The following is a 144179-nucleotide window of genomic DNA, read 5'->3' as shown; positions in this document are numbered from 1 at the left end:
TTAGATGATCCTCAAGAATATATTCGTATCAAATATGGTAAGATTTATCACAAATCTCCTGTTTGGAAGATATCATTAAAATTTGAGACCTCAAGAGTTAGAAAATAGAAAAACACTTGATCGAAATTATCACCATTTTACCATTTTAAAAATCAGATTTTTACTGTATCTCTTTCCAGATATTTTTGAAGAATACATGTTCTTCTCACCAAGTGCCACAGCAAAATCTTACTTGAAAGAAGCAGCTCAAAAGCGTAAAAATGTATTGACAGATATCATTGCTTACATTAACGAGATTCTGAATCTGGATGCCAGCCAGAGGAACCCAAAACATAAAGATGGAGCTCTTCACGTGCTCGGGTCATTAGCTGAACTTCTATCAAAGGTACAATCAATGTCAGTTCTGGAAGACGAATTGTTTTGAAATTGAGGTTGAGATTAATTTGCCTGTTTCTATCATGTGATCACATTTCTCGTCATAGAGTGGTCAATATATTTGTCACTGTAATGTCATTTTCATTGTTCAGGAAAATTCATGTCTGTTTTCCGGCTATTTCTAGACCTGGTTCTTAAATTTACACAATGTCAATTTACACTTGTACAACATATTTCATTATCTTCTTTTTGATTATACAAAATGTTAAATTCTTAGTTCCTGCAATACCATGTGATCTCGAAACTCGAAGCTTTTTGAGAGACTAGCATAATCTTATCTTCACTGTAAAAGCCGCTGTAGACTGCAAATCTTCTCTTTTAGAAAAAAGCTTACAAAGGCCACATTGAGCAACTTTTGGCGCAACACGTGGCACCAGAATTCCACAGCCCATTAGGATTCTTAAGAGCAAGGGTAAGTTGATTTACCAAGTCTCAAAAGATAAGACGATCAAAGGACATGATACGTCTTGAAGATTACAGAAATGGAAATAAATTTCCACACATGGATTAAAGGTTTTAAAATGCACTTTTTGTTCCTTTATGATTAGGTACAATATGTTGTGGTTTTTTTTTATGAAACTATGTTACACATATATCTCATCATATTTTGCTGCAATATAATTTTCTTTGCAATTCCTTATTCAGGCTTGTTGGGTGGTTCAACAATTTGCCATCATCAGTTTCAAAGACGACAACACACTAGCTTTACTCTTCAACTCTGTCTTACAAGGACTGACAGATAAAGATTTGCCAGTGCAAGTGGAAGCTGGTATCGCATTGAGACAACTCATGTCAGAACAGGAAGAAGCAGGTACGAAACTATCGACTTACTAAAACTACGAACAAAATGAAATAGGAAAAAAACATCTCTTTCTCCTAGAAAAAATTATTCTAGGTCTCCCGTGTTTTGAGGAGGCTATTTTGGAAAGTATGAAACCCAGAGACACCCTGAATTTTTGGCAATATTTTAAATATTCTTTAGATTTTTGTCGTTTTAACATTTTAAATGTTCAGACCTCCCGGATTTTTTTACTGATATACTGTATAATTAAATGTAACGTGTGGCTGAAATCCAATTTTACTGTAACCCTATCGGTAATTTTTTCAGCTGAAAGTCTCGTTCGTCCCCATGTCAAGGGATTGGTCCAACAAATTTTACACATTCTCAAAGAAAGTGAAAATGACGAACTGACAAACACAATCTCTAAATTAGTTCAAAATTTCCCTGAAGAAGTCACTCAAATCTCTCTTGAACTTGTCCACACACTGGTAAGCTTTTTACTCTAGATACATTCATGTTGTTAAAAGAAGCATGTGGGGATAATACAGTCTGTAATATTGTACTCATTATTATCAATTTACAAAGACTCGTAATAAATAAAGCTGATAATAAATCCCCTCTGCATTTATGACCTCTGGATTGATGAATTGAAGTTGAATTCAACTAGTTCAACATGGGAGAATATCTCTAAGTGAATAGACCTTAGGTACTTGCGCAGTAATGACTGGTTGTGAATTTAACTATTGATTGCCCCTTAGACGGAGACCTTCAACAACTTAGTTGAGAGCGACGAAGATTATGACAGTAAATCTGTCACTGCTATGGGAATCTTGGAAACCATCGAAAATATCGTCGGTGAATTAGACGGAGCTCCTGAGGTGAGTAGAGATGGTTTATGGTTTGGATGGATTCTTTTTTTCCTTTTCTGTTGGTTATTTTGATGTTAAAATTCCTATTATGTCCGAGCTGATTTTTTTTGGAAAAAGATTCTTTTTGAATGATTCTATTACATTATTTGTTTTTTTATTTTCCTCTGGGTTCAAAGCGCGCGCGTCCGCCAACTAACCTCGTCCGCAAACCAACTTCGTCCGCAAACCGGCCCACCAACTCTATATTGATCGCGAGACTTATTGTTTTCGTCCATAGATAATGATACAGATTGAACAGATTGTCGTCGGACTCATTCAATCTGTTCTCAAAAAAGAATTGATGGGTATGTATAAGGTCTTCCGTCTACAGAAAGGGTGATTCCTTAACATTCGCGACAACGATTTCTGCAGTGAAATCTCTGGCTCGTTCGATTTGTTGAGACTTTTTGACAGCAGATATATGTAATTTTTATAGTCCAATTGGCTAGTCTGCTGTTTTGATGCTACGTCTTAGATATTTCGCCGGCTTGTTCTCCATTCGTTAGAGATGCACCAAGGCCACTTCGACCTCCTGAAAACGCCGTACGGCCTGGCAATCGTCCTTCTCTTAACAGAATCATCCTGTGAATTTACTTTTCTTTTTCAAAATAAACTATTCTTCTAAGCATTGTCACGCCTTCTTCCATTTAGAATATTACGAAGAAGTGTTTGCATTGATCAATGAATGTACCACTGTCCAAGTGTCACCAGTAATGTGGAATGTCTTATTCTTACTGATGGAAACTTTCCACAACGATACTGCGGACTACTTTACTGGTAAGACTTTTCCTCGAATTGCCCTGAATGAGCTAAATAAAATGTTACCTGGCTAAACAAGAAAATAATTTTCTTACCACAGTTATTGTTCTTTCAAACCCTGGACTTTGTTTGTCGGAATATTTGTATATCATTATTAGATTTGTCAACCCAAAATTGTTTTGTGTGATAAACATGATGGGGGGGGGGAGGTTTCAGGGGTCTTAAATACCGTCATACCGACAAAATTTTGGGTCAAATACCGTTATACCGTCGGTGAAGGAAGCCTTATACCGATACCGATATTATATTTATGTGTTTTTTTTCTCGAAAATAATGAATTTTCAGTTATCAAATCTATTGTGTAGTAACAAATTAGAAACTGTACAAACAAGTCTTGTACTTTATGAGGCCCTCCAGTCAACCCTCAATTCAGGTATTCACGCACAAATTTTTGCCAATTCACGTATTCACGCGCGAAAAAAAACATTTTCACGTTCACGCACCAATTTTGCTTTTACATCTTTGGTTAAACGATTGTGACCTTATTGGGCTAAATTTAACCTTTTTATGGTCTCTTTTAAACCTGTTCTTATACCAAACATTTTCACCAATATATAAAGTTTTTTGCTAGTTTTGTGACCTTATTCTCGATATCATCGACTTTTTAAGGCCTCTTTTACAGCTGTTTGAGCTTTCATAAAGCAATATTTTAGGTCTGCCGCGCCAAAGTTACTTGCTTGTCACGGGAGGCGAATGCAAAATTAAGCCTTTCCCCCAATAATTTCTTTCTCGCAGACCCGTAAGATGTCTTTTATATTGAGAATTAATTAAAAATCGCGGTTTGGTCCAATCATGGTCTGAGAAGCCGTAGACTTCAACACAGGTTTCATAGAGGTGGTGCTGTGGTGCAACTAGAGGACGCGAATTCTAAATTCGAAAATTTTCGCTCTTCTTTGTTATTGAAAAACGGCATTAATACGCTATTGTTAGCCAAGGATGCCTTGTTTGGTCACACAATTTTTGATTTTATTTAACACTGACCATTTGTTGGCAAAAAGAAAAATATGGTATGGCAAGCGACGTACCTGCCGTACCTGGTGCGGCGTTCCAAGAGTTTCGCCCAAGAAAAAATTAAAAATTTAGAATGCCTAGATTGCCTGAAAACGCATTATGTGCATCATGATGTGAACTATTTTTTAATCGTTCGATACTGCACAAGATGTTTTTAGAACAACCTACTTTTACTAATTATTGAAGGAGTAAATACCGCCTTTACTGTCTCTAAGTTACTGCAGTATCAGTGTATTGTATTGTAGTAGCAATATAGGTGAATACGGAGAGACGACCATATCATTAAGTGCTGACGGAGAAAATTTCATCTAGACTCATTCGTTGGATGCAGTATTTGCATCACAAAAATTGTCATTAAAAAATGCGCCCGCAGAAAATTTACGAAAATATTTGTTTAGATATCGTAAAGTTTTGCTTATTTTGAAGAACCTCACCATGACAATAAGTCAATAGGACATCCAAGATTGTGCGAGCGAAGCGAGCAAGAAAATTTTACTGGTTTAAATAGCGGAGTAGACTTATCTTTTTTGAAAAATTTCTTCATGAAACTCATGAAGAAACTAAAAGGTAAATAGTTTTATACCGAAATACCGTTTTTTATTGATAAAAATATCGAAATACCGACAAAAAAACAGGCAATTTACCGACACCGGTAGAAAATGAAATACCGTAATCCCGTCGTTTTTTTCTCGTAATACCGATTTACCGGGGGTAAAAAGGCCCAATACCGTCATACCGTAAAAGTGAACCCACCCCCCCCCCCCCATGGTGCCTACAATTGACTCTTAGTTAAGCACTTTCAACAGAGTCTGCTAAATTGCGTGGGTTGCGTGGGTGCGTGGGTCGATATTTTTGCGTGGGTAATTTTTGCGTGGGTGCGTGGGTCAAAATATTTTTTGCGTGGGTTAAAAATTTTGCGTGGGTCAATTTTTTGCGTGGGTCAAATTTTTTGCGTGGGTCAAAATTTTTGCGTGGGTCATTATTTTTTGCGTGGGTTATTGTTTGGGTCATATTTTTGCGTGGGTCAAATTTTTGCGTGGGTCAAAATTCTCTCTGTAATTCGAAAAAATGCCTTCCCTTGAAATTCGAACTGGTCACATCCAAAATGTTGGATGTGTTTTACATAACACGTTTTGGTTTATTTTGTTTATTTTGCATAGCTGTAGCTGTCTTTTTATAAGAGGAAGCTTTATAGAATATTTTTAGAAGCTTTAAAGCTTCTTATAGCACGCTTTAATCTTTTGGGTTTCCTTTGAGTGTTAAAGAACAAAGCAAATGGCGACAAAATCTGAAAATTTTTCTACAAAAGTTATATTCATTAGGCGACCGATTACTAAACAATTTAATCGTTGTCAATTATTTCGTCCACCCCACTTGTAATTTCTTTGATTTAAGTACATTAAAGGCCAATTTAAAAATTGGACGAAATAAAGACGCTGTACTTTTTTTCAAAGCAATAGAAAAGGGAGGAAAAAATTAAAGTTATAGTGTTTATTTCCATGACACTGGAATCCTGAAATATAGCATGCTAAAATTCAAAAGTGTGATCCTGAAGTGTGTCTACAAAAATTAGACGGGTGTGTGTTGATTCTGTATAATGTTATAGTAAATAAGTGCAGCTATGTAAAATAAACCACAAGGTGTTACTACATAAAAACTGTGTGCTTTTGTTTAGTTTTCGTAGATATATACACAACACATTTTTGTATAAGATAACTTAAAATTTTTATTTTGACAAAGAAAACGTCTTAGCTAACTCGAAAGTTTTAATTTGGTAAAAAAATCGACTTAACTAAAAAATCACCAAAAAAATAGTGACCCACTCAAAAACTTTGACCCACGCAAAAAATAATGACCCACGCAAAAAATATGACCCACGCACAAAATATGACCCACGCAAAAAATAATGACCAACGCATAAATTTTGACCCACGCAAAAAATTTGACCCACGCAAAAAAAAATTGACCCACGCAAAAAAATAATGACCCACGCAAAAAAAATGACCCATGCAAAAAATTTGACCCACGCAAAAAAAATTGACCCACGCAAAAAATTTGACCCACGCAAAAAATATTTTGACCCACGCACCCACGCAAAAAAATGACCCACGCAAAAATATTAACCCACGCAAAAATATTGACCCACGCACCCACGCAACCCACGCAATTTAGCAGACTCCTTTCAACAAGATGTATAAAATCCATAGATTCAATTATATTTCAATTTTGGCCCTTACTTTTTCTCTCTCGACCATCCTGATCTAAAAAATGCTTAGATTATTTTCCAGAAATGATGCCATGCTTACACAACTACGTCACTGTGGATCCTCAAGCATTTCTGGCCAATCCCAAGTATTGTGAAGTGATCTTCAACATGTGTAAACAGGTTGGTATCGTGCCTATTTGAAGGGAATGCTGCAGATTTTTTGTCTGTTTTTCTTTTTTTGATTATGTGTTACCACTTATTGTAAGCGAGTTTATGTATTTTTGAGGACGGCGGAGGAGTGACTGAATTGACTGACCAACAGTTCTGACCCGCAAAATTGAGGACGGTAAAAGTGTTTTACCGTCGTCCTCAGTCAGTCAGTATGTAGACGTAGATGTAGATGTAGAGGGTCTCTTTTTTTCGCATGGTATTTATCGCTTGATTACTCCACAACGTGAATCAAATAGGCTGGAAGTTGATTTGAATTTTTTTAGAAATCCCTCAAAGAGGGGGATGAAAGCCTTGCGACGTCACCAAGTCAAAATACTGTATAGATTGCCCACTCTTTTTTGTTCACGTGGTCAAAAAAATAGAAATTATTTCAAATTCTACGTTCTCGTTTCCAGACCTATTCTTTATTGATATTTCCAGATGAAAACCATTTCATAAATGTGTTGGATTTTTTAGATGTTGATCGAGTACACAGGGGAAGGAGCGCAGTGTCAAGCGGCTAAGTTGTTAGAAGTCATTGTTTTGCAATACCGTGGTCATTTGGATAGCGTAAGTATCTCGTATTGTATATTGTTGATTTTTCATAACTTAGTGTCAAGCCTGTGGCACCGTTAAACGGAGTCTTTAATGGGTTTTTCTTAGTTTAAACTTACGATTGTCAACTGAAACTCACTGTAATCCTTAAATGAAGCTTACATAAAGCTTTCCGAATGTTAAAAATAAAGTATACGTCATACCACCTGATATCCAGCCAATCCCTCTCAACCATTACACGTCATAACTTACGTGCGTAACAAAACACATCTCAACTCAAGAAAGAATTGGTACCCTCGACTTTAGGCTCTCCTAGTCCCAGATTTATCGGTACTACAATACATGAAAATCGGGCGATCTCATATCATATGATACCACTGGTATATATGATAGTTTAACGTGCATTTCATTTTCTTTAAATTTCAGACGATACCAGCTTTCATCTCGTTGTGTTTGGAACGTTTATCTATGGATTTGAAGACCAGTGAATTGAGAGTCATGCTTCTTCAAGTTGTAAGTTTCATTCTTCCGCCAGAGAAAACTATTGAGTAAAAAATAGTCCAATATAGATTGATTCGAGCCCGAATCTTTTTGTTTAAAGCCATGTTCGCACGTGATGGTTCCGTTTCGCTCCGAAACGGAATGAAGTCATTCTATTGGTTACATTCAAGTGTTACGTCACTTCCAACCAATAGAATGGCTTCATTCCGTTTCGGAGCGAAACGGAACCGTCGCGTGTGAGAACATGGTCTAAGAAGAGTTCCCCTTCGAGTTTGAACTAGACATAACCAACTGTATACAGCCAAACGTATAATGTAACAATAGCGTTCAGTTTGAGGTCATTGTTGTTATTTTCTGCAAGGGCAGAATTAATGACAACAACGAACGAAAACTTAACGCTATTACTATTATTATCCATATCGGACATTCAAACAACGTTTTTTTCTAGCGTCAACCAATTCTTTTTGTTTCAATGCAATGTCTTCAACAAATTTTTAGCACCTTGCGAGCGGGCTACAAATGACCAAAAATGTTTTTTTCTGACGTTAGTTTAGTCTCTTTGCTTCAATGCAACGACTTCAATCCAATTCCGAGCGGACCGCAAATGACATTATTGCCCTATACCCGGGCAGTTAATGATAGTTTAGCCCTCTGAAGCCTGGCGCTTTAGTTTCCTTAGCGAGGGTATGACAATTTGAGTCACAAAACCTTTCAATACCGCCCGCCGATTGAACCTTTAATGGCTTACTTTATGACCGCTATATGGATAATAATAATACTTTATTTAGAAAAGGTCGCATAATATTTTCAAAGAAAAATGCATTAAGGTCCTTTCTCATCCTTTGATATCTCGTCTTGAATTCTGATTGATTTTATTTTGTATTTTAGATCATTTCTTGCGTGATCAGCAATCCCATCCTTACGCTATCTCACTTGGAGAAGTGTGTTACTGAACGTTATCCAATGGGTTTCACAAACGAATTCCTTCAGCTCTGGCTCAACGATACTGACTGTTTCTTAGGGTATGCTTTGGCATAATCTGTCTTCCTAACAATTCTGTCCTTTTTCAGACAGGAATCAAATCACAGATATCGTATGAAGACAAATATTTTAAGATATCTATGATTCAAACGTATGATAACCATACAGGGTTTTTTTTTCGAGTAAAAACCGTTCAGGGAGGGTGGAGGACATTTTCTTTAGCCGTACCAAGAGGTAGCGAGAAATTCGATGATCTTAAAATAAGTCGGTGTTTCGATAGCCTTTACGACATCATTATCAAGTCTTGAAATTCTGCAAACTAGCTTATGTAGAAAACTTGGTACATTGCTAAAAAAACTATAAGATACATTTGGGAATGAAAACTTGTTATAAAACGATTAAAAACAATAGATTATACAAAAGAAATAAAATCACGTCGTTGACAGTCAAAATAATTGGAACTCTTTGGAGGCTTTTGATTCCATTGTTAAAATATGCTTCTTTAAATTCTATTGTGTAACAGTATCCGCAGTGCCGATCACTTTTAAGTTGTCACGAACTAAATTCAACCTGAAATCGCTAGGGACAACATCATTCATAAACATATTGTTAAATGAAAATAGATGTTCACAATTGAAACAACTATCGAGATGGGATCGGATCGCAGATTTTACAATATTTACAATATGTAGGAGTAAATGTTGTGTCCACAAGTACATGGGCCAACTTTTTTCCTGAAAAACCCGAACTCCGTATTTTATAAATTAATAAAGCGTTTACTTACTTATAGTACCAAATTGTTGATCTCCTCTACTTTATTGATCCTATTTTTTCCTAATTTCACTTTTTTAATATTGTTATCTTTCAGAATGCACGATCGCAAAGTCTATGTCTTCGGTATCTGTTCTCTGTTAACGTTACCACCAGAAAACCGCCCTCAAGCTGTTGAATTATTCGCCCCTCAATTCGTTCCCGCCCTTCTAGTTGTATTCAAGGGGCTCATCACCATGTATGAAAGTAAGTACAAGTCGCCTGGTATCTTCCCTGGATTGTTTCAAATAAAAAAGCAGAGCGAGAATATTAGAGTATGTTTCTATTTGTCCTCTATGCACCAAACTGTCAGGCTGCGAGACTTCGAAAGCAAGAACGGATTTCGATTGAATTATTGAGACGATTGGAATTTTATGACTTTGGAACAAGTGTTTCACGCAAACTCTAAAACTCCAAATAGCTTGAAAACTTATCCAAGTATCCCATACATTTAATGTGGTTTTTCAAGTTACTTACAATCTTAAAATCTATCTGCTCAAATAACTAAGTAACAATCAATAATTTTTTTTCAGAATACGAGAAAGATATCGAAGAAGAAACGGAAGAAAAACCAGCTGAAGAAGAAGGTACGCCTTTTTTACTGATCAGCAATCTTCGATGATCTTTGGTTCAAAGATAATAATTTTCGCTGACTATAGGATATCAAATTTGAAACTTGAATGGAAATATTAGCCGTCCAAAGAATTACATTGAATAATTTGTTCATTTTATAAGAACTCGAGACTGAAAATTGGCCAAAACCTAAGAGCAATATTTAGCATCAGATTTTAGGAATTTAAGTTTTTAAGTTTTTAAGTGAAGAAACTAAGCGTATAAGGAACATTTAAGCCTGAACATATCAAAAAATTAAGAACAACCTAGCTTGAACCAATATTTACTGGCTCGTATAAAAAAGCGAGTAAACCAAATATATTAGCGGTTTTAATGGTATAACTAAGACACTGGACATATATAAGTGGCCGCAATATGCAACGACGATCCGGTGCTCAATGCTATTGCAAAATACTCAGATCATCCCGCTAGCATTATAAAAATCAAAAATATTTTTGCTGGTAACTCTGTTCTTTTGCACTCAAAGATTGCTTCAACTCTTGTCTCGACAAGACTATTTTCCCGGAATCCTTAAAAAGAGCTACAATTACCCCGGTTCTTAAAGAAGGCGATCCGACGAGTGTTAAAAACTACAGACCTATTAGCATATTTCTACAGTATCCAAAGTATTTGAATAAATCATTGCCCAATAATTAAATCCTTTTTTAGAAAACTGCTTTTCAGATTTACTGTGTGGCTTTCGAAAAGGACACAGTACGCAGCATGTTCTAGGCAAAGGGCACTTGATGATTCAAATATTGTGGGTACAATACTTATGGATTTATCGAAAGCTTACGATTGTTTACCCCCTGATTTACTGATTGCAAAATTAGCAGCATATGGTGTTAACCACAATAGTCTTAACCAAAATAGTCTACAGTTTATTTATGATTATTTGATAAACCGTTACCATAGAGTCAAAATTGGAAATAGTTTGAGTAGCTTTTTATCTATTAGTATGGGCGTTCCTCAGGGATCCATTTTAGGCCCATTTCTTTTTAACATATTTTTGAATGATCTCTTACTATCTGACCCAGGGGGGGGGGTCCATGTACAAAACAGCGGCATGTATCAGTACTTTGTAGCAAATTTCGATTTTAAACACCCACCCACCCCTATAGTACAAAATGTACAAAATACTATCCAGCAAACTCCCAAAAACACCCCAACACCCCCTATATTTTACAATATACTATCCAGTACTATCCAGCAAACTGCCAAATACATCCTGACACCCCCTGTATAATACAATATACTATCAAGCAAACTGCCAAATATACCCCAACACCCCCCTTACATAGTACAATATACTATCCAGAAAACTACCAAATATACCCTACACCCCTTCATAAAATAAAAATTTTAAGCCAAAAAACTTGAAACTTTGGGGCAAGTTTTTTATTCTTCCCATAAAAAAATTTCAAAAAATTTTCTCGAAAATTGACAAAAACAATTGAGAATTTAAAAAAATTTTCGACAAAAATCTAAAATAAATCACAATTTGATTTGATTTTGGCTTTTTAGTACACAAATACTAAGCAGAAAATCCGAAATTTGACCCTGACACCCCTTGTATAGTACACGTACACTAAACAGCAAATTAGAAATTTGACCCTGACACCCCCACAAGTACTAAACAGCTAAATTTTTTTGAAAACACCCACCCACCCCATGAGACATGCCGCTTTTTTGTACATAGACCCCCCCTGTCTGACCGTGAAGCAGAACTCTGTAACTTTGCTGATGACAACACTCTTTCGCAATCGCTAAAGCCCTTGCTGAAGTTATTTCAAAACTCAATATCGAAATTCAAGATATTTTGTACTGGTTTAAAATCAATGGGCTTGTTGCGAATCCAGGAAAGTTCCAAGTTATGTTTCTTGGTAGCTTTGAGCCTATATCTACTTTTAATATAGGAAATATCAAAGTTAAGGTTAAAAATCAGGTCAAACTTTTAGGTATCTATATTGATAATAAGCTACGCTTTAACTCTCACGTTGAATCAAAATGCCAGTCGGCGGGAAATAAAATCAGCGCTCTTTGGCGCATCCGCCCCTTCATTTCTCTTAAAACAGCGAAGGCCTTGTGTCACGCCTATATTTTTTCTAATTTCAATTATTGTCCATTAATTTGGATGAATTTTGTAAAACACAACAACAAACAAATTGGAAAAATTCAACGAAGAGCTCTTAGCGTAGTTTATGAAAACTATGGCTCTAATTTATATAAATTATTAACTTTAACTAGAACTGCTTCTTTTCACATCAAATTTGTTCATAACATTCTTGAGGAAATTTATTTAACTCTTAAAAAACTAAACCCGCCTTTCTTAGCTGAGCTCTTTGTCACGAAAACCTCGGGCTATAAACTTAGACGAGGAGACCAACTTATGTTACCTTCAGCTAACACAGTTAAGTTTGGCTTACAATCTTTAAGTTTTGTTGGCTCCCTCATTTGGGATCGCCTCTCTAAGGATGTGAAAAGCTCTGCAACGTTTAATACATTTAGGGGCAAACTAAAAATGTTGCCAAACGATTTTTGCACCTGCCCAATATGTAAATTGTGGTAGATATTTAAGACTATTTTTATAAAAGTTGGATTTTACTAGTAACGGTTTAAGGCTGTAACTATTTAGGACGTTAGGTCCTTTACTTTGTGTACCAACTGAAAATAAATTAATAATAATAATAATTAAATGTAACAAAAATAGCACAAAATCATTACCTTGTATTTCTCTCATTTTTAGAATTGAACGATTCGGACGATGAATATGATGAAGAAGGAACACAATACGTCGAAATGCTCAACCAGAAACGAGTGAGATCTTTGTTTTTAAAGAGGTTATTGAACGATTATCCCTCTTTAGGCGTGCTTTTAAGTTTAGTTTAAGGCTTGAATCCAATTTCTGTTTTTAAGTTTGTTTGCGACTCCTCATTGCTACTTCTCATTACGACAGTCTACCTTTCCGCCAGTAATCATTTGTGCTTTTTGTTCTGTATATTGTATTTCGAATACGTCGGTAAAATTCGTTCACGTTATTCGCCTTGGTTGAATTTTTGCAACCTTCTTTTATGAACCTTTGTTTTCATTGTCTCGATAGCGGAAAAAAAGGTTAAAGAGCCGCTAAATCATTATCGGAATTAAGATTTAAATTCATTTAATATTCGTTTTTGTTTTTTTATAGGATAAAGGCTTCGACTTTTTCGACGATGACGAATTTGCGAACGAACTTGAAATGTTTACGACACCACTCGACGATAACCCTTATGTTGACGAATTCATTACTTTCAAAAACACTTTTCAAGGTATCGTTCACTACGCAAGAAATCAAACCTTTATTTCACTGCTTACGTAAACTTACGCCTCGGACAGAAAAAAAGGGGCTTTCTTAAAATTCTGCAAATTTGACAAATCTCGCGAATTTTTTAGGTCAATATGACAAGAAAAGCGTTGCTTTGGCACTAACTAATATGGTATTAAGCAGGCGCAGTAGTGTAGTGGTTATCAATTTTGACTGCCATCCAGAAGGTCGGGTTTCGATTCCCACTCGCTGCTGTGATTCACTTGACAAGTGAATGTACCTTCGCCCGGGCCGACCCATGCCATTTGAGGGGAATTGGGAAGACAGAAACTCAGGAAGCCTGTCAGTGACTGTACTGGGTATCGATTCCATAATAATGGATGATTCAAGCTGTATTAACGCACTTGATCCAAAAAACTGTGTGTCAGTGTCTCGCAAGCTGGCAGGCAGTATAAACTACAGTGTAAGACGGTTCTAACGAGACGACTCCTAGACCGCTCAATACTGAACCGGGAATCCTCTGTAAGGAGAATACCATAAGCTCTTTTGCTTGAAAATTTTCCAGATTTTTAAGAGTATGCAATTTCATTGATATGCACCCTCTATTATTTTCTAGGCATCCAAGCAGGCGACGGTAAGCTGTTCACTGTCATGACGCAATCGTTGAACGAGGAACAAAAGAATAATGTACAGTTTGTCATCAATACCGGTATCAACAAACAAAATAAGCTCGGTAAGTTCAATTTACATTGTGTAAGCCTTTGTGTACTACTTTTAATTAACACAAAATTTCTTATACTCGTGTTAATTAATTACATGTTTACTTATTTTCGTGTAATAAGGTATTTTAAAACAAATCTCAATGTAAATTCCGCCATTGTTAAAGAGGGTTATTATAGCAGCTTATTGTCCCTTATGCGGACACAACATTTATGTTTAAACCTATCAAAAAGTACTTCATCAGAATGAGAAAATTTACGTGTTTTATATTTTTCTCTGCAGAGTCGATGAAACTTGAAGAACAAGGAGGATTCCAATTCCAAGTCGCAAACGGCGGGGGTGGGGGTGCTGCACCAGAACAAAACTTCAACTTTGGAGGCTCATTGCCATCAGCTTGATGAAGTGCTCTCAATACAAAAATATATTTTCCCAAAATGTGTGTATAGAGTCATCGCTGCTCGATGCACATTATTTGGAAGTTGAGAGAGCAAGCGTGCGCGTGCAGTGTGACTCCAAAGAGCGGACGAGTGGTGGTCGGATATCAGGTGTTTTTTGCATCCAAATTATTGCTTTCTTATCCAGTAGAAACTTTATTTGGAAGATACAGCCTGGAAGTTATGAACGTGAAGCTTAAAATGTACGATTGGGTGAAAATTTTATCAGATGCTTTAAAAAGAAATTTTTTTTTGGAATTATTAAATGGATGAAAATTTAAGTACATTATTACCACGTTTACTTTGAGGGAAACCTCTTTTCTGTTCTTTATAAAAATTGAAATTTATCAGAATATTAGAATTTACTGTCATTTAAATTTATAATTTTTTTACGACCTTCATAGATTTATCGTGTTCTTTTTGTTGTTCTTTCTGTTGTAGATCTGCTAGTTTTGACCATATTTATAATTATTTTTATACCTGGAGCTTTTTTATCTTTCAAAAATTGAATGCTTAACTTAGACTTAACTTAGACTCGTAAAACATTAAAGTTGCACTAGACCTTTTTTCTAAAAAAATACTAAAAATGAAATGACATTTCTAAATATGATATCGATAATATGATATAACAATGTAATAATAAAATGGAACAATAAATTCTGTATAAGAAATTGAATTTGTCTAATATTTTTTATACCAGACTCGCCCACTCGATACAATCGATAACCTTTTCCAATCGATGACCAATCGATAATCAGGATTTCAAGGGAGGCTCGATTGCCTATCGATTGATCGATTATTCATTGATTGGGTCTAAGATGATCATGATCGATTGATCACGATCGTTGTCAATTGATGAAAAAAAAGCAACAAATGATTAATCAATACTCAAGATTTTAGAATAGGCTCGATTACCTATTGATCATCTGAATTAATCGATATCCAATCAATTGATCGGTTATCAATTGGTCATCGAGTGGGAGAGTCTGGTTTGAACTAATATTTCAGTAAAAACTATCAGAATATCTATGCATGATTTCAGATTTCCAGCTGCCTTAGATTTCAAAAAATTGCTGAATTAGCTATTTTCACGTTCAGGTCATTGGATACTGTCATTACTTAGAGGTATGCTTTTTGGACCTACCTCCGGGTGCCCCGGTGGAGGTTCTATAAATTAACCCATGTCCGTTCGTCCGTTCGTTCGTTCGTCCGTCTGTTACCAGCTTTTCTCAGGATTGGCTCATTAGTTTTTTCTGATTTTTTGCACAATGATGCAAAATGGCAATGCCCAGAACGTGACGGAGCCCGATTTTTGAGAAAAAGTTAATTTGGGCAAATTTGGGCCAAAAACTACCTAAAAATAGGGTTTTTTGGACTTTTTGCAAAATCCTGTCATTACTTTTTTCTGATTTTTTGTACAAAGATGGAGGGCAAGATTCTCTAAAGAATGGCTGAAGTGGTTTTTCCCGGAAAATTCTTATTCGCCTTAAAAAACGGATTTTCGTATTTTGGGGGAAATTCCCTTTAACCAAATAAGAAAATATAGCTTTTAACAATGTTGACTCATTATTTTTTTCTGATTTTTTGCACAATGATGCAAAATGGCAATGCCTAAAATGTGAAGGAGCCAGATTTTCGAAAAAAAATATATTTGGGCAAATTTGGGCCAAAAACTGCCTAATATAGGGTTTTTTGGACTTTATGCAAAATCCTGTTATTACTTTTTTCTGATTTTTTGTACAAAGATGGGGTGCAAGATTCTCTAAAGAATGACTGAAGTGGTTTTTCCCGGGAAATTCTTATTTGCCTAAAAAGACGGATTTTCGTATTTTTGGGGAAATTCCCTTTAACCAAATAAGAAAATATAGCTTTTCTCAATGTTGACTCATTATTTTTTTCTGATTTTTTGCACAATGATGCAAAATGGCAATGCCTAAAATGTGACGGAGCCAGATTTTCGAAAAAAAATATATTTGGGCAAATTTGGGTCAAAAACTGCCTAATATAGGGTTTTTTGGACTTTATGCAAAATCCTGTTATTACTTTTTTCTGATTTTTTGTACAAAGATGGGGTGCAAGATTCTCTAAAGAATGACTGAAGTGGTTTTTCCCGGGAAATTCTTATTTGCCTTAAAAGACGGATTTTCGTATTTTTGGGGAAATTCCCTTTAACCAAATAAGAAAATATAGCTTTTCTCAATGTTGACTCATATTTTCTTTCTGATTTTTTGCACAATAATGCAAAATGGCAATGCCCAAAATGTGACGGAGCCAGATTTTTAAGGAAAATTATTTTGGGCAAATTTGGGCCAAAAACAGCTTAAAAGGTTTTTTGAGCCTGAATGGTTTAAGTGATTTTCGTATTTGGGGAAATTCCTTTTTACCATTTTACATTATTCAACACACAAGCTTTATTTTTCCATTCTGAATTTTTGTACAATTATTGTCACTTTTTTCTTATTTTCATCTGATGTTAATCAGGTAGGTCCATTCAGCATGTTGCTTGTTTATATTCACTTTAATTGATTCATTTCCGTATTTCATTGATAGCATAATAGACTTTCTTTAATTATCTATCTTAATTACCTCCATTTAGTAGATGAGGTAGTAAAACGAGTTGCAATCAAAAATGATACGTAGTGTAATATGTAGATGTATGCCACATAAAGTAAAAATGCAATTTTGCAATGGTATGATGTATTGGTATTATATTTACTTTCTCCGTTTTTATTCAGAGACAAAAGCACGAATACAGAGTACGCACATCCAGAAATACACTTGATGGCTCGGTGAATATTTTTTGATATTTTCATCATAGATAAATAAAACAAGAAACGGAAGGTCAGTTTTCATTGTGATGATTTGGCCAGCAATATTTGGGATATTCTACTTTCATTTTTTTTCAAATGTACATTGTATCACCAAAGATCCAACAGTCTTGGTTGCCATCAATTCAAGGAATGATGAACACTTGTTACCAACGTTCTTTGGGTATCTTGAAAAATTGGAATATCCAAAAACTAGAATATCAATTCTGTAAGTTTTGTACTATTTCTTTGTTTGATGTTTTGGTACTTTTTATGCCTGGAGTATCAGAATATGCTCGGAGGTTAGCTATTACTTGAAAAGATTATACAGTCCAATCTCCATAAGTCAAACCCCCGGAGTTTGATAGTTTAATAGGGGAGGGGGGGGAATGCTAAATATTTTGGGGGCCTTTGGAGGGGCTATCTAATTGGGGGATCGAATAAGAAAGGAGAGGGTCGGCAATCTTGGTTAACTTGATCATATTCAAGTGGTCACAGTCTGTAGCATCAAAACACCAAACGGGTATAACGTTAATAAAAACGCTGGTCATATTGTTATATTGTGAAATTGTTAGTTCGTGATTGTATACATTTTGTACTCATTTATTACTTATGTAGCGCATAGAGCGAATGAAACAGATTTTCTGTAAAACAAGGGGATAAGATTTCAACATTGAAGGGGGGGGGGGTGAAATAAACCTATGCTAAGCTATGCTTTTCCAACATAGGATCCAAACAGACCACAATGAAGATGACACATACGAGCTGCTCTCGACATGGTCCACCAACGTTCGTCATCTCTACCACAAGATACAAGTCAGTCACAAGGCGGAACCACTCGTTTATTCTGATGCTCAGAATTCGAATCACTTCACAGAGCAAAGATACTTGATGCTACTTCAGTTACGTCAAAATGCTATACAAGAAGCACGAAGTCAATGGGCTGACTACGTTTTTGTATGTTTTTATCTTATCGTTTTTCCTCCATATTCTCTTGAGGCTTCAGGAAAATCCCTTTATCAATATTTCAGCTATGTTAGAAACCAGTTTTTTTTCTCTGAAAAGAATACGCATTTTGTAAAAAGCAGGTCAATAAGTAGCTCTGAAACTTTTTAAATTTCCAGATCATCAATTATGACTACATCATAGTATTTCACTTCTCAGTTTATAGACACGGACAACTTTTTGACTGATCCCGAGATACTTCAGCATCTTATCAAAGAACGAAGGTACTTTTTCATTTGAGAGAATACTTTACTAATTTTTGCGTTGAAAAGGAGGCGACCCGAAGGCTCCTCTTTCGATATCCACCCGAAGGTAGGCGAGGGCGCCACTCTTTCTCCATGGATTAGTCAACTTACCCTTGATCCTTTTCTTAATTGCATCAAGCAGAGAGACATCCAGTACCATTTTGAGAATCTTTGGTATGACCCGGCAGGGGGTTGAAACCACAACATTACGAATCGTAGCCGGGTGCTCTACCACTGCACTACGGTCGCTCTTTGCTACTATTCTTTTGTCCATTAGAGGTTTTAAGTTTCAAATATTGATCAAATCTTCTTTTCTTTTTCTAGGACTGTGATCGCACCATTATTGAGAGCAACTCATCCAAAAGAAACGTTATATTCAAATTTCTGGGGTGAAACTGACAAAAATGTAAGATCCAATTTTTGATTGATAATGTAATGTAGTGTTCAAATAGTTTTTCCCTTCTCAGACATGTTTCCATCCTAGAGGTATTCGTGTCTCAAAATTCAGCAAAAGCTCATTAAAGTTTTTAGAATAAAGTTTAGAAAACTTTCATTACCGGTGCTTGGTCTAAAATTTCTAGGCGAGGTTTATCGAATTTATGAAGTTCAAAGAAAAGATAATTATATGTACTCGATTCGTCGGTGTCTGAAGGACTGAAGGAAAGGATGTTTTTTTTATTAAATTGATACTTTTGCAAGATTAAATTTCGCGATTTCTCTAATTTTTGCCATTTTCGCGAAATTAAAACTCGCGAAAACGGGTGAGATTTCTGCCTCGCGAAATTAAATCCACCACAAAATTTTTAAATTTGCATTTTTGGTGGAGAAACCAGTCCAAAGTCTCTAGTTGTGGCAAAAAATGGCTCGTTTTCAGGCTTATTCGCGAAATTAAATCTTCGCGAAATTAAATCAAGAAAATTTCGCGATTTTTTTCCTCGCGAAATTTAATCCGATTAAGGTAATCTAATTAATAAACTCAATCTTATACTATTCCGGAAAAAACTCTTGTCTATTGCTCGTTCCGACATCGTCTTTTTATTTCAGCCTATCTTCTCTGAGGCTCTTTTCTGACCCCCTGGTGACTTTTCTAACTCATTTATTATGTTTTCTGACTATTTTGAAGTGTTTTAACTGACCTTGAAATATCGACCCGACCGGGATTCGAACCCACCAAATGAAAGAGTTTCTGATCAGAAACCCAGCGCGCTATCCGTTGAGCCACACTCGCACAGCAAACCACGAAATTTGGAAATACTTATAGAATGTCAAAAAAGACGGGGGTAATGTTATTATAATATGGGCAAAATTGCCCCTTTTTTAACCTGACTGAAATTCGAGCCGTTACTAGCAACCCTGCGGGGCCCAAGGCGCCGAGTATGCACCCGGCACAGTGACAAGCCGTTACTAGCAACCCTGACCTAAACAATCCCAAACAGCAAAACCCCCGGAAAATTTAAAATGTCGGAACGAGCAATAGACAAGAGTTTTTTCCTACTATTCCCTAGGAGATAAAAGAACATACATGCAGTATATTTTAGACGTATTAGAATTGAAATAAAATCTCCAAGCACCATTAGACATCGTTGGCTAATTTATTGCATGTTTTTTTTCTTCACTTCAGGGATATTACAAGCGATCTGAAAACTACCCTTTGATACTTTCACAAACAACAAAGGGAACGTTCAGGGTTCCAATGATCCATTCTGCTATCCTGATACACCTCCGAGATTCAAACACCGATGACATCCAATTAAGTCCCGTACCTGCTTCTTACAAAGGAATGATTGATGATCTTCTCATTTTTGCCTTTGTGATACAAAAGATTGCCAGTAAGTTTACAAATACAGTTGACGCTCTCTAATTCGATCTTCAAGGGGAATTGGATTTTCATCGAATAAGGGAGCTTATCGAATAAAACAGCGTTGTTTAAGAGAGTTTCTTGTTGACTTTGAATTTTATCGAATAATGAAGCCTATCGAATAGTAGAACGTCGGATTAGAGAGCGTCAACTGTATACAAATACATTAGCGAAAATCTATCCACTCAAGATATGTTGATTTTTTGTGGTTAGTCAAAAGTAGGATCACTACCGAGAACGTTCTTTGACAAAATAAGTATTGACTGAACATTGAATCTGAATCACAGACCTCCTATGACCACCTTTAAGGAGTCCGAATCCGTTTAGTTGAGTCCAAATCCGTTTTGTGGATCCCAGCAGCCTACTGGACATGTTAACTTTAAATTACCACGTTGGTTTGCGAGGTAGAGAGCTGAATTTATCCATTGACTACATAAGTATTGAGTTATCTAAATAATTTTCTAAATCCAAATTGATGCATGATATGTTTATTTTCAATGCTCTAACAACATATTTCATATTTTAGTTTTATATCGTTACCTGCCCAATGTATACTCTATTATTCTTTTCAGAGCTGAAATTCCATATCTGCAATAAATACACTTTTGGATTCATGTTGGTTCCAAGTGATGCCAAGTTATCGTTAAATGATCGAAGACTTCAATTTACTGATGCTTTTGTACGGAAAATAAGTAGGTCATCTGTTTTCCGAGTCTTTTCAAGAGTTCTGGAGTTGCTAAGGATTTTCTGGATTTCAGTCAAAAAGATGCGCATAGATTTTGAGCCTAAAATGTTTAGCAACTTCGAAAATTTTGGCTTTTATCTCATTTTATATTCAAGATACCTCTAATTAGGTATTCGAATACCATCGGTGCACATTTCAATGCCAAATAATGCTCAAAATGCTTCTTCTTTGGGAACTCTTGGTTGCTTTCCCGGTTCGAGGTCAGTTCAGGCCCGTAGCAACCGGGGGGGGGGGGGGGGCATTTGCCCCCCAAAGATTTTTCCAAAAGTTAGTAGCTTTGAGATGTCTACTAATTCTTTGTTCGTCTGTATAGTTCTGATACGCTAAAAAGAGCTTGCGTAACCTAGTATTTCGAAATTTTCCGATGTTGTTTTCCTTTGGTCTGGTTGAAAAGTGTTCAATTTCATAACTGATGTCGAATGACCCTTTATTAACTGTGTCCTATGAAAGAGCATAGACTATAATTTACACTTGTTCCTAGTATAACCTTTAATAACAATATAAATCCACTTATTTCAGGTGAAGCACACGGCGAGGAAATAGTGCGAAGTCCAAATATACCTCATCGATTTCCTAAACCTACTTTTGCTGAATTTGAGGAGGTGACTTTACATGATTTTAAAATCCTTATTTGTAGCTCTTGAGTTAGAATTTGCAGAACTCCTGAAAAGGGCGATCGGGTGGTTTTGATTTTTGGGATCAGGTGCAGCTAGCGTGGTCACTGGTTGGATTCTTTAGTAGTGGAGAGCACTGTTAAAGAATATAACCTAATGTCGTTTAACCTAATAATGTTATAAAATACAGACCAGAAAGTATTTCACTGTTAAACAATCCAACCTATAATCATGTCCGGTCCACTGTTAAACAATCTGACCTAGTTCACTGTTAAACAATCCAACCTAGTCCACTGTTAAACAATCCAACCTAGTCCACTGTTTAACAATCCAACCTAGTCCACTGTTTAACAATCCAACCTAGTCCACTGTTTAACAATTTCACTAACAATCCAACCTAGTCCACTGTTTAACAATCCAACCTAATCCACTGTTTAACAATCCAACCTAGCCATGTCCGGTTCACTGTTAAACAATCCAACCTCTAGTCCACTATTTAACAATCCAACCTAGTCCACTGTTTAACAATCCAACCTAGTCCACTGTTTAACAAACCACACATCCGGTCCACTGTTAAACAATTTGACCTAGTCCACTGTTTAACAAGCCAACAGTCCACTGTAAACAATTTGAACCTAGTCCACTGTTTAAACAATCCAACCTAGTCCACTGTTTAACAATCCAACCAGTCCACTGTTTAAACAACCCCCAAGTCCACTGTGAAAACAAGCCAACCTACAGTCCACTGTTTAACAAGCCAAACCTAATCCACGGTTTAACAATCCAACCCTAGCCATGTCCGGTCACTGTTAAACAATCCAACCTCTAGTCCACTAGTAACCAACCACCTAGTCCACGTTAACAATTTAACCTATAGTCATGTCCGGTCCACTGTTAAACAATTTGACCTAGTCCACTGTTTAACAATCCAACCTAGTCCACTGTTAAACAATTTGACCTAGTCCACTGTTTAACAATCCAACCTAGTCCACTGTTTAACAATCCAACCTAGTCCACTGTTTAACAATCCAACCTAGTCCACTGTTAAACAATCCAACCTATAGTCCACTGTTTAACAATTTAACCTACAGTCATGTCCGGTCCACTGTTAAACAATTTGACCTAGTCCACTGTTTAACAATCCAACCTAGTCCACTGTTTAACAATTTAACCTACAGTCATGTCCGGTCCACTGACAATTTGACCTAGTCCACTTTTAAACAATCCAACCTTCCACTGTTTAACAATCCAACCTAGAGCCATGTCCGGTTCACTGTTAAACAATTTGACCTAGTCAAATTGATGAAAGCATAGGCGATGAAAGCATAGGAATTAAGTTTATATTTTTTTTCTCAAAAAAAGAACAATAAAAAATATAAGATTTTCATAGATCCATAAAAAACTATCACTTTAATCAACAATTAGCGATCAATATATTTTAGTTTATACAAATTCATTTTCATAGTTTCTTACGAAAGCTTGAAAAAATCTTTCATGGAATTCCAGTCCATCATCGACCCAAAAGCGCAAATTATATTCAGATAATAGGGCACCAGCCTTTTGACATTGTACCCCTCTGAAGTGCCTGAGCCATCTAATTGCTTGTGTCGCTTGATCGTCATTGCCTTGAAACAACTCCAGAGTATTGGACATGGCAACATTTGGCCTTACGTTTAAATCGCGAATGTCGGTGAAGACCATGGTTCCAGACTTGATTGGTGACACAAACATATAATCTTCTTCCTGGAATCTTCCATTGGTATTGTGGAAAAGGTATCCTCGTCCGCAACTGCCATCTAACGCGATAAGAATATTACACGTGTTGGTGCATTTCTATTGAAAAAAAGTATAAAACTAATTTGAGTCTAGATTAAGAGTAACAAATCCTAGGCACCCGATGTTATCTATTCTCTTTTTTAAGAAATACCCAAATTTTAAGTAGGATACCAGCCGGGCCATCTGGTTAGTTTTGATTCAACAACCTTTTGTTTTTAAATAGTTTCTTGTTAGGGTTAGGTAATAAGCAAAAAGGATTTTGTACCGATTGTAGCGATCTCTCTTTCAACCGGTAAAAATGGTATTACCTTAAGTTCTTTAACTTTTACTTGAATACCAGGGCCACCAGTTTCATGAAGATTGCGGTCGAAAAAACTTTGACACTGCTCTCGAAAATGCTTCATCATTTGGCTTGTTGTAGGAATCGACAAGTCCAAATCCTCAGCAATCTCCTAAAGAATCAAAGTATATTTTATTACATGAAAATTTCGCAGACATTTTAAACTGTTTACTGGTTTTTATTTTTAAACTGGACCGAAATTGTTAAGAGCTTAAAATTTCTTAAAACGTATTTTGGACGTTAAAACAACGTCCCATGCCTGCTGGGTATGCATTTAGCTACTTAAGCTTAAGGTAGGGCTTTGAAAAGATGACCTAGCCTACGTAGATGGTATATTTTCATTGTGTCTTTAGAGCTTTAAAAACGTACCGATAGAAAATTCAGCATATGAATATCAGGTTAGTATTTACGATAAAGGACATAAAGGTCTGTTTTTTTCATTGTGTCCTCTTTTTTAAATATATCATTACCCTAAGGCTCATCTGGCGTGCCCATCTATCAATGCCTTGAATCCATTTTGAAAGTGGTATATTTGTTTGCGAAAAAAACGACCCCGTCTTGAATGAAGCTTTGCTTGTACATCTTGGGCATCGCCTTAAAAACATGTAGGCAAAAAATAAGTTAAAAATAATTAACTTACTGGGGATTAAAAAATTGCCGCTTTTAAGCGTCAGTTATTTGTTTACTGCTGATATATTGTGTTGATATTTTATTAGACTTTGTTTCTTGATATATTTTATATTTAAAGGCTTTTAAGACTTCAAATGAAAGTATCAAACATCTTTGAGATTGATATTTATCAGATTCATGAAAGGAGAAAGAGCTTCATAGAAACGTAAATGATTTTTCAGGGTAAACAAAAGCAAATTAAAACGTCTTACCAAGTCTTCATATCTGGCAATAATATCATCTGAATATCGTCTTCGTGTTTTCTCCGGTTCATACATTTTCTTGTACTCGCTAATAAGCCAGCATCCATCAGCTCCCTTATCAAAACTTGCTCATCTTCACAAATCGCTAATATGTCTTCAAAGGTCATGATTACGATTTCAATTGGCAAATGACCGAAATGAAATCTCCCTCAAAGTTTACTAATGTGAACGTCTGACGTTCAAGCCAACAAATAAAGAAAGAAAAATGAAAAGGGGATACAAAAGAAAAAAAACGTGAAAGAAAAAAAAACACGTGATTAAATTTTTTTTCTTGCTCTTTTGGGGGAAAAGACATCCCATTTCATTTTCATTCATTAAATGAATGAATGAATGAATGAAAAAAATTCAACCCGCGGCCAAATCTAAAAACTCTTCATTTCTGCATTACCGGGTGACGAAAATAAAATCATGCGCAAGGCATTTTAATTTTGTTCTAAAATCGTATTTACGTATTATTTGGACTTTATTTTCTCAATTTTCAGATGGGATGTTCTTCTTAATGTTCTTCTATATACGAGTCCAATTCTCTAGAGAACCGTAATAGCAGGCACGGAGCGTTGTTTTAACTCTTTCAATACCGCCAGAAAGAGAACAATTGAGAAATGAGAAAGTTTGCGGGGCGTTTTCTTACTAATGAAAAGACTTGAAAACGTTACCCTGAGTATCAGAGGTTAAGTTTTCAAAGAAAATAGTAACCTCTGAAGACAAATAATAGAAATTTTATCGCGCATGTGTCAATCTAATCACTGTAAAAAAAATCAAAGATGAAGAGCAAATATTACCATATTAATGTCTAGCAGACTGTATCAGTATGCAGTTTACTATTTACGAATTCCCCAGAAACCTCCAAGTTTAGTTGAAATGAGTTTATTTCGAAAGAAATCTCTTACATGATCCCCAAATGTATAACAGTAATTACTAAACTTTTAATTATGGAAATGTCACTTTAATTGAATCGAAATAATAGACAGACTTTATGTTATGATTCTCTATCACTGACTCTTTTTAAAAAGCATTGATGACTTTTTGTAAGTTGTGTTTTCAACGACGGGAATAAAAAATATCGACTATGACGCTCATCCAAGATCTTGGATGGTCGTCATGGTTACTTTTGTCTTCGCTGATTGCGCGATGAATAGAATCTCGATTCGTCGGCACAGCGTAAATATATGATTTTGAGCTGTGCTTTTCACGGTATGTATGAAAACGTCGTTTTCGTTTTAATTAAAAGTATCAACTTTCAAGAAAATGCAGTTTCAAAGCGATTGAAAATTTCTTTCTATCAGAGGCTGGAGAAAACGTCGTTCCAATAGGAACGATTTTGGCTGGAACGGTATCAAAGGAGTTAATGCATGGTGATAATCGTTAACGGCTAGGTGGCGCCCAAAACCAGTTTTTTTTGTTCAGAATTTTGTCCTCTTTCGATTGGTAGCTACAAAAGCCTCATAAAATGCTTGGTTTAGGAGATATTACTAGTTGAAAATGGTACTCCGGTTTACCCCCCCTTATATATTGACGTCAAATTTTTTCTGTGCTGCCACGATCCTGAAAATGCAACAATATGACGGAAATCAACGAAAATTCTAACAAGGAAATTCAAAAAAATTATGGATATTGTATTGCACAACCAATAACTGTTTGATAAACACCATCATAGAAGATAACGACACCTTACAATGTAGGAGATGTGATAGACTTGTCCATTATGCTTGCTCTGAGCTCCCGGCCTATCAGATTCAGCTTTGTCTGCAATATAAAAGCCGGCGCTTCGAATGTGGAAATTGTGTTACAATAACGCCACTCTTATTTGAGAGGATTAAAACAAGCAGACAAAAAGCTCGCAGTGACATCACAACGAAAGAAGCAGACAAAGATGAACATCATGGATTGAAATTAGGTTTCAACGAGAGAATAACCTCTCTAGAAAGGAAAATCGAGAAGCTAATGAAAAAAAAAGACGTCAACAAAGAACGGAACAACAAACGATCTGAAACACAGCTCAACAACACAGAAACAAAAAAACAATCATATGCAGAAGTCACCAAAGAAGATCTACAAAAACAAGAGGTGACCATAAAAAGTTTCATCAAATCAGTGAACGAAGAGGAGCGTTGGCTCAAATCAACCAAGTGCAACATCATGGTGCATGATTTAGGTGAAAACAAGCACGAAAACGAAGAAGAGCAACGAGTTGGTGACAAAGATTTCATAGAAAGAATACTGAAACAACAAATGGGTTTCGATGTGACGATAATCAAGGTAGAACGCATAGGTGCTCGTAAAGATGAAATGTATACAAATGAACGATGGAGACCATTGAAAGTTACTCTCGAGAGTGAAGAAGAAAGGATTAGAATACTTGCATCAGCCCACAAACTAGATAAAGATGATTTCAGGGTATCAGACGATTTTTCAAGGAAAGAACGGGAGATAATAAAACAATGGCATCGTAAAGCAAAAGAAAAAACATCGAATGAAAAAGACAAGAGTGGTATATGGAAAGTGAGAGGTAGTCCTAGGACTAAACTCTATTTAAAGAAATTTTCGACGGAAACAACATGATTATAAGAAGAGTGGGTTAGAGGCCCAGGTACCTAACTGTAAAACTCTATAACAGAATTGACAAACGAATGATAAGATCTATAAATTGTAAAAATGTAAGATTGTTTCATAGAGGTCAATGGACCTGAGAAATACACTTCTATAAATAAATTATATCGGGTGGAGAGGGCGCTCGACAAGTCTGAAAAACGCCCGTTATGGTACTTGTAAGTGCTAAAAACAATTTTTTTGAGAAAATGAATCCAAAAAAGTAGCTTTGAAATTTGTTGTTCAAAAAATGTTATTTCAACATCAGACATTAGTTGGACATTGAAACAATGTTGAAATTATGTTTTGTGTCTGTTATTTAAGCGTTAAGAATCCCTTAGTAGACTTTTCTTCATTTCAACCTTGGCATGTTTTTAAGATGTTCTTAATTTTTGAGCAAATCTTAAGGAAATCAAGATTATTTGACTATATATTTCGCAAGAATTAATTTTCATGATTGACCCATTTGACTCCGATTTAACTAAAATCAACCTTTGCGAAAAAGAACACTTTTTTGCCTATCTTCCAAACTAGGATGTTCAGCACTTTTCACAGGAACTTACACAAAACAATTTTACTGAGCACTGTACATTTCATAAGTATTCCTCGCACCCAAGACAAGTATACATCGCACCCAAGTATACTTTTCACATTGTTCCTGTCACTACTATACGTGCCTTTTTACCCTGTTTGTTTACCTTTTTTTCAACGTTGCCTGGAAAAGAAGGAGCACTAACCAATGTGAACAATTTCAAGATAAGACAGATTAAGGCTACTTTAATAGGATTTAATTTTGTGAGTCAAGACTTTCGCGTGAGTATAATTTCGCGAAAGACCCTAAAAATGGACATATTTTACCAAAATTGCATGGTTTTGATAACTTTGTTTGCTAAAATGGTAGCAAAAATTTCGCGTGGATTTGACGATTTGATTTCGCGAATCGACGATCCCACGCGATATATCGCGAGACAAATTTTGGCGGAAAGGGCAAAATATAAAGAGTTAAAGTATATTTTTTAATGGTAAGAGTCTTTGTTCTGCATAATGAAATGTTATACCATATACATACAAAATACCTAAAAATAGCTTTAGTCTCTAGAAGTCAAACTATGACTTGTGAATCAATAACAAAAGAAAACATAAAAATCATACTTCAATGAAAGCAAACTTAAGCTTGTGGATAATCAATATTTATCCGGTTGATTATGTTGTCAAATGTTTGGTCTAGTCCATACCAGTCCCTAAAAAAGAATTACAAAATCATTAAATTGCCTAATCTATGGATTATCAAATGACGTTTAAACCCAATAAAAATTTAGGACTAGCTGTTTTATTCCTTATGAGAGGGACGACGAGATTGAATTTTTACAAGCTCTCATTTGATTCGGTTGGTCGTTAACCAGTAATAAAAACAATTTTGTTACTTTTTTCTAAAGAACACGTCATTGTTATTACTTCAAATGACCAATCATTAAAGTATCTTATAAAAACTTCATCTCATCTGTTATGAGAGGCCTGCCAGTGTCAGGTAGCTTCAAATCATTTCTTTCCGATTGAAAAATAATTACCTCCACATGAACTCGTTCATGTAACTTTGTAAATTGGCTCGTTCGACACCTTTCATAGCTTTCAGTTTCAGCTTAAAACGGTTCCAGTACGATTCAATGTTCTAATGAAAAAAAAAGAAAGGGTTTGAAAAAAGTATAAACTTTTCTAAAATATAAAAACGTTAAAAATATCACTTTTCAAAGCTTTTACTTTTATGGGTGGGGTGGGGTTTTTAGGGAACTGCAAACTTTACAAGAATTTTACAGAGAACTAAAAAAATGTACCGAGCCCAATGGCTAATTTTACAAAAAATTATTGTCTGGTTACCTGTGTGTGGGCTCCTGTTAGAGGATCGACGACAAAGTTGTATGTATGGTTTACGGTATCGTGTTGTATGCAGTTCGGTACAAAGTTTCGAAGCCTATTGTAAGCACGCCATTCATCGCTATGTATGACAGAGTTAGGGTTCAAAACCCGATTAATTACAGCAGTGAGAGTGGGCCTATTTCGCCTGTTCACAATTTCCATATAGCCTTTGGCGGGTGTGTATTGAGTATCGGCCAAGCCAAATACCCAAACAGGTGCCTGCGCTCTTCTTCCTCTTCCTCCCTATATAAAGAAACGAGAATTAAAAGAATAGGGTCAAAACAACATTATGTAATGAAGTCGAACGCACTTTGGAAAATATTCAATTTTTTTGTTAAGACTAAACTGCAAAATATGCATTCGATTCTATCAAAAATTTAAAAGAATGACAAACTTTTGAGCAAAATGTAGTTAAAAATCTCTCTCACTCGTATGAAAACATACTCTTTGCCTGTGATGGAATTGGCTCTCGTCAATCTGGACAACAAAATTAGCACCCCCACCACCAATAGCAACTGGGTTTCTGGCTAGATCATTCGTACAGACTTGGCGAAGAAGCTGCAACATTTTGATCACTGTTTTTTTTGGTATTCCAACAATATTCGTTATTTTGGTCATAGAAACGTTGTTTGACCACAGGAAGATTATCAAAAATAAATCACTAAGGGAAATATGCGTCCACGATTCAAATATTGTCCCATCTCGGAGCCTCAAACATCTGCGACATGGTCGGTTACACCTCCTAAACAAAAATATCTGTGTTAGAAATTGTCTGGATAAAATTTATGTTGTCATAACCGACCTTCTAACTACATTCCATTATCGCTCCTACCCTAAGGGAAGTAATTTTCGCGGAAAATATTTCGTGAATTGAGCTCTCCGAAATTACTTTTACGGAAGAAGTTTTCGCAAATTATATAAAAATGCGTACTGTTTTAATCACGTTTTGATGAAAAAAAGGAAACGTACTTACTAATGAAAGACTTGAAAACGTTACCCTGAGTATCAGAGGTTAAGTTTTCAAAGAAAATAGTAACCTCTGAAGACAAAATAATAGAAATTTTATCGCGCATGTGTCAATCTAATCACTGTAAAAAAAATCAAAGATGAAGAGCAAATATTACCATATTAATGTCTAGCAGACTGTATCAGTATGCAGTTTACTATTTACGAATTCCCCAGAAACAACCTCCAAGTTTAGTTGAAATGAGTTTATTTCGAAAGAAATCTCTTACATGATCCCCAAATGTATAACAGTAATTACTAAACTTTTAATTATGGAAATGTCACTTTAATTGAATCGAAATAATAGACAGACTTTATGTTATGATTCTCTATCACTGACTCTTTTTAAAAAGCATTGATGACTTTTTGTAAGTTGTGTTTTCAACGACGGGAATAAAAATATCGACTATGACGCTCATCCAAGATCTTGGATGGTCGTCATGGTTACTTTTGTCTTCGCTGATTGCGCGATGAATAGAATCTCGATTCGTCGGCACAGCGTAAATATATGATTTTGAGCTGTGCTTTTCACGGTATGAAAACGTCGTTTTCGTTTTAATTAAAAGTATCAACTTTCAAGAAAATGCAGTTTCAAAGCGATTGAAAATTTCTTTCTATCAGAGGCTGGAGAAAACGTCGTTCCAATAGGAACGATTTTGGCTGGAACGGTATCAAAGGAGTTAATGCATGGTGATAATCGTTAACGGCTAGGTGGCGCCCAAAACCAGTTTTTTTTGTTCAGAATTTTGTCCTCTTTCGATTGGTAGCTACAAAAGCCTCATAAAATGCTTGGTTTAGGAGATATTACTAGTTGAAAATGGTACTCCGGCCGGTTTACCCCCCCTTATATATTGACGTCAAATTTTTTCTGTGCTGCCACGATCCTGAAAATGCAACAATATGACGGAAATCAACGAAAATTCTAACAAGGAAATTCAAAAAAATTATGGATATTGTATTGCACAACCAATAACTGTTTGATAAACACCATCATAGAAGATAACGACACCTTACAATGTAGGAGATGTGATAGACTTGTCCATTATGCTTGCTCTGAGCTCCCGGCCTATCAGATTCAGCTTTGTCTGCAATATAAAAGCCGGCGCTTCGAATGTGGAAATTGTGTTACAATAACGCCACTCTTATTTGAGAGGATTAAAACAAGCAGACAAAAAGCTCGCAGTGACATCACAACGAAAGAAGCAGACAAAGATGAACATCATGGATTGAAATTAGGTTTCAACGAGAGAATAACCTCTCTAGAAAGGAAAATCGAGAAGCTAATGAAAAAAAAAGACGTCAACAAAGAACGGAACAACAAACGATCTGAAACACAGCTCAACAACACAGAAACAAAAAAACAATCATATGCAGAAGTCACCAAAGAAGATCTACAAAAAACAAGAGGTGACCATAAAAAGTTTCATCAAATCAGTGAACGAAGAGGAGCGTTGGCTCAAATCAACCAAGTGCAACATCATGGTGCATGATTTAGGTGAAAACAAGCACGAAAACGAAGAAGAGCAACGAGTTGGTGACAAAGATTTCATAGAAAGAATACTGAAACAACAAATGGGTTTTCGATGTGACGATAATCAAGGTAGAAGACGCATAGGTGCTCGTAAAGATGAAATGTATACAAATGAACGATGGAGACCATTGAAAGTTACTCTCGAGAGTGAAGAAGAAAGGATTAGAATACTTGCATCAGCCCACAAACTAGATAAAGATGATTTCAGGGTATCAGACGATTTTTCAAGGAAAGAACGGGAGATAATAAAACAATGGCATCGTAAAGCAAAAGAAAAAACATCGAATGAAAAAGACAAGAGTGGTATATGGAAAGTGAGAGGTAGTCCTAGGACTAAACTCTATTTAAAGAAATTTTCGACGGAAACAACATGATTATAAGAAGAGTGGGTTAGAGGCCCAGGTACCTAACTGTAAAACTCTATAACAGAATTGACAAACGAATGATAAGATCTATAAATTGTAAAAATGTAAGATTGTTTCATAGAGGTCAATGGACCTGAGAAATACACTTCTATAAATAAATTATATCGGGTGGAGAGGGCGCTCGACAAGTCTGAAAAACGCCCGTTATGGTACTTGTAAGTGCTAAAAACAATTTTTTTGAGAAAATGAATCCAAAAAAGTAGCTTTGAAATTTGTTGTTCAAAAAATGTTATTTCAACATCAGACATTAGTTGGACATTGAAACAATGTTGAAATTATGTTTTGTGTCTGTTATTTAAGCGTTAAGAATCCCTTAGTAGACTTTTCTTCTTCATTTCAACCTTGGCATGTTTTTAAGATGTTCTTAATTTTTGAGCAAATCTTAAGGAAATCAAGATTATTTGACTATATATTTCGCAAGAATTAATTTTCATGATTGACCCATTTGACTCCGATTTAACTAAAATCAACCTTTGCGAAAAAGAACACTTTTTTGCCTATCTTCCAAACTAGGATGTTCAGCACTTTTCACAGGAACTTACACAAAACAATTTTACTGAGCACTGTACATTTCATAAGTATTCCTCGCACCCAAGACAAGTATACATCGCACCCAAGTATACTTTTCACATTGTTCCTGTCACTACTATACGTGCCTTTTTACCCTGTTTGTTTACCTTTTTTTCAACGTTGCCTGGAAAAGAAGGAGCACTAACCAATGTGAACAATTTCAAGATAAGACAGATTAAGGCTACTTTAATAGGATTTAATTTTGTGAGTCAAGACTTTCGCGTGAGTATAATTTCGCGAAAGACCCTAAAAATGGACATATTTTACCAAAATTGCATGGTTTTGATAACTTTGTTTGCTAAAATGGTAGTTTCAAAAATTTCGCGTGGATTTGACGATTTGATTTCGCGAATCGACGATCCCACGCGATATCGCGAGACAAATTTTGGCGGAAAGGGCAAAATATAAAGAGTTAAAGTATATTTTTAATGGTAAGAGTCTTTGTTCTGCATAATGAAATGTTATACCATATACATACAAAATACCTAAAAATAGCTTTAGTCTCTAGAAGTCAAACTATGACTTGTGAATCAATAACAAAAGAAAACATAAAAATCATACTTCAATGAAAGCAAACTTAAGCTTGTGGATAATCAATATTTATCCGGTTGATTATGTTGTCAAATGTTTGGTCTAGTCCATACCAGTCCCTAAAAAAGAATTACAAAATCATTAAATTGCCTAATCTATGGATTATCAAATGACGTTTAAACCCAATAAAAATTTAGGACTAGCTGTTTTATTCCTTATGAGAGGGACGAGATTGAATTTTTACAAGCTCTCATTTGATTCGGTTGGTCGTTAACCAGTAATAAAACAATTTTGTTACTTTTTCTAAAGAACACGTCATTGTTATTACTTCAAATGACCAATCATTAAAGTATCTTATAAAAACTTCATCTCATCTGTTATGAGAGGCCTGCCAGTGTCAGGTAGCTTCAAATCATTTCTTTCCGATTGAAAAATAATTACCTCCACATGAACTCGTTCATGTAACTTTGTAAATTGGCTCGTTCGACACCTTTCATAGCTTTCAGTTTCAGCTTAAAACGGTTCCAGTACGATTCAATGTTCTAATGAAAAAAAAAGAAAGGGTTTGAAAAAAGTATAAACTTTTCTAAAATATAAAAACGTTAAAAATATCACTTTTCAAAGCTTTTACTTTTATGGGTGGGGTGGGGTTTTTAGGGAACTGCAAACTTTACAAGAATTTTACAGAGAACTAAAAAAATGTACCGAGCCCAATGGCTAATTTTACAAAAAATTATTGTCTGGTTACCTGTGTGTGGGCTCCTGTTAGAGGATCGACAAAGTTGTATGTATGGTTTACGGTATCGTGTTGTATGCAGTTCGGTACAAAGTTTCGAAGCCTATTGTAAGCACGCCATTCATCGCTATGTATGACAGAGTTAGGGTTCAAAACCCGATTAATTACAGCAGTGAGAGTGGGCCTATTTCGCCTGTTCACAATTTCCATATAGCCTTTGGCGGGTGTGTATTGAGTATCGGCCAAGCCAAATACCCAAACAGGTGCCTGCGCTCTTCTTCCTCTTCCTCCCTATATAAAGAAACGAGAATTAAAAGAATAGGGTCAAAACAACATTATGTAATGAAGTCGAACGCACTTTGGAAAATATTCAATTTTTTTGTTAAGACTAAACTGCAAAATATGCATTCGATTCTATCAAAAATTTAAAAGAATGACAAACTTTTGAGCAAAATGTAGTTAAAAATCTCTCTCACTCGTATGAAAACATACTCTTTGCCTGTGATGGAATTGGCTCTCGTCAATCTGGACAACAAAATTAGCACCCCCCCCACCACCAATAGCAACTGGGTTTCTGGCTAGATCATTCGTACAGACTTGGCGAAGAAGCTGCAACATTTTGATCACTGTTTTTTTTGGTATTCCAACAATATTCGTTATTTTGGTCATAGAAACGTTGTTTGACCACAGGAAGATTATCAAAAATAAATCACTAAGGGAAATATGCGTCCACGATTCAAATATTGTCCCATCTCGGAGCCTCAAACATCTGCGACATGGTCGGTTACACCTCCTAAACAAAAATATCTGTGTTAGAAATTGTCTGGATAAAATTTATGTTGTCATAACCGACCTTCTAACTACATTCCATTATCGCTCCTACCCTAAGGGAAGTAATTTTCGCGGAAAATATTTCGTGAATTGAGCTCTCCGAAATTACTTTTACGGAAGAAGTTTTCGCAAATTATATAAAAATGCGTACTGTTTTAATCACGTTTTGATGAAAAAAAGGAAACGTTAGTTGTTATGGACTAGAAAATGTATTTGTATTAATTAATGATTGTCTCTTAGATCATTTTAATATTTTTTTATCTCTGACTAAAAATTGATTGAAAGAAAGTAACTTTCGCGAAAGAAATATTTTGCGAATTGCCTGTCTGAGATTAATTTTTCTGAAGAAACTTTTGCGAATTAGGGCCATATTCGTGAAAAATTCGTTTTTTTGGATTTTAAGGGGGTGTGCGCATTTATTCGAGAATTTTGAAAAATTAAACACGAAGAATTGTTTTTGATAATGCGATACATATATTTTTATACCATAACAACATTTTTAAAAATTATCGATGTTCTTGTTCTTGTGTGTCGAAGTATCCATTTCTCTCTCAAAATGAAAGTTTCGACTAAGAGCCTATTTTTAAATAAAAAAACCCTTCCAGGGAAGAGCGTTTATTTGAGGAGGAGACGTTTATTAATTATTTTCCTAAAAAAGGGGGCTTTTATCCGAGGAGGTGTTTAAAAGAAGGGGTGTTTATTCTAAGTAATAAATTATTTTAAGATGTATTTCTAGCCTTTTTGCAAGGAGGAGCCTTTAACTTAACCCAGAACCCAAAGGGAGCAAGTTGGATTTCAAATTGCCTCAAAACTAAAGGTACGATTACAACTTCATGATAAAAACTTACCATCTAAACCCATCACGGCATTGTCTATTAGCTTCAAGTTGCATCGGCGAACCACAAGTTTGACACATCTTGACAACACTTAGTAAACCTTGTCCTTGTAGAAAATGTATGATTGCAATTTTATCATTGCCTAAAAGTAATGCTCCCCATCTCTGTAAAAATCTCCGATGCACTGCAGCCATAGTAAACGCGTCGACAATGATATGAAAAACCTGCGTTTGTGGAAATATTAATTTCCATGAGAAAAAAATATATGTGTGAATAGCGACGCAAACGCTTCCAGATATAACTTTAAGTATTTTTTTGATTTGAAAGAACAAAAGAAGAAATTGTAGACACTATTGTTAATGCCTTTTTAATATGCATGATAAATAAATAATAGTCTTTTTCTTGAACTTCATTCTCACATTCTCAAAATGGAGTACACATATGTTTTTATTTTTTTCTTCTACTCATTTGCCGCAAGGACAAAACGCAATCTGATTGGCTAAAAAAAATCTTTATATGACTTTTTAATTTTAATAGCTGACATAACGGAGAACAGATACGATATCCGATAACAAATCACTGACAAACCATTTAGGTATAGAGTTATGACCAATAGAGAGTGTCCGGTTCACACCGGTAAAAACATCTTTTCAAACCGTATAGGGCTACATACACTACACAATATATTGTCGGGCAATATATTGATGGTATATTGCTGAATGTCGGCAATATATTGAAAAGGTGTCCGCAATATATTGTCAGCTCGATTTGCAATATTCCAACAATAAAGGGGGATTGTTTACAGAAAGAAAATTCCTTTTTATAATAGAGTACCAGTTGTTTACTTCGTACATTACGGTCCGCAAACCATATTGTCGAATATTGTTCGTCAATATATTGTGTAGTCTAAGTAGCCCTTATAAATACGTAGGCTGTGTGAAAAAGCAGAAAAAGTTTATACAAATTCCTAAATACATTAAATCACACGTTGTTACTAAAAGTGGTAACGAGTGGTAACGGCTGGTAACGAGTGGTAACGGCTGGTAACGAGTGGTAACGATGTGGTAACGAGGTAACGAGTTGAAAATGGTAGCCCTAAAGAGTCAAATATTGTAAAACCGAAAGAATCGATTCTGATTTATGCCTTTACAGCTTTAGTTAACATGGTTTTGGTGAATGTCCATCAGGAACTGGTGGTTGTGTTGAATCTGCAGTAGGGACTAGTGGTTGTGGTGAATGTGCCGCAGGAACTGCTGGTTTTGGTGAATGTGCAGCAAGAGTTGGTAGTTCTGGTGAATGTGCATCAGGAGTTGGTGGTTTAGGTGAATGTGATAGAAGAGTTGGTGGTCCTTGTGATTCTGCAGCAGGACATGTTTGTTCTGTTGATTCTGCAACATGAACTGGTGACCTTGCAACAGAACCTTGTTATTCTGGTGATTCTGCAACAAAACCTAAAGGATCTGCTTATTCTTAAGCAGCAACTTGTGATTATGGTGATTCTGCAGTGCAGGAACTGGTTGTTCTGGTGGTTATGCAACAGATCCTTGTGGTTATAAAGGTTCTACAGAAATACATGTTGGTTCTGATGCTTCTTAGCGCAAGACTGTTAGTTTTGGTAGATCTACATCAGGTCTGGTTGTTCTTGGGATGGATGGATTATCATGAATTTCGATATATTGTATTCAAGTGTTTGACAGTTTTCTATAGGGCTAGAATTGTGATAAATGCTATCTATCTAAAGACATTAACAACTGTCGGTGTTTGACTTATTTTGCCAGATACCTATAAGCTCCAAACTTACATCCACAAGAAACTCAAACTCCTGCTCCACAATCATATGCACCAGAACCACCAAATCCACCATCAAATTCACCAGTAACGTTACCTCCACCAGCACATTAACCAGAACCATCAACTTCTGCCTCCCATTCACCAGAAACACCAACTCTGTCATCACATTCACCAGAACTATCAACTCCACCATTAAAATCACCAGAACCATAAAACTCTGATGCACATTTACCTAAACCACCAACCCCTGCTGCACATTCAACAGGACCATCAACTCCACTATCATATTCACTGGAAACATTGTCCTGCTCTACATTCATCAGAATCGAGTAATTCAAAATTAGAGCCTTTTAGGGCCAACGTATTTAACTGGTTACCTCGTTACCACCTCGTTACCACTCGTTACCACATCCTTACCACTCGTTACCTCTTTTAGTGACAACGCAAATCACACCATGTACTGTATTTTCACCAAGCAGCGTTCCGTGCCTTTTTTGTTACAATGAGCTAGGAAAATATCTAAATGCCAATACTTCCTGAACCAGAAAGATTTAGACTTTGTTTTATAGCTCGTTGGATAGCTGAGAGCCTGAGAGTTTCTTCTTTTTTTAAGAACCCAGTGACCAGGAATGAAACTAAGTTAGGTTGTTTACTCGTGACAAGGGATGGGACTAGGTTGGAATGTTTATCAGTGGACTAGGTCAAATTGTTTAACAGTGGACCGGACATGACTGTAGGTTGAATTGTTTAACAGTGGACTAGGTTGGATTGTTTAACAGTGGACCGGACATGACTAAGGTTAAATTGTTAAACAGTGGACTAAGTTGGATTGTTTAACAGTGGACCGGACATGGCTGTAGGTTAAATTGTTTAACAGTGGACTAGGTCAAATTGTTAAAAAGTGGACTAGGTTGGATTGTTAAACAGTGGACTAGGTTGGATTGTTAAACAGTGGACTAGGTTGGATTGTTAAACAGTGGACTAGGTTGGATTGTTAAACAGTGGACTAGGTTGGATTGTTAAACAGTGGACTAGGTCAAATTGTTTAACAGTGGACTAGGTTGGATTGTTAAACAGTGGACTAGGTTGGATTGTTAAACAGTGGACTAGGTTGGATTGTTAAACAGTGGACTAGGTCAAATTGTTTAACAGTGGACTAGGTTGGATTGTTAAACAGTGGACTAGGTTGGATTGTTAAACAGTGGACTAGGTTGGATTGTTAAACAGTGGACTAAGTTGGATTGTTTAACAGTGGACCGGACATGGCTGTAGGTTAAATTGTTTAACAGTGGATCGGACATGGCTGTAGGTTAAATTGTTTAACAGTGGACTAGGTCAAATTGTTAAACAGTGACCAGGGGTTGGACTACGTCAGATTGTTTAACAGTGAACCGGACATGACTGTAGGTTAAATTGTTTAACAGTGGACCGGGCATGACTATAGGTTAAATTGTTAAACAGTGGACTAGGTCAAATTGTTTAACAGTGGACTAGGTCAAATTGTTTAACAGTGGACTAGGTTGGATTGTTAAACAGTGGACTAGGTTGGATTGTTAAACAGTGGACTAGGTCAAATTGTTAAACAGTGGACTAGGTTGGATTGTTAAACAGTGGACTAGGTTGGATTGTTAAACAGTGGACTAGGTTGGATTGTTAAACAGTGGACTAGGTTGGATTGTTAAACAGTGGACTAGGTTGGATTGTTAAACAGTGGACTAGGTTGGATTGTTAAACAGTGGACTAGGTTGGATTGTTAAACAGTGGACTAGGTCAAATTGTTTAACAGTGGACTAGGTTGGATTGTTGTTAAACAGTGGGACTAGGTTGGATTGTTAAACAGTGGACTAGGTTGGATTGTTAAACAGTGGACTAGGTCAAATTGTTTAACAGTGGACTAGGTTGGATTGTTAAACAGTGGACTAGGTTGGATTGTTAAACAGTGGACTAGGTTGGATTGTTAAACAGTGGACTAAGTTGGATTGTTTAACAGTGGACCGGACATGGCTGTAGGTTAAATTGTTTAACAGTGGATCGGACATGGCTGTAGGTTAAATTGTTTAACAGTGGACTAGGTCAAATTGTTAAACAGTGACCAGGGGTTGGACTACGTCAGATTGTTTAACAGTGAACCGGACATGACTGTAGGTTAAATTGTTTAACAGTGGACCGGGCATGACTATAGGTTAAATTGTTAAACAGTGGACTAGGTCAAATTGTTTAACAGTGGACTAGGTCAAATTGTTTAACATGGACTAGGTTGGATTGTTAACAGTGGACTAGTTGGACTGTATGGACTAGGTGGATTGTTAAAAAACAGTGGACTAGGTTGGATTGTTAAACAGTGGACTAGGTTGGATTGTTAAACAGTGGACTAGGTTGGATTGTTAAACAGTGGACTAGGTTGGATTGTTAAACAGTGGACTAGGTTGGATTGTTTAACAGTGGACTAGGTTGGATTGTTTAACAGTGGACTAGGTTGGATTGTTTAACAGTGAAATATATTCTGGTCTGTATTTTATAACATTATTAGGTTAAACGACATTAGGTTATATTCTTTAACAGTGCTCTCCACTGCTAAAGAATCCAACCAGTGACCACGCTAACTGCACCTGATCCGATTTTTGCCCTGTAGAGACACACTAAGACATGGATTTTTTATCTTAACTCTGTGGAAATTGGATTTCTGAATTGAGGATTCAAGATCCCAAGGATCCTTTTCAATTTGACGTCAATCGTTATTTCAATCAATATTTTCTCTAAACAAGAGGATTCTCATAGTGGACGTAAAGGGGACAATTTAAGGCGAAAATCTTAAGCCATCTGAGTATCCAATGCATTCTAAATAAGGAAACCGAAAATAATTGAAAGGTTAGATATCAACTGAAAATGACTAGAATTGATAATAAAAAAAACTGAATGCGAAAGTTTCTATGGTTTGAATTTCCTAAATACATGGAAAATACATTTCCTGAACATTTTATTATACAACTATTGCAAAAAGAAGCACTGGAATACAAATCCAGCACTTTTCAATTCTTTTACAGATCTTTGTCATCAATTTGAAACGTCGTAAAAATCGGTTTTTGCACATGAGGAACTCGATGAGGGAATTAGGTTTGAAATGGACACACTTCGAGGCTGTGGATGGAAAGTAAGCATGGCTTTCATTTATAAGAATACGAGACTCATTTTTTTGCACTCAGAATAGTGTTATTTAGAACATACGTCATTTTATGAAATCTCAGGCTTCCTTAACCCTTTGAGCGCGCAGTAGTTTTGAAAAAGTTGAAAAATTTCAATGATTTTTTTTTTTAAACTTGAAAATTCAAAATGGCGTAAAAGCTTGTAGCTTTTGATTTAGACACTCGTTTTGGTACCATTGGAATGGTAATTTTGTACTCTTTCAAAAAGCATTCGGTTTATGCCCCTTTAAATCAAGTCCAAGGGACCTGGGACCCAACCTTTGGGACTTGGTATTTTGGCTGTTTCAGGACGCAAAAACGCGTCTCATGGAGTCTAAGGGTTAAGGGAACTAATTTTCGCGGTGTGAGAGTACTAAATTGGCGCATTTTGCCGAACATAATTTTGTCAGAGGGTTTTTAAAGAGTTTACAGAGTTTAGGATTATGTATAATTTTTTTTCCATTCTCATAATTTTAGCAACCTTAACAAGGAATGGATGGAAGACCTTGGCGTTAAACCACTGACTGATTATAAAGACCCAACATTCAATAGGTTTGTTACAAAATTGTAACATTCCGAATGTTTTAATTTACACAATTCTTCAGACAGAATTTGCGTGTCCAGAGTTGAGTTTTCCTTCAAAATTCTGGACAATCCCATAAACCTTACACGTTTTTAATAAGAACATCCAGAATTTTTTAAGTCTTTGGATGTTCTTGACTTTTTGAGATTTAAGTCTAAAAATGTTTTTAAGATGCTCCTTTTTTCACCATTTTCAGTTTTTTGTCCATTTTCCACAGAGTACTCAAAGCCTTAAAAGGGGGGGGGGTTTGTACTTTTACGGTGTGACAGGATTGGCCCTTTTTTAGTACGGTATTACGGGATTTGACAAAAAAAAAAAAAGACGGGAAAACGGTATTTTAAAATCAGACGGTGACGGTATTTGGCCTTATTTTTTGTCATTATGCCGGTATTTGAACCTGTACAAACCGGTGTGACGGTGTTATTATTTTTTTCAATTTTCGGGATTCCGGGATATATAAAAACATTTTGACGGGAAAACGGTATTTCGAACTCCTACAAACCCCCCCCTTAAAATGTTCTTAAATTGTTCTTAATATTTTGGCCATTGAAGCCTTATGTTCTGATATAGTTTGTTCTTATAGAAAAAAAAACGTGTATCGCAGTAAAACGCGCATGCATCGTTTTATATCTTAAAGTAAATCAATACTTTGTTTATGAGTCGGTTTTTTGAGATTGAGAGAAAGTAAAAGTAGAGAGTCCATAACCGTTCTTCCCTAATACCCACAGTCAAAAAGCGTAATGGGTAATCAGGACCACTGCGCGCTAATGGCAACTTACTATTGGTCTAAAGTTTTGAAAAAATTTGAAGATTTTTGCGTCTAACCAACGGGAAACCGTTATCGGAGCGCAATCAGTCCTGATCCATTTCGACTGTGAACTGGCCTATACACCAATACTCTTCCGAACATAGTTCATTATGATTGGAATGATCTAACAGCTAATCATCCTTTTTTTAGTTCATACGTTTTCCGGCCGATAACCAGAGGAGATGTTGGTTGCTTTTTGAGCCACTATTATGTTTGGCAAGAGGTAGGGCAAAGTGGGATCCAGTCTCAACCCTATTTCAATAAATAAATTTATTGTACTAAAGACACCCCCTTCCCACAGACCCGTTAGGATTTTTTCGGCCAGTGGGGATAAACTAACAAACAGACTGAAACTCGATGGGGATTGATATTTCCATATTTTTTATTGTTGGGGATTTCAATTCTTTTGTTTTCAAGTCAAAACATTCAGTTGGAATGGGAAAAAAGTAAATATTTTACAGTGAGTTAATTTGATTATATCATGATTATATTCAATGGGGACACCTATTTGAGGATAATTTTCCAGCGGGGACGATATTTTGGTCAATTTTTCCAATGGGAAGGGGAAGGGGGAATAATAAAATTATTGTAAAACAGAAAAATTGTTGCTGGCTTACCAGGGCATTCTTAGTAGTTTGGATATGTAGGAATTTTTCGTTATTTCTAGTTTCTAATTTTTGAGATTTTCCATCGGCCAATTTTTTTCAGTGGGAAGAGTTTACAGTCGGTCTGTGAGAAGGCGGTATACTAAGATCTATGACAAAGAAAAACGGGAGATTCTTGGTCGTTTTCAATCGAACCATACAACATTTCATAGGGGTGAGTGGTTTATCCAGTTCAATGAAAAGGGGTCGCTTTTGGACAAACTTCAACTGGGTTGGCAAGCGGGGTGGATCCTCCTAGGTCAAACAGTCAGGTTTGATGTTAGCCAAAGCCTCCAATGAGGCCACCAGACAGAGGTGTGTTTTGTCTTTCTTCACAATTGTCACTCACTTTTTTCACAGATGGTCGAACGAAATTTGGACGAAGTTTTGATCTTAGAAGATGACGTTCGCTTTGTATCTAACTTTCGTAAAAAATTGACAAAGCTCATGAAAACTGCCAGTTCTTTGGAAATGAAACCTGAAAAAGACTGGGACCTATTGTAAGTACATTTAAGCAAAATATTCTTTTTGTTTTCGCTCGGAAATTCCTCAAGCTTACTGTATTTAAAATACTTACAATACAACTAAAAATTTAAGGAAATCATGGAAAATTTAAATGAAAATTATCAAAATAGCTTTTCTTCCAAAAAGGTTTTGCATGCGATTTAGCCTCTTATCCCCTCCCTATTGATGGACCGTGAGCTATTTTTCTATCATTTCAGATACCTTGGACGTGAAGCAAAACAAACGAGCGAATCGTACGTCGGTGAAACGGATAAAACATTAATTTTTCCGAAACATTCGAACTGGGCGATTGGATACGTTTTGAGGCTTTCGGGTGCACGAAAATTATTGGCAGGTGGCGAAGGGTTTGCGAAGATGGTTCCTGTGGATGAATATTTGACAATTAAGTTCAATAAACATGAAGAGTGAGTGACTTGTACTAGTAATCTTATGGTTTTTAGTGCAATTGGTGATATTCATGACGTGGCGTCTTATACGAACATTCACTTGCCACTATTTTTGAATTTAAATAATAAAGCTAGTGCCAAACGCCTGGGTTATCTTATGGGTGTTTCTGTATAAAACATTACGTCGTGAATATCATGAATATGGTATTTGGTATAATTTTTACCTAAGATCACTTTTGAAGTCCATATAAAAACGAGGGGAAATTATCTGTAGGGGCGCCCCTAGGTAATCCGAAGTTTTGGTCCTTGAGGGTTAGTTTTTCAGGCTTCCTAAAGCCGTGCACAACTGTGACGATAATTTTTTTGTCAAGAAAGGTTTTAGTTAGCCTGTTAGACGAAAACCGCTTTTTTATCGCGATTTTTAAAACAAAGAAAAAATTTGGTTTGTGGGAAGGCACTGGCTAGGTTTTAGTCAAACCAAAAAAAAACAAAAACGTTCCGATAAATTATCTTTTGTTTTCTATTTTCAGTAAAGTGTTGATGAAACAATACGATACACGTGACCTTATCGCAATATCAGCGACCAATCATTTGATAGAACCCACGCATCTACCAATGCAAGATGGTTACTATAGTGACACGAAAAACAGTCTTTTGATTGACGGCTCAAAACCACCAGGGAATCCTCAGGTGGACGATGACGATCATCTCCAGAAAAAATCTACACGAACTGACCTTTAGTTTCTTTTAATGTGAATGTACTACGAAATATTTTTTAGAATTTTCTAGTTCACAATCTTTTATAATATACATCAACATAACAATTTTCACGCTCTTCAATAGAACTGAAGTTATCGTCTAGCATGCTAAACGACTAAAAAAATGGAACGTCAACGACCTAGAGTCAATCTCATATTCAGTGTTTGAAGCGATTTATTCCCTACCTATATTGCTCAGCCTGCGTGGTTTTCATGTAAACACTGGATTTTTTCGCTATCGCCAGAATTTGAAAAATGTAAAACGCCCAAAACGAAGAAAGTACAGATTCAACCCGTGAAATGCCGCCAACCCGTGAAATGCCGCGTAAATCTTTAAAGGCACCACTTTTGCTTGCTTGGGAAAACTTGAATATTCCACACTAACCATTGGCTATATTTCATTTTTTTTACTCTTTAGTCTTTTGTAATTTTGTAACACTTAGAAGGACTTTTGAAGGTGAAAAACCGCGAGAATTTCGTAAAGTCTATTTCTAATTAGCTGGCAGAGTTTATTTTCAAACCTCGATAAATTTTGATAGAATTTGAATTAGTTAACGGTTTTGGGCTCGTTAAAAAGATAATTCGGAGTAAAATATTATCAAAAAAGAAAAAAATTAAAAAATGGAAAAACGAAGATGAAAAATGAAGAAGAAGAAAATCAACTTCTTGTACCGCTATGATCTTCATTTTTGTATCAGAATTTCGTCAATCTTAGAACGTCATAAATGCGAAAAAATATTAAAAAACTTTTCATTTAATAAAAAAATACAGCTTAAAACTTTATCCCTGTTTGACTAAAAAAAAGGCTCTTTTTTGTCGTTTTTGATAATTTTTGAAGTCAATCATTGATAAACTTTGGACTATATCTTATTATATAAATTTTTTTTCACATTAACCTTTTTTAACCCTTTGAGTGCCAGGGTCCTTTTTTCTAAGTTTTTTTTAAAAAATCGCTAGTTCAAACTTTAAGGGCTTATATCTCCTGATCTAGAAGGAATTAGAAGCTCGTATATAGCTCGTTGGATAGCTTAGAGTCTCTTCTTTCTTTTGGGCGCCTTCGGCGCCGCCCGATTTAGGAAGGGCGTGGTGGGCGGCGGCCAAGGGGGGGGTAGGTTAGGGAATTAAAGCAGTCAGGCCCGCTGCGCGGACCTGACTGAACTGATGAAAAGGTGCCCAGTGGTAAAATTTCAAATCAATTCACTAGAAGACAGAATAAAGTAAAACAGGGCCAAATTTGGAGGTTCTTGGATCACTCGTTGACCAAAAATAGTCAAAAAACGGTCAGAATCTCAAAAAAGTGAATTTTTGTCAATTTTTTGCATTTTTTTTGACTTTTTTGCTTAAAATTTCGCTGGAAAGACTCACTTTTGAATTTTTTTTTGCTTGACCATAAAGGACAATCTAATTCCTACGAGTTCGACCAAAAATAACGATTTCTAACTCAAACTGGGCATTACAGGAGGGCTTCGCCCTCCTATATAGCCCATGTCGTATATATACGACATCGGCACTTAAAGGGTTAAACAAAGTGAAAAAAAAAATTTGAAAATGTGATTTTTTGGTGTTTTTCAGCATTTTTGAGTGAGTTTAGGCCAAAAATTGAGAAATCTAAAAAAAAAATAATTTTTGCAATTTTTCTTTAACCCTTTGAGTGCCAGGGTCCTTTTTTCTAAGTTTTTTTTAAAAAATCGCTAGTTCAAACTTTAAGGGCTTATATCTCCTGATCTAGAAGGAATTAGAAGCTCGTATATAGCTCGTTGGATAGCTTAGAGTCTCTTCTTTCTTTTGGGCGCCTTCGGCGCCGCCCGATTTAGGAAGGGCGTGGTGGGCGGCGGCCAAGGGGGGGGTAGGTTAGGGAATTAAAGCAGTCAGGCCCGCTGCGCGGACCTGACTGAACTGATGAAAGGTGCCCAGTGGTAAAATTTCAAATCAATTCACTAGAAGACAGAATAAAGTAAAACAGGGCCAAATTTGGAGGTTCTTGGATCACTCGTTGACCAAAAATAGTCAAAAAACGGTCAGAATCTCAAAAAAGTGAATTTTTGTCAATTTTTTGCATTTTTTTGACTTTTTTGCTTAAAATTTCGCTGGAAAGACTCACTTTTGAATTTTTTTTTGCTTGACCATAAAGGACAATCTAATTCCTACGAGTTCGACCAAAAATAACGATTTCTAACTCAAACTGGGCATTACAGGAGGGCTTCGCCCTCCTATATAGCCCATGTCGTATATATACGACATCGGCACTTAAAGGGTTAAGTACCACGGTCATTTTTTTCTAATTTTTTTTATAGAAAATTGCTAGTTCAAACTTTAAAGGCTTGTATCTCCGGATCTAGAAGGAGTTAGAAGCTCGCCCCATTTTGTCTTTTCAACGAGCACAAAATCCCTACTTAATTCAAATTCTATCAATGGTTATTGAGGTTTGAAAAAACACAGTCAGCTAATTTGAAATAGATTTTAATTCATTTATATCTATATTCATGAATGGGCTGCTCCATTTATAATCTAAACCGGGGGTGGACAAAACCTTTAAAGCAAAAGAATAATTCACTTGAATGTGTGGATACCCCCCCTGGAAAGCGGCAAAACTTGCAAAGACCCTTCTTGGAAAAATTCTTTGTCATACATTAAAGTTAGGGTGGACGAACTAAAGCAAGTATTTTTCACACTTAGAAAAATAGAAAAATTAAAAAAAGCTTTCCTTTTAGACCCCCTTGAAATTCTTCCTGCAATTACCCCCTGGAAAGGTTCGTACATACACCACCTGTATGAATAGAATATTTTGAATCACTTAATTTTTCTGTTAAATTGTTGTGCAAACATGAATATTCAACTTTTCTCATCTGTGGTTTTTTGATTAACTTAATTCATAATTTTTTTTCAAGTTTTTCAGATTTCTTTTTTTTTTTTCATTTTCATAATTTTAAAATTCAACTGAACTAGATTTCAGATTCAAGTGGAACATTTGTTGGCCTATCATCACTCAGTTTTCTCTATTGCAACTCCAAAGAAAATGAAAGTAATGTTTCTATTGTGGTTATTTATCATTGTATCTATTGAAGCTCGACATCGGCTTTTTAACTTAATTTCTACTGGAAAGACAATCATTTACACTCCTTTCCATACGGAGGAGAACATTCCTTATCAAAGATGTGTGAGTTTCTGTTCATTAAACAGAGAATGCTTTTCCTTCGACTTCACACCAATGCCACCGTTCGGAGTATGTCAATTCTATGATATTCCATTCATAACATATCAAAATGAATCAAGAGCATTAAAGCAACAAACTGGTACCAAGTACTATTCATATGTAATGTTCACAAGTTGCGCAGACTGGTACAAAATGGGTGCGCGTAAAGATGGCGTCTACGAAGTGTTTCTCTTGGGACGGTATCAGCGCGTTGTATATTGTCTTATGCAGCAAGCTGGTGGAGGTTGGATGGCTTTCCAACGAAGATATGATGGAAGCGTTGATTTTTTTTCAAGAGACTGGAACGAATGTAAAAAAGGGTTTGGAAACGAGGATGGGGAATATTGGCTTGGGAATGAATTAGTACATCTTTTAACAACTTCAGAAGATCACGATTTACTTGTAAGAGGTATCGATTTCCATCAAGTCACCAAAATGGAAATGATTCCAAAAGTACGTATCGAAAGTGAAACACTCAACTATCAATTCACTTACCATCCAGCTGTTGGTCCACAAAATTGGGGTTATCACATGAAAGGTGTACTCTTTTCAACAAAAGATAGAGATAATGACTGGAATAATGATCCAAGTTCATCGTGTGCAAAACATTATGGACCTTGGTGGTTCAAGGATTGCCATGACCATGCAATGAATGGAGTATATAGGAATTCCGAGAACCTTGGTGTAACAAATGGTGTTATTTGGCGATTTTTTGACGGAAATGGTAACTATAAAAACTTGAAAGAAAGTTTGATCATGATCAGACAATCATCTTTTTTACCCTAACATGACGTGTGATAATATTCGTGGATATAGGGGCAAAATTGTAGGAAAATATGAATTTGACGAGGATTTAAAATCTTTAAAGAACTTGTAAAAGTGATTGAACAAAATCTTTTGCGAAACTATATTTGGTTAAAGTGGTGTAGTGGTTATCGTGCTTGACTTCTGTCCAGGAGGCTCGAGTTCGATACCAACCGTGGCACTAAGATTCACTTGGCAAGTGAATGCTCCTTCGCCCGGGTCAACCCATGCCATGTGAGGGGAATTGGGTACCATAACTCTGATAAAAAAGTATGGGTAGATATTTCAGACATTGTGGTGTGCCGTGACACTCAGGAGGTTCTACACCTGCAAGGACATCCGTTCTCCCGTGTAGTTCGAGTGTCGTGGTATACACCATGGCTCGGCAGCTCGCATCTGCAGAGTTGCAATGTCTGCTTGCGCTGTGATTCCTACTCCACCGTGGGTAGGACCCATTCCGGTGCATCGGAGGGCATATCTATCTATATCTATCTATTTGGTTAAACACAGAGTAAAATCTACAGATATCTTTAAAACACTAAATGGAACTTCTTTGTCCTTAGACTGAAACAATCTTACCTTTTATTGCCTAGTGGGCAAAATTGCACCGTTCACTCGATCGAAAATTGAGTACAGCAGCCTTGTAAGTAAGTTAAGAAATTTGTTCGCGTTTTACCTCTCAAGTCGCATATATTTTTTATTGCTGGGGATTTCAATTCCTTTCCCATTATTCATTGGGAATAGGCAAAAAGTAAATCTTTTTCAGTGAGGATTGGTTTACTCTTAGGTTCCAAATAAACGGGGGGGTTCGAATAAACGGGGGGGGGGGTTGGAAAATTTTTCTAGATTTTAATAAACGGGGGGGGGGACCTAATTGCCGGGGGGGTTGGAAATTGTACTTCTGAAACCTAAAAATAAGGTAAAAATAGGCTAAAATCAGGCTATTTAGAGCAAAATAAGGGGCCTTCTCTTTAACAGCTGAAAATATTCTTAGAGATTAATAAACGGGGGGGGTCCTAATAAGGTCCGGGGGGTTGGAAAATTTTCGAAAAATTAACAAGCGGGGGGGGGGCCGTTTATTTGGAACCTAAGAGTATTTGATTATTTTCAGTGGGGACAAAAATGGGAGGGTAACCTTCCACCGGGGACACTATTTTGGTCAATTTTTCCATTGGGAAGGGTTCCTCCCAGTGGGTTTGTGAGAAGGGGGTGTATTATACCTTGAACTACATTATTGTGCAAAAAAGGAAAAACAATATGGTTTGTTTTTGAAAAACTGAGAGCTGATGCGATTGAGCAAAAATTAGATAAAATTTTCTTGCTGTTACATTTTTAAAATTAATTTTGTTTCCTTAAAAAAAAAATTGTACTTTATGTCAATTCACATATATATTTACACCAATAATTAAGTACTGAAATAAATACACCAGCACACTTGAACCCTCGTTATCATGAACTCTTCTTCAAGAACCTAATTTCCTCTTTGTTAGAATTTGAAAGTTCTTCTTTTTCTCTTCTGAAACCATTAGCGAAAATTGTTTTGGGTTTAATTTTGAAAAAAAACTGACATTGCTTGAAAACTAACTTATCATTCTTCATATTTATTTAAACTGCCCAGAACGAAATCATCAATCATTGCTCCAGCTTATTCATCGTGTTTTTCAATTGTTCAATAAGTTCCTCTTTTTTATCCAAAATGGTTTGATAGGATGCTATATCACGATTCGCTTCGATCCAATCTAATTTATCATCACAATTTCGGTTGCCGTGAACTTTATCTTCTTTCGCAAAACGTCCTTGATTCTTCTCAGGATCAGCAATAATTTCTTTGTACGATAACGCTAACTGTTTAAAATTCTGCAACAATTCTATAAAAACAAAAGTCTGTTGTAGAATCTGAGTGGGTAGCCACTGTCTGTTCGACAATTTTATTCACTGAGGCGAGACCAATTTAATTTGTTGTTCTACGGGCCCGACCGACCCTATTTTTGCTAAAATCAAAAAAATAATGATATTGAATTTCCAATACAATATATTTTACACACTAGTTATTTGTAAGAATCAAATTTGAATAAAGCTGAAAATTAATTCAAGAAATTGAAAAATTTAGAAAATCAAGCATTCCATACACTAAGATTTTATTATGATCTTCATCGAAGATAAAAAAAGTGAACTTTTGAATCAGATATTTTTTGGAAAACATTTTCGGTACTTTACCAACCCTGATAAATGAAAAATTTATTTTTATTTTACCGACCGACCGACTCATATTTTGCTAACTATCTGCCCGTAGGACAACAAATTAAATTGGTCTCGCCTGAAAAATTCGAATAGCAATAACCTTACACCCTTACCTCTACTAGTCCATGTCCATACCTAACCTTTGGCTGGTTTTCTCAGGTGATTAATAAACAAGCCCTTTATTAATTAGCAAAATATTTCGAGTTGAAAAATAAAACAAGAGCCGCAAAGATGCGGATAAATATTTCCTTTACAAATGTTAAAATAATAATTGATATCCTCAAAAGATTTCAAAGTGCTTTAACTCTCAGATAACATCAAGCCAACACAAGTCCCTAAGAATTTCAAATTTCCATTTATGTTATTGCCAGTATTTACAGGATTATTCATGAGATGACTGTAGGTTCAAAGCTACGGATCACGGAATATATCCAAGCTGAACTTGACTGAGAATAACAATTCAGTAATCAAATTGGCTGGAACTTTAATTTTCGTTAGGTGAACTTTAAATGGATTTTAGTATTATACTAGCGGTCACCCGGCGTCGCACCGCCAAGTAGAGTGTTGTTGAACACATCAAAAGACCTGATTATATAATTATTATTTTGAGCGGTGATTTCCAGAAATATTATATAGCCAAAAAGGGCAAATATTTAAAATGAAAGAATGACAAAAAGGAGAATATTTCACAGTAAGAAAACCAAAGAAACTTTTATATATTTTCAAAATGAGATGAAATATTTTGCATTATACTTTCATATATAAAATATTGTAAAAAATGTAAAAATTTAAAGTAACTTTTGGAGTTTTTTGAAATAATGTACGTGCTAAAAAGTACAAATCTTTCAAAACAGGGAAACAATTTCATATTTTCCGACAGAAAGGAAAAAAAAAAATCACATTTTCATATACTGGGAAACATTTCATAATCTGAAAGAATGTCAATAGGAAAAAATTCCCCTAACAGAAGCCATTTTATGATTTCCAAAAGCATAGGAAATCACTTGGGTTTTCTTCATTTTTTAAATGCATGTGGAAGAAAATGTCAAGTTCACGACAAAAGTTTTCCACGGTCTGAATGCACGTGTAATCTATCTATCTATCTAATCTATCACAAAAGTTTCCACATTTTAAATGTACATACCGTCAACTGCTTTAACTTGGGACGATTGGTCGAAACATGGGACTGTTTGATATCTGGTCTGTCAGTGTAGCTCTAAAGCTCTAAAACAGCATCTAATAACATGAAAACCAGAATATGATTCTTCAATAAGAATCAAAACTATAAAGTGCACTTATAAACATCAATTTGTCAGATCTAACAAAATTAATAACCACACTGTCATCATTGACAATAAAACAAACGATTTTCTGTCAAGAGCCTTGTAAACATTCCAACAACTTCCATCGAAATGATCTATCACAGCTCAGTCTACCATTTTTAGTGCGGTCTGAGGATTGAGCCAAGAACTCGCGCAGAGCGCCCGAGCTCCCGCGCGGCGCGCGCCGCGGGGATGAAAAAATTCAATCTGTCAATCATTTTCTCAAGCGAAGAGTACGCGAAGCGATTCTAGCTTTACGATAGTGCCGCGGATCATCAATGGATAGTATTCAATTATCATTATTCCTTTATTTTCATTCCTAGAACTTTTGCAAAAAAAAGGAAAAATAGAAAAGTTGTATTTTTTACTGCTCTATTCACATACTGAATTTGAAAGATCTTCTATGTGGCGTTTTTTTGCAAACTTCAAAAAACTGATTTTTGTCCCGCCTTTGCGGGATTTTGGCTCAAGTGCTTGAGTGCAGCATAGGGTACAAAGTCCAAATATGCGTTTCCCGTAATTTTTGTATGAAGAGTTAGGTCTACACTGTCTGTATTTTCACTACTAACTTGTTAAATCGCTTTGACAACAAATTTGTTTTGATAACTTCACCAAGTTTATCAATCATACTTCCTTTCATAACATGTCACGATAACTTTCACTGATAGCGCCGATTGTAGAATTAGAGAACGAATGACTTGCTGCGCGAGTGACGTCAAACGCTCCATCGTTTTGCCATTTTTTTAATACACCGTTCATTAACTCAAGTCAAATGACTTTAGAGGTTCGGTGAAATGGTGACCAAATTGCCGTCCCATGTTTTGTCAGATAGTCCCAAGTTGGAGCAGTTGACGGTAAGAAAATCTCAAAATTCACGACAAAAGTTTCCACGTTTAAAACACACGTTGCAAAAGATCTCTAAATTCACAACTAAAGTTTTCCACGTTTTGAAATGCACGCGGGGAAGAAAATCTCCAAGTTCAAGAAAAATTTTAATTGTACATGTGAGGTGTTTTCAAATTATTAACATCCATATTCAATGCAATAAACCTTTAAAAGAAGTATAACATAACATTCTTCGTATTGGGGCCGTGGTGTTCCGGATCCGGTTATCAGCTTTAAAATTTGAAATTTATAACTGCAACGAGTTTTCCTTAACTGTCACTAACCCCAGCAGTTAATTCATTGTTGTAGATAAAAAAACTTGCATTGTCGGCATTGCATTCGTTGGGTGCAAACTTTTTTCATATTGCAAGTATGTAATTTTTCAGGTATAACATGGTCAGATTTATTCACAGTCACTTGCCTTCGTATGATTTATGTAAATATACAAACAAAATTGAAGTTAGTTTGTTGTGAAAGTTGATAAAATGTCCTAGTTTTTCCAAGACCAAGAGATATGTATCATCTCTCATTCCAGCTCATTCAAAACCAACAGAATGTAAACGAAATATCAAATCCAGAAAGGAATATTAAGAAAAGTTCACTATCGACCATTCCTTGTGACAATCGTACAAAAATCATGATCCAATTCAACTTATCAAAGCATATAAACCAAAGCAAAGAAAAGTAGCGAAAGAGCAAAAGTTGTTGTCTATTTTCTGCCATCTTTGTTTTGACAGTCCGATCAACAATACGCTTCTAAAACGGCCGACGTTGCCCGATCGACAAGGAGAATAGAGCGCCGTACGGATATTTACCACAGACGTTTCTCGAAGAAATGACGTCTTCCGCCTCGAAAAAAGAACATCCTACTGTTTTTATCGCCGGAGCTTGATTTAAAAAGAGACTCATGTACAAACTCACGAAATTGACCAAAACCGGCGTTAGACTTGAAGAAGGAGAAGGAGGAGGAGAAGGAGAAAAATTACCGTTTTAACAAATATTTCCTATAGATAGGAAATATTTAACAAAAGATTCTTTTGAAGAACGACAAATAAACAAAAGATATGTGGATTAACGAGTCCCCCCAGTGGCACCCCTAATCACGCCATCACGCAAAAAAATTTCTCCATCACGCATCACGAAAATCGCTAAAATTTGTTATCACGCAAAAAATAGCGAAAAATAGCCCAAATTACGCATCACGCCTCAAATTTTTGCCCTATCACGCATCACGCCAATCTTGATCACGCCAAAAAAAATCTCTAATCACGCCATCACGCAAGAAAAAAGTCCCAATCACGCCACCATGCAAACCGCTGGGGGGGGGCTCATTTACCTTTTTTATCATTTTTTATCAACACTTTGCCTTCATTACACTAAATCTGGACATGTATGGTTATCAAAAGTCCACTCTTACAGTGCATATACTGTACTCCCCCCGGTGTGGAACACTATGGACTCGACTGCCACCCACTAGGTAGAACTGGAAGTGAATTCTTGTCTACCGACTGGACAGAGACAGTGAATTAGGAGAAATCCATCTCCGCATTGCTAATGTGTTGGAATCCACCAGTTCAGTCTATATTTTACCGTATTTTTTTTTTTTTTTGGGGGGGGGGTAAACAGAGGTACGATTTCCAATCCCCAGCAGACTCTTTTATCACATAATTTGAGAATCTTTACAACATGCCGGGAATTAGCCCCCTCCCCCTTTATCACGTGACTCGAGAATTTTTCAACTGCTTCGTTTATTGCTCACTGTAGATACCCTGAGAGTACGAGAGTTTTCATTTGAGATAAATGTCTGGGAAGGGAGACATCACACAGAATTCTTAACTCAAGGTAACTGTTTGTTTTTGTTTTAAGACTCCGAAGAATATGGCTATTTTGACTTGATTTTTAATAAATATGAGACGACGGGATAGGTCACTTCAATAAATAGGTAGAGAGAGATCTTTCGGAAGGCACAATATGCTGTTAATTCATTCCACCGTCTGCATTTATTATGTAACGAACTTATGAAATAAAGTTTTTGTAGTGCTTTCATATACACAGGCCCGTTGGGAGCCCAAAGCCCCACTGGAAAGTTGACAAAAATTTCGTCCCCAGTCGGAAAATACCTTAAAATTTCAGTCCCACTTGGAAATTAACTTTTATTTCATACCCATTCGAAATTCAATGTTTAAAAATTGCACTTCAAAACCATCGTTTTGAATTTCCTTGAAATTTGTTTATGCGTTTTGAATAATAGTCTTTTTTGAAGATTTTTTAAAGCCTTCAGTCATCCATGGAAAGTTCAATGTTTTTGGCTTGACTGTGACTTCTTTTTTTGGAAAAGCCTTGTCGTAGCACCTTGTAAAAATTTCTTTGAAAACATTATAAGAATATTCTGCATGTTTGGTTACAGTCAAAAGCTCTCAGTTCATAGTTTTTAACGAATCGCAAAATATTTTTGTTGAATTTTTGTCAATAAAACGTCTGGAAATAGTTATTTCGTTTTTGAAAGTTTCCAAATTGTTTTGACAGATGAGAAAATTTGGGAAGTGGTCACATACGTCCCACTGAGAAAAAAGTTCCATCGGGGCTGTGAGACAGGGGTGTTTTTATATGACCTAGATTATAGCTAATAACACGAATAAATAAGTTTTTCCTAATCGCAATACCTGCTTTTTTCAAGAATGCAACACAATCCATTTTTTCGTAACGTTCAGCCATTTCTGTTGCTGTTTCATCATTGTTGTTTTTCAAGAAAATGTTGACATTGGATTCAACAAAGAACTTCACCAGTTCAAGGCGACCCCAACATGCTGCCCAATGAAGAAGTGTATACCCTGTGATAAATAAAATCACGAAAATTTGTAAAATACAAGTTAAATTTTATGATAAAAATATTATTTTGTTAAATTTTGCAAAATGGGAGTAAAATAAGTAAAGTTTCCTTAACTTCTCTTATTGTGACCATCCCTTTAACGATATAATAATTGATTCACCTATTTACTCTCTGGTACCTAATAGCCTAATGGCCCTTACTTATAGCCTATTATCTTGACGCCCTGCCGATGCACCCAGACTTTACGAACACCAGACTTGAGTCCCAAAAAATTAAAACTAGACTAACACCGGACAAAAGGTTTCCGGTGTGGCTGAGGGATACTTTTTGGGAGAGAGTTATATCGGATCACCCAAAGTTACCTTCATTTTTTTATTTTTCATTTTTTTATTTTTTTATCCACGGATCGCTGATAGTCACCTTTCCGGGGGTTTTGTTGTTTGGAATTGATTAACTAACAGTTAGGTAGGGTCAGGGTTGCTAGTAACGGCTTGTCACTGTGCCGGGTGCATACTCGGCGCCTTGGGCCCCGCAGGGTTGCTAGTAACGGCTCGAATTTCAGTCAGGTTTAAAAAAGGGGTACTTTTACCCATATTATAATAACATTACCCCCGTCTTTTGCCAGTTCGGTATAATATGTTATGAATTGTGTGGATTTGATGTGCGGCGATGGCTCTTTGGATAGAGCGCTGGCTTCCGAATCTGAAGGTCTTTCTTTGGTGGTGGTTCGAATCTAGACTAGTAAACTAGTCGGTTATTACTTATAACCTTATAATAAAACTGTCAATCAAATAATGTAAACACTAATTAAATATTCAGCGCGCGTGAGAGAAAAGGAAAATAACCGACTAGAAGCTACTTCCAACGCCTTTTTTTCTTCACCTAAAATCGTAAGGAGAGACATACAGATTTCTGTATGTCTGACCCGTGCGGGATTGCATTTATTTTTCTTTCTGTTTACTGCGTTTTTAGAAATGCTCATTTATTTATATGTTCCCATGTTCAATGTTACTATGAAATATTATTTAGTCAAAAAAGTTGGATGGATTCTCAAAAACCTAAAAAAAGTTGTAAAATTAAACAACGTTTTTTGAGGGAAGTAGCTTCTAGTCGTTGAAATTCAGAAAAGAGACGCAACTTCTATTTGGAGCTTGATTTTTTGTATAATAGGTCTGTTTTCAACGACTAGTTTACTAGTCTAGTTCGAATCCCGCTCGGGTCGAAAATTAGGAAGGTCGAAATTGATGGACAAATGATTGACAGGTATGAAAACTCAGTCAGAAATGAGAAACTAAGTCTCAGAAACTCAGAAACTCAGACAGTCAGAAAAGAGAAAGACAGGATCAGAGATAAGAAAATAAAATAAAAACATGAAGGTACTTTGGGTGATCCGATGTAACTCTTTCCTACTTTTTGGCACCGGACAAAACCCCGGACGACTGCCCGATGCGCGTCGGCAGGGTCGTTTATCTTGAAGATATTAGTCTCGCAGTTTCAAAATATCGGCTTTTTAAATTGAAATTGAAGTTTCTTGCTTTCCTTTAAATACCTGATTGAGATGTCTGCTGAACTTCCACACCATTTTTGATCAACTCTTCTACTACACCAATGTGTCCAAAACATGTTGCTACCTCTATAGGAGATTTCCCATGCAAGATCTTCGCATTTACATTGTTATTCTCACTTTCATTTTCGATCATTTCTATGACGCCATCTTTGTTGCCACTGGCGCAAATCCTAACAAACTTGTCATCGACAACCATATCTTTTGAGCAATTTGAAAACTTAAATTCAGAAATACAAACAAATTATCATTTCTTTAGATTGTTTTTAAATTTGAAGAGCCTTTTATTTTACCTGTTATACTTGCCTCAAAGATTGACTTAAGTGTCTGTTTTTTTGTCAAGCGCCAAATGCAAAAAAGCGATCAAAAAAACACTTTCGATTCTGATTTGTTTATACTTGCCTCGACTGCTCAAACACGAAAAAAGATAAAAGCTATGTTCCGATTGGGTAATCAAGACATAACAAAACTGACAACGTGTAGAATCATTCGAATTGACTAAAAAAAAAGTGAGAGTCTCTCTCAAAGACAATTGATACAATTTTAATTCAATTTTTAAGCCTTTTTAACGGAAGTCAACAAGATATCATCAAGCTGTACATATCATATTAAAAACAATTTTACAAGTTGCCATTCAGTTGTGAAAAGAAATGAAAGTATAAAGTGTTTTTTATTTTAGTACTGCAGATTTTCATGATGGCAGGTTCTAAACTTTTTATTGTTGGGCTTTTGTTGGCTAAATGTTTATGTCAAGAATACAACCGAGAAGCCTTCTTGAAGCCACCATCTGTTTTCCTATCAATTATATCAAGGAATGAAGAACACACACTACCAACATACTTAGGTTATATCGAAAAATTAGACTATCCAAAGGATAGGATATCAATTTTGTAAGTATAATTTTTTTGCTTGATTGTCTATGCTATTCTTTATTGCGAAGAAGAAATGATTCCCATTTCTGCACTAAGATACTTTTGCCACTTTTCTAGTGGTTAGGATATCAATCAGAATTAGAATAGTGGTTTGGGTAAACATAACAGTCTTTTGAATAGCTAAATACTCCAGCATAAATCTTTTTTTCCTAAAAACATCATATAATTGATTTGTTTTTTTACAACACAGCTGTTATATACCGTGAGATCAGGTAACTTGCATCAGTGGAGGCTAACATGCATAGCCCTCAAACGAATGACCTGGCTGGTCCTTAAAGTATACAAAGTTCAATCAAAACAAAAATGGTAGAGTAGAGCTGCGACAAGGAGCTGCGTCTGGCTGCGTAGTTAATTTGTTTTGAAATTTTGCTGCTTTGATTGGTGAATTTGAGGGCTTTGAATGTTAGCCTCCACAGATGGAAGTTACCCGACTTCACGGTACCTGGGACAATAATTCATACCTGTTTGTACTAGCTGAGGGGAAGTAATCTATGCTGGAGTAATACGGTCAACTGCTCTAACTTGGGATGATTGGTCGAAACATGGGGCTGGTTGATATTGTCTGGCCTGTATTTTCACTGTTAAATCTCTTTGACAACAAATTTGTTTTGATAACTCAACCAAGTTTATCAATCATACTTCTCATATTTTGATTTAAAAGCCTACTCGGTGCAAAAGAGAAATCGTGTACTTTTTAATACGCCGTTCATTAAATCAAATCAAATGACTTTGGAGGTTTGGTGAAATGGTAGCCAAATTGCCGCCCCATGTTTTGTCAGAGTTTTGTCTCAAGTTAGAGCAGTTAACAGTAATACAATATATACACCCTATCCCATTCACAACTATTTCATCCATCCAATTTTCAATAAATACAATTTTATCAATTTCTCCAATGAAGTTACACAAGGTGTTACACACCATAAGTTGGTCTAATGTCAGCATCCCTAATCTAATTCTGACACCCTTCTTTATAGCTTGGAACAATAGGAAGGTAAGAATCGTTGGTGGCTATTTAGCGGCTGGACAGGAAAAAATATTTTCAATCAGTGATTCTAACCTACCTTTTAATCCTAGGGTGTCATCATAATTAGATAAGGGATGACGTTATTAGGCTAACTTACAGTAGTCACTTTTGTGTTATGCCTATTGTATTTGCAATTTCTTTTATCTGCAAAATTGTTACATTAAAGGAAGAAATTTTTGCAGGAATTTAATTTGGCGGATGGTAGAAAAAGTTTTTTCAGAGTGAATTTAATTTGGCAGTTAACTTGGAAAACAAAATTTGGCAGGAATTTCATTTGGCGGATGACAGAAAAATTAAATTTGGCGGTAACTTAATTTGGCAGATTTTGATCAAATTCCCAAAATTAAGTTCCCTCAAAATTCATAGAACGCACCCCCTGAGTTTAGGGGGGGCTAAATCGTTTTTGATTGATTAGGGGCTGTATTTAAAAAAAAATACTGGCGACTAGCTTGCTAGGGGTGGGCTGAGTGTTGTGTAATAGAACTGGGAGCAAAGCTTATAGGTTAAAGATATTTTAAATTATGTTAAAAATCTATGCTGTGGGGAAGGTTTTATCCCTCTTGAAAAAAATTTTTATCTGCGGGGCAGTAAGTTTATTGAGAATTTACATGCAAAATTTCTTTGATATTTTGCTTTGTGAGGGTGGGGGCTATGTTTCTAGAATTTAGACGGGGGCTATAATTTCCTTAGCCCCCCCCTGAAAAATGCTGGGGGCTGGACCCCTCTGCACACTATGAAATTTCCTCCTTTAATATATTTTGAAATCTACACCTTTCCTGTAATTTAAACTCAGGAATCGCCTTCACAATTGTGTTTGAAACTAGCCCATATTTTGTTCCCTATTCTTGCACTGACCCTAGTCAGGAGACCCGTTCTGTGTTTTTATAATCTGATATATATATAGGTATGACCTGTGAGGTAGATTTCTCTTCTGCCTCAAAAAATTTACTGTGGGAAATTCAAATTTAGCGCTAATATTAATATCAAATTTCCAGAATTTGTGTTTTTTTCTAAGAAAGTATGACCAGTGAAAGTTTAACAAATTTGATTAGTTTGTCAACTGTCATTAGAATCTGGGAAATTCAATCTCATAGCCCAAACCACCTATTCATTTTGTCATCAGTATATAAAAGAAGAAATCATAGCATGAATTTCAAAGCTACCTTGACCCTGAATTGAAATTTATCTATTTTTTTTTAAAGGTTGAATTATGGTGAGTAAGCCAATGATATTTATTATGAAGAGTAAAGCCCTGATGGGCATATTAGAGGGTGGTGCTCTTTTCAGATTTTTATTTTTGGTTGTTGGTTTAGAGGGTGTCCTATAGTAATGGTGGAATAATAAAAAAGTGCAAGAAAAAGGCCTGCATTATTTTCCCATTATATCACTATTTTCGACCACAAATATTTAGAAAATATGAGGTGTGCAAAAATAAAGGTTCAAATGTAAAATGCTCTTGAATGGGGTTAATTAAAAGTTGTAAACACAGTATATTGTAATTGCCTCTCATCATTTATTCCCTTTTCCTAACCATTGTTTGTGTCTCTGTATCTGTCTTTATGACTCTTTATATCAAAGGGTAAAAAAGTTATTTGATTTGGGGAGTGGTTTATTCTACAGACAAAATCAAGCAGGTGTTTCATTTGGCATATTACGATTGAAAAATTATTTATTTTGAATCTAACATTTTGTTTATTCAAAGTGGCTTTACTTTATATAAATTGAAAACTTGGAAAGTTCTCATCTATCAAATTGGAGGTTTCAAAAAATGTTTTCATATGAAAAAAAGTGTCACACAGCCTCCTTAAAATGTGAAGCAGGAAACTGATGTCATTTTGATAATACTCTAAATACTTAAATGAACAAACATCACACTATATAAGTAAATATTGCACAGGAAATAGACCTAAAAAGATGATGATGTTAAGCCTCTAATATTTAGTTTTGTGGGGATCTTTTTAAACGTTTAAAAGTTTGTCAATTTTTAATAAGTCTATCAAAAGACTTCTAACATGAATAACTGATAAAGGCATTTTATTTTCTTCAGCAAATATATTGTTTCAATCGTATTGTCATTTTTGTTTATTTGACATATAAATAAAATATTTCTTTTTTTTTTGAAGAGGTCCTTAATCATCGCTGGATTATGTTTTTCAATGAGGGAATGTTTTGTTTGCCCCACTTAACAAACACGGAGTAGGTTATTGGAGCTTCTGAATTGAGAAACTATTAAATCCATTCTAAGCCCTGCCAAATTTAGTTCTGAATTCCATTCGCAGAGAAAATGACCTTCTTTATAAAGATTCCACATTCTTAGAGCACCATCCCTGTGATGGGATAAGTCTTTTAACAATGATAAAAAGACGTTAGACAATGTGTAAAAAAGTCTTAAGATTTTACAAGGGCCATTATTACTACACCTTATAAAACTATGTTATACTGTCAAGTATTATTTGAATTTCTGGTTCAGAAACCCACAAATCCTTGGTGATATAAGGGAGACATTTCTCTGAAATTTCGGTATAATTCTCGCTTCGATTTACAATATAGTCTGATCATAGTCTAAACAAATTTATAAAGCCATAATAATTGAAGCCATATTTTGAAAATCAGAAAGATTTTCACTGATGATTGAAAATCAGAAACCAAAATGTTGTTTTTTGTATTATTATTATTGAATGAAGTCTTGGAGAAAACATCCATCAAAGTCTCGTACTTTTTATATCACATCCACAGTTAGAATTATTATTAAACATCTACCAATAATAATACTCGATAATAATAATTTCCAGTTTTCCCTTCTAAGAAATGTATAGATGATTTTTTATAAGAACAAACTATATAAGAACATACGGCTTCGATGTCCAAGATTTTAAAAAACATGTTATGTTAAGAACATTTTAAGAACATGTTTTGAACATTTTTAGGCTTAAAACTCAAAAAATTAAGAATGTCCTAAGGCTTCAAAAACTTTTGATGTTTTTATAAAAAATTCAACCAACGTGTATAAATGATTTTTTATCCTTTAGGGGAGACCAAATTAATTTATTACTCTAACGGACCTGACCGACCCTGTTATCTAAAATCGAAAAGATTAATAATCTGAAAGTTTTTTTGCAGATAGTGTAAATCCTAGAACTGAGATGAATTTAGAATATCACAATGAAAACGGCACGAGAGTCGCTGATAGATAAAGAAGTACCAATCGACCGACCGACCCGTATTTTTCTGAAGGTCTTCCTGTAGAACGATAAATTAAATTGGTCTCGATTTATATAAAAAAAGAAAGTGAAAGTGAAAGAAAACATTTTTCAAATTTTGTAGAATTCAAACGGATCATAATGAAGACGACACTGCGCATGTTTTGAAAACTTGGAAGGAAAATGTTGAGAAAGGATATCACAACATCATCTTGAGACATGAAGCACAACCAAAAAACTATAGTAATGCAAAAGGACCCAATCAATGGACATCAGAACGATATCATAATTTATTGAAATTGAAACAAAATGCTTTGGATGAAGCAAGAAAACAATGGGCAGATTATATTTTCGTGAGTGGTTTGACTGTTTTTCTAATAATAGTTTGTACAGCAGCATTGTATTTGCAGAGTCTTCCATCTCAGACCGATATCCGTCTTTATGAAGTAAATAAAGAGGGATTTCCGTCTCAAAATTCTGCATAATTCTCCGAAATTTCAAGATATGTCCTAAAATTGCTGTGTAAAATCCGTTTTCCATCTCAGACGAAAAACCTTGGTTTGACCATTGTATTTGTCACAGTCTGGTATCTTCTAACTATTTACGTCTTATACCAGCTTATACTACGTGTATCTGTGATTCTGACTATACTGAAGACAGATTTTTTGTATTCTGATACAGAGGAGTCTTAACAACTCAAATGTCTTCTTGGCCCGGGGGGGGGGGCAGTTGGTTTACCAACGACGGTATGTGTGGAGAAAAAATTGGCTTTTAGAATCGCACCCTTACAGTGCAGCAAAAAATCGGTGAAATTCACACCCTTGCAGTGACTTTTTTCAAATTTTCAACTCTTTTAGAGCAAAAAAAATCAAGAGTTTCGGACAAAAATTTGAAATTTTTTCCTAGATATGCTGAAATTTCAACCCGTACAGTGCATTTCTGCTATTTAAAAAAATATACCCTTAACCGCCGCACATACCCGTCGGTCAATTTGCCTGACTACCCCCCCCCCCCGGGCTCCTTGGTAACGTGAAATTCCTCCTAATAAATCTTTATAAGTAAGTCTGCGGCCGCAGTCGGAGGCGACCCGAAGGCTCCTCTTTCGATAGCTATCAACACGGATGTCTTCTCAACTCGAAGAACCATTTCATTTCCTCCCCTTTCTGTTCTAGTTATAGAGTCTCTACTGTCTGTATATCTATAACCAATATCATGAATCTTTTACTTGAATAAACCCTCTTGATTGAATACAAGTCCGTCAATCATGGCCATATAGCAGTAACTCCAAATAAATAAAGCCCTTGAATTATATGTGACATTTCTATTTCATTATTACTATAGTTTCTTTTCATTCTTTAGTTTGTTGATGGTGACAACTTTATTACAGAATCAAGGACGCTGAAAATACTAATCAATGAGAAGAAGTAAGTATTTATTCATACTGAGTATTGCGACGAATTGGGCCTCGATAAATTGCGATATTATAGTTAAAGTGATAAACAGATGGTTTGAGCCCGCATAAACCTTCGTTGGTCCCGAGTAAAATTCCTAAGTATCTTCGTCTAACTTTTTTCCCAAATCGAAATATCACAATTTGAAATTTCTGAAAATGAGTTCTTACACGGTTCTTACGTTGAAATTCTATTGTTTCTTTTCACAAAAAGTCATAAACTTGTATTTAATATAATTCGACTTTTGAAAATAGTTTTAAGCAAACATATTTTGAGGTCCAGGAAAAAAATCACATGACTCCAAGATTTGTTTATTTGGCTGTTTTAAAGTATCTTATAGTAGATACGATGAGGAAGAAATGCTCAATAATCTTAAGCTAAACATTTTAATTCAACTATTTTTTTCTTCATTATATTATAGAGCGATTATAGCTCCTATGCTCCGATTGTTTCAAGGCAAATCAGCATATTCCAATTTCTGGGGCGGTGTCGATGAACGGGTAAGAATTCATTTCAGTCAGATTCTTTACTCAAAATGTTGGGAGTGCTTCGATAGAATTTTATTTTTATTCAATATGAATAGTTCTTGCCCGTTACTTTTAGCTTGTAGTACATGCTTTTTTTTTATAAGAATGGTGTATTTTCATTCCATCATGGATATTCTTAACTTTTTGGTGAAAATCATCCAAAAATATTCTTACGGTATTCTTAGGTTAAGATCGAAATTGGCAATCTACAGGTTAAAATGCATTAAAAATGGCATTTTTAGGTTCAGTTGCTAAATTCCATGATGGTGATATTCTTACCATATTCTTATTTTTTTGGCCATTTTCATCATGGACATTCTTATAAAGTGTATTCTTATAAAAAAAAAGCGTGTATCATATTTATCACGTACCATAGACCTGCCTAGGGCTCCCTACCCACAGGAAAAATTGGCTTCAATAATAGACTCGTGAAAAAGCTCCTCGAAGTTTCATCCACGTTTGGAAGACTTTCTGTATTTTGTAGTATTGCACAAGTATTGCTACTGTACGTTTTGATTGAAAAATCTCTAACGAAAAAATGTTTCAATGTTGGAAACATATGACAGAAAAAACAAGGCTGATATACTATTTTTTCTAAATCTGTTACAAGGTTACAGGCGTAGTGGTATAGTGGTTATCATCCTTGACTCCCGCTTGGGAGGCCCGAGTTCGATACCCACCGTGTCTCTACGATTCACTTGGCAAGTGAGTATACCTTACCCGGGTTAATCCATGCCATGTGAGCTGAATGGGGAAGGACACGTGCCTTAGTACTCATAAGGTTCGACCTCGTGTAAGCATCGCTCTCCCAGTGTCGTTCGAGTGTCATGGTATACGCCATAGCTTGGCAGTTCGCGTCTTTCGAGTCGCAGTGTCTGTCAGCGCCATGATTCATACTCCTTCGGGAGTAGGACCCATCCCAAATGCATTCGTTCATATCTATTTATCTATCTATTACAGGGTTACTACAAACGTGTTGACAGCTATTTTGAGATTTTGCGATGGGAGAAATTAGGGACTTTCACTGTGCCCATGGTCCATTCAACCTACTTGATCGAGTTAAGGAACAATAAGACAGATAATTTACAATTTTATCCTGTTGTATCCAGTTATGAGAATGAAGTCGACGACATCCTGGTGTTTGCTCATACTGCAAGGAACCTTGGTGAGTGACAGTCTGTTCCTCTAAAGAATCCTGCATTGTAACATGCATGCGTAATTCGTCGTTCTTTTAAACCACATGCAGTTAGTTTCCGTGATAAACAAAGAGGTATGAATTTGTAGGAGTGTTACAATTACTTTCGGTCGGGGTTGTGAACGGCGTTTTGTGAAATGTCGTTTTTTTAATTTGTCGTTCTTTTTGTCTATCTTTAGTAATATAGGATTCTTTAGATAAAACTCCTCGTGAGTTTGAAATCGAATGGAGAATCGTAGAAGATACATTTTTTAATGAATCATTTAAGTCCCTTATAAGATTTCCTTTCTTTTCGGAAAAGGCTTGCAATTTCATTTGAGGAAGAAGTCATTTTTTCTAGATCTCTTATCTGCCATTAAAACTCAATTAGAGGATAGTTAGGGTTTTTTTGTTTTTCTGTTTTCTTTGCTTTTTTCTCGTCCAAGCATTTTATCGCAGAAAACTTCTTTTGTTAATTCTGCTTTGTCAGCATATAATAGCGCACCTGTTTTGTTTACAGTTGACGCTCTCTAATTCGATGTTCTACTATTCGATAGGCTCCCTTATTCGATGAAATTTAAAGTCCTCGTCAACAAGAAACTCTCATAAACGACGCTCCCTTATTCGATAAGCTCCCTTATTCGATAAAAATCCAATCCCCCTTGAAGATAGAATTAGAGAGCATCAACTGTATTGTCAAAACAATGTTTTTAACGGTTTCCATCTTGTTTCCATAGGTTTAGATATGAACATTTGTAATCGCATCACTTTCGGTTACATGTTGAACACGTGCACAGAATCGATGTCATTGGAGGATAAAAGAGTCATGTATGTCGACACTATTGTTGACTATATGGGTAAGTGGAAACGGTATTCGTCGGATTATTTTTAGTTAATAAATCATCTCCCCATCGCAGGCAAAATTCCAGGATTTGGAGCTGCTACCGTTTTTAATCAAAAGATTGATTTTCAGAATGTGCCTTAGGCTCGAAAATAGGGGTCTTGTAAATAGCCCAACTGGCCCAATTAAGCGCTACAATATCAAATATTTGAAGACATTTTTCACTCATTTACCTTTTTCCATAGCTAATTTAATTTTTCATAAAGATTGAGTTCCAAAACTCAATTAAAGATTCAGTTTCTGCTACCGTTATCCGGTAGCATTTCTGCTACCGTTATCCGGTAGCACAAACCCCCTGAAAATCTGCCTGCATCGTTGAGACATGATAGCTTCCGCTCTTACAATGGGCTCTTCCAGAAACTTTTTGTACATGGGGGGTGTAGGATATATTGGATATTTTGTCCGGGGATAGTGTAAAATCTGAAAGATTTGCCTTGTTTTAGGGTAAAAACTTGCTCTGATTAGGGGTGATTTTGAATGTCCGAGGATCAACTGATGCTTGTCCGAAGGGTGAGATCCGCTGTCGGGAGTCAAAATCCACAATGTCCGGCGGTAAATTTCCAAAAAATGTTATATCGTCCACATAATTCAATTTTTTTCTGGAATCACTTGCAATCTCTTAATAAGATACCACTCTTCAGAGAAGATCTATTTTCAGGTCATACTCAACACCGAATAAGTGTGTTTTTTTACATTGAGGAAACTTGTTTTGGCGAAACTAATCTTGAAAATCTTTAATATTGGCAAGCACTTATTTTAGCGAATGGTGAAACTTTTAAATTTTTGTGAGAACTAATTTTGGCGAAGGACAAGCTAAATATGTCCTATTTTGCCTTATTTTGAGCACTTTTTTTTTAATCTTAGGGGCTGTTATGGCAAAATAAAAAAATATAATTATATCGAACTTTATTTGGCAAGTGAGTAAAATATTTAATTTTGGCAAGAAATAATTTCAGCGAATTTTGTCATAGCCCGCCAAATTCACCAAACATATATATCGCCAAAACAAGTTCCCTTGATGTACCTTTGAAAGGTGATGTTTTTCATAAATTTCAAATTAACTTATTATATTTTCTAGCCTACAGCAATCCCTTGATCAGAAGTCCAAACGCTCCTTATAAGTTCCCTGAACCTACTTATGCTGGTTTCGACGAGGTACACAGTTTCTCAAATTCGACGTTCTGCTATTCATTCGTTCAGCTTTCTTTTCCATCCAATTGAAAGTAACCGTCAAATTCCCTAGATTGCTAGGCAATTATTATAAAACCTTCAGCCCATTATTTTTCGCACGTCTTATACTCTTGCGCCTTCAATTTTCACGCACTTTGTATTTTTTTTTGGATATTTTTTTAAGTGTTTTTAACGAAGTTGTTGGTAAATAGGGTCTTGCTACCTTTTACCCTGCATTTAGCTAGATCTAATATCCCAGAATCATACTTACCTTAAATGGACTCTTTTCCCTAAATAGAGATCTCTAAACATTTATAACGGCTACTAATTCGCGCATCATTTAACTTTCGCGCAGCCAAAATTAGGCCTTTTTTCGCTCGCCTCCGCGCAACGCACGTATTCTGCGTAAAAATAAAGAATGCGCGAAAATTAATGGGACTGAGGCAAAGATGTATCTCTTTCATTTTACTCCTTCTTGCGAAAAGAATTCTCACTGACACAGGAGGGACATGGGTATCTTTATCATCACAAGTAACCATCCATCATTCTGTGTTTTAGATTTTCATGATTAATTTGAAGCGACGCACAGACCGTTATGAGCGAATGGCTTTAACTCTCAAAGAACTAGGGTATAAATGGAAACACTTTGAAGCCGTCGATGGAAAGTATGTTATCAATGATTTATTGCTGTTTTATAAGAACAAAAGACCCTAATTTAAATTATTAGCCTCTGATGTCAGAGATGGCTCAGAAAAATACTGATATCAACACCTTTTTAAATAAGACTTAATTAGTATTTTATAAAGCGTGAAATAAGGACATAAGAACAGTCACCTTTTCCCCAAAATCAACAATCAAACCTTATAGAAATAGCGAAATATGGGATTTGAAGATTTAAATTTACTCCCAGCCCCTTCTTATAATTATGGATTATCATGAGATTTCTGTTCTGTTTAAAAATGTGACGTTCAAACCTCTGAATCTTCTACAGAAAATTCAGTCAAGATAAAGTCGACAGTCTGGGTATCGTTGCTATGAATGATTTCAAAGATCCTTATCTTGAAAGGTATACACGAAAAGAATCATATTTCTTTAATTCGTTCAATTTCCGAAAAGTTCCTGATCATCCGCGCATGGCACGTATTCACTCAAAAAGGTCATCGTTCCGTAAAAGAACCTGTCCAATTTGGCAGGCCGCATTGATGATTCTCATCCAGACCCAGTCGCTTTAGTTTTCTGGTAAAAGGCAACAGATAATATATATGAGATTCTGATTTGGCTTGCCTCATTATTTGAAGGAGTTGTCTATTTGACCTTCAGCTCTTTAGTTTTCGTGTTTTTTCCCCACTTTTATGGGTAATATATATATAATATTCGCTCAGAGCCAACTACCTTTTTTCTCGTTGTTCTTTTTTAGGCCGTTGACATTTGGAGAAATCGGATGTTTTATGAGTCATTACTACATCTGGCAAGAGGTTTGATATTTCATTCGCCCGAATTTATAAACTTAGATAAGTTTTTCTTATACATGGGTCGAATTGAATAAGTATTGAGTCTACACATAGTTGAAATACATAAACTTTCCTGGTCTCGAAGTACTTTGGATTAATTTTTTTGACCTTGAAGTTGGACCCTCAAACTTTGCCCATTTTTAATGTCGAAACTCTTCAAAAGAAAACTGTAAAGGTCGGCCACTGCCCAAAAGACCTTTGTTAAAGTTCCAAACATAGAAATAGGTGAAACGTAGATATCGACTCCATTAGAGAATCGGCAAGTACAAAACGCCTACTACCTACTACTTATACTTACTACCTACTACTTACTACCTACTGTAAAATAGCTCAAAACGGCTCGAAATTACCTTTAAAATATTCAGCATGTTAAAATTAGCAAAATCTGAAACTTATCACACAAATTCTACAATAATTACAAAACACATTGAAATCATCAAAGGAATAGAATAACAAAACAAAGGATAGTTACAGAACATTGAAGCGATAAAAGACAATTAACTATGAACGATAAATGAATTAATTAGATCAAAGTATTCTCTTTATATTTACAAATAAACTGAAGCACAGCGGTCAGTAATAAAAACGTATAATTCCTTATTTCCGTAAAAGAGTGGAAAATCATGCGATCATGCGATCGTACCACGAGATTTCAAGAATTTTTTTTCTTTTTCTGGTAAAGAATAACTAAGCCACAAACCCTATCCATTCATCAAATTTTTTCCTAAAAAGATTCTCAAAACATTAATCCGTGAAATTTTACGATTTTATAATGCTGTGAAAATTTCTACACTTGAAGGTTTTGAGCTTGAATAAAAATTTCAAACTTAAAGGCTTGGGGACACGAGCAGTTTTCTTCGCGTTGGTGCAATGCAACATGCTCTATCCCACCAACCTGAAACGCTTTCTCCTGTCTCCACCCCATTTTTCTTTCTACCAATAAAAGTGAAATCTCACTTTTTCCTTGGGACAATGGAGCAAAAAACTTCTCGTGTCCCCAAGCCTTAAGTCTTTTGTAAGCGGAGAGTAACTCTAATGATATTCTGCATTTCCTTTCTGTAGATGGTCGAAAGAAATTTAGAAACGGTTTTAGTCTTAGAAGATGATGTTCGTTTCGAGTTTGACTTCAATCGTGAATTGAAAGATGTAATGAAACAAGCAGACCAAATCTCATCTGTTGTTAACTGGGATCTCATGTGAGTGATTTATACTTAAAAGTCTGTGTCAAAAAGATGTGCAGTATTTTTATATTTTGCCATAAATTTTCAAGTAGTTGCTGTATCATGAAAAATTTGGGGTATTGTTGGAAAGATATCTAAATGCGCTTATATTTTCTACTGATAAGTTTTTGAAAATTCTTCCAAAAAAGTCGAGAAAAACGAATAAAGAAGATTTGACGCATATTATGCAATCATAATCGAATCCTTTGAAATCCAGGGAGGTTTGTATTTTTTTTTTTCATTTAGACTTTGCATTGAAATAAAAACCTTGATCTTGACAAACTTTCGAATTTTTTCAACTTTTTAGATATCTTGGACGTAAACACATGTCACGCGCTAAAGAGCATCTAGTGAAAGGAGCGAGCAAGATTGTATGGGCACGTTATTCATACTGGACATTAGGATATGTATTGAGATTGTCTGGTGCAAAGAAGTTGCTTGCTGGTGACCCACTCCCAAAGATGGTTCCTGTTGATGAATATATTCCCATCATGTTTGATGATCATCCCGAGTAAGTATCAAGATATTTGTTCTTTATATGGGTTACACGTTTCACTAACGAACAAATAAGTCGACACACTGACAAAAACAGTCCTTTTCCCCGCTAGACACTAAATTGATATCGCCAGTGGTACGATTAAGATTAAGATTACTTACTCTCCCAGGATTTTCCATGTTTTTGAAAGAACCCTACTGGACGGTAAATATGATGATCTCTTCTGCAGAAAATCCTTTTCCAGAATAGCCCAACTGAGATCATCTTTTTTATGCTTGACTTACGTTTTATTGACCAAATTACACCCCTTGGTCAGAGAGAGGCTGGGGTGTCATATTCCCTGGTCAGTGTCTATGATAGAAAAAATTTTCACGTGTCGATCGTCTTGTCTGTAAATTTCTTAATATATTCGAAAAATGTTTTTGAGCTTGAAAGGACTTGGTCAATATGCTAGAAATATCCTATTTCTTCGTTTTTAGTTAAAAGTAAGGTATTTCTACGGCATAGATTCTTTTTTATCTCTTTTCCAGTGAATGGTTACTGAAGCGTTTTCCGAACCGTAATTTGGTCGGCTTATCGGCCGACCCTCTACTCATGTACCCGACACATTACGTCGGCGACGAAGGCTATATTTCCGACACCGAAGACACGTTATCGTTTGAAGGGGAATCTGTCGAACATTTCCGAAAGAAGAAAGAAGAAGAAAAAAAGAAAAATTCCCAAAAGAAGAAAAATGGGGAAAAATCACCCAAAACACAATCCGATGAAATTAAACCAAAAATTGACCCAAACGATAAAACAGTTGTGGCAGATGCTAATAAAGCCTCGCATGGTGAACTGTGATATTTTACGCATGCGCGCTCCCGTGATGACACGATTTTAGCGTGGCTGTAATTGGCCTCGTGGCATGCCTCGTTACTACACTTTCATCACGTGATATACCAACGCGGGATTGTGTGACGTCACAAATAAAAAACGATTTCCCAAAAATAATTATTTAAGGAATTACAAAAGGGTATTTCCACTTTCATTTTTTATCCAGTAATTTTGTGAAAGCAAAAAAAAGTTCAAATTATATTTATTTTTTAGAGATTTAATTTTTAGGTTTGCTTTTTAGTCAGACTCTTTCTATTGTTCAGATCTTTTTAATCAAAGTTTTATTAGAGTTAGATTTTTATTTTTCTAAATATTTTTTATAGATTTTTATAGATTTTGTATGTAGTTTTCTTTTCCTTCTTTAACTTTTTTGTTTTTCAATTTTATCTTCTAGTTATAGCGTAAACTCACTGATATATCTTGTCAGCTTTGCTTGAGGATATTTTTGGTTTTTTAACAAATTTTGTTTTAATTTTTTTTTTGAAATTCCATTAAAAATATTAAATATTTGTATTATTCGCTAAAATTTTAATTTTGATTTTTTTGTCGTTAAAACACGCATACATACTTCTTTTTGTAAAATACAAACTTTTATACAGTTTTATACAACTAGAAAATTTAATATTTTTTGCGTTTTTTTGTATCAGCATTGCTAACGCCCTTTGTACTCTAGGGGCTGAGTTAGGTCCCGTATGCGCATCGGCGTATAGTCATTTTTTCTTTTGATCATGAAAGTATAGTCCTTGAAGAGTCAGAAAACGTGTGTGGCGTTATTTGGATCAGGCTCAAATTTCCATAATGGCGGATTTTAGATTTTCAACCCTTTTTAGCCCTCTTGCTTGAAAAAAATTTTTCTTTGACTTTAAACATAGACATATTATATACCAATCGATCACAAATTTTATGCTGATTGAGAAAAAGGTCAGAATCATGGTCTGAAAATTTCGTTATCTGGAGATATATACTGCTTTTTCTAAAAGAAGAAAATTTCACGGTAGAGCGCGATGGTTTCAGTTTTCTAGAAACCTCATTTATTAATACATTTTTCTGATGGTGGATTGTTCTTATAAAAACAAGACGACTAGAAGTCGAAAATTTCGCTTTAAATAAGACGAAGAAGAAAAGAACATTGAAATCCTTGGAGAACAATGGGCTCACAATTAAAACTTGACGAGGAATGCGGAAAATTAATAAGATAAACCTATTTTGAGTGAGTTTAGAACGAAAGGCAAGGTAAAATTTTACATCATTTCTGGTCGAAAATATCCAATATTTTGAACTTGAAAAGACAAGATTCGAGATTCCAAGCAATTCGTAGAAAAGTTTTCTTTCATTCTGGCCGAAAATGTGCTTTCGTTTTTTAATGAACAGGGGAAATACAGGTTGGTACAGGGGCAAAAACTTGAGTTTGGATTTCATGAATCTAAAAATTATATTTCCAAGTATTCGTAATTCCAAAAGTTCGATAGTACATAGCTCATAGAAAATAGCTAGCAATTTACAAATTTACAAGTATTGTGCAAATTTGGCTTTTTTTCACATCCGGTGGATTTCCGGCTTCCAAAATAATAAAAATTAGTTTTCAGTGTTTCGTTTACATAAATGTCACATTTCGAGTAATCAAACCATACAAAGTGTACATACCAAAACGTTTTTTTTCCAACAGGAACAAATCACCAGACATTTCGAAAATTGAGGTCAAGTCAGGATACGTACGTCGAAGAAGTCACAGTGGAATCATGGAAATCGCGATAAGAATTGTTATTTTTGTATTATCAATGGTCGGTTGGTGGCTGAGCGCGACAGTTGATTTGCTATAGAAATGCTGAAAATCATAAAATTTTATGTTTCCAATGAGCAAATACAGCATATTGTGGAAATCGGATGAAACGATGATATGGTACAATGACTTTAAGCGCATATTTTGCAGTATCGATGTTGGCGATTGTATCGAATGTTGGTGATTGTAATGAAAATTTTCGAAACCATTCGACTCTTTGTTAATAAAGACTGAAAATGACGACGATTTAGGATATTTTGAGATTCAATGAATTCAAGCTGCATTAGGATAAGCGATTACATCAATTCCAAAATAGAAATATATATCCACTTATACCACTATTCAACGTTTCAATAATTATCCTTATAATATCAACCAAAATGCATACATATATAGATGAATCAATTCACTTGCAATGTACTTCCATATTTTTTCATTCCATATTTTTCCATATCGTCTATTTTTTAACTCTGTGACAGTCTTTTTGATTTTTGAGTAGGCAAATGAATAACAAAAAGAGTACAAGAAAATAATAAAACAATTAACAAAAGCCTATTAAAAAATGGTAGAAATATTACTTTGTTCTGAATAAAATAATTTCAAAAAATCTAATAATTATGAAAAAAAAACAGAAGAAAAATGATAAATATAAAAAATAGGAATAAATAATATAAAAAATAGGAATAAATAATACAATAAATAAAAATGATACATTAAATGCCATACCCATAGGTATGTAAGTTTCCTGACGAGATAGTAATCAAAAATGAATTAATGAAAGGCATCTTTAAACTAATTGTCCTTTGTCTATAGATTTTTTCTACCATAGACCATCCATAAAAGACACTCACACATATTTGACCCATTTCTCAGACCCTCCCCAACTTCATCTGCAAATGTCAAACTCAACAGAGCCCTCCTTTTGGTTAATGCAGAAATGTCTTTTAAGAATAGTCTTTAAACGTCAGAAAACTTACATAAGAATGGACGGGGTGGTGGGATGACCTTAATTGCATATTTCCAACAGAGTTAAGCTTCAATCCTTAATTACAAAGTTAATTTTATCCAGAATCAAACATGTACTGATATCATATTAACAGATTTTCGATAACATCATTGCTTTAAAGAGTATTCCTGGTTTACTCAGTCTATCACAAAAAATTTCCTTTGATCAATTCAAACTGTTCATAAAGAAGCACCTATGACAACATAAGCAAATGTATCTTTTGACCACTCAAAACTAATCATCAGAAAGTTGAGATCATCCACCACCCCAGTTTCCAACCCCCCCCCCCCCCCTCGTCCCGCCGGGAATCGCCTCTGACGGGTATTCTAAGCTAGCAAAGTCAGCGATAATTTGATTCCATCATGATCGGATAAGTTCACACATTTACGAATAACTTCAATACCATACTCGTGCACCAATTCCTTATGTGTCCAAATTTGATCAAGCATTTTCCCATCGATATGTGTTGGAAAGTTCGGAACTAAATCATAATCTTGGAGAATGTCAGCCAACAATTGATCATGCTCCATTTCAAAGCCGTCCATGTTGAAGTCTCCTAAAATGATATCAATTGTGTATCTTTCAATAAATTGAGCAAGATTGTAACAGAACACATCACGTTGAATTCTTGAACTTTTATAGAGAACCAAAACACAAAATCCCTTTTCAGTAAATTCAGCTTTTCTAAATTTTACAAGAGAAAAGCATGATGAATGATCATACTCATCAATGTCAATAAAAGAAGGAGAATGACAGACAGTAACACTGTTGAATTTATGCTGGTCAATATTATGACTAAGAATATAATAAGGAAGTTTTTCATGAATACTTTGTTTGTCTTCCTCAGAATGCTCATAACTCATCTGTGTCTCTGTCAGACATAACAAATCATTTTCATACAAAAATCTGTCCTTTTGAATATCAACTGCATGTCGTTTTAAAGATCTTACATTCAATAGGCAAACATTTAAATTAGAACTGCACCTCATAATATCTGCAACTCTTTCAACTTTGTTCTGACGCAATCGTGTGTATTCTTCACTAACTTTATCACTACAGACAAAAGCACTACGTCGATATTGACCAGTAAAGTACAAACCATTTAAATTTTTCACTCTGCTCATTGCAACATACATTTGACCAGCATTGAACTTTCTTTGCCTTGCAAGGTCAAAACTAACGACTACTGAATCCAAAGTCAATCCTTGAACTTTGTGCACTGTACAAGCATAAGCTAGCTTAAGAGGAAATTGTGTCCGAGAAATGATAGGTGAAGTGTATGGGTTTTTTTTGTCAAAGGGAAAATTTACCTCACTCTTTTCAATGGGAACAGTTTCAGTGGCCTTAGCATATTGGTCTTTACTTTGAGCTTTTATTCCAGCCGTCTTATCGTCTAGTTTAACATAAATTAGCTCTACTTTATTGTTTCTGAATTTTACCTCAGTGACGGTTCCAAGTTGACCATTGATCAACCTATCCTCTATATCAATATTACTAATTAGCATTACTCTTGCACATATTTTCAAATCAAATAGAACTGATAAGCCACCTGTATCGTTAAGTGGCAGGTTTTTAACCTTGGTGATTTGAGATTCAGTAAAATCCCTTGGATAAACGTCCATAGCTTCTACATTTATTGTTTCCGAGGGCAGAGTATCTAATCTTTGAATATTGTGAAGATGGACTGAAGCATTTTCTGCAAACAAATGCAATGATTCTATTGGATAATCAGGGTGTTCTCGTGTTATCAGTCTAGATTTAATCATACTTTCATCATTACTATTCAATTCACCTACTCTTACATTGTTCAAGAGTCGCTACCTTAATTCAATAAGTCAATCAAAGAAGTCATCATTTTGATCCTTGATTCTGAAACCATTTTGATGGTAAAGCGAAGTAAATGTTTTCTGAAAGCCATAGCTATAACTTGTTTTTCAATCTAATTCAGGTGCAACTAGTTCTTGAAGTGGACTTAGGTTTTTTGAATAAACATTTTTGAAAACAGGGTTAATTTCTGAATTCAAACCTGCACATATGACACTCCAATAATTAGGTCCCTCAATTAAACTTTTTAGTTGAAATTTGCAATTCAATTGGACTTAGGAAAACTTTGACTTAAAAAAGTTGGGAATTGTAAAAAGATGAACTTAGGCCTCTTTTGAAAAACATCACTTTTATCAAACCTTCAGATAAAGGAACTTTTTAACTTTAAAAACTACTTGTTATGTACAAAAAGAGAGCAATGAGCCATATGAGAAGATCTCAAATTTCATAAAAAGGACCTGCAAATGGTGCGAAGAGATCAATGAGTTCCTTTTGACGCATAATCTCATCTAATTCAGCAGTTTGAATAGGTGCCATAATTTGAATGCACCAATAATAGGTCCCTCAGTTGAAAATACTGGACTTTGAAAAATTGGAGGTAATTGAAAGAGGTCTCCACAAACAATGATACTTTTCCCTGCAAATGGTGTGTTGTCATTTACACCAAAAATTTCACATAATCTTGTATGGATGTTCAAAAGCTGTTGCGACGAAATCATAGATATTTCATCAATTATTATCAACTTTACGTGATGTAATTTATTTCTAATGGCAGTCCTTTGTTTGTCAGCCATATTTCTGAATTTTCCAACTGGAATACTCAATCCTGTGTGTACTGTGGTGCCAGATATATTGATAGCTGCTATACCAGTTGGGGCCAATTTAATAATACGTGGCTTTTCTAGCTCATCACTTTTATATGCTAGGACTTTTGACAAACAATTGTAAATACATTTAATTAAGTGAGATTTTCCTACGCCCGCACCACCTGTTAAAAATATTCTCAATGGTTCTAGTAGTACAGGATTATTGGACTTGGAATTTTGCACATACATTTTTCCCCAATTTAGTACTATATCAAAAATATCTCTTTGCTTAGAATTTAAAGATCTTATATGGGTATTGATTTGGTCATCAGTTTGCAAGCTATGAACTGTTTGAGTAAATGGTGCAAAATTTTGTTCAATATCATGACTTTCATCATCATTTTCACTGTCTGATGAGTTGCTCATTAGGTCTTGTACTTCATCATTTTCTTGTTGAGCAAAGGCATCTTGATTATGCATAAGGTCATTGCGATAGTTTTGAAGTACTAAATCAACAAGATGACCATCAGGTTCAAAAATTTGCTTGTTCTCGTTAACAACTGCATTGACTTCATCTAAATTGAGCTTCAACACATACGAGCCATCAAGTTTCAAATCATTCTCTTCTGATCTAAATGGGTAAAACAACATTAGAATATGGTGGGAAAATTTTTCTGGATGTTTGTTTTTGTTAGGAGTGTAGTACCTCAAAACTTTTGGAACTTTACGAAGCTTAAGTTTTTCCTTACTGTTGAGTAATTTGGCTGATTTTGGAAGTGTTTGGGGTTCTTGATGATTCACTGCACTTGTTGAATCATCTAGTACAGTAGGCTGCCAATCATTTTCATCATTTGTATTTTTTTTTGTGTCTAATGTATAGTTTGCACAGAATGTGGCATAACACATAGTATTGAATTGCCCTGTGTTTGGGCGGTCAATATATCTGTTTAACATATTTCGTTTGAAAAGATCATCAGAATCCTCAGGCAATTCCTCAATTTCTTCTTTTGACTTGAAAATTCTGTACCTTTGATCAGGTAAGTTAGTGTTAACGAATGAAATAGCAGGAAAGCATTTTCTAAGCCACAGTTCAGGCATTGTTAAGTAAACTGCTTCCTGGATTGAGCATTCTCTATTAGAGTTGTAAACTTTGGCAATTTTAGACATTTTCTCAAACTGACTGTCATTTGAATCTTTGGCCTGTTTTAATGCTTCTTGCATTGCAGTTGAACACTTATCTTCACTTTTTGAAAAATAGGCACACATGTATGTAACTGCCTTGTATGCATTAAACACTGGTTGGATATCGATATTGGCCTCCCATGCTAGGAGGCCTTCTGCAAAATAATTGTTGACAAAACAAGAATATGGGTCACGTTTTAGAAACAAATGCTGATCTTTGTCTGGTGAGATTGATAAGTAATATTCATACGTTTCATAATTTAACCCTTAAAAAGAATTCAAAAATTGTATCAATAGATCATTCAATTAATCAATATAGATATCTCAATAGATCTCAATCAGGATCCAAATCAATCATCCAGGATTTTCCAGGATATTCTTATCAGTATCAATAGATCCAATTGGCTTATCAGGATCCAAAATGTTTCTCTTTTTAGGATGCAAATTTGTATCTATAAATTCTTGAACAGTTTGTATCACATTATTTCTAGCAACTAAAATATCATGTTTTTCAGTTTCAGGTAACCCTTCGGGAAGCGGTTCAGACAAAATAGTACGCTTGCAAAAAAGTTTTCCAAATTGAAATCGGCATTCATTTTTGCGATATTTACTACACGTTCTTGAATGGGAGTGTATTTGATATTTAGTGACTAAATTCCATAACTCAGGACTTTCTTCTCTATCAGGAACATTAGCAGAAATAACACTATCTATGTGTTCAATATACTTTTCTTTTCCGTCTTCAAGTTTTGGGACATCTTTTGCCCAAAGCAAACAATGATCATGTGGACTACCCCTGAAAGTAAATTCTACTCTGAGAGCATAGTATGTAATTTTTCCAAGTTGGCCATCCATTATTATCTCTTTGAAAAACAACTCTTTTCTATATTGATATTGACGCACAAGCACAATAGGATTGCTATTAAGTAGGGCACATCTAGATTGGTAATCAAGAAGTTCATGATCAGTATCAGCATCCCCGCTTAATTGTCTGATAATGGTAACAAATTCCTCCCACCGTAAATCTGCACAAGAGAGAGTCATAAAGTATGTTGGGACACCAAGTTGTTTAACCATTGCAAGAACATCAGATAACATATGTTGCCAGTATGCAGGGGTTCCTTTTATAGTACTCATAAACTTGTATGCATTATCAGATGCTACGCAATTTTGAATTGTATCATTAAAATTATTTGCTAATAGTCCCGCGGTCAAGTTGGAATTTGAAATTCTCATTGCGATATTGATTTTACTTCTAAGATTAAGCTGTAGTAATGTTTTGTGAGCAAAAAAAATGTAATCTGAATCCGAAGCAAACTTTTGAGTGTAATTTAAAAGACGCTGATTAAAGTACTTTGTTGGCGACAATTTTATATCTCGCTCTACGTTATATCCAAATTTCCCAGTAGGAAAAAGATGAGGATGGGCTAACTCTTCACAAAATTCATCTTGAGTTAATGAATTGGGGGTTTGACCTTCACCCGGAGCTAAAATTGCATTTTCATCATCTAAAATAATGTTTGGCACTTCTGATACAATGACTGTTTCACATGTTGGTGTCCGATACGCACTGAGTGGATCATCAGAATCAAATTCATTCTCTAATTGCTCTTCAAAAGGCTTGATTAAGGTAACTGTTGTATCATCAACAAATCTTATATCATTGGAAGAAGCGTTTGATATGGAATCATTATTTGATAAAACCCTTTCAACATATTCATCATTATTCATTTGGTCAATTATTGACATATCAATATTTATATCATGATACAAAGGATTATTATTCACTAAAAAGTCCAAAGTTTCAAAAACTTTTTGTCGTCTTACTTGCTGCGAAATAACAGGGTTTTTGTAGCATATTTTTCTTTTTAATTCAACATTTATTACACCACTACTATCACTTCCTCTAGGAAGTACTTTACATACACCTGGTGTTTCAATAGGAACATTGCATATTGCACCTTGCAATTTGGGGAATTCACCTTTACGCATGATCATGACTTTAGAAAATAAAATTCTTTGAGCTACTAAAATTCTTTCCAGTTTTCGTATATCATTTAGATTATCTGGGAGATCAAAAATTTGAAGCTTGTTAGTAACAGACTGGCATGGGATTTCTCCCTTCATTAATTTTCTATGACAGGTTGTGCATACGTAGAAATTACCATCAAACGAGGTTACAGGATTAAAATTTTCTATTTCTTCAAAGTTGATCAATGAGAACTTTTGTTCATCAAAACCAAACACAGATTTTTTAAACATACAGCGGTTACACATTACACAGATGTAGGAAGGGCCCTCTTGTTTTTTCTGTTTAAAGTTTTCAACTCTTTTCCCTGGTTTGTTTTTTTTGTCTTTGTAAGCCTTGCGTCTCTTTTCTTTTTCCTGTTCATGTTTTTCTGACCCTTTATTTTGTTGATATGATAAACGTTTCTTTTCTGTTCTTTCTTTATGTTTTTCAGACCCTTTCATTTGTTGCCATGAAAGACGTTTTTTTTCTTTTTCTTGTTCATGTTTTTCAGAACCTTTATTTTGTTTGCGGAATTGTCTCTTAACTTTATTTTTCTTTTCATGCTTTTCAGTACCTTTTATTTGTTCATATGATCTTTTGTGTGAAGCATTTTTTTTGACGGCGTGATACTTCCCTCAAAATAACATTTTTAGTATTTTCTACTTCTTGAAAGGCAGTTTTCAGATATATAATGTTAAATAAATTTGCGTTGTATTCAGATCTTATGTGCTGCTTGATTTCATTTACATGGTGAAATTCCAAAAGTACTGACTTGCCAACATCTCCAGGAACTTGACGTCCTGTTGAGTCTCTACTGTGTGAATCAAAAAGAAAATATTTTTTGTTGTAGTGCATCACACCTAAACAATTACCAGAAATTACTAAAACTGCACCAGAGTGCTGCATAAGGATTTCTTCACTGATAAAATTTACTGAAATATTATCTCCGGTCACAAAGTAACCTTCAAAAATATTGAAATCTAGTGTACAAGTACTATTTCCTATTTCAATTGTTTTTGAAAACTCTTCAATATAAGGGGACTGCCCAGTGATGCCAAGTTTTTTGAAATTCAGATCACCTTGATGTAAAACGTAATCCAAATCATGAGTCTTCCACAATGATAATTTTCTAAGTTGCGCATAACAAATAGCAAAAAAACAATTTGACGAACATTGTATGCCTGCAGTCTCACCAAACCTTTCCAAATTTCCCTGATGAAAAGACCCTTGCACACTTTTAATTTCTACAGTGTTTGGACCTGGATTGAGTTCTATATCTCCTGATAATAAAAGTGTGTAATTAACTTTAAGAAAAGTAAGATTTGGATCTCCTAAATTATGCGTCACATTGGGATATCTAACAAATATACCATTTTTTTTGAAAGATGCAAAAAATCCAGTGGTGTTTCATAAAACGTTATCTCGTATGATTTTGGAATTGCAAAAAAAAAGGATTGTTAAAAGTGCTACAAAGCGAACTGGTCTCAATAGTTTAGAAAAAGCATCATTGGAAAGTTCTGAACCAATAACAATAGATTTAGAAATACCTTTAACATTTCTCTGAGCTGTAAAAGCAAAACATCCTATACGTGAACGATATGACTCAATGGATATCATTTTTACACTTTAAAAATTAGCACTACAAAATTATTATGAACTTATATACAGCAATTAGATATTTGTAAGAGCTGACAGCGCAGCTTTGGTTTGTAAGAGCTGACAGCGCAGCTTTGAGTTGACTTGTAAGAGCTGACAGCGCAGCTTTGGTTTGTAATCGAGCTGACAATGCAGCTTTGGTTTGTAAGAGCTGACAATGCAGCTTGTACGGTCGCAGGCACAGGATGACAACCTGCCCTGGCCACGGGGTGCCTCAATCAGATTCAGTGGCCCGTAGTGCATAAATCTGAAGGGCGAAAAAAAAGCTGCCTCAATCAGATTCAGATAAATCTGAAGGGCAAAAATAAAAAAAAACAACTTCTAAAACAGAACCAGTCCAATAATTAAACTGGATGGATCTGAGAAGCAAAATATAGCTAAAACACAGAAAATAACCTCACAGCTATGAATGCTATTTTCCTACAGACAAAAAGATACAAAGTACTTACAACTTGGACTTCTCTTCGGGCTTCTTCAGACAGTTAGAAACCGGAGTCTAAAAGACAACACTGTTTAAACGGCTCGAATTTCAGTCAGGTTAAAAAAGGGGCAATTTTACCCATATTATAATAACATTACCCCGTCTTTTTATTCATTCAATAAGTATTTCCAAATTTTGTGTTCTGCTGTGCGAGTGTGGCTCAACGGATAGCGCGCTGGGTTTCTGATCAGAAACTCTTTCATTTGGTGGGTTCGAATCCCGGTCGGGTCGATATTTCAAGGTCAGTTAAAACACTGTAAAATAGTCAGAAAACATAGTAAATAAGTCAGAAAGGTCACCAGGGGGTCAGAAAAGAGCCTCAGAGAAGATAGGCAGAAATAAAAAGTCGATGTCGGAACGAGCAATAGACAAGAGTTCTTTCCTTAGAAACCAGTTAAAACTGCTTTTACCTTTGCTTTCTATCGCTTTTAAGGCGCCGTTCTTACAATATTATTTTCACATAATGGCGCCCCATATTAAAAAATCACTAAATATTTAAGAGAGTTAGTCCACCGATACTTTACAATTACAAAATATTTAAGAGAGTTAGTCCACCGATACTTTACTTTCGATTTCGCAAAAAAATTTTCCGACCCGCGACCCACGAACGCTGATCGTAATACTTTCGCTAAGCGAAATTAAAAAATGATAATAAAATTAATTCAGTGTTGATAGTTTCTCCGAATAGATATGCTGTTATTATATTTTTTGTATTTTGACCAGTTATGTCTTATGTGTATCATTGTTTCAATGTTCATTGATTAATTTTGATAACCAGGTAGGTCCATAAAAGTATCACTTGTTGAGTTTGGCTTTGAGAAAGTTCAGTAAAAATTCAGTCACCAAGGCTCGTTCATCGAATAGATACAAAACAGAAAGAAGGTCTGACGGTCTGTATTAGGTATAAGTTTATTGGATAGAGGGAGTCCAGTCTCTTACTAAAGGCAATAATTGAACAGTTTCTAATTTAAGATAACAGGCAAATGCTGAGGAGATCGTAATAAATTTCCTTGTTGGGAAACCTCAAACAAGGTCAATTCGTAACACTAAAACAGAAATAAACTTATGAATTTCCCTTTCAAGATGTTATATTCATATCATCTTGATGATATTTTTTCGTTTATAGGTTTGAATTCAGAGTTCTCCTTCTCCTAGATGAGTTGTCTTCACCACGACTCTAGAGCCCTATCTGCCCTTGCGTTTGATTTTGGAGTTCAGCCTCTCCTAGACGGACTGCCCTCCCGGGCTACGGAGCTCCATCTGCCCCTTGGCTTGAACTTCTTGTCTACATGTGTTTACGCATGTCCTAAAAAATAAAAACCAAATCAAAATCAATATTGCATGATATCCTTTTTTCAAAGTGTAGTATTTTCTTTAATACTAGTTTTTGTGCTTTTCGAACTGGATATATTAATCTCCCAAAATCCTAGGAAGAACTTTGAGGTACGACTTCGGCATCCACTGTGCGTGATTTCATTTTCAAGAGCCATGATGCACTTTAATGGTTTAATGTCAACAAATAAATACGTACGGTAGGAAGTCCAAAGCCACCTTTGTTTGTTGTAGCTGCTTGTGATGATTTGAAAGCAGCTTTTCTGCCCTTTTTTGGGCCGCCAAAAACACGGTTGTTGTTTGGCTTTTGGTCCTTGGTTTTTGGTGATCGCTTTTTGAGATCCTAAAAGTTATGAAATACAGCAAATTGGTTTAGCTCTCTCTAATTGAACTGCAAGTTTGAAATTCACTCTGTGCGCATTGTTTGTTTGATAAAAAAAGCTCCTATACGGAGACCTCTGCGATGAAGTGTGATTTATAAATAGAAACACTTCTCTCGTCGTCTCCATTTTCTCACCAAAGCCCAATCGAAGCGGTCGGTTTGGAAAATCTCAGATGAGAAAAGACAATGACAACAGACCCTCTACGGCAATGGAAAATTTGCGAAAATTGTGAAATTAGCCGTAGGTACTGGATACAGACGAATTGGACAACGGTTTATATAACTTCCTAAACTCTAGCCTTAAAGCTTTTTTATAGACTGGACTCTTATTGATGTTTGTTTCTCATTCTTAATTATATTTTTCAACTTCAAGTAGCATTTTTGCTATTTGGATTTTAAACATTCTTTTTCAAAATGGCAACCTTGTCAAATGCTCCTAGTCTACTTCACTGAACTCAGCGTCATCAAAAGTTATTAGAAAGCAAAGTTAAGCCAGAAGTAGACTGCTCTAGTCTACCTAAACTCTAATATATATGGTATATTCTGGAGGCCACTTTAAGATTCTTTATAAATTGGATAAAGCGATTAGCGCTGGATGCACCAGGCACTACCTTCAGTTTTATTTTCATTTACGGATTGTTAAGCATTCTATACCAGATGCAAGATAATGAATTTTATTTCAAATAGGGTATTGCAAATTTGTTGTTGTTGATTTTCCATTTTTAATTATGTTTTTCAAACTCAAAACTCAAAAGTTTTGGTAGTCTTTTTCCCATAGTCACCTTACCAAGTGGTCAAAAAGCAGTTCAGCCAGAGGTAGATTATATTCTTAATCGCACGATGAGTTATTTTTTCTTATTTGGCGCTCCTTCAAAGAGAGCAATTAATCGTTAATTGCATCCTGTAGAGAGCAATTAATCGTTAATCACACTCTTCGATGCCGCGCCAATGTTTACAAAATTGACTTTAATGTTTTTTTCTTATATTTTTTTTCCATCGAACGTTCTAATTGCATTCGAGATTCATTTTGAGAGAAAGAAAATCTATAAACAACAATAAAAGAACAACATAGAGAGAAGAGAAAAATATGACTTTCAGTGGAATTTACTTTTCCTAACGGGGAAAAAGTAGTGCGATTAGCTCGTAATCACATAATAACTCGTACAATTCGAAAATTGCACTCGTGATTGTTTTGTTTCGAATTTTCCTCGTCCTTTCGGACTCGGAAAATTAATAACAAAAAAATCACTCGTGCAATTATATTCGAATTGCACTCGTTATCATGTGATTACATATACTAATTACTATACAGTGAGAAGCGGAAATTATTAATACCTCAGGTAAACCAAAGCCACCAACATTCAAGGGGTTCTTATCTTCGACATACCAATGAACGTTTGTTTGACAACCGCTAGAGGTAACTTTGGGTTGCTTGTTGATAGTTTGACAACCGCTCGAGTTAACTTTGGGTTGCTTGTTGATTGTTTGACAACCGCTAGAGGTAACTTTGGGTTGCTTGTTGATTGTTTGACAACCGCTCGAGGTAACTTTGGGTTGCTTGTTGATTGTTTGACAACCGCTAGAGGTAACTTTGGGTTGCTTGTTGATTGTTTTGACAACCGCTAGAGGTAACTTTGGGTTGCTTGTTGATTGTTTGACAACCGCTAGAGGTAACTTTGGGTTGCTTTGTTGATTGTTTGAACAACCGCTAGAGGTAACTTTGGGTTGCTTGTTGATTGTTTGACAACCGCTAGAGGTAACTTTGGGTTGCTTGTTGATTGTTTGACAACCACTGGAGGTAACTTTGGGTTGCTTGTTGATTGTTTGACAACCGCTCGAGTTAACTTTGGGTTGCTTGTTGATTGTTTGACAACCGCTAGAGGTAACTTTGGGTTGCTTGTTGATTGTTTGACAACCGCTCGAGGTAACTTTGGGTTGCTTGTTGATTGTTTGACAACCGCTAGAGGTGACTTTGGGTTGCTTGTTGATTGTTTGACAACCGCTAGAGGTAACTTTGGGTTGCTTGTTGATTGTTTGACAACCGCTAGAGGTAACTTTGGGTTGCTTGTTGATTGTTTGACAACCGCTAGAGGTAACTTTGGGTTGCTTGTTGATTGTTTGACAACCGCTGGAGGTAACTTTGGGTTTGCTTGTTGATAGTTTGACAACCACTGGAGTTAACTTTGGGTTGCTTGTTGATTGTTTGACAACCGCTGGAGGTAACTTTGGGTTGCTTGTTGATAGTTTGACAACCACTGGAGGTAACTTTGGGTTGTTTGTTGATTGTTTGACAACCACTGGAGGTAATTTTGGGTTGCTTGTTGATTGTTTGACAACCGGTTGAGTTTGTATTAAGTTGTGCACCGATCGTTTGACAACCGCTAGAGGTAACTTTGGGTTGCTTGTTGATTGTTTGACAACCGCTGGAGGTAACTTTGGGTTGCTTGTTGATAGTTTGACAACCACTGGAGTTAACTTTGGGTTGCTTGTTGATTGTTTGACAACCGCTGGAGGTAACTTTGGGTTGCTTGTTGATAGTTTGACAACCACTGGAGGTAACTTTGGGTTGTTTGTTGATTGTTTGACAACCACTGGAGGTAATTTTGGGTTGCTTGTTGATTGTTTGACAACCGGTTGAGTTTGTATTAAGTTGTGCACCGATCGTTTGACAACCACTGGAGGTTGTTTTGGGTTGCAGTTCGATAGTTTGCGATGCTGCGTCTTTACCTTTTCCTCGTTTTGCTTCTCTCTCCATATGTCCGATAATGGTGTTGGTGAGAGACTCATTCTCTGCTCGCAATTCATTGTTTTCTTTCCTCAAAGGGAGGACAGTTTTGTTATGTTCAGCTGCCTTCCTCTTTAGAGCAGAATTTTCGAATTGGAGGCAAAGTTGACGCTCCTAAATATAAGAGGCGGTAAGAAATTAAAGACGCTTACACGCTTACATTAAGTAGACCAATGAGAATATAAACACTGAATACCAATACCAATAAACTGAATAAGTTATTTCTGAGTTTACACGGAAGTGGAGTGAGACATAATATTATTAAGGATTTAGACTGGCACGCCAGTCGGGCTGGAACGGTATCACGCGGGAAAAGTGAGCGTAGGAGTTAGGTGAGCGTAGGAAGAAATTTTGTCGGCGGCAAGGGCTGAAAGCAGCCATCAGCAGCCTCTTGCCAACTTTCGCACGTTCTCCTACGCAGCTCCTATTCTAGCAAACGCCCGTCGCCTTTATTCTCGCCCTCTGACATGATTAGTTAACAGACTAGGTTGCTAGTCTATTAAGGATTTGGTGCAGAGTAAAGTTAGCCCAACATTGAAATTTGCAAATTTTAAGCTTAATTTTAAGTTTTCAAGCTATTATAGCGCTGTTTATGCTTTCGTTTGAAATGCAGCAAAGTCATTATTATAAAAATGTTCATTCAACTTACGTCCATCGTGCGACGAAGGTCGACATTTAGACGAATAATTTCTTTATCTTTTTCTGAAAGTCTTCCTTCCAGAAAATAAATTGTATCTTGCAATTGCAAGATCGTTTGTTGATCATCTGTCAATGTATGAATATCCATATTAGCCATTATATTACTCATGATAACAATATAATGATACAAGATTCGAGTAAAAATTCTTTGCGAACACTTTACTCAAATCTAGATTCCCGAATGAAGAATAAAATTTTGAAATTGTTTTTCTATAATGTTTTTTTTTTTTTTGATTGACGTCAAATATTTTTTTCATTTGATACCATTTTTCTCTTCAGTGACGTCAATTTTAACTAAGAGAGATCACGTGATCTCTTAATTGTAACTATTTAACGCGGGAAAACTGAGTGCGATCATTTAACGCGAAAGGAAGGGTTTTCGAAAATTATCTAGGCTCAAATTTATTAAACGGTGGTAATTAACGCGAGGATAACAATTTCACATAAATTAATAATTATTTGAGTACAATCGGCGCCGAAATATATTGGCACTTTTGGGTATTTTAACATTTTTCAGAATTTAAAGATTGGGCGAGAATAACAGTTTTAGTGCTTCCACTTTGTTTCATTGGATTTTTCGATTTGGGAGGGGTTAAGGGGCTTGCAGGCTATATTCTCAGCCTTATTGGAGCATTTTTGAGTTTTTAGATCCTGAGATCCTAAGGTCCTAAGAAATCATGCTACATTTACCCCTGTATCAGATAACTATAAATATAACTATAACCGATAACTATTTATCGGTGATCCAAAAAATGCACTTTTTGTGTTGGAAAAAAGCACAGGGCACTTTTGTAGCAAATTGACATTAGATTGCTTCTACCGCTACAATGCAACAACATATTTTCGTCAATTTATATTTTGTACATGTAAAATACAAGCTATATTGTACTCTTTTTAACCAATCAGATTGCAGATATTTTTTGGATCGCCGATAAATCCTGATATTGATATGTATCTCATGATTTGAAAGTGCTGTTAATTTGAAATTTTAACCAGATAGATTAATTATAATTCAAATCAAAATTTTATTGTCTTGATCCAGTAACTTGCTATATTTGTATTTTGCGGACCAGAATCTATCAAAGTATCAATAATCAATGATTAATAAGAGATAAGAGATCAAGTTTTTCAAATGATATCTCATGATTTGAAAGCCACTATGAACTTGAAATTTAGACCAATAATAGATAATGATAATGCAGATTAAAACTTGATTGTTTCGATACAGTCACCTGATGTACTGGTATTTTATAAACTAGAAACTATTATATTAAGGTGTTGGTTTATGCTAACGAATTGGTGAAATTAACCTTGGGAAGTGGGAACTTGATTTACCTTTTTCTGTATGTCTCATTTCTTTCGATTGTTGCCATTTTCCCCTATATTCGTATTACATCAATCATCAGGTAGGTCCATTCAGCATGTAGCTTGCTTCTACTATGTCTGAATTAGTCGTCTAGCTTGCTAGACTACACTACAGAACTTCTAAAACGAACTTTCCAAGTAGGCCAAAATAACTGTACCCCCTTCAATACTCTAAAAATAATTTTTTCCAACTCGACAGAGGGACGATATAATTAGAAAATATAACAAAAACCCTTATAGTGTTTTTTTATAAGAACATCCAAAATTTTTGAAGCATTCAGATGTTCTTAAAATGTTCTTATTTTCTCCATTTTATGACCATTTTTACCAATTTTCCTAAAAATCGGGTGTTTTCGAGTCCTCCAAGCCTTAAAATGTTCTGAACTTGTTCTTAGCATTTTGGCCATCGAAGCCTCGTTCTTATATAGTTTATTCTTATTAGAAAACCGTGTACACTACTTACCAGGGTCAACCAATACCGCCTCCGGACTATTTTTCTATCAGCATCAGCTACGGTGTTGTCCTTTTCATTTACCGACAACTAACACGCAGTATAATACCACTATTAATTTTAATTGATTATCTTGGACAATTCAATTAAAAGGTACCCAGTTAAAGCATTTCAAATTAAGGTCATACTATAGAATTAAATTGCTTAACGACTGAATTTTCTCATTAATTTTTTTTCTCTATCTTTAAAAGCTCACATAAAGCATTATTAAATTTTATTTTTATAGGATTTTGAAATCCTGTGTATGGACATAGAAATATCCGTTCTGTAGAATTGGGAAGCGAAGAAAAAAAATCATTTGACACTCTGAATTCATTAGAATCCAACAACATCAAAAAGAGGTATGCAAATGATGCCACAATCCTTTTAATGTGTCATGGTTTTCAAACCAACCAACATAATGTAACATCCATCTTACAATCATTTAATGATGCACCTACAGACAACACAAATTTCAATGATCAACATTTTCAACCGCCGAACCGCCACCGCATTTTCAACCGCCGAACCGCCACCTTCACAAATCAAAAGACTTTGCCAGCAACAACATCCACTGATGCACCATTTCTTCTAGCCATAACAATGAAATAACTCCAATAAACACAGGTATGTTTTTTGTCTTGGTAAATGAAGGATACGGGCCAGAACATCGAGTTTTAAGCCCGAAGGGCTAGAGGTGAGACTTCTGGATTTGAAATGAAACCACTTATTTATCATCCAGAACAGAACACCCGCGTGTAGTTTTTATACAAACACCGGATTGAAAAAAAAGTAGTCCTCCAAAACACAGGAACCACTAGATACAATCCGTCGTCATGATTACGGCGCGTTTCAGATGGGAAATAAGTGGCTTCAATTTCTCTTGCCTGAGAAGGGTTAAAGTTTCGCCTCTAGCCCTTCGAGCTTGAAACTCAATGGGCCAGAGTGTCCTACTCTCAAGGGTATCCTTTTAAGACCTTTGTTTCAGTTCTTCCCTTTCAATGTATAAGTAGCGAGTTAATGTAGGCTGTTCTTTCTACAACAGAGACTAGATCCTGACTGTCCCATTTTTACCGTCCTCCATTCTACTGGTTAAAACTACGGGTTGTTCGAAATCTTTTCAGTCACTCCACCGTCCCCAAAAGGGTGTATAGAAGTTTACACCTGCCAACCAAGCTGATCAGTTTGACTAGTAACAATAAAACTGGACCGAACGATCGATCGTTTCTCTTGTCTCTAAAAAACGTGACGAGATAAAATGTTAATCAAGCTAATAGTTAAAGAAAGGAATAAAAATTTGATGGTTTCATAAATTTCAAGTGTTTTTTTAAATACTGTATACCAAGAACTAACATTCAACTGTGCATCCCGGGGGAGGCACTCATATGATCTGACCTACGTCATGTGCCGCACTTAAGGGTGGGATTTTTCAGCATCCCAAAATGCACTGTATAGGGTGTGTTTCTGTGAGATTGCACTGCAAGGGTCGAATTTTAAAACAAATTCAAAATAATTGTTAAAAAGAAAGGTTTTTACTTCTCGTTTCTTTGAAAAAGTTTCTGTTGTCTGACAAATACAGCTGACAAGAATAATCTTCTCAGTTTTTCTTTGAAACAGAAAATTTCCCAAGCTTCTTCTTTCACGCAGATTTACAGCTGAGAAATATAGTGCACTATAAGGGTACTTTTTCAGCCTAATTGAACTGCACTGTAAGGGTGCGATTTTGAAAAGTAGATTTTGCGCAGCACATAGCGTCGTTTCGAAATTGAGTGTCCCCCCCCGGGCTGTGTATGAAATCTGTTCGTTCTAGCATTAGGCTTTTTCCAGAAAAAAAAATTTACCCCCACTGTTGAGGATATTGATTTTTCGAAGAATCGAAGATCCCCTGGATATCCACTCTTAAAAATATGCTCAACCCCCTGGATATCCTCTCTTATAAAGATGCTTACCCCTGGATATCGTATTTTTTACTTGAAAAGACACTTTACCTCCTAAATATCCACTCCCTTGTAGATATTTACAGGGGGGCACGGACTATTTCTGGAAAAACCCATTGAATTGGTTCTGCTTTTACTATTGTCAGTACACTTCTTTTTTATAGAAACATCCAATCTTTTGAAGCCTTCGGATGTTCTTAACTTCTTAAATTTGAAGCCTAAAAATGTGTACAAAATGCTCTTATTTTCACCAATGTCTGAGATTTTTTGGTGCAATTTCTTAAGAAATTGGCAGTTTTAGATTCCGCAAATCCTTAAAATGTTCTTAGCTTGGCCCCCCCCCCCCCCCAAACGGACCCTCAATTCACGGAATCACGCAATTTTTTTCGAAATTCACGCATTAACGCAAATTTTCCTCGAGTTTCACGCAATAACCCGATTTTTCAGAAATCGGAAATTTTTTTGGCAAAAATCGGGGAAACATTGGAAAATCGGGAAAACTGCACATAATCGGTGGAAAAAAGGGAAAATTCACGTATTCACGCACAAAATAGCCCATATTCACGCATTCACGCAATCAAAAAGTACATTTTCACGTTCACGCAAGTTTTTTCAATTCACGCATTCACGCATTTTTTTTTTTCAATTTTCACGCATTCACGCAACCGAAAATGCCCATTCACGCAATCATGCAAACCGCTGGAGGGCCTTAGCTTGTTCTTGATATTTTGGCCATCGGAGCTATATGTTCTTATATACTTTGTTCTTATAAAAAACGAGTACTCAGTATCAAGCCTATTTTTTATTTTTATGATTCAATTATCGTTCACGGGGTGGTCAACAGTTTCACATTGTCAACCAGTTTTTCTAGAGAAAAGTGATGAGATTTAGAACAAAAAATATAAATTGTGACGTCAAAAGATTGAAATCTGTGGTCAAAACCCCAAAAGCAGCTTATAAAGTTTAAAAAAGTATGAAAAATAAAATCAATTTAATGCACGTATTACGGGAAAATAAGAGATAAAAAAAGATTAAGGGCAGTCAGATAAGATATAAGCCTGGAAAATATACACGTATGTACATTTATATAAAAAGCTTGTCGAGTACACATAATATATCATATCACCGTTTAAAATAAAAAAAGGTTTGGGAAGTGTACGTTTTATATTACTTTAAGGTAAGAAATTTTGTAGAACTTTAGCGAGGAGCGACCATAGTGCAGTGTTAGAGCATCCGGCTACGATGTGCATGGATGGTTGTGGGTTCAACCCTCAGCCGGGTCATACCAAAGATTCCCAACTTGGTACTTGATGCCTCTCTGCTTAACGCTCGGTTATTAAGAGAAGGATCAAGGGTAAGTGGAACAATCCAGGGAGAAAGAGTGGCATCTGAAAGATCGAAAAAAGAGCCTTTGGGTCGCCTCCGACTGCGGTCGCAGACTTGCTTACTTAGCGAGGGGCAAAAATTGTTAAATAAATATATTTGACGAGGACTTGATGACGTGAAATTCTACTTTTATTTTAATTTTCTCGCCGACCGACCGACCGATCTTTTGGATAGCTTGGCCCGTAAAACAAAAGATTAAATTGGCCTCGTCTTAAACAAAAAAAAATTTTCATTTCATCGTGTTCTTTTAAAGTATATAGCTGTTGTATGTATACCGTTCTCAGAAAAGACGTTTTTGACATTTTGAGTTTGAGAAATCTGAGTGCAGCGTTACTTTTTTGAGAAAAAAAAGAAAAAAATTTGACATCTGATAGGTAATCATGAGGATAAAAAGTGCATCATCATATAAACTGTTGTTTCAAGCACACTAAAACCACAGATATCTTATATAAAACACTTGATAGCGCTACTCTATCTTTTCCAAACAGAAGAAGCAAAATAATCCGCCATCTTTGATGAAGTTAGGTCACAGCAGTAAGGCCGGTCTCTACTTGCACGCGCTTCGATCGCACTTTTTCGAGCGCACGCTCTTTTTTCCAAGCAAAAAGGATTGAAGTCAAAAGCGTGCGATCGCAGCGCGCGCAAGTGGAGGCTTGCCTGTAGAAACCCTGGTCTTCACAGTTGAAACTTTTTTGACACTGTAATGACTTAAAAATTTCAAAGATCTCACAAGCTAAATTGTGACATCACTTCATTCAAGATGGCGAATTATTTTGCTTCAAATAGGATAAGAAAAGCTCTATCTAGTGTTTTATATAAGATATCTGTGACTTAAAAGGAGACAATATGTAGGAGAGGGGGATTGATGTACTTTATAGAGTAAATCTGTTTAGAGTGTTTGCGATATAAGATGATCGGTTGATAAGATACATCATCTCTGTTGGAAACGTAAATTATCCTTGTCTGGAAATCATTCTTATGCGATTTAGAATTTGAATGTTTGATGGTATATATTTTTGAGACGATAATGCACAGATATAGTACATTACAGGTAGTGTAAGACAACATTCACGCGCTACGGTTCCGTTTTGCTCCAAAGCGCGATAAAGCCATTCTATTGGTCAAATTCAATTTTTACGTCACTTCTAACCAATAGAATGGCTTCATTTTGTTTTGGAGCAAAATGGAACTGTTACATGCGAACATGGTCTAAGATGATATGGACATGGGAAGGTAACAATTTTCAGCGCGCATGTTTTTAAACTCTTTGTTAGAACCCAAAATATAAACACACCCCTGTCTTAGTTCCTCGATATGAATTCTTTAATCGGCTGGAATGATGACGCTATTGTTTTTGTCGTTAATGGATGTTCTATCTGTGTCGAAGCTAATAAAATCTTAAAAGTGTCCCACTCAATTTTCTTCAACTTCTTAAAGTACTGACATTCTGATCGTTCTAATAGTTTCAAACCAAGAGTCTTTTCTTTTACTTTAATCTTATGAATGCGTGAATTATCAAGATATTTGTGTAAAATCACGTCTAACGAGGGAGTTTGTTAAAAGTAAAATTAAATTGATTATGGAAATTCTCACTGAACCATAAAAAAGCTTGTTCTTACAACCACATAATTCTATGTTACAACATAGATAGAACAACAGAAATTCAGCTGTACTCATTCCAGCCGTGGCTTTCTCACTGTACAGGGTGTCCCTAATTAAAGTATCGAGTTTGAACATGCGATTGAGTAGAAAAGTTTGTGTGTGTTATCGCTAAAATATAAGAACGTTCTCCATCACACAGGCTTATTACAAAAGGTAGTTACAACGTATAAATTAATCGTAATGACAAAGAAAAAAGAGGGAGAGCTTAAAATACAATTTTGTGAACACGCACATAACACTTTCTACTCATAGTTGTGTTTCGACTCGATACTTTAATTAGGGACACCCTGTATACTATGCTAATACTAAGCGTAGTTTCCCATGGGTTGAAAATTCTCAATATTGTAGAATAGATGTAGATGTATACGCGTGTTAAATGAACTTTAACTCTGAGAAACGTGGACAGAATTTTCTTGAGATTCCCTTTGCGAAAATACCTTTGGAATAAATAAATTTCCCGGGGGGGAGGGCACTCGATCTGAAAACGACCATACGTTCGGCCCAAAATTTGGCTTCTAAAATCGGACCCTTACAGTGCAGTGAATTTCCATGAAAAATCATACCCTTACAGTGCACTTTTTCAAAATTTCTCGCCCGTAAGGGGGAAAATCTTTGCAATTTTCCAAGAAAATGTGGAATTCTTCCTCCAAAATTGACCAATTGTGTGTCAATTTTACCAAAAGATTGGCCTTTTATCACAATTTCCTACCCTTACAGTGCAGTTCAGTGCAGTTTTGTAATTTCTTACCCTTACAGTGCACTAGCTGAACTATGAAAAACCTACCCTTAAGGGTCGAACGTCTGGTAGGTCATTTACCTTGAGTGCCCCCCCCCCCCCCCCGGATAAATTTGGACGGATTTAACTAACAGACGTCAATCTTAAGATAATTAAATTTTTGTAATCAAGTAATTTTGAATTTATGTTTAATTCTTGATTATAAGATTCCTATCGATTGTTGTGTATCGATTTCTTAGATATTGAAAATGATTTTAGGAGTAGAGAAAAATCTTTTTGGAATATATACTTTAGTTTGATTCTTGTAAATTATATCTTCACAATTAGAGCGGTGCTCGATAACGATACACTACTGTATGAATCACTTTATTGAAAGAAATATTACTTTTCTATTCCAATACAAATGGTTTCATGCATTGATGCAATCTTCAGTTGCATTTTTAGAAAATTAGAGATTCTTCGGTTTGATATATTCAAGTAAACTATAAATGAGACCTCGAGTAAGTTCCAGGTTTTTGGGACTCTTAGAGAGATTTTTGAAATGTGAAAAAGGTACTCATAACGCCGATACCCGAAACTCATTTTGCCTAAGTTTCTTTCATCCCAATATTGAATTTTCCAGTGAGCTTTCAAAAACGATACTTAGAATTATAACGGTATTTCTGGCACATGGCATGTTTAGATGATTGAATTTTGATACCTCTTTTTACAAACAAACATCTCATTCAAAAATCTTTTGACCCTCAAACGTCACTGGATGTTTATCAAACGTACTTTTTGATTTTGAATGAAATTCAAGCCTTCTTTGATTGACTTGTGTTATGACAGTGTTTATTTTTGAGATGCCTGTAGAGTACAAATATAACTGTTATTGAACTTGGTTTCCAGACCTCTCCGCAGCCGACCATATTTTAGGAAGTCTAATGTTGTATTTTTTTTTTAAATCCGAGGGTCACAAGATTTGATATTAAAATCCACGTTTTGTTGTTGAGGTAGGAGATGCACGAAACTGTTTGGTAATTGAGAAGGTATGTTTTAACTGAATAATTTGATTCAGGGGAATGTAGCTCACATCAAGGGAGAGAGTTATGTGGTATACTCACAGGGTTGAAATTTCAGGATAGTTTAAAAAAATTATTGAATGATTTGGGATTATTACCTGTAGTAGTAAAACACATCTTTGGGGGGTTCATTTTATTTTCCGCTCGATTATTATTGTATACATGTGACCTTCTCTTTTATCTATAATAATTGGGCTATTCCAGAAAATATCTGTAACCCCCACGTTGAGGAGGTGTGACGTCCAGGGGGGTCTGGAAAATGGAAAAATCTAGGGGGTTCTCCGTAAAAAGAAATAAAATCCATGGGGGTTAATAAAAATGTGTGAAAAATCCAGGGGGTCCCTAAATTTTCGGCAAAAATCTAAGGTGGTAGCTCAAAAATTGGCTTTAAAATGCAGGGGGTCTTCCAAAAATGACCTCCTCAACATAGAGGTTAACTTTTTTTCTGGAATAGCCCATTCTCGATGTTGCAAAACAGCCGTGTGATAGATGTTATTCAAGACAAACTTTGAATATCAGAACAGTCGAATTTTCTGGCCACAAAGTTACAAATTGCAAAATTAATCAATAGAACTAGTATCATAGGCTTGTTATTTTTTTCGGGTGTTTCTGTATAAATAATACGTTATGATTATCATAGATAATCCCACAAATTCATGTAAAGCCCGAAGGATTAGATGTCGTGCTTTAAGCTTTTCCAAGCAAAAAAATATCGAATATCGGAAAAAATATTGCTGCTATTGTTTTCGAAAACGTTGATTTAAGGATGCTTGAAAAGATAGCCGTCTACCAACTCAACATTGTTGAAAAAATGGTATTTATTTAAAGTGAAGTAGTTGTTCCTGTATATGTTAAAACTGAGAGTTTGCTTTGCGGTTTTTCTGATTTTGATTTTGACGCTGTGAGGTGGGTTACCGTTACTTCTGATGCTTACTACGTACTTCTGATTATTCAGTCTTTTTATCAAGAGTTTCGAGACTTAAATTTATTTTTTTGACACTGAAGCTCAAGAAACATGGATATAGTTAACTCTCGCTAATTCGAAGCCGAGCGGGAGGTTTAATTTGTTCAAGTTACCGAAAGATTCGAAATATAGAACGGGTTTTACGAGGGTTTACAATTGGCACAGCCTTTGAATTAGTTCCAATTATCGAAAGATCCAAATAATTGAAGTTCGATTTTTAGTGAAAGTCTACTGTAATTAAACCTATATTTCTTTGCAGTTTTATCGATGCCTTCAATTAAAGCTTTCGTATCATTTTACAGATTTTCCGAAATACTTATATTTGAATGATAAAGCTTTTGACAGAATTTCGTGAAAGATTTATAGCTCGGGCAGACGGAGACAGATGGTCAGAGACAGTCGAAAACTAAAACACCAGTTTATCACCAAATAAACAGTTTGTAAATCAATGTTTTATGTAGAAAGACAGTAAAACATGTTACGTAGACGTCTCTCTTGACACTTCTATATAGGGAGATATGTACGTCTTTCCACCATGCATTAAAAGGGATTGGGATTATGGGATTCGAATGACGGTAAATTGCCGAAGTGTTTGCACCGTTGCGCCTACTGAGACTGAATTTCGGCATCATTTAAAGTAACCCTATTGCACGAAAGCCCGATCTTTTTTTAAAGTTACGACTTTATGGATATATTGTTTTTGCATTTTCAAAGTTTTATACGGAAAATAAGTTTGGTTGTCTCCTTTTGTGACGGTGGGTATTTCTTTTACTTCCTCTATACGAAATATTTGGTGTATAGGTGTCATAAGGCAATTCTATAAACAGACTGTGCGGGCGTTTAATGTACAAGAATAGACATGGAATCAGGAAAAAGGAAGGAACAAGCATGTAAAAGGGAGGTCAGAGCATCACAGCAGAAATTTGGCAATTCATAGCCTTTATATTCTCAAATATATTTAAGCGTACACGTTTTTTTTATAAGAACAAACTATATAAGAACATAAGGCTTCGAGGCCCAAAAATTTAAGAACATTCTAAGAACATACTAAGGCTTTGGAGACTTAAAAACATGCAATTTCTTAAGAGATTACATCAAAATGCTCAAAAAATGCTGAAAATAAGAACATTTTAAGAACATTTTTAGGCTTCAAATCCAAAAAACTAAGAACATCCGAAGGCTTCGAAAATTTTTGACGTTCTTATAAAAAAAAAAACGTGTAACTCATGTCATTGAGTAAATTAGTATAAGGATACATCACTTGTTTTTGTACTACTAGTACTAGTTGGAAAGGTAATCTAAAGTGGAAGTTGGGTAAGAAGTCATGGCAAATCTTGACTTTCTTCTCTGATAAACTATATTTACAAAGTATATGTTATCCTTCTATTTATATTTTCATACATATTGATAAACTTAAACAGCAGTACAACGCATCCATGAAATCTCCTACTGAGTTCAATGAATAGATGATACCAAGCCCATTTTTAAACTGAAGGAAGTTTTAGTTTTTATGGAGAGGTATACATTTAAAAAAACTTCTTGTTGAATGTGTATATTGTGTCTGTACTGTGATACCAATATGTTTAGAATGTTTGAAAGGAGGTCCTGAGAATTAAAGAGTACTTCGAATATGTGTTGTTTTTATAAAGCGATATGTCATTTGAGATATTGTTTGTGAGTTTGGGCAAAATTTGTGCCATCCCACGACCTAATTTATTTTTTTCTAATAGTCTTTTGGGGTTAGCTTCATATGCTTTTGGGCAACGTATGTTCAAGAACTGTACTGAAGTGTTTTTTATTCTAAAATTGATTTGATTTCGCTGAAATACAAGCCTGTATCTTCGGAGTCATTTCTTTCTTAACCCTTTGGGCGTTTTCAGGGTCTATTTGGACCCTGCTCTACTTTTTGGACGTTTGGGAATTCCCCAGATAGCCACAAGTGGTTATTAAGCGTCGTACCCCTATGGTAGTGAAAGCAGTCCTTGTGGCTTTAGTCCTTGCGGTTTTTGGACTTCCAGGGACTTCATATGACTGAAAATGGCTGAAATTTGGCAGAGAGGTTGCCAATACTTGACATTTTGAAGCTATGGCTATCCTGTTTAAAATCGAACATTTTGTTGTTGTCCAGGAAGCTTAGGACCCCAATTTTTTTATATTTTCAATAAAAAAATGAGCTTTTACTCATCATTTTGACTTGTAAAATAATTTTTTCGATGAGTTCTGGCTTCATAAAAACCAGATTTCCAAGCACTTTTCAGTTCTAGCTTTTAAAAAATGTTCATTGTTGCGGCTTAAACTTAGCAGTGTAGAAGCCTCTGCAACTCGATTCCTGGCCGTTCTTTTATCTTACCAAAAGCAAAAACTTTATTGAACGCCCAAAGGGTTAAGACACATTAGTGGATTTTTATTTCATAAACTGTTAGTCGTTATTATTTACAAAACACAAGGAATGAATACGGAAGGGTGATACAGTTACTTTCGGTCGTTGTAGATGGTGAAATTTGTCGTTCTTTTTTAATGTTGTGAAGTAGGCATTTTCTCGCCTTCTTAGGAGTTAAATTCTTGTCAAAAGTGTAAAGATTGACATGTAAATAAGAAACTTTTTGATTTGTGTAGGAGTTAGATTTGGAATTTTTGTAAGGTGATAGCCATGAACCAGTATTTGCGATAAGGTGTGTAAATTTTTTTCTCGTCTAAAAAGAATACTTAAATTCCAAACCCACTCATACAAGTATGGACTAGATCAAATCGATATTTGTACTATATCTGTTACTATAACGCTAGCTGTCTGTCTGTTGGTCAGGCTTCGGTTGTAAAAGAATTCTTGTGTTCTGTCATATGCAAGCATCGCTCCGCGTTTTCATTTTTGAAACTAATTTAAATTTGATCTTCACGCATTTATATTTCTATTTGGCTCAGTCGCAGGAGGCTTTGAGGATCATTTTGGCAACTATAGACGCTTTCAATTAGCGCCCCGTCAGCACCTGACTACCCAATTCCCCTCACGTGTCAAATCGGTATCGTAAGTTAAGCGTCGAATTTTTCAAGTGGTGATAAGTTTGAAAATGCTTCTAATTGTTATGATTGGGGTCACCTTAGAATTTGTCAGGTTTTCATGCGAAGGTTTGTGTACAATCTGTAAAACAGAAATCAAAACGAACCTTTGTCGCCTAATTTAGCCTGTATCTAACTGCTCGCTGACTTAAACGAGAGTGTGAAGTTTGACACGCGGCAAGATTACCTATGGAACCCTATGGAAGGGTTGGTACAGGCTACACATAACTGGGAAAGGAAATCGAATATCACTGAACATAAATTTCGTAAAATTGATATCGTCCAAAATGCTCTCACTCAAACACTATAGAGTCGATATTTTACGTGGATAGCCCAGTAATCTAGGACTTTTAGACAGTCTTTCGATTGTTTTCACGGGGTCCACGGCCAGCCAGCTCAGCTATCTATGAACTGAACGTAACATTGGAAGGAGCGGGGATTCGAACCACGAATCCCTGGTTTGAGACGCTGACGCCTTTGACCACTTAACCATCGCTCGCACCCACGTTAATACTCCAAAAGCTGCATTGAAGGATCTAGGTTCTAGTTTATCTAATTGTTTATTTCTATGTCATTAGTGTATTGGAATAATTATTTGACATTGTCTTACCATGTTTTACTTAGACCCAGCCCCCTTCTGGTAGATATGTGTATACGTCAAAATCAACGACTGAGGTGGCCAAGTTTTCTACGTTCTAAAACACGGTTGACCAAAAAATTCTATTTTTCGAAATGAGTTGATATACAGTGGTGGCAACGATATTTTAAATTGTATCACTGTGGCAGTTCGTAAACCACTGGATGTTTTGTTATGCAAAAAAATAAAATATAAAATAGGCATCGGTCGGTCGGTGATATTAATAGTCACCAATAATAAGTTGAGATGATTATATAAGCAGCAATTTTGATCAACCTTGGTTCGTTACTTAGGTTAGTTCACCGGGAACGATCGCGTATATCTTATATAAAACACCAGATAGAGCTATTCTGTCTTTCTCAAGCGACTACAGCCGAAGCAAATAATGCATCTAGCCGGGGTCCACTTAAAGCTTTTTGTTAGAATGAATGGCACTGATAAGTGGCCCAACATAATCAAAAAATTCAAGATGGCGATATCCATCAGAAAGAAAAGTTCAGTCAGAAGTTGACTCTAGTCTAATAATACATATTCCTATTTGTTGAGCAGACCACAATTCGGCAATTTGTTCAATAAGAACAAATAATTAACATGGCTGGATACGAGGGGAAGAAATAATGGTCTTGATTGATCAAATTGCCGGCACCGAATCTGTGGTCTATATGTAAAGAAGGAAGTCAGGACAGGGACAGAGTAGATCATCCATCTAGTGTTTTAATATATGAGATATCCAACCTCGCCCCGTGTATTCCAGGTTTTATTTACGTTACTGATAGACGCCAGAAAATATTATCTAGCGCTATCAGTAAGTAATAAAAAAGCTGATAATACGCAGGGAACGAGGCTGGTAAGATATCTATATTAACGATCTAGGTATACTTACTAGATCTAGGCATTATAGCCAGTTTACTTTCATGAAACTTACTTATAGCTTGAAAGCTGAAAGGTATAGTAAAGTGACTAACGGTCATATTTGTAATTCAATAAAAGTCTTTGTTTGCAAACTAAACTTGATTTATAGCAAGAAGTATCAATTACAAGGACCACAGGATACCGTTTTTAAAGTCTTCATAATGTTCAATCTCATAAATTCCCTACCCTCCAGGGGCCTTGCGGGATTTGATCAATGTTTCGATGTTTCGATTGATATGAAGATCAAAGAAAACTTGATAAGCTTATAACCGCCCGACAGAACTACCCCCAGGGACCGTCCGGGATTTAATTTACTATTCGGTTGATGTAAACAAAATAATAAAATCATAAACTTAATTTCAAAATCAAGATAATTTATGATTAAATTCATTAAAAATTGAATTGAAATTATTGAAAAAGGTGGGACTGTGTTTTAGTTTAATTGCAAAAGGATATTAAGGATATTGTGTTTGTTTAAGCTTTTGTTCTGGATAAGCTTAGATAAGTATTACATTTGATAATATATAAGCCTTGTGACTATGTTTTTGAGTAGGATGACACAATTGATGATATTGTACTTCTGTACTAATGGCAATTTTGTTAATTGTACAACTTTCTCTAGTTGTGTTCTTTAGTTTTATTTGGCACTCGTTAAAGGTGGTGGTGGTGATGTTTCAGTTGAACTTGTCTCTCTCTAATTCAATGTTCAAGGGAACGAGACTTGGAGAAAGATTTGAATAACATTAACCTGAGATCAGATTGTTTTCTGCCCACCACGCTAAAGCTCTAAAAGGATAGGTGAAAACATAACAATCTGACGAATATACAGTTTCGATTTCGGAAGGACCGCGCTCGTTTCAGGCCTGGGAATGACAAAAAAGTTGTGTGATTGTGTTTGAGAATAAGGCACCATACTGTATCAGGAAAATTTGGTTTTTGACTTTCCCGCGCACAACAAGATTCTTGTTGTAGAATTTTTCGAGGGAGGATTATTTTCTTCTATTTTCTTTACCGTGTGCGTAAGAAAGTTATGCGACAAGCTGTTATGGTATTAGGTTAAATGCCAGATACTATTTTGTATTACTTTTTAGCCGAGGGGACCAATACTTCAGCTGGATTATAAAAAGATTCTAATAGTGGAGGTTCGAATTGTCAGTATTAGGAGTAGGATAGCGTGGTTTGACTTTTCTTCGATCACAGAACTTGCTAAATTGGCTTTTTTTTGTATTTATTGTGGGGTATTTTCGCTGATTTACTGTATCTGAACTTTTCAATTTCTGATCAAGAGTGCGAAATCATTGGTTCACCTCGATTTTGCAGAAAGACTCCATTATCTAAATCTACCAAGCACTCCAAAAAAATCAATATCGTACCCGAAAAAAAAAAATTAACCTACATATTCATGCCCCCCAGCGGCTGATTTTTTTGAGGGGTGCTGAAATACAAAGGGCGCTACAAGACGCCTTTGATTACTAATTTCAGCGCCCCTGTGCTTTTTTACACCTTAGAATTGGCAGCTTTCGGCCAAAAAGAGAGAAAATACCCAAAAATTTCTGTGCTCGCTTCGTTCGCGTAATTTTACGAAGATATTTTTTTTTCATAGAGGGTGCTAAAATTAAAATTTTCTAAGATTGCCTCCCCAGTTTGCCCGATCCACCACACTGCTCCAATTCTCTTATGGGGTTGTTCCACCGGGCCTGAAATTTAATCTTAATTTCTTTTTCTAACTTAATTGAAGTCTTGAAATTCTTCCTCCACTCGAAATTTAATCATTGTAAGACAATATATACCAAGACACATGGTATCATAATAGTAAAGTAATTAAGGGCCATTAAATCTCCCAAATGCTTTTCCTTTGCAACTTTTAATATCTTTCCTTTTCAAAATAAATATTTTTCTCGTTTTGTATCTGTTACGGAAATCCTATGGCACTGAAAGCAGGTTTCATTTCAGATTGGATAGTTTAGATTTCTCGTTTTGAAGAATGATACTATATGGTACATGGTGAAACATCAATGTTTTTCTCGGCATCTTCCATGACACAGTTTTCCAGTTTTGAACAATTCTTAACTACATTTCATTTTGTATTAAAATTGGAACATTAAGAGCTCTATATACTGGTATGTTTTACCTTGCAAAGAAGTCAGTGATCCTTATTTTCGATTTACACGTTTTTTTTTATTAGAACCCAGTTTATAAGAACATTGAGGCTGAAATTAGTCGAAAAATTAAGAACATCGTAAGACCATGTCCAGCCTCAATTTGGAAAAAAATGACAAGAAACTACAATTTTTCCTCTTTTCAAGCAGTTTTAACAGAACTTAGGCATGGATTTTCTATAATCGAGAGTCAAATATTGTCCAAATTTTATCAATTTTAAGTGTTCTTTATTTTGCACGATATTGTCGATTTAAAGAAGTCTGAAAAATTAAGAACGGCTTTAAGAACATTTCAGGCTGAAAATTGCTGAAAAAATAAGCACATCCAGGCTCAGCGAAATTTTAGGTGTTCTAATAAAAAAAAACGTGTAGTTTTGGCAAATAGTTTTGAACAGAAACTATCACCTTTCTCATTAACCTTTACGAAACTTTCGTTTTTCGAATTTGTAGAAGTTCAATGGAAAACATTGAAGTCCGTCGCGGATTCGTTGTATATTTTATGTTTCGTAGCAACAATCACGTAATGGTGCAATTTTGACAGGAAATATTCCATAAATAAAGTTCCCCTTTTCCGGGAATACTCATCAATATTTATAATTTCCATAGAAACTAAGACAAAAAATACAAGTCTAGATTACAAATCTAAAATTTGCTAAGTTTGCTAATTTGAATTTATCACATCTTATCAACAACATTTTGAAATTAGTTTAAGGTAATTAACATAAATTAAGTATCATTATTTCAATTATCAATTATTTCAAATGTGCTAAAAAGAGGTAGAACTATATCTAAAAAACGTGGTTCATCTCATTTAAAAATAGGACATTTAACACCAAAGATCTAATTATGAAACAAGGTGTTACGTAAAACTTCATTTCTCCAATTAAATGGTTAACTAATTAGCAATCATGTTAAATTAACCAAATAGTTGTTGCTAGTAAGGTTTGTTATTGTAATCTTTTTTTACAGGTTGTTTACTCGTGTAGGGAATGGTTTAAGGTTTGAATCTTGATATCTTGATTTCAGATCTACGAGATAAGAGTTGCTACATCGTTTTGAAATTTTATTCCAAATTTGCCAGCAATTGCCACGTGCTGCACTCAATAATGTTGTTTTCAATTTTAAAATTAATGGAATTTTTTTTAAAGATCATAATCTTTAAAGTTTGATTTGTGGATTTTCAAAGCTTAGTGGGGAATCCCTGACGTTTTTAGGCGAGAGATTTTATTCCCTAAATAACTATTTTATTACAGACTACATTAACTGCTCGGTCATGGGTGGTAACCAATTTAAAGTTTTCCAAAACGTGCAGATATTTCAGGGGTTTTAATGTAAATCCATCTCGTCCATTTGGCGCAAAATGTCAAAAAACAACGGGTCTAAAAAGATGAAATTAGCCTAATATTCTCTCAAAGGACCAACAAAACTGTTCGAATTAAGAAAGCAGTAGAGTAAACGGGTTCGAGTGGCAGAGGTTTCATTATAGGAGTTTGTTATGAATTCTTCATAATGACAACAACTTTATTCAACCACTTTCATTTTCGTTTCAGATAATGAACTATTTAAATGGTACACCCTACAACAACACCCTCAGCCCACCCCTCTCCGCCCTACAATATGACGCAATCGAAATCACCGCATCGCTGTTAATCCAGGAAATATTCCTTGGTCTTATCTCAATTCTGGGTGTGATTGGCAACTGTATGGTTTGCTACACCGTGGTGAAGCGTGCACAAGTCAAACACTCTACTTGGTATTTCCTATGTTGTCTCTCCATCTCGGATGCGTTTGTCTGTTTAGTAAACATCCCTATCCTCATGTATGCAACTTATGATGAAAGCGTCATTGACAACGGTACGTTTCTTTGTCAATTCAATGGATTCTGTTTAGTGTGTTTCTTTTTGGTATCCGTGCTAACATTATCTGGAATCAGTTTACACAAATATTATTACATACGAAGACCATTACATTTGAGAGCTTCTACTAAATCGTTACGAATTATTGGTTTTATATGGTTTGTATCTATCGGTATTGCCCTGGGACCTCTGGTCGGATGGAGCCAATATTCTCACGTACACGGACATAAACAGTGTGTTCCAGCTTCAATAAGACCTGCGACAAACATTGATTTTTCGTATCTCGGCGTGCTATTATTAGTTGGATTTTTTATCCCTTTGATATCAATGGTATATTGCTACACAGCTATATTTATTGAAACTTTATCACATCACAAGCGATTAAATAGCACTTCGATACGTGGCGATACGACGTTTGACCGACGCAAACGGGCCGCCGGCCGCACGGGGCGACGTGGTAGCGTGACGTATGACTGGGGTATCCTGAAAACAGTTTTTATTGTAGTTACGACTTTTATTGTCTGCTGGGCGCCGTTTGTTGTTTATATATGTTACAATTTCACACAAAATTTAACGCCCTCTATGACATTATCACAAGTGGCGTTTATGCTGGCGTACGCCCAATCGATATTAAATCCAGTGATCTATGCGTTACGTCATGATCTATTCCGAACGCAATTTAAAAGTGTGATTTGTTGCATAAAGTATATGAACGTTGATATTCGAAGTGAGCGTAGCGGGTCCGGGTCCCATCCGGGGTCACTGTTTCTCGTCGACGGCATGAGCCGTAGCACAAGCAGTTCGTCATCATCATCCGATTCAACGCTTGTTTTTTACCAACGAAAAGACTCTACGTTTTCACGGAAGCCGAATTCATACGCACCAAAGTTGGACAGTATAACAGAACGGTCTATGCCAGCTTTACCCTCATACGATAATGAAGTATTTCAACTAAATGCAGAATAATTTATTTTATAATGTTTTTAGTTTTAAATGGATCCACAATTTTTTGTAGTAAACGAGACACTACAAAGTTCTTGCGATGTTCGATGAATAGGTTGTCATTTTATTATTTCAGCGAAATGTTTTATAGTAAATGATCAAACTGTTATAAGAGACTCCTCAAGCGGTTTGCGTGATGTTGTGATAGGGAATTTTTTGTAGCGTGATTACATGATTTGGAATTATCTTTTTTCGTGATTGCGTGATCAGAGGTCAAAACGTGATCGTGATTTGAAAAAATGTTGAGATGTTGTGATATGTGATTTGGACTTTTTTTCAAAGGGATGCGTGATCATCCAAATGTTTTGCTGATTTTCGTGACCGTGATTGAAGACAAAAAATGCGTGATACCATGATCAGAATTACCGCTGGGGGAGGGCTCATATTAATATTTTATAGTAATCTCACAAAATAAGAATACGTAGATATGATTTTACCAAAAAAAAAAAGCATTATAATTGATTGTAAGACCAGTTTTATTGGTATAATATCTACATTACCACGATGTAACATAGTATATTATATGATAAATTATACAGACGAAAAAATCTATAAACCGAAAGTGTCGAGAAAAAAAAAAGAATTTAAAAGAAAATTTTAGAAAAAAAGTTCTTTATAAAACACAAAAAATAAAATATGCGTCATTTTATATAACCCTTTATCCCGAGAGGCCAACTTTTTTTGAACATAAGCCAACAATGTGCTATTCTTGAAAAAGTTAGCCTTACATGGAAAACATTTTCTATTTTCCTCTAGGGTTTAACCTCCAAAAGTCTAAAATCCACAGGGTTCTCTTAAAAAACGGAAAATCCTGGCAAAGTCTCTCAAATTTAGGCAAAAAATTCATAGAGTATAAGGAAGATGAAATTTGAATCGACTGCAAACCATCAATTCTTGCTAAGTTAAATTTTACAGACTTCTCCTAAAAAAAACCCTTATACCTTATTTTCAGCTAAAAACTGAACAACATAACGGTCAGTCGGCAAACTTAATTCTTTTTGAATCCAAAAACAATTCTCAATTCACCACACTGTTCGCATAGAATTGACCCATTCGCCAGAATTTTCATCACTAAGACTAAAGTCTATTCACGATAAGTGTGCACTCTTTTTTCTTTCTTACCTATAACTTTTGAAGGAATTCTTCAATCTTCATAAATTTGGTATCGTTGGAGAGGTATTTGTGAGTGGAACAATTTAAAATCAAAAAGTCATTTAAAAAATTCTAAATGAATCCTTGATCATCGAACGTCATCACTGTGAAACAATTTCTAAAAAATAATAATTCAGTCAAAAGATATCAAACAAAGTTAGAAGCTGATGGACGTCTAAAAACCCTGTTTTCTGCTGTTTTCTGCTGTTTTTTGGGGTCTTTGTATCATAACTTTATATTGAATAAATATTTTGGTGAAATTTCTTCACAGTCAAAGAATCTCTCCAGTGAAAATGAAAGTTATAGCACTTTTCTAAAATATCTTCATTTTTTTCTTCTTCATTTTCATCTTCATTTTTAGAATTTTTTTAAAGACTTTTTGATTTTAAATTGTTCCACTCACAAATACCTCTCCAACGATACCAAATTTATGAAGATTGAAGAATTCCTTCAAAAGTTATAGGTAAAAGAAAAAAGAGTGCACACTTATCGTGAACAGACTTTGAGTTTTTTCTCCTTAAAGGTGATAAAATGAGGGGTTAAGCTACGAATCGAAATCTCAAAATACAGTGGTTGTTCCACAGCTCGTATGCTCAGACAGTAAAGTCGCCGAAACTTTAAATTAGCTTTATTGAAAAGATCATTAGCGTAAATTAGCGTGTTGGTTAAGCTTAATTACCCACAAAATGACCCATGCATTATAAGCTAAAATGAATCATATTTTTATTTTTATCACGTGTACTGTGTACAAAGCCTATGGGAAACTTCCAAAATTAAATAGACGTTAACTGGTTATTAATATTTAGGTCTTGGCTACACGGTAATGACCCAATTACATTTTAATGTACTTTTCTTTGAATAAAGGTAAACCACCAGTGACATCCCATGATAAGATATATGGCAATTTGATATTAGGAATCGGAAATGAAAATGTTTTTCCGGAATATCTATGATTTGCGGTTGACCTTCTTTAAAGTGCTGTTCATCTCATTTGCTTTTGGGAGGTTGCCATGGTAACGCATGTGTCAACACTGTAAGCATTACAGCCTCGGTCGCACAAACGCCGCACAAACGATTATACGTTTTTTTATAAGAGCATCTAAAATTTTATAGTCCTTCAGATGTTTTAACTTTTGAAGTTTTAAGCTAAAAATGTTTTTATTTTCACCATTTTGTGTCTATTTTTGTCCATTTTTCCAAGAAATTGGCTACTTTAGAGTCCATGAAGCCTCATTTTAAATCTAAATTTTAAACATTTGCTCTTAAATTCTTATTATCTTAACTATCGAAGCCTTATGTAATCTTGAATAGTTTGTGTTATAAAAAAATGTACCCTATTCGGTAAGGCCAGGGCAAACCAGTCCAAAATTTCATCCAACATGATTTTCCAATGTTGGATGAAATGTCTGATGGAAAAACTTGCGTTGGATGAAGCGAAAATCAAGGCCGGGGCAAACCCATCCAACATTCCATCCGACATGACTTGGAAAAAAATGAAAATTCAAAAAATAAAGAGAAAAAGTACCGCCAAACCAATCCAACACGAAAAATTACACAATTCAATGAGAGAGCTTCTTTGATCTCGCCGCAAATGTTGGATGAAATGTTTGATGGCGATCAAACTTCATCCAACACCATCCAACACGATTTTTTTCTTCTTTTTTTGAATTTTCATTTTTTTCCAAAAATTTGAATTCACCCGAACCGGTCCAACATTTCATCCAACATCAGAAAAAAGGCATGTTGGATGAAATGTTGGATCGGTTTGCCCTGGCCTGTACTAGAAGTGGATATTTGACAGACTTTGCTTGAAGCTCATGCAAATCTTTAAATCAGCTTCTTTAGGGCTTTAGCGTGGTTTGCCGTAAAAACGCCATTATGAGATCAGATACCTATCTACCCGAAGATAGTGCGCCACTCTGTCATATTGGATCTTTTCTCGATGTACTTTGATTTTAGAGCATGGGAACACAACATTGTAGGCGTTGGAATAAAATTAACCCCCATGATAATTAGCACGGGCTAAAACACCAATCTTTAAAATAACCCAAATGGTTAGACTTGATCCGTCATTCAATTGCATCATTACTTGGAATAAGAATTTAAAATTAGAAAGCAATTCTTTTTATCCTTGGTAAGCTTTAAAGATTTATATTAGTAAAGTGTTCGGATATCGAGAAAGTCTTTCCCGGACATTCAAATAAAATTCGAGACAGTTTCTAGTTAGGACTCTAAAATTTTAGAAAACCATTTTTTTCATCCATTTTGGGAAGCTTCAAAGGTTTGTATTAATAAAATGTCCGGATATTGAAAATATCTTTCTCGGACATGAAAATAAAATTGAAACACTTTCTTGTTAGGAGTCTAAAATTAGAAAAAAATATTTTTCATTCATTTTGGTGAGCTTCAATGATTTGAAAGAAAGTAAAATGTCCGGATATTGAAAATTATTTCTCGGACATGAAAATAAAATTGAAACACTTTCTTGTCAGGAGTCTAAAATTAGAAAAAAATATTTTTATCCCTTTTGGCATGAAGGTAATAAAGATACAGATGGAGAGAAACGTCTCGGTAATAACCTAAATGGTCGTTGAAATCTTTTATAAATCTATTCAAAGCGACTTTTCTTTGATGTACCATCATTGGAAGCAAAAAACATCAATTTATAACTTTATAAGAACAGAAAGAGGCTGATCCGTTGATTTTGAAAAACTTAATTTTGCGAGAAATCTTAGTTAAAATGCGATTCGAAATAGTTTCAACTGATTTAAGGATAAAAGAATATATTAATTTCATAAGGATATATTTTTGGGCTGGCATTTTGTGAACATTGAGAGTCGCATCACATTATCATTGAAAGTTTCTTATCTTAAAATCTTTACGTCTAAGTGGGCAGCGGTTTTCATACTCTGACAAAATGATCGATACAAGGTTCCTAATCGTAACACATTCTTTTTTAGATCTATTGATGGCTTTATGGGCAGCTTCCCCTAGAAGTTTAAAGTATTATGCTTATTATGTGAAGTTTTCTTCAATTTTTCATGACAAGGCTATTATATTTCAATATACTTGTTAAAAATGTAATGTCTTTTCATTCATCTTAAATATTCCCACGAGTATACCCAAAATTAATCATCTTATTCCCAAAGCAACCAAACAGCTGTTTGCTTCCGATGATAAATCAGAATAGAACAAAAGGCATTGACTCTCCATCTATCTTTATTACCTTCATGATTTTGGTGAGCTTCAATGATTTGAAAGTAAAATGTCCGGATATTGAAATTATTTTAAGACACTTTCTAAAGTCTGTCTCAATATAATCTGCAGCAGAGAAAAAAAGGCCATAACTTTTGATGCGAGATTTTGTACTCGTTAAAAAGATATCCCGGAGTGGTATGTTATAAAAAAAAATAATCAAAAAATGTGATAATGAAGATGCAAAATGAAAAAGAAGACAATCAACTTCTTTGAGACAGACTCTACTAGCGTTTGCTGATGTAATACCCTTTGACGGTTAATTTTTAATTGTAACGGTCTTAGAAGGTGTATCAGATCGCGTGGCATGACAAGTTATTTCGACAAATTTAAAAAAATCCTTATAATTTCATACCAAATTACATAAAAAATATGTACACGAAAAATATTTTTGTTCAATTTTCTATTCTTTATACAAAATATATCACACATCCATAGGATGCCTCTAGATGTTATAAATTTTGAAAAATTCCATGAAAATTTTTTCCAGTTTCTACTTTCCAAGTCCAACTTATTGAAACACTAATAAATGCGGTTTAACTTCCCGGAAAATTAAAAAATACTACACCAGTGCAGTATATGGTTAGTCGGGCAAAAACATTATATGAAAAACTAAAAATTTATACCAAAATCTGAAATCTAATGTACAAATCTTTTATAATTATATAGCGACACAAAAATAAAACTATAATACAAAAGAAGCGAATTATATATTACAAGGAAAAATAATTTTTCATCATTCTCAATGATGTCACATAACCAATTTAATGAAGTCATTTTCATCAAGTGACGTTGATAACCTTCGAATTGACGTCAAATTAAATTTAGAAGTCGGGTCATTAATTGTCGGGTCGGAATCCCGACGTTGTTTTTTACTAGCCTGTATCAGTTTATACATTTCGATAAAGAGGCTAGCGATATCTTCAGTAGGTATAGCCGCTGAGCGCTCTAAAACGAGTACATCTAATGAGCGGGAAAATGAATCTATATCATCTTTAGTAACAGTTCGTTTTTTACATTGATCAATTTTGTTGGCTACCACCAAGATAGGGATATTATTAACGTTCAAACTGCGTACTTTTTCCACTAAAAGTTTTGCGTTTTCGAAACTTGATTTATCGGTGACGGAGAAGACGAGAAGGACGGCGTCGGCGTAACTGATCATTGCGTTGTTCTGTAAGATAAAGAAATTAGAAGATGAATGGACTGTCATTTGCTATTTTACAGAGTAGTCATCGATAAACCGAACTCTCAGGAGTTCCTGAGAGAAATTAAAGGTATTGGGACGTGAAAGGGGACCTTTGAAATCTTATCCAAGGTCGTAAAAACAACAAAGTCTGATTTCAATCCTCCTTAGCTAAACTTTGATTTCAGGCCCAGATGATTCAAGGGCTAAGTCCACCAGCACGTTCCCTTCCTCCAGCAAGCTTAGCACCCCTTCGGATCAAACCAACCTGTCACGGAATTTGTCTTATAATTGTTTCTCAGTTACTTAAGAGATAGGGAAGACTCAATATATGAAATTCCTAGTATTAATTTAATAAATTCTGTGAAAATTAGTATATGTTGACAAAAATATCATTTTTCTGTCAAGACTGATCGATGTGGAAGGTCAAATAGGCGCAAAACTTTTTCTGTGCGTCAGAAGTTGGATAACCCCTTGAATGACCTTTCATTTTCATTCGAAAGTAGGAAATTGAAAAAGCGGGAAGCTTTCAATAAATTTTTAATTATTATTAATTACTTTAATTAATTTTGAACAAGGAATATACGCCAGTTAAATTAGCAATTATAAAAGCCTTTTGTCAATATTTTTTTCATTGAAGAAATAAATAATTTGTTTGGAGGTAATTTCAAGTAGTTCAAGGAAATCCTGTATTTTCAATTACGTGTGGACACCATTTCGAAGAGTAACGCCAATTTGTCATGACAACATACAAACGAAATTAAATGTCTCATTGGAGTTTGTAAAAGTTAATATTTTCTCCTCCCAATTTTGCAGAGAGAGAGTTTTCGCTTCAGCCTTGAGTCATTTTTGAGGCATAAGCGTAGCGAGATACCCTGCAAAATTTATGGGCGAGAGCGGCTACGAGACTGTAATTATTGTCTTTGTTTTATCAAAAGATAATGAATATGTCATAAACGTCTACACTCCCTCATAAATTTAGCAGGGTATCTCGCTACGCCTGTGAGGATTTATTTGGCATTACTGACTCTTTTTGCCACTTAAAGGTCCTCTGCTCCGTAAGATTAACCATCGGTCCATTCTTATCAAGTTGTACAGTGGCATATATAAAATGGATAATTTTGCTCACGTTTCCATTATACGACCAAAATGAATCGTATCGAGGATATTTGTTAACGTGAGTCAGCACATCAATACAGTAGACCTCCATTATTCAAAAGGGTGTTAATACAGGATTTACTTTGGTTCAAACCAAAGAATCAGAATCACATTCTCACCTTTCCATTGGAATCACAAATATCGAAGTTGATTTTCTTGGTTCCAACAACCATCTGATGTTTATAAGCCATTTCTTTGCCAGGGACATAATTGTTGAAAAATTGATCTGTTAAACAGCGAATCAACAAAGCTAAAATGAAGAAAAGAAGAAAAGATTCTTTGTTATTATTATGCACATTCAGAATGCGAAATTTATCTAGGTATGATGCAAAATGTTAATTTGCTGAAGATATCTTTAAGATATGAAGACTCTTCATTGATAAAGTACGGTTAAGTGGCAAATTTTGAAAGAGGCTAGCTAGATCAAAAACCATTTAACGGGCAGAGCAATGGCATCATAGTATAAGAGAGCTTCTTATACTATGGTGTCAAGACCCGCTGGGACTGCTGGGAAATTTGCCCAAAACTTCGTCCCTAGAAGAAAAAACTACCCTACAATCACTGGTAAATTGACTTTGATCTCATCCCTACTCTACTAAATGATTCAATCAAAAGAAATCTCCAAAACCACCCACACTGGAGTTTAAGCAATAGAATTTCCTACAGTATTTGGATTTCGATAGAAATTTCCATTCCCACTGAGATAAAAACTTCCAACGGAGCTGTGATACAGGGGTGTCTGAACTGAATGGTAGCAGGATCTTTAGGGAAAGGCTTATAAAACTTTCAAATATCATAGATGCTTCACGAGCATTAAAGCTCAGCATATCTTTTTTGAACATGTTGGTAATTTTGGACACATAAAATAGATTTATCGTTATATGAAAAATAATTAATTACATAGTGATTCATATCCTGTTTACCAAAGAGTAAATAATCGAAAAAAAAGTGAACAAAACATTCTCATCGATAACAATCAAACATTGATTCCTTGATGACAAGGCTCTCCATATATCCCTTAATCTAAATTAATCTCGCAATCAAGGTTCTCCCTGTCCATATACAAAAATAGATCTGGCTATTTTTCTTCTTTTATAATTAGGAGCTAAAGAGATAAAGCTATTAAAAAGTCTGATAAGTACTAAAAATAATGAAAATTGGCTTAAGTGCAGTTTCTACTTTGAAAATTGTGTAAACATAAAGTCATTTTTGTCGTCTCTGAAAAAATAATTAATTTCTGAAATCCGCGAGTTTAAGTTTCAATAGCCGAAGAAGCCGAAGAACCAATGGACCAAGACCCCCGGGGGAAGAGGGTGGTACTTAGGCAAAATAGGTGTCAGGTATGTGCGAACCATAAGAGTTCCACTTTTACACCCTCAAAAGTCTCTCTAAGTGTTACAAAAATCAGAAAGGGTAAAAAATTCATTAAAATCGAAATTTCCCTATCTCTCAAAAGGTCGTGATTTTCAAAAAATTTGGACCAAAATGAAAATCGACAAAGATTTTAGGGAAAGGTTTCTCTAAGGGTCCAAAAACGTCATTTTTTTCTAAGGGTCCATTTTCGAGTTTCGGATCGGACATACCCCTCACCTCGCAAATCTAATACCCCACTCCCCCGGGCCAAGACCTCTACTCTTGGACTGCGTTTATAACCTCAAGATACTTAAAAAAGTTCTAAAAATTCATTCTTTTCTCACAGACCCAGTGTCAACAGTGTTAGATAAAAACCAAATTTTTAAATATCAAAATCATACTTTGTGCAATGAGGATAAAGAGGGTATTTTTTAGCATCGTAAAGTGTGAAAATGAACATGAATGAATGAAGCAACTAGAAAATACTAATATCGAAAGCTCATAAATTAAACGACAAAAAACCAATAAAACATGACATGTCCCAAACACGAGTAACATAAAATCGGAAACGTCTTTTAACATCCGTAACAATTAGTAACCCATTTCCTTTTCAACTGACTGCCCATTAATTATAATCCATGAAATGTCGAAATTTTAAAGACAAGATATTAAATTTAAAAGTACTAATTGATGTCGGCCACCCTTTTGCTTTCCAAATGACAGTACTAATATTTTCACAGGAGTATTTTCTCATGGTTTTTGATGTTTTCACGATGTGCTATATTTGTCTGTCATCGGAAACTGAAGCCCTTATGAGTTCGGCCGACCAAGGAAATGAATGATAACATGGATAATCAAAATTTCATGGATCATGGATCGACAGGTTGTCGTAAAATGAGCTACAAGAGAGTGAATGAGCGATCAAAAGCTTATAAAACTTCATCCCAGAATGAGACCAACAGTTTTTCTTTGGATATTTTGAGCCGTGACCTTTATTATCTATTTTTTCTTCTTGTCACCTCAGGGGAAAGCATATATGCCATCCCATTTAGTCTTCTGCTCATCCTATAGCGAAAAGAGTTTCTTATAGAGGAAGTATATCTATAGAGGTCTGCGATTCAGACTACATTCCATTGTGACGGTAGCACTTTTACCAGGAAAAAACAGAGTTGATTACCGTCCGTTTATTGTATTTTAGCTCTAAGGAAAGTGCCTACGGCTGAATAACAGTTCGATGACAGCATATTATGAAAGCAAAATATTTTGTAATGAGTAACGGACTTATCCAAAAATATCTCTTGAAATTATTAATGAAAACAAGAAGTGAGAATTTCAAAGGAATTTTGCAATTCTATTGTCTACTAGATGGCAGTAGGTCGTTGTCGAAATGGTGATTTATTGATATTTTCAATGTCTAGAAATTTTTAAAATAATCTAAAGTTTTGGCCAAAAATACATATATATATAAAACATTAGGGGCAAGATAATGACAAATTAGAATTCTGTAATGACAGTTATAACGACTTTGTTTTCATGAAACCACAAAAAGGTCATTAAAAATAAAGAAAGAAAAAAAGCGACAGTTTTCAGCCTTATACCATATCCTCTGGGCGTAACTTTTTCCCAAAGATACACAAATAAACATAGTGCAAAAGCACTCAAGGAAATTTGCGAAATCAAACTATATTTTACGACTTTAAACTTTGCCCTGAATCCTTGCTAAGACAAAAACAAATGAAAACTTCCAGCATTTTTGAGAACATTTTAGCTTCATTAAAAAACTCCATGTGAAAAGCTATTCTTAATTCCTATTCCTATTGAAAAATCTATAGCGGTAAAATTTTGTTTTTCCTTTTTTTAAGAAAATTTAGATAAAAAAAATCTCTTTCGATGTCTCTTCAATCGTGACTCTGGCCAAGTTTCTTGCTTTGGCGAATTCTAGCAGATTACTAAAACATACTTTGTCGTTGATGATTAAAAAAAAAGTTTATAAGGAAACTAAAGACCCGAATTTAAAAATTACCTGTCTTCCCAACACCATGTGATCCTAAAACAACCACACGAACGGATTTTGCGCGCGACGAAAGGCGGCCGCGTATCTTCTCCAACAACGGAGGCATGCTCTGCAACTTATGTCCATCAATGAGATCAACCATTTTGTTTAAAGTTTCTTTATATACGTCCAAGTAAAACTAAAATGCGTATTCGTAATTATTCGTAATTATTTGTAATTGCAATCTACAAAAGAAAAAAACAATAGAAAGATTAATTTACTCAATGGCTTTTTTGATTCATGTTCTTAATACCTTGTTCACATGTGACGAATTTTTAATACCACTAATTAGTAATCAATACGCGCTTGCATGGTGTAGATGGTACCTTAAGATAAGAAACGATTTAACGACTTTTTTATTGTTACAAATTCGTCATTAGTGGAAAGAGTACTTTACAAAAAAACTTAATTTATTGCAGGACAAAAGGCTAAAACTACCGGCCGAGACAATAAGACTAGCTAAATAAGGAAAGTTACGCGCGCCACTCAGACTGATAAGAATCATGTGTGCGAAAAAACGAGCAAAAAGAGAGCTCCTTCCGGCTAAAAGAATGACTAACAAGGAAAGGTAACATTGTTAAAAATCAGATAATGAAAATGCGCTCTTTTGTCTCTCCAGCCAGAAAAATGACGCATAATGATGGTCAAAATGTTAAGAACAAGTTAAAAACATTTTAAAGCTTCGCGCACTTGAAAACAACCAATTTCTTAGGAAAATGGACAAAAATACATAAAAATGGGGGGAATTAAGAACATATTAGGAACATTTTAGGCTTGTAACTCAAACATTTAAGAGCACAAAGGTTTTGGATGTTCTTATTAAAAAAACACATATTGGAGTATTCAATAGTAATGATAAACCTCTGACCTACTCTCACTAAAACTTGACGCCGGCTCATTTCAGTTATCATCATAAGCCGTTATGTTATACATATTTTTGGAATGTTAAGTCACAATATTTCTCATTGTACACAGATATAATAAATACGTCATTAAGACCGGTGTAATAAAATATAGTAAAAGGGATATACTCACCAAACTCTATAATAAATCAAAGTAGAACTTGCAGCGTTGTAAATCTCAAAAAAATCAAACCTCTACATACAAACAGACATGATACGTAATTCTCAAGCCAATTTCCATATGTAAACACTCTATTCAGACTATTCAAATATCCGTTTACGACCCCTTTGTCAATCAATCAGAGACAATCAGACGTGTATGATTATGCACCTCACGAGATATACAGCGTGTCCCGAAAAAAGCGGACAAATTTTATATAAAATCTTCAAAACTCATTGCCTAAACTGGGCCTAGAATAATTGAAATAAGATTACCTTTCTCTGTTTGATCAATAGATAAGATGATTGAATAGGTTTTCCAGATTGAAATGTTAAATATAAAAGTCATAAAGTTTGGCTTAAATCACGAGAATTCTACTTTATATAAAGATTTGTCCCGCTTTTGGGACACACTTTAGATAGATTTCACCTTCAGTCAACACAGGCATGGTTAAAACATGAAAAAAGGGTGAAGTCAAGGTATCAAGAACATTGATAAAAATGAATTCAACTTTACCTAAAAAGACAAAAATTACGTTGACAATCATCAGGCTCATGTAAGGTTAAATGAAAGTTACAAGACATTCTACAGTATTACTATGAGGTTATGAAACTTTTCTGTGTTATTTTTTTTCACCCAATACGTCACTTTTTCTATTGTTTAAGTGACGTATTGGGTGGAAAATTTTGAAAGTTCTCAGAAGACTCACCAGTGGTGCATATCATGAATAGTCTGCTTTGGTAATTCCCTTAGTATCAACACTAAATCATATTATTCAAACGAAACTTCTCACAAGGTCATGACGACGAGGAAGCACTGATTTGGAAGATGGCGAGCAAAATAAACATAATGACGTCTTACAAAATCATCAGTGAAAGATAATGCTCATTACTTTCGATTGGAATACAATTTTTGTGGCAAGTGATTACGCATGATTTTCATAAGCATATATTTGGTTTTAATAGCCCAATCGACATAAAATATTAAAGTAAAAACGTCTAAATGCCGGAAATTTTCATCCAACATGCTAAAGCTCTAAAGGTCAGAAAAATTTCCAACATCTGAAAGGTTTAGATTACGTAGTTCTGCAAGACCTCGTTTTCGGGGATTTGGCTGAAAAACTTCACCGAGAAGAATGTAGCCCTATAACATTTGGAGTATGTAAAGGGTAATGGCCTTCTCAAACCCCCTTTTGAAACAATTTACTGTATCTTATTGTAATAGGCTTCCTTGAGCTGTCTGATTGATTGCTGAAGAGAGGAGAAAATTGAATAAAATTTTCAAATTTTGACAAGTCTGAGTACAATTGTCTATCAGGCCCATCGAGTTTTCACCATCATTCCATAAATCATTCTTAACACCACCATAAATGATCAAATGAAAACCGAGAGCAAGCAGTGTAAAGCAAGAAGTCTTGTAAAATTATTCCAATACAAAATCACTATAAAAACCACTGCAAAAATTAAAATACTTATGACCACGAGACAGCCCTCGTCGACAGATTCATTCATAAGTATCGATGTAATGTGGGATAACCTATCATTATCAAAAAACTTAATCGTTCTTCTCATTACCATATCATCGTAAAAATCATTCTACTAGATTGTAATCAGCAAATGCTAGAACAGCTTTCCCATCCTCGCATACTTGTTTATAAGTAAGACAAATGACATCAGACTTAAAAATAGTGAAACGTCAATAACATTATTACGTTGAGATGTGATCTTTTTTATTTCGCTGTATTTATTATAAGCGTTTGTCGGCGTACAGCCTTTAAATGTATATTCTCATAAACCCTTTTGCACAAGAGCAAAATTACTTAATTTGCTTTTTATAAGAAAAATGAATATATGTAGAATATGCTTATAAACAGCATGTCAACACGTAGTAACACGTACAGTGACGTTTTGTGAGATCTAGAAATCACATCTTTCCCAATAATAATTAAATTAAAAAGCATGGTATGTATACCGATTTTTTAACCCTCAATAAAAATTCATGATGAAAGTTCTATGACAATAAAAATACCTTTTAGGGCCTTTTAGGACTTTTAGAGACCTACGTAATCATATCAGATGTCTATTGCATGTCATTGCTACGTCAGAAAGTAAACCCTACAATAAAAAAAATCGAAAAAAAACAAAAGGGGAGCTATTTCACATTTACACAAGGGTATCATTCTAGAATTAATGGAATGTCGTAAGCTCTTACATCTCTACTTATGAGGTAATGTTATTGCAAGGGTGAAGTAATACTTTCTTACATATGCGCAAAACGATATACTTCTGCCTACCCCTTTATTATTTAGGCTCAGAAAATTATTTAACCTTATAAGGTCTTAGTAGAAAGCCTTCAAAATTTTGAAAATTGTCAACAGTTTTATATACTTTTCTCAATTGATTGATTGCAATAATTGCAAAAGATTGGAAGTGATTTAGTCTGCTGAATGGAATACCACATTAGAACTATTCATCACAAGGAAAGTGTAGAAATTGTATCATATTACGATGGTCGGAAACGATGTTGATGCAATGTGATTTCTGCCCAGTGCTCTGAATGTCAAAGTGAAGAAATTCATCCAAGCGCAGGATTTTTGTATATATTTTGTATCATATGTCTTTTTAGGAAATCTGGGCTTTGAAAGATGACGTCATCGAATGTTTTTCCTATTATAGTGCGAGAACACGTACAGGATTTTCCCGCACATTAAAGAGATAAAAAATATTCTGTCAAGAGAGATTAGAGTTCAACGTTTCTTTAATTTCTTCCATTTTGATTTCATACTTTTTGTTTTCATGAATACGTGCTAGAGAAGTACTTATCTTTGAGTAGACCCTGATTGCATGGCAAACATTCGTTTTAAAGACATTGGTTTAAGGAGGAACTGCAGCGTTTACAGTCCTCTGCGATGATTTTCATTTGAAATTTTTTATTCCATTCTAGATTTAACACAAAAGTTCCAGATGGATGGTTAGCACTAAAATTTTTTGGTCGTCGAGTAGAACCCAACCCAAGGAATAAAAGGAGCAAATGTATCGATTCTGAATTCTCAAGGCTGCTGGCCTAAAATAGTCATTAGCGAGTTTATGTATTCGAGATAAATCGAGAGGGACGGTATAAAACAAAGTTGACATGTCTCCAAAATCACCGTCCACTTTGCTCAACGACGGTAAAAACACCAAGATTCCGTCGTCTGTTTAGGTGAGCAAAGGCGATATAGAGTATTGTATCATTCCCGGGGGGGGGGGGGGGGTACTTAGGCAAAAATGGATGATAGGTATGTGCGGACGGTAAGGGTCGTTTTTTTCACCTTTCAAAGTCTCTCTAAAGGTCGGAAAAATCAGAAAGTTTTAAATTAGTCTCTCTAAGGGTCGGAAAATTCAAGATTTTTAGGAAATTTTTTGATTTCCAGAGAAAAAATTGTAATAAAGTCTCTCTAAGGGTATGACTTTTTCAAAAATCGAAAAAAAAAATTCAAAAAGTCTCCAAGGGTCACCTTTTCAGCAAAAATCAGTCTCTCTAAGGGTCGGTTTTCGGAGGTCCCGTCCGCACATACCCCTCATTCGCCAACCCTAGGGCCCCGGGTATCATTTCACTTACCGTCGCCCTCGATATCCTCCGATACATAAACTCGGTATTCAGAAAACAGACATTCTAATGTTAAGTTAATTTTCACCTACCCAGAGTCCTTCTCTTGCGTCTTTTTCGGTTGGACAAGTTTCACAGGAAAGATAAAGTTTTTTTTCACTACTCAATCACTACTGTAATGAAGCGACAACTAGGTGTTCCAGTGACAAGAATGGATTTTTAATAGACGAAAATGTTCAAGTGATCTCCTTTAACTTTTATTCCTCATTCCTGTTCCGAAAATGGGGTTTCCCCTTTCTGTTCTACGTCGAGTGATGCGAAAACCTTGAATCCATGAAAAACACCAAATACCGTAAGTTGGTCTAATGTCGACATCCGTCTTCTAATTTCGACATCCTTCTTTATAGATAGGAATAATAAGAAGGTCAAAATCACTGATAGACTAAAGATTTTTCCTCTCATCGCGCTAATCAAAGTCAATCAGCGATCCCGACCTTCCTCAGTTTCTATTGTTCCTATCTCTAAAGAAGGGTGTCGAAATTAGAAGACGGATGTCGACATTAGACCAACTTACGGTATCAACTTTATATCGTTTTAGCACTACTTTCTTAACAAAACGGTAAAAGCAAGAAAAACCAACAGTCTTTAGTGTTTACATCTAATAAGAAACGCTAATCCAAAATTTTCTTTCCATGTTTTTTACAAATGTGATCATAACAGCAATATACAAGGATCAAGAAAATCCACTTGCGATTATAATACCTCTGTATTGTAATTAACGAACAGTGTATTGTTTATAGTGCTAATCACTTAACGAGATTTGACACGTGCATCTCTCAAGAGAGGTGTTAAACTTATTTTCTGATTTATGTGAATGGAAATCCGTAATAGGTCATGGGAGAAAGTAAGAATTGTATTTTTTTTTTCGGAAATTCTGGATCTAGGTATACAACCCCTTCTCACAGACCTGGTGAGATTTGATCAGCCAGTGGGGGTAAAAACAACAGGTCAAAACTCGACGGGGATTGATATTCCCATGTTTTTAATTATGGCCAGAGATTTGAATTCCATTGTTTTCTAGCCAGAAAATTCAGTGGAAAAAATAGCACAATATTTTGCAGTGAGGATTTTCTTATCTGATTATTTTCAGCGGAGACAACAATTAGAGTATAATTTTCCACTGAGGTTCACACAGTGGGTCTGTGAGAAGGGGGTGTATTTGAGGATAGTTGATATCCACCATTTGACGAAAGCCTGTGCAAGCCCTAATTCAAAAAATCTAAAAAAAAACGTTTTAGAACATTTAATTTTTAAGGGCTCTGGTCATAGTGAAAAACCAATTTCAGAATTTGAAGATAAAACCTTATGTTTTCGCTTCCTTGACATGTTTAAGAACAAACTGTTTTTGAAAAAATGAATTTAAGTAATTACATCATGAGTATTTAAGGAATAAGTGTGGCATGGACCTTAATAAAACGTCAAAACGACGCTATTCATATACTTTTAACAAAAAAAGCCTAATCTCCTCGGGGAAATCATTTTATTGTTTCAAACTTTTTTTAAGTTAATGACAAATAATTTCTTTACTTAGATTTTTTCGAAATTATTTGGCTACATCCCAAGTTATAGCTGTTTTTGTATGGAAATTTAGTGGAGAAAATTGCCAAAAATGAAGTTTTTTGGAGATTTTAAAGGAAATATTTTTAGATACTAAATAGATACATCAACTGAATCAAAAAAAAATCCAAAATGTATGATTTTTACCGAGATTAGGGCTTTGTAAGGTGAAATACTCTACTTCGAATTTTTTCATCTCAATTTTTCGATTTTTAAATTCTAAAAAGGTAGGTTTAACAGGACATATAAAAAAATGTTTTACATTAATCTTTTTAAAATGCAGAAATTGCCATTAAAGTTGGTGTAAAATCAAAAAATTGGGTATGTCCAGAGCCCTTAATGTTAGACTAGGGTTTATAATAAAAAGGTATATATGATGCCTTGGTCAACAACAAACCTTTAAATCCCTTTGTTGTTATTATCGTCTACGTCAAACTCATCAAAATGTAATTGTTGGGATCAAAACATTCCCATTGGGAAGGATATACAAATTGTACTCCCACTTCCCCTACTTCAAAAACATCCTGCATCAGCTATGTCAACCCCTTATTGTCCTATAATTATCCTTAACGAGATACCCCTCATCGTTTTTAGTAAGCCATTATTGTCTTCATTTTTGACAAATGAATAACAAGATTGTTGCTTTGTTTTTAATCATGGGATGTAAACAAATAATTAAATAATCAGCGGATTTGTCTTTTGGATATGTCAACCTTTATCAGCGGGTAACTAACTAGACTAGAGTCTACTTCTGGCTGAACTTTGATTTCTAATAATGTTTGATGACGCTGAGTCCAGTAAAGTAGACTAGGAGCATTTGATGAGGTTAAAAAAATGTTTAAAATGCAAATAACAAAAAAGCTACTTGAAGTTGAAAAATATAATCAAGAATGAGAAACAAACATCTATAACAGATTTTGAATCCCTTATTTTCAAATAAAAACATGCTGGCAAAAACAACGAAAATCTGACGGACTGATTTACAGTGCGCCTAAGCAAAAGCATATTACCATATACTACCGGGCCACTTAATCACCCCATCCAGTCTATTAAAAAGCTTTAAGTGGACCCCGGGCTAGTAACTAACAAGGTGCTAGAATATTGCTGAACCACGGGAGACAGCAGGTTAAAAAAAAAGTCTAAGCGAGACTTTTTATTTGGCATAGGTAGTGAAAAAGGGAGTCCTTGGAGGCCTGGATGGGTAACAAAATTCCAGATTTCACCTAAATCTACTTTATCTCAAATGCGTCCTATGAGAGATGCTTTTTTCACAATCCTTCTACGGAACCCCTTTTAGAGGTGAGATCATTCCTGAGATGAGAACTATTGGAAGGGATCAGAAGAAAATCTTCCTAGTACACCTTTTTTTGTAAGAACAAACTATATAAGAACATAATTGGCCAAAATTTAAAGAACAAGTTAAGAACAATTCAAGGCTTTGTGGACTCGCCCGATTTCAAAGGAATATGGCGAAAATAAGAACATGTTAAGAACATTAGGCTTAAAAGTAAAAAAATTAAGAACATCCGAATGCTTCAAAATTTTTGGATGTTCTTATTAAAAAACGTTTATAAACTCCCTAGATTCAGCACGGTTCTCAATCCTTACTTGGTGTTTTTGTTGTTTTGGATAGCTTTTATTGCTCATTTCATACACAAGAAGCACTTCACCAAACAAAAAACGTCATTTAAACATCATGGTAAAAGATGAACGATTTTTTGACCACGTGGATTCAGGTTTGACTTTTATAGGACACAATGCTATAACCGACGATATCTACTTTTGAAACGAACCAAACTTCGAGTTATGTACAATACACCTTTTCGACCATAGTCGCACGGTCAGGCGCGTGCCACTTTTTAATCAACCTAAACTCGATCCAATCCTTTTTTAGACTTTTTCTATTAAAAAAAAGATTTGGACGATTTTAGGGTGATAAAAACGGACGAAAAAATGTCCGCGCGGCAATTGGCGGTTACGGTCGAAAATGTGTATATAGAGGGCTGCCTTTCCTACCTCAATGTATTAAAAAATAACTGAAACATGAAAATAAAGAAAAAGACGCAAAATTTTAATTATAAGACAAGACAACTCCAGTCAAATCGATTCTCTCTCCAAGGTTAATCTAGTTCGAGCTGCTCAGTAAATTGCACAAAGAAAGCCTCGTATGGTGCTTCTTAAGCCAAATCTCTCATAGGTTATTAGACACGTAATCCATTGGTTTTATGATAAAGATGATATCTTATATTGCTCCACCACACAGAAGCCAAAACCACAACTGACAAAATCTCTCCTGACATTTTGATACTTTATCGACTTTTAAGATATGACGTGCCAACCTAAGCATGTACACTTGGGGTTTTCTTTTGTAGCATATGTATCTTCCGTCCAACCCACTCAAATACACTTTTTTTAATAAGAACAAACTATATAAGAATATAAGACTTCCATGGCCAAAATCTTAAGAACAAGTTAAGAACATAATAAGGCTTTGCAGACTCTAAAACACCCAATTTCTTAGGAAAATGGACAAAAATAATCACAAAATGGTGAAATTAAGAACATGTTAAGAACATTTTAAAGCTTAAAAATCAAAAAGTTAAGAACATCCAAAGGCTTCAAAAATTATGGATGTTCTTATAACAAAACTTGTATCTCCCACCATTTGCTTTACACAGCATTTTTAAACAAAGAAAAGAACAATTTTTTCACTCCTACGACGCGTTAGCAGACAATTTGACTCTCCATATCATAAAAAAAATCTTTAAGAAATTCTTCTACTCAACTTTTCTGGTTGCTGAATCCATTGAATTCCAAGCCCGAAGGCAAGACTCAAGACTCCTGGATGGGAAATGAAGCTACTTATTTCCGATCCAAAACGCCCGCGCGTGGTTTTTACACAAACGCCGGATTGAAAGTAAAATCAATCGCTAGATAAAAAAAATACAATCCACAAAAAACAAAGGAGCCACTAGATAAAATCCACCGTCGTGATTGCGGCGCATTCTAGGAGCGTTCTGTAACTTCACTTTTTCTTGCCTGGGAAAGGTTAGAGATTCTACTCTAGCCCTTCGCTTTAAACCCAATGGCTGAAACATTGACTGTAAATATTGTGTTCAAATTCATGTAAGACTATCCAGCTTTCATTCCTTATATAAGGTCAATACTCTCAACAAAATATGTGTCAACAAATTCGACGATACATTTTTTGCGGATGTTTTTTCATCAACACCACGCATTCTAAAATTACAGAAAGATAATATCAATCTTTCTCTCTCTTTTTGAAAGATTTTGCTTTTCGTTTTGGAAGCTTCCTTACTTGGAAACGATAACACAGTCTTTGCACTTGTAATCAAGATGATACAAAACTAGATATCTTTTATTTCAAGATATTATATTATGTAAATGTGAAAGTGCTAGGTGCTACTGGTATTGATATAAAAGTAGCAAATAGGAACGGAAAAAATTCAACTTTACCCATTTAAGTGCTTTAAGGAAAACATAGAATCAATCGCTTCAAATACAATTAATTCAAAATACTCGCAATATCTGACAATATGAGTGGATTAAATTAGCTATCATTTTTATATGATTCACGAAAATGTAACCAAGTAGTAGCAACAATATTTTGTCCAACCTCTTTTTGCCAGATATCAACTTAGACAATGATAAAATGAGAAATGTTTTTTTATAAGAATATTTAAAAGTTTTCTGAGCTCGAAGTCTGATGTTTTTACTTACTTTGTTCTTATTTTTATAAAAACGTGTAGATTGACACTGTCTGGACATAATATTGGTCCTGTGGCTCTGCCTGGATGATATGACGAAAATGATCAACTTGACACTCTGACACTGTGTCGATACCCAATTCTACACAGAGTTCTTTGTATCTATTAACCAAAAGATTTATCCTTTCTGATTCCAATTTGACGAAATTTTGGATACTGTCCGAAATTGCATGCAAATAAATAAGAAGCCACGAGTCTGATATTGAAAGTATCCTTGTACCCTTCATCGGGCAAAAGAAATCCGGCTAATACTTTTTCCTGAGTCACTAAGTAGAGTAATCTTAAATCCCAAGGGAAGGGGGTACTTAGGCAAAAATAAATGCTGGGTCGTATGTGCAGACGGTGGGGCTCGAAATCCATGTTGATCTCTCTGAGGCTAGGAATTATTTTCGCAAAAATTTAGTCTCTCTAAGACTAAGGGTCGGTTTCTCAGAGGTTGGGTCGCACAAACCCGACATTCTCCAACCCTATTATCATCCGTTAATGAAATTTCAAGAATCCTTTCAAAGAATGTATCCGCATTTCACAGTTCCAAAAACAACCAAAATATAACCTTACAAATAACAAAGTGTGCCATAAAAGAAAGCAATCATAGGATAAGATTGAAGTTTTCGTTCGACTTTGAAAACAGACAAATAAAGCTGTATGTGTCAAGTCCTCAAACAACTTGAGAAAGAACTTAAGATACAAAACTTGTAATTCAAGTCATTTGTTGACACAGATATATTTATATGGACAAACAATGAAATTCTACCGTTATTTTGATGAAACTTAAAGGTCATTGTTTAGAACACTTAATTGCAAAAACAATGTTTTTGATAGTACTGGCAATTGGATACTGTACTCAGTTTTTGTGCACTGGAACCAATGCATTAAATTTCATTTCTCCCTCAAATCATAGTCCCCTTAAACCCTTCTAACCCCGAGTGACGCGTATTCTCGTTCTGAAATGCTTATTCTACCGTACTTTTGTGTATACTACAATGCTGGACAAAAGGTTTGTAGACTTCTGCAATATTTGCAAAATACTTCAATATCGATCAAAAACAAGTTTCCAAGAGGCTCTGGGTGCTTTCCAAACCCATCCAAAGCTGTTCAAAGTCTATGAAAGTCACCCACTGCAGTCTAACCACAAGGGCAAACCACAAGGGCTTGATTAACTGGCTTACACCAGTATCAAAACGCTGATTTTTTGCTTGTGGCTCCTTCAAAAGCAATTCAAAAGCAATGCAACAACTTCAAAAGTGTTTTTCTTAACTTCCCTCCTTTTTCGTCAGACACATTGAAGAGTCATTTTGCTCTATTTCTCATCATTTTTCACTGAAATTTCATTTGTCTACAACCTTTTGTCCGGCATTGTAGACATTTAGGTCACATTACTGACCAGTTGAATTAAAAGGGCTTAAAACCGAATACTTTTGAAAATAGTACAAAAACACCTTTTACAACCGATACGTTTTTTTTTTATAAGAACAAACTATATAAAAACATAAGGCTTCGAGGCCCAAAAATTTAAGAACATTCTAAGAACATTCTAAGGCTTTGGAGACTTAAAAACATGCATTTTCTTAAGAAATTACATCAAAATGCTCAAAAAATGCTGAAAATAAGAACATTTTAAGAACATTTTTAGGCTTCAAATCCAAAAAACTAAGAACATCCGAAGGCTTCGAAAATTTTTGACGTTCTTATAAAAAAAAACGTGTACCGTTGAATAACATTAAAACTAGAAGCTCGAACTTTTTTGGATTTCAAAAAAAAATTAGGGCGCTGAAAAGATTCAGTTATTGTGCTCATGGTGCGGAGTTAGTAAATTTCTCTGACAAACTTATCATAAATAAATAATAAATAAATTATTATGGCAAATCTGAAACAAAATTCAAGCAAAACTTTCGAGTAACACTTCAAATAGTTCAAATAGTAGTACAAACTCTGTTCCTTCCTATAGAAGCCTTTCCTCCTTAAAAGGGCCTAAAAGAGCACTTTTGAATGAGTGTCAATGAACAATTTGAAGGGCTCTCTCAAATGAAAAGATTGTTTGTTCTTGAGGGGAAATGTTAAAAGTTTGTTTGTAATTCAAATCATCAATATTATGTTTTATGTCTAGTCATGTTTTTTTAGGGGACACGTGAAAATATAATTCTTGGTAAAGATCTAGAACTACATACTACATACCAGTAAAATTTTTCTGAGGCTTGACTGTTTTTATTTTATTGGCACTTTATTTGAGCCTCAAGTTGTTTTTATCATGATCTTATTTATAGCGTATATATAAAGTTTTTAGGTGTTATACCCAATTTTTACTTCTTTAATCCGTAAATTGCTTGAAATTGAGCAATTTCAGGCTCAGTATTGTTCTTAAATTGTTCTTATACTTTTGCGATTTAGAGCCTCATTGTTCTTATAAAAAAGTGTATTCAAACCTCTACACTAGTATTCACAGATCTTTGAGGAGCGGACTTTCAATTCACGCATTCACATATTTTTTTTCGAAATTCACGCAAGTTCTGTTCACGCAAAGCTTTCCAATTCACTCACAGGGACTCACACTCATTCACGCAGCTTTTTTTTTAATTTTCACGCATTCACGCAAGTGAAAAAACCCATTATTCACGCATTCAAACAAACCACCTTGGGGCCCTCTTAGTATTCAAAGATCTTTGATTGACATAGGGTTAGTAGTTATAATCCCCATACATAAACACCCTTCTATTAGGCGTGTCCCCTTCTGTCGCAATAAAGTGTGAGAGTTAGTTAGTCGTAGCTCTCCCACATTCCATACCCAACCTGACTAACCTCCTAACCAGATGTGAGAAAAATGTTTTATCACATGCAGTCAAAAAACATTTTCATCTTCTCATCTTAAGCATCTTCTCATTGTATACAATGTCTCCCAATACTCCAGCCAATTCCATTGACTTCAAAATATGCCATTTTTGCCCTGATTGCCAAATATTTTGCATTCGATTGACAAAAATTTGGCAAATGTGGCAAAATTTGAGTGCCATAAATGCCAAATAAAAAAGATGTGGTGAATCTGGCATTCTTGGCGTTTTTGGAACTTACCTCCATACGTCTCCATACAAAACACTGTTCCCACGAGACCTGTGTTCTTTTCGCTCCAATTTTGCCACTTTTGCCAAAGATTTTGAAAAATAGAAGACCTTTGCTAAAGCAAAACAATGCCGAACCGCAATTTGATTGGTTAAAAAATCGTTCGCTTTACAAACGCCGACAGAAAACTGCTGACGAAGCATCACAAAACCGAAATCATAATGGCGGCGTAGCGATGTACAAATTTGCCATGAAGCTGTGATCTTTTGACATTGAAATTGTGGATTTGGCAAAGTTGGTGAGTATGGCAAATTTGGAAGTCAATCGAATTGGCTGCTAGTTTGGGTAAAGAAAACGATTTTAAAGTTATAATTTCTTACTCAAATCCAGGATGGCAATCTTCAGTGAAATAAACGTTTTATAAAAATCTGCAATTCAATGTCTTCAAAAATTTTCTGACGTCAATTCAAAATAAAAATCATTCGAAAATCTCGATTAGAAATTTCCGTCTGTGTATAAAACTAGTATAAAGCACTGTTATCATTAAAGGTTTTATTTTTACATAAGTGTTCCCGTTTCATATCAGACACATTATTTCATATCAGGGCAGTGTCTAACTATTGTTATATAATGCTTATCATAAGCAAAAAAATTCTGCATTCTGCAAAATCATTCTGCACATCCCCGGCACATCCGTGTCAATCCAATGTGAAAATTAAAATTTCTGAGTAAGCAAACGTTATCAGTCTTTATTAAAAACAAAACCTTTAACATTGCACTGTTCTGGTTTTGGCTTACACAAACCATAATGTTTTCCAATACATACTTTAGTTTTTTCTAAATTTGTCTGTATCTCTGTGCAGAGTCTCCTAAACAAGCTAAAAACGTGAGTCAGATGACGGTTGACGAATTGACCAAAAGAATTTCTAATATTTCATGGTTAATAGTATCCTAACATGAAATAAAAACTCAATCAAAAATTCGTGGTTAAAATACAAAAAGATTTAAGAACTAGAGATTATATCCTGATAAATTGTGGTTTACCAGGACAGATTTTCATGTGAGTCAAATGAATACCGAGTTCTGATTGGTCGATTTATTAAATAACTTCAAACTGATTGGTGTATTTTAAATCTTTTACCAACGGATGTTGTCTTTATACGACCTTCTGAAAATGATGTTATCATTAGGGGAAATTTCAACGGCAGAAAGAAACTTGAAGCAAAAAAACTCAACTCAAAATAGACTTGTTCCAAAGAATGTATACAGCATTTCTTTTGATGTTACACCAAGGACCCAAGCAACAGCAGATGAATATCTGGCCATATCTGGCATACAAATAGCATACGTTAAGAATACGAGTACGAATTTCCACGAGTTTACTCTTTTGCTACATGAGAAATTGCCTCTCAAAGAAGCATCGACGTTAAATTTAAAACTCTTTTACCCGACAGGGTCGTCTGATCTTGAAAATTCACATCTAATGAATTAATTGGAGGGTTTCAAACTAAACTTTCATTTCTTCTAGAAAAGAGAGATCATTCACATCCAACTTGGTATTTAGACCCTTGCTTAGTAGTGAAAAATGCTCATAGGAGAAGTGATACCAGTGGAGTGCATTAGATAAAATGGAGATTATTACTCGTTTTGGCAAATATTGCCGAAAACGGCAATCTTTTTATAATGATAAAAATTCTGAATGAGCAGAATTTTTTGACCTTATCACGGAATAGATTTCAGAGGTGCTCATGAAACATTGAATACTATTGCAGAAAATATTTTTCGGATCTTTAAAAATTTTCAATACTGAAAATACGGAAAATTTGAAAATCTTATAAAAATTATCTTAAAGGAACCAACATCGATGCCGAAACACAATCCGAATGAGAAAAAAAACCTCCGCCGTATATTTGTTTACATATGTGTCTTGATTTTACCGGTTTGAAAAAACCAGTTGAAAACAAAACTAGAAGAGTCAAAGTGGGTCTAAAGTCTGTCCAGATATAATTGGCAGTGGAAACAAGAATGCCTGTAACTTTTGATAGTCAAATATAATTATGGAAATTTTTTTTGCTTGTTTTAGAGAATCAAAAGCGCTATATTTGAATGTATTTTTGGTTGAAAAATTTGCGATTTTTAGCGGTTTAATTTACGATTGTAAAAATTGAGCTTTTTTTCTACTTATACTATAACGTTCATTTTAAATCTCCAACTTATTACTAAAAACGGGGGTAGTGATATGATTGATGAAACAGTTTTTCGATCATAACACATTTTACAATCTCTTTAATGACCTCATAGCCAAACTGTGTTTAGTGCTTTGGGAATTAGCAAAGTTCTTTAATGACTTAAAAATAACAAAGGCAACATAAGTTCATGCTTATCCTTTCAATACAAACAATTATACTGTATGATTTCACTTCGTTTCGAAATAATCATTGACACCAATAGTACCAACACTTAACATTTTCCAACTTTTAATTGCACTGTTCAAAAAAGATAACATAACCCCCGTTTTTAGTAATAAGTTGGAGATTTGATATTTCACAGAAAAGTGCTACCCAGGGGTATTCGGGTCCCGTATCTTCCGAAGGACTTTTCTGTTTGCCTTGAAATTTAACAAACTTCTTAGCATAAGGTTAAACTACCACTGGTGTAAAAATGAACGTTATAGTATAAGTAGAAAAAAAGCTCAATTTTTACAATCGTAAATTAAACCGCTAAAAATCGCAAATTTTTCAACCAAAAATACATTCAAATATAGCGCTTTTGATTCTCTAAAACAAGCAAAAAAAATTTTCATAATTATATTTGACTATCAAAAGTTACAGGCATTCTTGTTTCCACTGCCAATTATATCTGGACAGACTTTAGTAGTTGAGAGGATGCCGAATATACCACGTGTTCAAAATTAAAATTATTTTTTCTTGCAAAAAAACAGTAACTATCAACCATCAACGAAAACAGCAATTTCCATTAATTTTGTCCCCAATTTTTCTAGCAATTCATCGTTGAAAAAATTGCAATAAAGAGCAATAATTGCCATTTTTATCTAAAACATTCCACTGGAAACAGTGTTATACCACCGTTTTGCCATAAGATCTATTCAACAAATCGTCAATAGCTCCTACCAATAATGAAAATTTCCCAACAACTTTTACACAACAAAAGCTCTCAAAAACATTTACGTATACAGCACTGCGTCCATTTGAAATTGATCTGATATTCACTGTTGTTAATTTCGCATCAAATGTTATAACACGGTTATTCTATTATTACAGATAATACTTAATACCAATCTCAGATATTTAAATGTCATGTCTATAACCTGACACGGGGGTCAGATCACATGAAGAAAACATAACATGATGACACTGTTTTCAAGAAGAAGATTTGAGAACTCAAAGCAAAGTGCAATAGAATGAAGTTACGAATTTAAAAGCAGACTTTTGAAAACAAATTTTTAGATAATTTGTCTGTTCAAGAGTGCTTATACACGTTTTTTTTATAAGAACAAACCATATAAGAACATGAGGCTTCGATAACCAGAATGTCAAGAACAAGTTAAGAACATTTTAAGGCTTTGCAGACTCTAGAACACCGAATTTCATAGGAAAATGGACAAGAATACTCTAAAAATAGCGAAAATAAGAACACGTTAAGAACATTTTTAGGCTTAACACTCAAAAAAGTTAAGAACATTCAAAGGCTTCAAAAATTTCGGATGTTCTTATAGAAAAAACGTGTATGTGTAGACTGGAGTCGTTTATAACGAGTGTATGATAATACGATTATTGTTAAGGGATATTTAGTTTGTATAAAATTGTTCCCTCCATTACTTTTTGCTTTATATCTACTATGTCTGAATTAGTCGTCTAATTTGCTTCACTATTGTATGTGTAGTAGAAATCAGTACTGCCTACATACCCCCTGGATTTTGTTGGCATTCAAAATGACATCTCCCGTGAGATAGTAGCAAATTAAAACGTAATCGTCTGATTTAATGTAACAAAAGGGTTATCAAATCATTGGAATGCAATTAATATTAATTAGACACATTTTGACGTCTATAACCCGTTTGAATAATGCAGTCCTGTCATTGAGTCGGAAAAACCAGATGGGCTAGAGGCCCGAGAGGAATCTTTAACATTTCTCAAGCAAGAAAAAGTGAGCATTGAATGTTAAGATTTAGAGTGAAATATTGAATCTAACGCTTGTTCGTAACATTGAGCACCACAGTTCAGCTTTCTCTAAAATTTAAACCTGTGGAGACGGACAACAAGAATTGAAGCAGATACACGTGTGAAAGTGCTTTTTGAAAAAAAAATTACAAATATAATAAGGTTTCTTCAGCTTTACAAAAAAAAAATTATATTACCTTCTTTGTGGCACCGATTTTGAGTCGAACCGTTAGTTGCAATGCCATGCGTTACAAGTTATACCAACATTAAGATAATTTTCAAATACATCAAATGGTCCAGGGGGGGGTCAGGGTCCAGGATACCAACCCAGGGCCCAAAAACCTGACTTTTCAAGATTTGAAAGTAGTAGACACCACTACCCCCTAAATTGGTATCAATACCAACTTGAAAACCCCAATTTTCTAAAAAAGGGGGGACCCACCCCCCCTAAATTGGTATCGATACCAACATGAAAATCTTGATTTTCTGAAAAAGGGGGGACCTACCCCCTAAATTGGTATTGATACGAACTTGATAATCCCGATTTTTCTAAATTGGCAATCAGTAAATATGCAAGAAGTTTATATGCATAGGATACTAAAGTCTATTCACAATAAGTGTGCACTCTTTTTTCTTTTACCTATAATTTTTGAAGGAATTCTTCAATCTTTATAAATTTGGTATCATTGGAAAGATATTAGTGAGTGGAACAGTTTGAAATAAAAAAGTCTTTAAAAAAATTCTAAAATGAAGATGAAAATGAAGATTTTGTAGAAAAGTGCTATAACTATCATTTTCACTGAGGTGAATCCTTGATCATCCAACGTCATCACTGTGAAAAAAATTCTCAAAAGAAAAATAATCATTCAGTCAAAAGATATCAAACAAAGTTATAAGCTGATTGACGCCTAAAAATGCTGTTCTCTGCTCTTTTTTGGGATCAATCACTTATTTAAACTTTGTGTCATAACTTGATATTGAATAAATATTTTAGTAAAATTTCTTCACAAGATGACCTCCTAAGATCAAAGAATCTCTCCAGTGAAAATGAAAGTTATAGCACTTTTCTACAAGATCTTCATTTTTTTCTTCTTTATTTTCATATTCGTTTTTGGAATTTTTTTAAAGACTTTTATTTCAAATTGTTCCACTCACAAATATCTCTCCAACGATACCAAATTTATAAAGATTGAAGAATTCCTTCAAATGTTATAGGTAAAAGAAAAAAGAGTGCACACTTATATCCTGAACAGACTTTACTTACATTATACAACATTTTAAGTCAGATTCCAATTTCAAATTCAACAAAAATTTAAAAAAAGAGGACCCACCCCCCTCATTTTGGTATCGATACCAACTTAAAGATTCCCTTATTTTCAAAAAAAGGGGGACCCACCCCCTCATTTTGGTATCAATACCAACTTGACTTTTTGAAATTTGAAAAAAAAAATTGACACCACCCCCCGGCCCTGGGTTTGGTATCTGGATCCTGACCCCCCCCTGAATGGTCAGTTAAATTGAAGCAAGGTACATCCTATGACAACAGTTATACATTTTCCTTTATGTTTTATTATTTCATTTCTTTTAGTTCATTCTCTAAAAAGTAACAAACGAAATACGTTAATAGTCAATCACTGACAACAGCAAAATGCCATCTTCCCAAGATTTTAGAAATTTACTCATGATCTTTTTTCGAAAGCTATCTACCCTAAGGTAGGGGAAAGTACCCTGGATTGCTTAATTTATCCTTGATTCTTCTCTTTATTCATCGAGCATTAGACAAAGAGACATTAAGTACCGTAAGTTGGTCTAATATCGACATATCTCATTCAATCCCGACACTCTTCTTTAGAGATATGAATAATAGGAAGGTCGGAATCGCCGATTGAAAACATATTCTTTGCTTAGCGGGCAGAGAGGAAAAAACCTATTGTGAACCTTCTTATCGTTCCTATCTCTCGCCTGAAAAGAAGGGTGGCGAAATTAGATGAGGGATGTCGGCATTAGACCAACTTACGGTACCATTTTGGAATATATATGACCCGACTGCAGATAAAACCACAGATCTGTAAATCCCGAAGGGCTAGATTTGCGGCTTTTATCGAAAAGTGAAGCCTAGGTTTGGAAGGATTTCCTACCAAAGTCGCGTGACTAAAATATGCAATTTCACCGGTTTGAGAGATGTGAAATAGTGTTTGCCGCCTACTTTTTTTGATCTCGCGCTCCGAAAACAATTAAAATGCTAGATCTTATCCATCGGCACGAAATTTAAAAAGTCAAATTTATGCTTCACTTTTTTTTGCTGGAGAAAGCTTAAAGTTGCCTATCTAGCCCTTCGGGCTTTACAGATATCTGTGGATAAAACCCACAGCCTTACGTACCGTAGCAAAATGCTCTACCCACACTACTATACACGTTTTTTTATAACAACAAACTATAATAATACAAGCACTTAAGTCTTCAGTGGCCAAAATCTTAAGAACAAGTTAAAAAAATGTTAAGGTTTTGTGGACTCTAAAATACCTTATTTTTTAAGAAAATTGACAAAAATCAGCTAAGAACATTTTTAGGCTTAAAACCCGAAAAGTTAAGAACATCTGAAGAACATGTTCTTATAAAAAACGTGTAAAGACATTTCAAATACAACATGAAAAAGCTGTACGCGGTTGACACTCTCTCTAGATGAATTTTCAAACGAACATCAATTTGTTTTAGTCACAACATAGAAAACATTTCAGTATATTTAAACAAAAGGTAGTAAAAAGAAAACGAATGGACTTTGAAGAAGGATTTATATTACGAAGAGTCCATTATACCGGGGGGGGGGGTACTAGATTTGCGAGGCGACGGCTATGTCCAAGCCAAAAATCGAAAATCGAAAATAAAAAATATTCGAGTTTAGTGATTTTGTAACCCTAAATCTTAGCAGAAACGAATTTAAAGTCTATTCACGATAAGTGTGCACTCTTTTTTCTTTTACCTATAACTTTTGAAGGAATTCTTCAATCTTTATAAATTTGGTATCATTGGAAAGATATTAGTGAGTGGAACAATTTGGAATAAAAAATATTTAAAAAAATTCTAAATATGAAGATGAAAATGAAGAAGAGAAAAATGAAGATCTTGTAGAAAAGTGCTATAACTTTCATTTTCACTGGAGAGGTTCTTTGATCTTAGGAGATCATCACTGTGGAGAAATTTCATTAAAATATTTATTCAATATAAAGTTATGATAGAAAGTTAATAAGTGATTGACCCCAAAAAACAGCAAAAAGCTGCAGAAAACAGCGTTTTTAGACGTCAATCAGCTTATAACTTTGTTTGATATCTTTTGACAGAATGATTATTTTTGAGAATTTTTTTCACAGTGATGACGTTCGATGATTAAGGATTCACTTCAGTGAAAATGATAGTTATAGCACTTTTCTACAAGATCTTCATTTTTTTCTTCTTCATTTTCATCTTCATTTTTATAATCTTTTTAAAGTTTTTTTTATTTCAAATTGTTCCACTCACTAATATCTTTCCAATGATACCAAATTTATAAAGATTGAAGAATTCCTTCAAAAGTTATAGGTAAAAGAAAAAAGAGTGCACACTTATCGTGAATAGACTTTAGAATCTTGCTTACTCTAATCTTTCCGTAATTCGACTTGATCTTTTCCCCAATGAAGGTGAAAACTTGAAAAATATTCATATGATTCATCAATTCAAACAAAAAAATTAAATAGAAATTTGGAATTGAAATAAATGAGAGACATAGATAAATAGAAGACATTCTACAGTTCACTCTCTCTAATTCGACATTCTACAGTTCACTCTTTTAATTCGACATTCTACAGTTCACTCTCTCTAATTCGACATTCTACAGTTCACTCTCTCTAATTCGACGTTCTGCAGTTCACTCTCTCTAATTCGACATTCTACAGTTCACTCTCTCTAATTCGACATTCTACAGTTCACTCTCTCTAATTCGACATTCTACAGTTCACTCTCTCTAATTCGACATTCTACAGTTCACGCTCTCTAATTCGACATTCTACTATTCCATAGGCTCCCTTATTCGATGAAATTTAAAGTCCCCGTCAACAAGAAACTCTCATAAACGACGCTCCCTTATTCGATGATAATCCAATTCCCCTTGAAGATCGAATTAGAGAGCGTCAACTGTATCTGTAACGCCCCTGAGACGCCCTAACTGTATGGCGTAGTTACGTTTACTTTTGTTTTTATAAGCCAAAAGGAAGTACATAATCATCTTTCAACTAATCCACCCACCTCGTTCACACGCTATCGTCTTTCCTAAGGATTTAAAAAGTTGTCATCAGAAGCTTAAAAATATTGTGATAATTTTCTTAAAATATTATATAATAAATGCTTCGTATAATAATATTATAATATCATGTCATTTTTTCAAAAGAAAATTTTTTATATAAAAATCCCGACTGAGCCATAGCTGACAACTTGGAAATGAAGCCCCATCGGAAAATGTGATCATCTTTAGCTGTTTGATAAACTCAACTGAAAATTAGGCCCAGCTCTTTAATTTTCAGCCATATAAGAGTATCAATTTGGAAAATAGGATGAAAATAAACCCGAAAGAAAGAAAGAAAAAACACTGTTTCATCTCAGTAGACGGAAAATAGGAATTTCACCACAAATTAGCAAGAATTTAGCTGGAACTAAATTCTAAGGCGCAAAGGAGCATACTTCGCTGAGATGGTTATCCGTGAACACCCAAGAAACGGATTTCAATCTGAGACGGAGGAACTGAGATCACTGATTAGAAAGAATGTTACATCAAGATGATCGGAATCAGGGAAATATTGAAAGAAATGCAATTAAAATTCAGTTATTGAAAAGCAAACAACCAAGCTTAGATTTGGTGACTTCAAAGTAATTAAAAAGAACCTAATCACATACTTATATAAAGTCATATTTTATCATAAATAGGTAAAAATATAGTAACTGAATTTATAAAAAAAAATATTGTCAAGAAGAATCACATTTTTATTTCCAAAAAACGAAAACGATCTGAATCAATATGGAATAAATCTCAACCCATCTACCCCTGCGAAGACAATTCAGAATCGCTGATGTCAAAAGATGCTAATTTCATTCTTGTCTTTTGACTGAAAGGGTTCTCCATTGATGTCGGTCGGCTCAATGAAGCCGCACTGGTCGCAGATGAGGCCAGTGATAAAGGAGGTTTTGAAATGTTATGCCGGTGTGAGTTGTCATGATGCCGATGATGATGTGCGTGGTCGGAATGTGATGACGGAGCCTGAACATCTAATCCGTCAACAGTTGAAGATTTTTTACACTTTTCACCACATTTATGATTATTCCAAGAAACGTGAGACGTCTTACTATTTACGTTGCTGCAATCGAATTTGGAATAAAGTTGAGTGATGTATGATTGCAGAGACTGACAAGTTTTCCGACAACTTTCGTGCCGTTCTTTGATGACGCCGATTTCTGTTTTATGCCGTGTGTTGATATGTTGTGCACGATCTTTCATTTCACTTATCACTTTGTCCTTAAAATGAAAAAAAACAAAACAAGCAACATGCTGAATGGATCTACTTGATGAAATAGGACAAATAGCAAGAGAGTAAAAATTTTCCGAAAAACACTGCTTGAGACACTTTCTTAGAGAACCTTACCCTCTATCTTTATGCAAAAAAATATTTTTTGAAAATCGGGCTCTATTAGATTATAAAAATTACCTTTTTACATTACTGTGTCAAAAATCAGAAAAAAATATAAGCCAATCGCGGACCTACCTCCGGGATAGGTCCAAAATCAATACTGCACCAAACTATCTTAGTACAGGGATAATACTAGGCCTGACTAGGTAAGTATTCAACGGCCTTGAAATTAACACGAATTTCCTGCTTTTCAAGGAAACAATGCGCAGTGGCTGGTTTTAATTAAAATTTAATCACAAAGATAGGGATGAGCTTATCACAAAGTGAAACAAGACAAACGTCTACCAGGTTTCAATCAAAATGAAAATTTAGTTTAGCTAGAAAGAAGTAAGTGCATTATTCAGAGACTTTAGAAAAGGAGTTTTCAGTCTACACACCTTTTTTGTATTGCTGTTCTCAAGTTCATTGATCTTGATTTTGAGAACTTCAAGTTTGGTTTTTTGTTCTTCTCTCTCTGCTTGTAATGCTGTGAATGAAGAATGAAAAGAAATCGTTGGGATGCCCTTGACTTTTTGAGTTCTCACCCTAAAAATGATATTTTTTTCATCTAATGAAAAAAACGTGTACTCCAATGTATAAAATAAACTGAAGCTCACTAGTTACTAATAACGATTTCGCTTACATTGAAGTGCATGTTGAGTGCATTTCAATTTCTGAGACAACAACACATCATGGTTGTTCTTCACTTGAAAGTCTTCGATTGAATTTTTCAGTTTCTCATACTTGTGTATTTGGACGGATAATTGTTTTTGTAAATCGTTCACCTAAACGCACACACAAAAAGAAAATGCAAACTTATATTATCATTTTGAAATTAGATTATTTGCCACCACAGCAAATTTTGTCATTTCAAATTTTGAGCTTATTTTTAAAAGTTAATAATAATCTTGCTTTAACAGTAAGTGCCGTAAGATCCATTTTGATATGGGGGGGGGGGGAGGCACGAGGGACAACTATGGTTTGGTCCGAGGGGATAAGTTTTAAAAATTTGGCCTCTACATTGCTGGGAAATACACCAAAAATCGATGAATTGAAGCAAAAAAATTATATTCAAATAGCCGTCTATAAGAAACCATCTTTGAAAGAATTATTGCTAATGGTTTACACTGGGTGTAAATGTATCGAGAACGCTAGATACAGTTTTCTTGAATACTTTCAGATTAAGGCAAATTTTTAATACTGCAATTGTTTCTTTACGTGGTGACAGCAGATATAACTTAGTCCAGGGATTACGAAGGTCAGTGGGTGTAACATACGTTGGAGTTGAGACTCTGGATATTCTTGATCTTGGGTTGGAAGCGTGATATTTCCTCCGTGGCTTCAAACAAAAGATTCTTTACTTTGTGCAATTCCTAAAGAAGGAAAGAATTCATTCATCCAAAGTTTCAAATCAGGGTGCTGCTTTTATAGTCTCGAAATGCATCATGGGTAATCAGGACTGATTGCATCCCATAAAGGCTCCCGTTGGTTAAACGCAAAAACCTTCAACAGAAAGTCGTTGTCAGAGGGTGGTAGTCCAAAGTTACCTATGATTCCTTTTGATCATAAAATGAATCGGGTGAGGGTTACGGAGTGGGGAAAGTTAAACTTTATCTTACCGGTTTTGAAAGTCTTACACAAAACTCTCTTTAACTCGAATCCTTCTTTAGTTCGAGAAATACTTAGTCCCTCTTGAAGATCAAATTGGAGAGGTACTCAAAAGCATCAGGGAGGGATGTAAGGGACACTCTGGAAGAGCTATGCTTTTAGAAAACCTTTTCTAAGAAAGTAATTTGCGTAAATAAATCTGTGATTATAATGAGATTAAGCGAAGAATACCTTTTGAAGTAATTTATTGTTTGTGAATTCGTTTTGTTTTGTGGCTTCTGTTGTTTTCAATTTGTACGACAACACCCTACTGGAATCTTCTAGCTCACTGTAAGAAAAACGAAAAATAGAAGACCTTTTGCGAGAGCAGAAAACAATACTACTACTTATATACTACTCATACACTGACGGTATATGAGTGAATATCACGAAATTTTTCGTTGATGATTTTTGTATCCCCAGGGAGGGGGTAGAATCCATCACCCTCGATTAATTTTGATCTAGAAGAGGCCATACAATTTGGTAAAGATGTTCTCCATCATGACACAAATTCCTAGGATGAAAAAAAATTAAGGATTAAAGGATTCGGAATTTAAAAGCCTTACCTGATTCTACTGTTCAATTCTCTCTCACGACTCGAAAACATGGTCTTTAGCATTCTAGAAGGATAGAAATAACAACATGATCGATGAGATTGAAAAATATAAACGTTGATAGAGTGATCGCTTGTTTCTTTTTGGCAATTAGACTATCTCCCAGAGCTCGGGAGGAAAAGAATAGAACAAATATATCGTGCTAGGCTCTTTAAAGTGTTTAGAGTTGCTAGAATCCATATTCATGATAGGCACCATTGCAATGTCTTCTGACATTACATCGCGGACCCAATAGCTGATTGGTTATAAGTGACGTAAAATCAGTCAATACATCACTTTCAACCAATCAGCTGTTGGGTCCGTGGAAGACATTGCAATGGTGCATATCGTGAATTGAAGGGTTTCAATCTCAAGTGGAATATTAACCTACCTTATTTCGTCATTCTTAGCTTTCAATGTCCGTTTTTCTTCCTGTAATTTCCTTTCTGTCAGGGTTAGCTGTGTCCTCTAGAAAGAAAATTTTGAAATTAAACATCGAAGAATGCTCGTACACTGGCAACGAAAAAAGACTTGTCGCTGTAAATAATAATACAGCTTTTGAAACAAATCAGCAACATATTGGAATTTAGATACATTTCTTTACCTGGTGAAAACCAGTTATTTTATTTTGTGGGAAAACCAATAGAAAGGGAATTGGTAGGACCTGTCGTTGCCTGGATAAATGAGCTACCCGAGCGCCGAGGGAAAAATAATTTTACCCCCGTTTTGCTAAACCCAAGGGGCGGTCGATGATTTCTTAAAAAAATACAGGCAGTCTTTAGAATTTCGGGGAAAATTTAAGAAGACGCCTCAAAAATTGACCAAAACGTAAAAAAAAGACAATAGATGATAGCGCGATCCAGTCTATTATAGGACAACCCTTACCAGCGATTCGACAGTAGAAATGGCTTCGTTTGAGCGTTGAAGGTTGGCAAACAGACGACGGTTTCGTATACAATGCATTTCTGATTTGTATCGTTCGTATTGTAGTTGTGTGTGCATCATTTGAACTTGCGTTTGTAGGATCTTGATTTCGTCTACCGCTCCTCCTGACAATATGGGTGAAAAGAAAATGTTAACTAATCTTACCAATGGAATGGGACATAATCTTATGGGAATTTATTAGCTCTCGCCCACAAATTAAAAAGAATACCTACCTCGCAAAATTCAATTTGGATTATTGCTGCTCGCCAAAATTAGCTCCCTTGAGGTATTTCAGGAAATTGAATCACCTTTTCTTCAAATTTGATTTAGCTAATTTCGAATTTTATTTCGAATTTAAATATTCTGCCTGGTCTTACGACACTAGGAGACTAGGAACTACACAAAGGTCAACCTGAAATGGTTGGACAACTATCTGCTATTAATGACTCCAACGACATATATGTCAAATTCAGAAGGAATCAGTATGTTACCACCAGGGAGACAAGGGAAAGATTACATCGATGAAGTCACACGTTTATTTAGGGAAAAGTCAAATTTATCAAACCATTATGATATTGTCCTGAAAGCTATAAATTCTTAAATCTTACGTAGAAAACTACGTGGGCATTATAATATTTTGTTAACCGGTTACTTTTTCGAAGCGGGCTACACGACTTTTTGCGCAATGCAATTGGTTCTTTTCGCATGACGACGGGCCTACATTGTCCAGAGTTGCCCGTTGTTAGGAAAATTCATTGTGACGTCACTTTTTCAAAGGAAAATGAACAATGCGTTGACATCATTTCTCTCATTTTTTATTTCTGACGTCAGAAATCATAACAATTTTTTATTTCTTTTCAATTGTTTTCTTCGCTTTATTTCGCTATTTTTCGTGGATAAAGCGCTAAAAATCAATCGAAGCTGAAGCAAACGGTTAACAAATACAATAATGACCGGTTTTTTCGGACTGTACTGAAAATATTGCCCTCGGTCAACGCAACAACCTCGCAAGCTCGGTTGTTACTTGACCTCGGGCAATATTTCTCAGTACAGCCCTCACTAACCGGTCATTATTGTATTAGAAATAAGGGTTGCGACAAAATTAGTATTACAGTCAACTCTCTGTAATTCGAATTAATAT

At 35.1% G+C, this 144179-nt stretch overlaps 7 protein-coding genes and 4 long non-coding RNA genes across 13 annotated transcripts in view; 5 read left to right on the top strand and 6 right to left on the bottom strand.

Annotated features, from left to right (window-relative positions):
* Positions 1 to 14960, top strand: part of LOC136806735 (importin-7-like) — a 20755-nt gene extending 5795 nt beyond the window's left edge. The window contains exons 10-27 of the mRNA XM_067063323.1: positions 1 to 37; positions 180 to 385; positions 758 to 847; positions 1081 to 1246; positions 1544 to 1704; positions 1975 to 2094; positions 2363 to 2429; positions 2776 to 2901; positions 6243 to 6340; positions 6848 to 6940; positions 7352 to 7438; positions 8315 to 8448; positions 9276 to 9424; positions 9751 to 9804; positions 12576 to 12646; positions 13014 to 13134; positions 13747 to 13863; positions 14133 to 14960. The exon at positions 1 to 37 is cut by the window's left edge and continues 63 nt beyond it. Of these exons, the coding sequence (XP_066919424.1) occupies positions 1 to 37; positions 180 to 385; positions 758 to 847; positions 1081 to 1246; positions 1544 to 1704; positions 1975 to 2094; positions 2363 to 2429; positions 2776 to 2901; positions 6243 to 6340; positions 6848 to 6940; positions 7352 to 7438; positions 8315 to 8448; positions 9276 to 9424; positions 9751 to 9804; positions 12576 to 12646; positions 13014 to 13134; positions 13747 to 13863; positions 14133 to 14248 (2013 nt within the window). The 3' untranslated portion in view covers positions 14249 to 14960. The remainder of the gene's footprint in view (positions 38 to 179; positions 386 to 757; positions 848 to 1080; positions 1247 to 1543; positions 1705 to 1974; positions 2095 to 2362; positions 2430 to 2775; positions 2902 to 6242; positions 6341 to 6847; positions 6941 to 7351; positions 7439 to 8314; positions 8449 to 9275; positions 9425 to 9750; positions 9805 to 12575; positions 12647 to 13013; positions 13135 to 13746; positions 13864 to 14132) is intronic.
* Positions 14961 to 16943: 1983 nt separating this feature from the next.
* On the top strand, positions 16944 to 44544 carry LOC136806732 (procollagen galactosyltransferase 2-like). 2 transcript variants are annotated; one of them, XR_010846595.1, is made up of 14 exons: positions 16944 to 17320; positions 17820 to 18048; positions 18256 to 18320; positions 18666 to 18747; positions 19963 to 20170; positions 20772 to 20891; positions 21464 to 21546; positions 40410 to 40516; positions 41025 to 41099; positions 42089 to 42161; positions 42943 to 43082; positions 43305 to 43511; positions 44024 to 44316; positions 44516 to 44544. XR_010846595.1 is itself a non-coding variant. In XM_067063321.1 (13 exons), exons 1-13 carry the CDS (start codon positions 17142 to 17144, stop codon positions 44232 to 44234), a joined length of 1779 nt encoding a protein of 592 aa, XP_066919422.1. In that variant the 5' UTR covers positions 16944 to 17141; the 3' UTR covers positions 44235 to 44317. The 2 variants fall into 2 exon arrangements, 1 of the variants encoding a protein (XP_066919422.1); XM_067063321.1 differs by lacking the exon at positions 44516 to 44544 and having other exon boundaries at positions 44024 to 44317.
* On the bottom strand, positions 23083 to 24262 carry LOC136806734 (uncharacterized). Its single transcript, XR_010846597.1, has 3 exons — positions 24145 to 24262; positions 23643 to 23786; positions 23083 to 23391 (listed from the first exon to the last, which is right to left on the bottom strand). It is a non-coding gene; the product is annotated as an uncharacterized lncRNA (long non-coding RNA).
* LOC136806733 (uncharacterized) lies at positions 28297 to 29100 on the bottom strand. Its single transcript, XR_010846596.1, has 3 exons — positions 29071 to 29100; positions 28764 to 28864; positions 28297 to 28436 (listed from the first exon to the last, which is right to left on the bottom strand). It is a non-coding gene; the product is annotated as an uncharacterized lncRNA (long non-coding RNA).
* Positions 44545 to 49549: 5005 nt separating the features above from the next.
* Positions 49550 to 57391, bottom strand: LOC136806729 (ankyrin repeat domain-containing protein 45-like). The gene is made up of 3 exons (XM_067063319.1): positions 57076 to 57391; positions 55360 to 55527; positions 49550 to 50116 (listed from the first exon to the last, which is right to left on the bottom strand). Exons 1-3 carry the CDS (start codon positions 57287 to 57289, stop codon positions 49881 to 49883), a joined length of 618 nt encoding a protein of 205 aa, XP_066919420.1. The 5' UTR covers positions 57290 to 57391; the 3' UTR covers positions 49550 to 49880.
* A 154-nt stretch (positions 57392 to 57545) lies between these two features.
* Positions 57546 to 72194, top strand: LOC136806730 (procollagen galactosyltransferase 1-like). The gene is made up of 13 exons (XM_067063320.1): positions 57546 to 57980; positions 62371 to 62599; positions 63606 to 63670; positions 64119 to 64197; positions 65185 to 65389; positions 66136 to 66255; positions 67378 to 67454; positions 68028 to 68134; positions 68461 to 68535; positions 68887 to 68944; positions 70043 to 70176; positions 70508 to 70711; positions 71227 to 72194. The coding sequence occupies exons 1-13, from the start codon at positions 57784 to 57786 to the stop codon at positions 71537 to 71539; spliced, it is 1863 nt and encodes a 620-aa protein (XP_066919421.1). The 5' UTR covers positions 57546 to 57783; the 3' UTR covers positions 71540 to 72194.
* Positions 72195 to 72645: 451 nt separating this feature from the next.
* Positions 72646 to 73761, top strand: LOC136806753 (uncharacterized). The gene is made up of 2 exons (XR_010846599.1): positions 72646 to 72805; positions 73239 to 73761. It is a non-coding gene; the product is annotated as an uncharacterized lncRNA (long non-coding RNA).
* An 8660-nt stretch (positions 73762 to 82421) lies between these two features.
* LOC136806754 (uncharacterized) lies at positions 82422 to 85711 on the bottom strand. Its single transcript, XR_010846600.1, has 3 exons — positions 85368 to 85711; positions 83850 to 83993; positions 82422 to 83624 (listed from the first exon to the last, which is right to left on the bottom strand). It is a non-coding gene; the product is annotated as an uncharacterized lncRNA (long non-coding RNA).
* LOC136806750 (melanopsin-like) lies at positions 83077 to 107352 on the top strand. 2 transcript variants are annotated; one of them, XM_067063340.1, is made up of 3 exons: positions 83077 to 83096; positions 89619 to 89998; positions 105430 to 107352. In XM_067063340.1, the coding sequence occupies exon 3, from the start codon at positions 105433 to 105435 to the stop codon at positions 106699 to 106701; it is 1269 nt and encodes a 422-aa protein (XP_066919441.1). In that variant the 5' UTR covers positions 83077 to 83096; positions 89619 to 89998; positions 105430 to 105432; the 3' UTR covers positions 106702 to 107352. The 2 variants fall into 2 exon arrangements, with proteins under 2 accessions (XP_066919441.1, XP_066919442.1); XM_067063341.1 differs by lacking the exons at positions 83077 to 83096; positions 89619 to 89998 and adding an exon at positions 96038 to 96120.
* Positions 107353 to 111472: 4120 nt separating this feature from the next.
* Positions 111473 to 134470, bottom strand: LOC136806728 (ras-related and estrogen-regulated growth inhibitor-like protein). The gene is made up of 4 exons (XM_067063318.1): positions 134382 to 134470; positions 116865 to 117079; positions 113608 to 113738; positions 111473 to 112318 (listed from the first exon to the last, which is right to left on the bottom strand). Exons 2-4 carry the CDS (start codon positions 116995 to 116997, stop codon positions 111896 to 111898), a joined length of 687 nt encoding a protein of 228 aa, XP_066919419.1. The 5' UTR covers positions 116998 to 117079; positions 134382 to 134470; the 3' UTR covers positions 111473 to 111895.
* A 4699-nt stretch (positions 134471 to 139169) lies between these two features.
* The window catches only part of LOC136806727 (hamartin-like), a 13010-nt gene continuing 8000 nt past the window's right edge, over positions 139170 to 144179 (bottom strand). The window contains exons 9-16 of the mRNA XM_067063317.1: positions 143000 to 143163; positions 142506 to 142582; positions 142088 to 142141; positions 141714 to 141810; positions 141152 to 141247; positions 140518 to 140659; positions 140273 to 140361; positions 139170 to 139723 (exon numbers count right to left, since the gene is read on the bottom strand). Coding sequence (XP_066919418.1) covers positions 139250 to 139723; positions 140273 to 140361; positions 140518 to 140659; positions 141152 to 141247; positions 141714 to 141810; positions 142088 to 142141; positions 142506 to 142582; positions 143000 to 143163 — 1193 coding nt within the window. The 3' untranslated portion in view covers positions 139170 to 139249. The remainder of the gene's footprint in view (positions 139724 to 140272; positions 140362 to 140517; positions 140660 to 141151; positions 141248 to 141713; positions 141811 to 142087; positions 142142 to 142505; positions 142583 to 142999; positions 143164 to 144179) is intronic.

Source organism: Clytia hemisphaerica, unplaced genomic scaffold (assembly GCF_902728285.1).
Source record: "Clytia hemisphaerica strain Z4C2 unplaced genomic scaffold, Clytia hemisphaerica genome assembly, whole genome shotgun sequence".
Lineage (NCBI taxonomy): Eukaryota > Metazoa > Cnidaria > Hydrozoa > Leptothecata > Clytiidae > Clytia > Clytia hemisphaerica.
Note: the sequence above shows the minus strand (reverse complement) of the source record. Positions and strands in the feature narration are given on the sequence as shown.

Bases quoted from the DNA above. Each gene is read 5' to 3' on its own strand.
- LOC136806730 (XM_067063320.1), top strand. From the start codon at position 57,784: ATGATGGCAGGTTCTAAACTTTTTATTGTTGGGCTTTTGTTGGCTAAA. The intron at 62,600-63,605 runs GTGAGTGGTTTG...TTCATTCTTTAG, and splicing joins AATGGGCAGATTATATTTTC to TTTGTTGATGGTGACAACTT. The intron at 63,671-64,118 runs GTAAGTATTTAT...ATTATATTATAG, and splicing joins ATACTAATCAATGAGAAGAA to AGCGATTATAGCTCCTATGC.
- LOC136806750 (XM_067063340.1), top strand. From the start codon at position 105,433: ATGAACTATTTAAATGGTACACCCTACAACAACACCCTCAGCCCACCC.
- LOC136806729 (XM_067063319.1), bottom strand. From the start codon at position 57,289: ATGGTTGTCGATGACAAGTTTGTTAGGATTTGCGCCAGTGGCAACAAA. The intron at 55,528-57,075 runs GTATTTAAAGGA...TATTTATCACAG, and splicing joins TCAGCAGACATCTCAATCAG to GGTATACACTTCTTCATTGG. The intron at 50,117-55,359 runs GTATTGCGATTA...TTGTTTTTATAG, and splicing joins TGCATTCTTGAAAAAAGCAG to AATTGTTGCAGAATTTTAAA.
- LOC136806728 (XM_067063318.1), bottom strand. From the start codon at position 116,997: ATGGTTGATCTCATTGATGGACATAAGTTGCAGAGCATGCCTCCGTTG. The intron at 113,739-116,864 runs GTAATTTTTAAA...TCTTCATTTTAG, and splicing joins ACATGGTGTTGGGAAGACAG to CTTTGTTGATTCGCTGTTTA. The intron at 112,319-113,607 runs GTGAGAATGTGA...TTTATCTTACAG, and splicing joins TTTGTGATTCCAATGGAAAG to AACAACGCAATGATCAGTTA.
- LOC136806732 (XM_067063321.1), top strand. From the start codon at position 17,142: ATGATTTGGCCAGCAATATTTGGGATATTCTACTTTCATTTTTTTTCA. The intron at 18,049-18,255 runs GTATGTTTTTAT...TTCACTTCTCAG, and splicing joins AATGGGCTGACTACGTTTTT to TTTATAGACACGGACAACTT. The intron at 20,171-20,771 runs GTAAGTTTACAA...TATTCTTTTCAG, and splicing joins TGTGATACAAAAGATTGCCA to AGCTGAAATTCCATATCTGC.